Genomic DNA, 116,836 nt, shown 5'->3' on the forward strand with positions numbered 1-116,836 from the left:
TAGTAGCTTTCCATTTATCCATATGCTATGAAGTAAACTCAGTTTTCTCTCAGGGCCCTAGATCATCCTTCCCAGATCCTAAGGAAGCTTATTCCTTTTCTTCACAGTTCACCTGCTCAGAAAGGCATGCCTTGACCCCTCTATCTAAAATATTTCCAGTCTCCCAAATCACTCTCTCCTTGTCAGCACTTATATGTTTATTTGTTTATAGTAGTTTCAGAGAAGGCAGGGATTTTATGTTTTATGTTTACTACTATATCTTCATTGTGTTTAACAGCGTCTAGCAAGAAGCAGAGACTAAATAAATATTAACTAAATGTATTGAATATAGGCAAAATAACATGGCCTCTGTAAAGATAATTCTAAAAGAGGAATTTAAAAAGGTATGGATAAGAATAGCATCATTAGAATAATTGTGTCCCTAGCTCGGATGGCTACTTTGAAGGAAATTTATTATTTATTCGGAATATTCTTTAACCATAAGACAAAAAAAAAGAAAATTTTTGTTTAAGAATACAACAAATTGTATATATTCAGCTTGACTCCCGGCTCTTATGGTCTTGTAAGCCTTTTGGCAAGAGATATTTAACTTCTGGCTATTGATTTTCCTGGGATATAAACCCAGGAATAATTTCCTCCTCACCAGTTTGTTTTGCAGAGAGCTTTTCTGGCTAGGCCCTATCTGTTGGCTATGGTCAGGAATCCAACAGATGTCTCAGAAGTAGGCCTGGGAGCCTGGGAGATGTTAGTTGGACTCATTTCCATCTCAGAACAACTGGTTGCTGGTAGATGAAGCTACTAGTTGAGGAGATGGGAGTTTACTGTATTGTGTTGGACATTTGTTACAAAGAGAAAACAAGGACACCCCAGTTGGTCAAATGGTCAATCTGAGGCTATGTCAATAGTTTCCGGAAGGGAGGAGTGATGGTTGTCGGTAGCAACTTCTTCTTGTCTTTTTGCTGTTATACCAAGAATGGTATATTAATAAAAGATAACAGGGGCTTGGTTATAGGGCAGAAGCTTTCTTGTATCTGAGCCTTGACCTTTACATTTATAGATGGGAGTAATTAATGACTTTTTTCATCTCTAGGTTGGGAAGACTTCTTCAAATTGGTAAGTACTTGAAAAACAACAATAACAACAAAAACTCAGTGCCAGGCTATTGGCCCTGGGCACAGAAACGTAGGCACAAGGGAACTCGATCAAGGCTAACTTAGCTGACTCAGCAGAAGTGAATAAAGCTGAAATATAAATCTGTTCAGAGCAGGATGCCAATGAGAAGCAAACCTTGGGTTGAGGGCCTATATTCAAGAGGAGGGGAGTAGTGTCAAAGAATGGTGTGGTCATGTTTTAAACTACCTGAGTTCCAGACAGGGAAACTATTCTCTGGAGCTTAAGGTAAAGAAGTGTCTAACCCTGTGATAAAGAATGAATAGGAGATAAAACAAAAGGCTTCAGAGCCCAGTGAGTCCGAGGTAGACTTGGATAGTTCAGGGCTGGGCTGGACTGAGCTTGAGAAGGATCAAGATTTCTACGGTAGCAGAGCTGGGTATGAAGAGATTGAATGAGAAAGCTTGGCAAAAAAAATGGGAAAATAAAGTAGAAATAAAGAAAATAAAATCACTCATAATCCAATCACCCAGAAGTAACTAGAGTTTACATTTTAATGTGTTTCTTTCAGTGTTGTATCTGCATGTATGGGAGTGAGAATTTCACAATTTCAGTGAGTGTGTATGTGTGTGTGAGCATGCATGTGAAACAACATTTTGATCCTACCATATATGTCTTGTGACATTGTCTCAACCAATTTAATATGGTGGGAATGATACTATGTGACTTATGAAGCTGGGTCATGAAAGGCAATGCAGTTTCTAACTTGTTTTCTGAAATACTCACACTTGGAACCCTAAACCACCATGTAACCTCTGAGTACTTTGAAGCTGCCAAGTTATGAGTTAGCCTCAGCCCCATGGCTAGACCGTGTATAGGTGCTGAGGTCAATAATGAGAGTAATGAGCCTTCAGATGATTCCAGCTCTGGAGGGTTTCCCCTAGCCTTCATGTGTTCCCAGCTGAGGCCCCAGACATGCAGAAGCAGAGTCATGCTGTTCATACTATGCCCTGTCTGAATTACTGATGGTAGAATCTGTGAGTTTAATAAAATGGTTGTTTTAAACTACACTGCCATTTGGGGTAATTTGTTACACAGTAATAGTAACCAAAACAGGAAACTTGAACCCAACTTGAGTCAGACTTCTGACAAAGAGCTGAAGTCAGCTATTTTTTCCATGACCCAGGAGCCGAATGCAACCCTTCTTCTTAAGGTTAACATAATGCTTTTCCCAAATGTTCCACCAACTCAAACAGCCTGAAGGAGAAGTTCTGCTTCCTATTATAGAGATGCCCAAGGAGGCTCTAGGAATAGAAACTCCTCTTAATAAATCATATCCTTTCCTTAATAAGGAAATATCCTTAATAAATTATATCTTTCACCTGTGCAACTTCTGGATCCTTAGGATTTAAGGACTCATTTTCTTTACCTCTTAAAATTCTAGAAATCTTCTAAAATCTTCCTAAAAAACATTCACTTGCCTGTCTCCTTGCCTTCCAGTTTGGGTATAGCTGAAGATTCTAATATCTGAAAATTTTTTCAGGCTTGACCTGGGTCACATATACCTTGAATGTCAGAGGTGAGAAGAGGAAATGAAATCAAAGTAAAGAACACAGATACAAGCTGGAAGCACAGAATGAAATTAGGAACCAAAGGAAATGTAAAAAGAACTGTCGTTCTTGGTTATTGTGTACCAGTAGTTACATGTGTTATGTCATTTCCGTATAACAGCAATCTTAATGATGAAGGTATTTTTTATCAGTCATATAATAAATGGATACACAAATTTTTCCCAATATGGCTGATAATCATACCCAGGAGTCTGTCAGGAGTTTGAAACCAGATCCTGCTCTCTTAACCACTAGACCATACTGTCTAGAAATAGTCAAAACTATTTTCATAATAATATTGAGTTTATTTTACTTTTTTCACTCTTATTATCTCATGTGCATGTATTTGGAAGATCTGCATAACTTAATGAGCCAATATATTTCACATTTTTAATGCACAGTGTTACAACATCATACATAAGTAAAAGATCCATTCAAAGTGCAAAATAGACCAATGAATTTTAATGTAACAGAATACCAAACGTTCATTGACATGATTCACTTTGCATCTAACCTTTCAGATGCAAATTTTGATGTGGCATCAAAGAATATCCACAATTATCTAAAAAGGCTATTACAATAATCTTGTCTTTTTTGTCTACATATTTGTATGAGACTAGGTATTGTTCATATACTTCAACCAAAAACCAAAACATCACAACCAATTGAATGTAGAAGATATGAGAATCCAGCTGTTTTCTATCAAGCAAAATATTTTAAAAATTTACCATTCTTCCTATGAAATATATTTTTCATAAAATATGTTATTTATGTTAACACGTAGTGACTACAACATGTAATGAATAAATAAATATTATTTAAAAGTCTGTTTTATTTTGACTATGGTAAGTATCAATAAATATAACCTACAAAAACAAAACATCTTTGGGGCCTGTCCTAGGCAGTTGAGGCTGCCATAAAAAAAAAAATCTTAGACTGGGTCTCAGTGGCTTAACCAGCAAATATTTATTTCTCTCAGTTTTGAAGGCTGGGAAGTCCAAGATCAAGAAACAGCAATGGGAGTAGGGAGGGAAAGTAGTTCAAACCATTTATACTGATGGCTTCCACTTTTTCTATTAAGCAGAAGACAAATGGTTCTTTTAAGATTGAGATTGTACAGAGGATCTTGAGGAAAGAAGTAAAGAACTCTACAAACCATTACAGGAATAAGAGAGAAAGCTTTCCAGGAACATTTAGTCTTATGCTGGCAAATGATCACAGATAAACTGTGGATGGAATTCCTGAAACTTTCCATGGAAAAACTTAACAAATGTTTTTGTTGTTATTGAATATTGTCCATTCATATTGTGTTTAGCTCATGTGAAGAATGAAAAATGAGGAAAAGGGTGTCTTATAAAAATGACTACAATAACGTCTTGGAGTTAGATATGTTAGGTAATTCTTACTAAACTGTGCAGCAAATTAAATTAAAGGTTTTTATTTCTCTCAGAAAAGCCACTCTCCATATTCTTCTCACATATCCACTATAGATTAAAAGCAATTGACTATTTCAGATTTAGTTTGTGGCTTTAAAGGATAGAGCAAGGGTATACCATTTATGAGGTTGGAAATACACACTTGATCAAAAATCTCTTCCTGGAACTAGCATTCAAAGTTCCCTAACTCAGAATTGCATTATTGATATAATTTTAAAAACATGTGGTGGGCTCCACCTTGTCTTATTCACAATCTGCAATGACCTATCTACCTCTCAAGCAAATCTATGAAAGTATTAAAAAAATGCTACATCAGCTTCATTCATATTTCAGAATGATTACAAGTATTTACATGGGGGAAGTTGGTTGTTCAGGCTACGAGACAAATGGAAGGCTTCGGTGTAACTCTCCGCCTGGCGTGTGTCGGGGCCTGGGAGGGGAGAGAAGGCAATTCTGGTGAGAGCTCACTGCAGTAGCAGCTTAAGGTACAAAAGGTGACCCTGCACATCATATGGCATTATCCTTTTTTTAATATCCTACTTTTTATAATCCCTCTGAGAGGCAAATGTTTTATTGCTTAACTGCACAAGATTAGCAACACCATCAGTGAGGTGAAATTGTATTAGCTGAGCCTTGAGATGACTCAGGGAAATGTTAAACCTATGTCTCAATTTCAATGACAACATCTTCACACTGTCATGTGACCAAAAACAAACTTTCTTCAAATGACGCAGCAAAAAGACACATAGACTCTTTTTATAGATGGAAATATGAAAGTCTCAGCAACAATTGACAAGAAGGGTACAATATCAGTTTGGATCGTCTTGACAGTGACCAAAGACGAAAGGTCAAATCTTCACCTCAGCCTTTAGAGCCCTACCCCCAGCATGACACACAGCAAATGTTAGGCCTAAGGCTTTGGACACATGCACATGGGAAAAAATTATTTTAAAAATACAAGAAATATTGTTAATTTAAAAATTATTTCTTCAAATATGTTTTATTCTTTCAAATTTCAGCCAACAGACAATACTGTACTGAGTTTTTGGAATTTCTACCCCTATGATTGCAATTAATTATATATACATATATATGATCATATATGTAAAGATTGGTAGAGTTACACCAAGACCTATTTGTCTACACAACAGGAAAGCAAGCATATGTTTAAACAAATTTACATGGCCTCAAATTAAACTTTATTTAGTCCCTCAAAACACTTACTGTCTTTTAAAAATTCCGTAATTAAACACCTTGGAGAAATGACAAATATTTTATAGTAAGCAGTTGATAGAAAAATGAATATTTTCTGAAGAAATCAATGTGACATCATGTTATTAGTGATGTCCAGTTTAGATTGACTGACTTTACAAAATACTAGTAAATATATTTTATTAAAATCAGAAAAGGTTTTGGGGCACCTGGGTGGCTCAGTTGGTTAAGTGTCTGACTCAATTTCTGCTCAGCTCATGATCTCAGGGTCTTAAGATTGAGTCCATGTCGGACACCAGCTTGGAGACCGCTTAAGATTCTCTCTCTACCTCTCTCTCTGTTCATCCCCTGCCAGCCCCCTCTCACAAACTCTCTCTAAAAAAAAAAAAAAAAAAAATTTACAATTAAAAAATCAAAAAAGGTTTTTTTCAACCAGTTACAGTTTTCTTATGTTGTCTGTAAGTTGCCTCTTGTTTTTCTTTTGACTTCTGATGGGAGAGGTAAATCGAAAACATTTTGTTCTTATCACATAGTATTATTATTTCAAATCTGATAATACATCACACTTGTTTTTAAATATTTTTAAATGCCAGTTTTCAGATAAATTCTGGTAAGATTCACAATAAGTCACAATATAAGACAGTAAACTAACATTATTTTTCATTTATGATGAAACTAGAATTTGACAAGAAGAGAGCATTATGGCTCAAGTGAACATCCCTCACTGGACTGAAAAGGTACCATGTTCAATAGTCACTCTTCCCAAACTGATAGCACATGGTGGTAAGCTTAACACCAGCTTCCTAACATCTGAATAAAAAGGAGTGGAGAAGTGGAGATTCAGGTATAATGATGCAAGTGAAGCAATTAGAAACAGGGCAGTACAACTATAATAGTTTATAGAGTGGGCAGTGGTATACAATTATATAAGAGGAGTCAAAATCCTGTTTTATTAGTCTTGGTATAGTAAGTAAAATAAGTATATATCAATTACTGAAATACTGGTTAGAAAAAGAAAACAACGAATTGGATCTTTATATATGGCAGAAAGGGGGGAAATAGTAAAGGCACTCATTCATTCATTCATCAGATATTTATGGCATGCCTGCAATTTTCAAGGCTTTGGGGAATACAAACATGAATCAGGTACAGCCTTGCCTCAAAGGAAAATACAACCCATGTGCGAGGAAGTAAATATACTCTGAGATGACATATGTGATGAAGGATACAGGCGAAATGCCAGGCAGGGCAGAGAAGGAAAGGGTATTTGCAGTGGCATGGATCAGGGAGGCCCTTTAGTGATAAAATGATTAGCTGCTTCCTTTTTTACAGAATGTCCAGACACCATTAAATGTACTTAGTGACTAGGTCCATCCTGATGATATAGTTTTTAAAAAATAGACCTCTAATATGTTGATCACTTGGACCTTATGTAGCCTATAGTGATGACGATTTCTATCAGGCAACACTACGGAAGTCCCTCAGGTTTTGATAAATGAAAATTTGACAATTAGAAATATCAGAAATATTTATAAATCCATTTCTAAGTCTCACTCACCCCCCCTTCCCCCTAAACCATCTTATTCACACCAATAATTTGCCCATAGGAAATGATTACAAAAATATCATTATTTATAACCACAACAAAGAGATAATTATTTGCTGGGATGGGGGACAGGGAGGTAAAATCAATATGTACCAATGACAATGGGTTCTCTAAGCTTCCATTCTGATGATTTCAGCCCAGTAGGCCTACATGTCTTCACCTGTGAAATGCATGATTGTTAACTACAAAGATGTTTTCTTTATTTAATTAGTAGGTTCTTAAATGCACGTATGAAAAATTCAATTCAATTTAATTAGAAAAATATGTATTAATCAATAAACAGAACAGGCAACATTTCTATTCTTATGGAATTTTTAATATAAAATAGAGAGAATTGAACATATTTTCTTGTGCATTATTTGTTGCATATATGTCTGTTTTATAACTATAATAATAATAAACATTAAGTTGCTGTTTATTATGTGTTAGGCAATGTACTAGCAATTTTAACACTTTGCTCCTTTAATTCATCAACCATACCATGAGCTAGGTACTGTTAACATTCTCATTTTATTGACGGGGAAATTGAGGCTTAATGTAGTTAAACAGATACCTAGTTAAATATAGCAAATTAAACACATGCATTTCTGTCTTTCTCCAAAAATCCAGCTAAAATGTAAGGGAAGGAATAAAAACTAATACGAGTAGGTTGAGTGTAAGTGATATCAGTAAATTATGGGAACGTGTAAAGCAGATAGATCCCTAGTAACCCTCTTAGCAGAGTGGAGAAAGCTGAAACCTGAGTGCCTGCAGACAAGAAACAAAACAGTTCTTGGTGGAGAAAAGGCTCATAATTTGGAGCTGCTGAATAGCTTGGAATGCGAGATTGAGTGGTACAAACAAAGGGCTTGGTTAAAGGTCTGTATAGAAAGTCTGTAGGCCTCAGATCCCCTGTCCCACCTGCATTGCCAGAACACTACTCTTTCTTTGACTTCCTTCCCCCACCAGTAGCTGGAGATTTATTCTCTGCAGAATACCGAACAGAGGGCATGGATTCAGGGACCCACATTAGATGACTATAAGGAAGGGGGAGGGGCAGAGGGAGAGAGAGAGAATCCTCAAGCAGGCTTATTCACTGAGCGCAGAGCCCGCTGCGGGGCTAGATCTCATGACCCTAAGATCATAACCTGTGCCGAAATCAAGAATCCGATGCTTAACCAACTGAGCCACCCAGCGCCCCATGATAGTTAAATTTTTAAAAATATAATTATTAATCCAAGGAAAAACAGAAAACATACGAGAAAGGAAATGAAACCATAGAAAATTATTTACCTTAACAGTGAATATTATTTACACAACAATAATCATGCAAATTTAGATAGTAATCTAACTAAAATCATGACACATTTTGGGAGGTTTGGAGAGGGAGTGTGTGTGTGTGTGAGAGAGAGAGAGATTAAAGTACTGAATCCTCAATTTACTTGGTAGCCAGCCAATAAACAGATAATGGGCTATGTTGGCTGTCAACCATTTACTCATTCTTCCTAATGGAATCTTAATTTTAAGTTTCCAAAAAAAAACCCAAAACCAAAAAACAACTCCCTCCCATGTGACTCAGAGAAAGGTGACCCTATCCACATCTCTAGGGAAAGATTCTGACCAGGATGTGAGTTGGCAGTCCCTTTCCCCCGCCATGATTGGTTTAGTAATGACCATGTGACCTAATTCTGGCTAATGACACCAGGGGAAGTCTTTTGACATGTTTTTTGGGGGCTGCTGCTGGGCAAAGACATGAAAAATGGCAGTTCCTTTCCTTTTTCAGTATATCTTCATGTCGATGTAATGTCTAGGATGCCTGCACATGTTCTTACCAGTCCAAGAGTGAGGGTAGGGCAAGCCAAGAGCATCAGAAATACTCAGAGCCAGAGACCTAACCCACTATGCCTGGGGACCCTCCTGCTTCTGGACACCGTTCGTTGTGCAGTAGTAGATTTTCTTTAATTTCAACCAGTTCAAGAGTTCAAGAAACCCGGTCAAGATTTCCCAGGTGTTAAGTGGTAGAATTAGGATCGGGACCCAGGTTGACCTGAGTCGAAGATTTGAGGTAAGCATAATGCCATATCACCACTGCTGAAATACCTTCAGCATATACTTTAAAAGTATACTTCAGAGTATACTTTGAATACTCACAAAACTGGTTTTGTGACAGAGAAAAAAAATTAGGGCACATGAAAGTTAGCTGATAGGCAATATTGGTCATGAGTAATGGCTATATTAAAACTTTAATAACTTACCTTTCAATGCTTTAGTTTTGCAATAAAAATGACATTTTTTGTGATTTTTTTATGTAACTGAAGTATCAAAATTAATTATTTCCTATGTGTGCACTATACTGAGAATTGACATGGATAACAACAAAAAGACATGAAAGAACATAATATCTCTTCTATTATTTAACTAGGTGCCAAAATCAGTAAACAACAAATGTTATTCTTATCCTTATAAACAAGAAATGACAAAAAATATTACCTTGAGAGGATAATTCAAATTATTATTTTATCTGGGACATCAAGGTCTATCTATCCATAATATTCTGTTATCCAAAATTCAGAACATTTTTTTCTTTAATGGAATTTTATTTAGATACACTATAGACTAAAGAAATGCATAATATGATTTAATTTACTATTTAGCACAGTGATTTAAACACGCATGAATATATTCAAAGTGAGAGAACTGTCTAATTCATTTTGAAATCCTGAGGACAAAGTAGTGTCTGGAATATGGTGCCTGCAGGTAACTATTTGTTGACTGAATAATGAACAACTGTGCACCTACTTTAAGGAAAACATGGGTGGAATAAAGAGAAAAAGGGATTTTCCACTTTTGTGATTGATTTGTGGCAATTTTGCTGGGTGGATACTAGTTGTAACATTTATTTGTTTTTATTTATGCAATAAATAATAATTATTGAAAAACTGAAAAATTCAAAGGTTGGCATTTACATGACTGATTTGATAATACTTTTCATTTTAAGAGATTTTTAAATTTTTAAGAAAAAATATTCTTGTTTAAGAACTTCTTTACATGATTATTTACCCTTTATAGTCTATACCTGAAACATTTTTTTTAAAACTAATAATCCTTGGCATCTAAATAGTGTTCCTACTTTAGGTTAAAATTGTGGTTTTTAAGAATCATTAATAGCTGGAAAAAAATGAGGGCCACACATTAACAAAGTAACATGAGAGCAGTAATTAACAAAAACACTGTGATTGAAGGTAAAGATAAATTAGAGGGCACCCACTAAATGGCTACGTTCAGATACCAGAGTGGTGTCAGAGATAGTAATAGAGAACTTTGCAAAATATGATGCCACAGGGAGTTCACTGAACATTTCACATATTCACAAGCAGTCAGCAAGTGGGCTGCATGATCATTACAGCTACCTTCAAAGGTATGAAGGTACTCTGTGAATTGTGATCTGTGTCTATAATACAGAAAATTACATCTGATGCAAACCATTTCTTTTGGAAACCTGTAATGGAAAGTACTCTAAAGAAGACAACACTCATAATTCTGGGTGCTGCATTCAGAATGGGCATGGCATGGCATGCTGACCAATGCCATGCTTTTCTCTATTGGCACACCCTTTAAATTAAATCCTTCTACCTTTCAGTTCTATTGCAAAAATATTTCCTTTAATGTATGTCACAAAATTCATTTTCCAGATTTTAGGAATGATGAATTAAAAATAGTACTAGTACTTTCATGGCATATGTTTAAATAATATTCATTTCCTTGGGGCCAAAGCTTTATAATATTCTATGATTTTATTCTCTCTATTCTTTTTATAACATCTAATATTAGAATTACTTATATCTGTTTTATTGCATAATGGATCTATGTATTTCTTAGCTAGGCTACGCTTCATTTCCAATTAACATCATTGGAGATCTCACCAAGTGAAATTATAATACAATCTTTTTACTCATAGTATTCTGGCTGAATCAAACACTCATAATCAATGTATGCTAAGCTCAATTCTGCCTTAATCAGCTCTGCCAGAACAGGGATGTTCAGAATCAGACCAGCCAGTGGTGGGGCAGAAAACATAAGGAAGCACCCAATAGCAGGTGGTAAGATAGTGCCAGCAGGAGGCCTTGAGGAGGTTCAGAGGTTGGCGAAGCTAAAGAACTCCATTCTCTGGAGATTTATGAGACAAGGAAAGCTCTGGGTCTGCGATGAACTAGGCTATCAGACAGGGACCCAAGATATAGCTAAATACTTGAGCTAGGGTATGCAAAGAAGAGCCCGGTCACACAGGAAAAAGGTGACAATGTCATTTTTAGAAACTGGGCATGGTGTAAGATCAGAGTTGACTCAGGAAGGTGCAACTCCAAGCTGATCAGGAATTACTGATTATAGATTTTTATATTCTCAATACTTATGGAAAGGATTGGATCTAGATTTAGGGGTAGGACAATGAAAAAATCAAAGGTTTAAAGTTTATATCAGTTTAGGCATTTTTAAGAAGAAAAAGACCATAGAGTTACAAATATAAAATAAGGTAAAGAAGGAGTACTTATTTAGGATAAGAAAAGTAAACTTAACAATTGATGGAATCCTTGGGGTTCAGGTCTCCATTTTTTTTCCCTAAGATCTCCTTTGGTAGTTTCTGCAAAATGCTTTTTTGGTAATTGTTCCTGATTACAACCTTGCTTCCTTCTCAACACAGGATATTATACAATTCCCAGACACTCCCAATACGCCCAAGGGGCTCTTGCAAGTGAGGGCACTGATGCTTACACTCTGTTAGCTTCAGGGCAAATGTGCCTCTAGGTAGAGATGTTTCCATAGAGAGGTGTTAAATGGTCCTGAGAAGAAGCAGGTCCAGGAGAATGAGGGACCAGAAAATAGGAAATAGGAAATCATTACATACGACTGTTGAACAAGAAATTTTTGACACTATATTGTGGTTTAATCAGAATTAATATCATTCTGGTGTCACCTATGTCAGCAAACATGTCACAGCTTCGGTATGGAACTTTGGCAAAATCGTTTAGAAGACTGAATGCAGAAGCCACACATTTCTTTTGCTGACCTTGTAGGGTGACTCATGGCCCAGACAGTGTGAATAGTCATAAAACATCTGTTGGGATCATCTTTGGAGTACGTGTGTGCTCTCTGGCTCTCTTTACTACCCTGGTCTTCTCTTCTTACTTTGAATCTGGCTGAGTTTAGCTTTAGGTCTGACATCATTTTGCTAGGTATGAGGGTTTCACAACTCATACCTAGCCTCGGGGGAGATTCTATACAGTCATGCTCAGATGCCTAAATCATATAATGAAGGTTAAAAAAAAAAGTGGTTGGAAGTGCTGAATGGGAACTTGAATTTATAAAGGGCTTCTGTCTTTTCCTGAAGACAAAAAGAAGCCAGAGAAGTAAAAAAACTTCAGAAAACAGTCCATGCACATTTCCCCTGTGATAAATAAAAGTTGTTGTTGAAAGCTTTTTTGCTTACCATATGTTAAACATATGTTTATTTTCTCATACTGGTCTTGTCTGGATAGCCAACTCTTGAAAAAGTCACCTTGGAAATCCTTCCCCTCAAATTGCAGCTTGAAGAATTTAAAAAGAAGAGTCTCTCATTCGTAGAAGGCACCTTCAGCTTGGTGGCAACTTGCTCACCCTAAATTTAGAAAGGCTGGCTCTGACATCTGCCGGGAGGCTGATTTAGACCAAAGGGGCAGCCTGAGAGTTCTGCCGCACAGTGTTCTCCATGCCCTCATCTCTAGTGTATGTTACATTCACTGTGGTTTCTACTCCCATCTAAGCTTTTGAGCTTAAACTCATGTCCATAGTGCTAAAAGCACTGACCTTTTCCCAGGCTTTCTTCTATTTCCCATGTCTCTCTTTTGCAGAATTTTTGCTATTTCTCTAACTTTATCAGTCTCCTTTGCTGACTCCTCCTCTTCCCCTCAAAGCATTTGTCATCTCCAAGTTTCAGCTCTCGGCTGTCTGGTTGTTTTTCCTTCTCATCTATTTCATTTAACCTCTCCTTTCCTCTCCACGCCCAGGGCTATTTCATGTCTTTCCAAGGTTTGACTTCTCATTCATTCAACAAATATTCATTGAATAAATATCCCTGTCTCCTTTTTTTTTTTTCTCACACCTACATTCAAATGATCAAATTTTGTTGCCTCTACAATCAAAATCTACCTAGAAGCTGACTTGCTTTTATCAGGCTGAAAGCACCATCATCTCCTGGACCACTGCATTAGCTTCCAAATTGGTCTCCAGGCTTTGTATTTCATTTTCCCATGCCCCTTAGTCTAACCATGCATCTGGATTCTGTGAGCCTTCTTAAACCCTACACCAGACCCCATCACTACTATGTGTACAACCATCTGGATGGTGTTCTCTCTCTCTTTTTCACTTGTGGTGAGAACATTTACCATGAGATTGATCCTCCTAACAGATTTTTTAAATGTACAGGAGATTATTGTTATCTATGGATGCAATGTTATTCAGTAGATCTCTAGAACATATTCATCTTGCATAACTGAAATTTTACACCCACTGATTAGCTAGCTCCCCTTTTCCCCCTCCCCAGCCCCTGGCAACCACCATTTTATTTTTAGTTTCTGTGAGTTTGATTGTTTTAGATGTAAGTGCCTTATTTCACTTAAATATAATGTCCTTAAGGGCAAAGATGTTATCAGACTCTATGACTGACTTCACACTGTCTGCATGTCTACTTACCTTTGCCCTCCTCATCACTTCTCAGGGGCTACATCTCTCACTGGTCTTAGCCATGGTCACTGAACTCCTGCTCATTGCTAGCTTGCCTTCTTTTACCACTCCAGATATGTTCTAGCTTCAGAATCTTTAAACTCCCTGTCTCTTCTTCCCAGAACACAGTTTTCCCATACAGCACAATGACTCTGTTTCCCTCACCACTTTTAGGTCTTTGCTCAAGCATCATCTTTTCAGTGAGGCTTTCCTAGGACTTCCTATTCCAAGTTTCCACATACCCTCTCCTCCTTGGTCCTTCCTAGTTACCGTTCCCGATTTATTTTCTCTCTACTACTTATTACCATTATATGTTTATTATCTCTTTCTTTATGTAAGAGTCAATGCATAGGGATGTTTGTTTTTTCACTGATATATTTGTTTTATTAGCATCTAGGACAGTGCCTAGTCAGAGTAGGTACACAGTCAGTGTTTTCTGAGTGAATGAATGAATGAATGAATGAAAGAATACATGTTACTATGTGCCAGTTACTTAGTGTGCAATGATGAACAATTGGATCCTGCCCTCAAAAAACAAACTGTTTAATAAAACACTGTCACTAATGAGAGAGTTTTGTTTAAGGAGTTAGAAAGCCTGGAATAGGGATACCTAACTCAGCCCGAGGTTGGATGAGGCGCCAAAGTTGGGCTTCCTGTAGGAGGCCGCACCTGAGCCTGACAAAAGTTAGCCCTTTGAAAGGAGAGGTTTGGAGAGGAGCTTTTTAGATGGAGGGACAACATGAACAGAGGCATGGTGGCTGAGCAGATGCTGTGAGTGGTCCTCTCATTTCTCCTCAAAGCTTTTTACTATTTCCGAATATGTCAACCTGACTTATGGCCAAGAGCTGCATCATTACTGGGAGACTGCTATGCCTATGGACATAAGCAACCTGGAATGCTGAGAATTAATAAGTGCCCCTCAGCTCTTAATGACTAATGAGTGTTGGGGTATGTATACCCCTGTTCTCTTGCCCCTTGGCCAGGATATTTCTGAGGGGTAAGTACAGCAATTTTGTGGGATTGAACTCTATTTAATCACTGTTGTCGATTTAATAATGTACCCATTATCGACGAAATTCTCTCTCCTGTGTCACTTCACCCTCAACTACCCCTTTTCTTTGAAACTCCAACAAACTGTTGATCCTGGAATCTTGGCTTAGGGTTGGCCCTGGAGAAACTCAAATGAAGACAGTGATTTTTACCCAAGCTCTAGAGAATAAAAATGATAAAGTCTTTGGCCTGCTTTGGGACATAATAAAGCAAGCCATATGGGTTGTGTATAGGTATAGGGAGAGGTGATTAGGTTTGATAGTAAAGGAATTTGAATCCTACATGAAGGGATTTAGAATGTTTCCAAATTCCTTCTGAAATCTTTGAGTTGGGGATAAAGTAATCAAAAGAATATCTGAGTATGATGAATCTAGCTGTGGTATATAGTGGTATTGTACTGGGGGCAGGAAAGGTCTACAGTTAGGAAACAGTTCAGGCAGCACAGTTAGGACATATTCAGGAGTGCCTTAGTGAGGTGGCAGTGAGAATGGAAAGGAATAGATGGAGAGAAAATGTCAAGGGAAAAAATGACAAGATTTGGAATCGAGTTCTGCGTGTTGCGGGGGTGAGAGGAGAGCAGCAAATGTCTGAGGCTCTGTGAGTTAGAGAGCAGAAGTATCAACAGAGATGAGGAAGCTGTGAGTGGGATCTGGATTTGATGAGTTAAAGACATTTGGGGTTTGTGCCAGTGGAATGTCCAAGCAGAAATGTCCAGCAGACAGCTGGAAATATATGAAGGCAGGAAGGATTTGGTTTCAGAATTGGAGCTCTTTTAGACAGTGATAAAGGTGCCTGGCTATGTGAAAATCTCAAAGAAACACTTGCTTTATACAAGTCTTATAGTCCTGACCTTGTGACTCTAAAAGAGGAGAAATTTCATAGTAACCTGCAGGCATTGATGGACTTTGCAATTGAAATACATACTTGTGATGTGGAGAGGCTGTAAGTGTGTATAGAGGCAAAAGGGGGAGTGACAGAGCAGAAAGGTAGGCTCTGACCAGGTGAATTCTTGAAGATACGGACAACCAGGAAAGCAAGAAGTCCAATTCAAGGAGTTTGGCACAGTTCAGGTACAGTTGACAGGTTCTGGAATTCTGGAGACTTAGATTTGGTCAAAAGACCAGCCATTCCTTTCAGAGTCCTCAGGCTCGGAAGACTGATGTTTGTTTTCTGCCTAATTTTGTGGAGTGGCGCTGGCCACACGCTGAAGGATGTTATTAGGGAATCCATCCCTTAGCTTTTTCTTCTTCAGGCTAAATAAACCTATTTCATTCTTCTCACAGGTCATAGTTTCCATTTCTTTAATTATTTGTTATCCTTCTCTGAACGTTCTCCAATTTTCCTTTAAAAATCCTGAGACCAAACCTTCAAAACAGTAACAACTAGCTTAGTTCTGGGCACAGGAAATGATTTTCTAAAATGTCACATCCAGGCAACATTTCTTTGCAGGTTTTTCCACCTGTTTTAAATGCGACCATTTATTACTCATCTATATACCATGCTAATTTTAGACAAAATGAGATCATAATGGGATATCTTTTTCAATAATTTTCTGTTTTAACTTCAAAGGCTCAGAGTTGGAAAAGGTATTGGCTCGATTTTTTTTTTTTTCATTTTAGGAAAATAGAGGTAGAAGATTACAGAATGCTACCGCATTACCAGTCTGATTCTTTTTCTCCCATAAGATAGCTCATGTCATGAAATATATGAAGCAAAATTGTCACGCTTGTACTTTTTGCCCCTGCTCATCCCAACAGATTAAATACTGGGCTAGCTAAAATGTGATGAGATGTAATACAGAAAAAGGGCATTTGCTTAGACAAGAGTCAAAACTGGAAGCAGGGGAGAACGTGCCAGGGACCTGAGAGATCGCTCAGACAACTCTGGGAGTAATTTTCCATGTGGACTGAAGGAAGATCTTGTAAGGCGCAGCCCCAGGTTACACATGCTGGACTCCAGTTCCGCAGGATTTACAAGCCATTACTGGAGAGAGTCTATGGCTCTCCTGGCACAGGCAGAGGAGGAAGAAATGTTCACTGGACAATAAAAAATTTCGGTTTACAGGGTAAAATAAAAGCAGGGCCTTCCTTCTACAGAGTGAAGAAACTTGCCCCCTGAGTAAGGGTTGAGGGTGGGGGGCGATCCATTTCCATGACTTAAGAGTCTGGCGAGGTCTCTTCAGCGAAGATTGCTGAGGATTTGCAGTCACTGTGATTAGAGAGTAGTCTCCAAATTCAGAGAAGAGCAAATTCACACCCTCTGAGGCTACTGGGAAGCTTCTGGTGCTGAGGCAGCAGAGAAGAAGGGCAGGGGAGCACCGCCCGCCCGCCAGACTCCCCGCGGCTCCTCCCCTCTCCCAGGCCCACTCCCAAACTTAAGTACACGCTCCCTTGTTCCAGCCAGAAGCCCTGCGTGAGCCTCTACACGTAGCCGCAGACAGCTCCTTAAATAGGTCGGAGTTGAGCAAACAATCCCAGACGTGGGGCCGGCAAAGGCGAGCGGAGGCGACCGCACCGACGCGGCGGGTCAGCTGGCGGCCAATAGCCGGGGTGCGGCCCGCCCTGTCGCCTCCCCCTCGGGGAGCCTATAACTTGCCCGCAGCGCCGGGAGGCGCTAGCCTCTCCGCGACTCCGCGACGGCCTCATTTCGGCCGCCCTTCCTCCCGCAGCTCCAGCTGCCCGCAGCCGCTCCGGGGCGCGCACTTGGCCCGCCGGCTCCCGCCCGCAGTCGTCGGCCCGGGGCGGACCGAGGTCCCCGCGCTCTCGCGAGAAGTGCACCGCTGCTGGGCAGTGGGGGTGCCGGAGCTGGAGCGGGCTCTCCGGAGGCCGAAGATGGGGTGCTGCGCCCTGAAGCCGCAGCTGCTGCTGCTGGCGTTTGTCTTCCAGCTCTGGAATCCCTGCCTGGGTGCGGACTCGGAGAAGCCTTCCAGTATCCCCACAGGTGAGCCCTCCCGCGATTTGCCCGTGTCCCGGGAGGCTCGGCCGGGTGGGCAGTTCATTCATCCACCGGGGCTTGCCAGGTGAGTAGGAGGGGCGCCCGTCCCTCCCCAGGACTGCAGAGGTGAGTAGGTGGGAGCCTGTCCTTCGCCAGGACCACCGAGGTGAATGACTCAGGACCGCTGAGGTCTTCCCCAGAACTGCGCTCGGGCGGCGCTGGTCCCCGGGGAAGTGGGGGAGCCCCCGCCCTCCTGGGTTCTGGGAGTTCACCGCAACCTATGAGCGCACGAAGTTTTCTTCAGCACAAGCTGGGGTTTCCTTTTCGTCTTGCAGGTCACTGGGCGCCAACACCTTTCGGGCAACTCTCCTTTCTCCTCCTTTCCTGGAATTGGCATGATTTATTCGTGTTGGAAGAGGCAGTAGTCCCTCTGTGACCCAAACACGGGGCTCAGTGTACTTTCTGATTGATGGTGACACATTCCTTCCAGCGCCCCAGGAAGCAGCCGGTAACACCTACCTTTTGCCAAAAACAACGCTCAAAACCTTGGTTGTTTTCAGTAAGGCTGCCTGGCTACCCAATACCTCCAGGTGGCGGCTTTCCTCCTTGGGGATTTGGAGGGGAAGCTGTGGACACACATCTCCGCTTAGCCACCCTTTTCCTAAGCCTGGTGCCATTTCTTGTTTTCAGAAGCTGGAACTGCAGCGAAGAGTCCAGTCAAGTTCATGTAAAACAAAACTTTTTACATTTACCAAGATTAAAGAGTTTCACCACATGTTTGCCTAAACATACTTCGGTGCCATTTGCAGCACAGGAGATTTCCTTGGAGTTTTCCGCTTTTGTGCTCTTACTCTATGCTCAACACTCTGAAATTAGATCTCACACTTAAATGTCCTTGTGCTGTACTGTTTCTTTTTTTAAATTAGGATCATTTTGTCCTTTTTTTTTTTTTTTTTTTGGTAAGTAAATAGGGCGTTTTTCTGCTTGAACTTTAAGCACAAGGACACATTTCTATTTCAGGTTTACAGTCAGAAGATGACATTTGGTGTAGAACCCAGCTAGTCCATCTAAGCAGTAGTTTTGTCTTCATCTTTAAATGTTTAAGAAGGCTTCAGTGGGCTAAATTACCCATCTTTCTACATTCCTGCCAAACAGTACTTGCTTTGTTAGCTTGAAAAACTTCAGCGTGTAGATGGATTTTTGTCAGTTACATGATGCTTTTCTTTCTTCTAGATAAATGTGTTGATTTCACAATGGATTTCTGAACACTGTGTGGTTTCTTTAAATTTGAACTGAGTTTTTTCATAACTTTAAAATTTTCTTTTAGTGTAACACCTAGAAAATAGACGAGTAAGTGCCTTCAGCAAACTTGGAAATGGAGACATTAAAAAAAACAGTCCCCAGAAAAATGACTTTCTTTGTTGAAACACCCAAGGAAACCTTACTGGGAAATAAAATAACCTCGAAGGGCTTTGCTACTTTTAGAGGGACCTCTTCAGCCTCTGTATATTTTATTTCAGTGCATTACCAACCCCCCCCCCCCTTTTTTTATAGAAGGCATCTCTTTGTAGCTTCCTTTAGGTTTTCAGTCAAAATCATCTTGCTTTCCCACTCTGGCTTTTAAGTTTTATAGAGCTGGACAGTAAAGTTTTAATGGATTGTAACATAAGGGAAAGGGAATTTTAGATATGAATGTTTTCCTCAGAAACTGAGCACATAAAACCCACTGCTGAAATCTGAGGTCTGGTCGATCTTGGTGGGTAGGCATGGAGAATTCAGTTAGCGCCTAAATGCAGGAAAATATTAATTTGTAGTACATGGAGGCAGCAGTAGCCAGTTTGATTATGAACTTTTGTGTAGGTGAATGTGATGAGCTGATAAATATAGATGATACACTGCTCAGTAACATGGCCAGTCATGTACTATGTCCCATTTTCTCCCTAAAATATTGCAACCGAAAATTGCTAAATTGGAAATTTTATTTATCCATCTATCAAGTGAACTTTAGAACTCTAACTTGTTTCACTTAATAGGAGGTCTTTAAGAAAAGTACTTATCATTTCTATCCACCTGTGTTTGTCACCATGTCCCAGTTAGCCGTGAAGAAATAGATTACACCAGGCTTTTTTGGCCCAATTGACATTTTGAACCAGATAATTATTTATTGGAGGGGGGCTGTCCCATGCATTGTGCTATGTTTAGCAACATCTTTGGCCCCTACCCGCTAGATACCAGTAGCACCCTCCTCCACGTGTGAGAATGAAAAATGTCTCAAAATGAAAAATGTCCAGGGGCACCTGGGTGGCTCAGTCGTTAAGCGTCTGCCTTCGGCTCAGGTCATGATCCCAGGGTCCTGGGATTGAGCCCCGCTTTGGGCTCCCTGCTCTGCGGGAAGCCTACTTCTCCCTCTCCCACTCCCCCTGCTTGTGTTCCCTCTCTCGCTGTGTCTCTGTCTGTCAAATAAATAAATAAAATCTTAAAAAAAAAAAAAAAAAGAAAAATGTCCAAATGTCTCCTGAAGGGCAGAATTGCCCAGGGTTGAAAACCCCTGGATTAGAAAAATCGATGTGGATCTGAGGCAATGTGGCATTATAGTATTACTGGAATGATACTAGCAACTCCTTTTTGAAAGCAAATGTTTATAGTGATTTTCCATTTTTCCACTGTAGTAGGGAATGTGCTATTTGAATCATATTAATCAAGTTTTGGAATATGTTTTTTCCTAGCTTTCTTTGATACTGTGTGTTGACTAGAGTTGAGAATACCACTTTTAGTTATACCTACTGAGGGTTTTACTGTGTACTGTGTTCATTCCTATTTGGTTGCCATTTTGTTTTTTAGCATGGAAAGAATTGAAATAAGATTTTGGTTAAAAACAATTATTTTCTCCTAGTATTATTTATTGGAATTTTCCCTTAAAATTTTATCCCTGTGGGAGCTTTTGAGGCAAAACCCTCCTAATGAGTGTCCACAAATCAGATTAAAACCCTGATTTATCTTTCATATACTTTTCTGCCTTCTGGATAAGAGGGGGAGAAGAGTGGATGTATTTATGCCTCGTATTTACAAACCAGGTCTCCAGGCTTGGATAAAAATTTCTGTGTGTTTTCTAAGGTACCTTGACTATTCCATGATCTAAATTGGGCAGAAACCAAGTTTTGGGCAAAAATGGAGGAAATGGTTTCAGATGTTTCTGTCAAGACCTGTATTTTTCAACCATGTTCATTTATGAACTCTTTAATTTACTGTGGGGCATTCAGGGAGGGAAAGGAAAGGTTTGTCCCATCTGCTGATGCAAACTGGCAATTTTTGGGGTGGAGAGGGAAAGACCAACGTCCTGGAGAAACCTCTGGAAGGGAGAGAGCGAGGCTTATCCTCTGTGTACTTTCTGCCGCACAGAACGGCTCATCATGCTTAAGGAGACTATGCCTTTTATTTCATAATCTAAAAAGGGACCTATGAAACACCTATGGAGAATGTGAGGATAGGAAATGAAAATTAAATTGAGATACCCTTTTCTACCCATCATGTTGACTAAAGCATTTTAAAAATGAACTCTGTTCATAACAACTGTTCTAAGGATGGGAATCCACCAACTGTTGATAGAAGCACATCATTTTTGGAGAACAGTCTAGTGGAATTGATAATCCACATACCCTACAATTCTAGATACATACATGTACGGTACTCTCAAATTTCTGTGTCTGTCTGTTCTTGAAATTCTATTCATTATTAAATCTAGCTCCTAGGAAATTCTTCCCCTTACTATCTTTTTTTTTTTTTTTTTTTAAGATTTATTTCTTTGAGGGGGGGAGTGGCAGAGGGGAAGGGAGAGGGAGAGAAAGAATCTCAGCAGACTCCCTGCTGAGCGTTGAGCCTGACGACAAAGGGGTTCACTTTTAGGACCCTGAGATCCCCACCTGAGCCGAAACCAAGAGTCCGAAGATGCTCAACCCACTGAGCCACCCGGGCACCGCCCCCCCCCCCCCCCCCCGCCCTTACTATCTTTTGTTTGGCTCATTTTCTAACATTTTAATGCAGTTGGTATATAGATCATACCTGCTTTGTATGATGGATTTTTTATGTTTAATAAATTGTAGATTCTTTGAAATGAGGGACTAAGTTATTCATTTTTGTGCTCCTCACAGTTCCTTCTGTGTTCTAACACAGAGATTCTCATATTCTTTCATATTTGTTGAGTGGCCCACATGTAGAATTTTGAAAAGTGGCATCAGTCAGTGAGATTGCTGGATGCTCATTTTCCCAGGATTTTAACTAAATTCACTGAACTTCCTTTCTCTACCCGGGGACCCATACACTACCATGATCTAGCAATTTATCAATGAAATATCTGGCAAGGCCTTGTTTCTGAACTGTGGTTTGGCAACTCTTTTCCACAGGTTCTATTTTTCTGCTCTACTTACCTTACTCAATATAAAGTCACACCTTCAGAAATACTCTCAGGTGATTGGATACCATGATTTTTATTTCTCTTTTAAACTTTATGGATGGTGACCTGGAGACCTTGGAATGGTTATGTAACTTGCAGAAGATCATGTAGCTGGAAAGCAACACAGGTAGGGCTTGTGTCCTTTCTCCAGACTAGGCTCCATGTCTTTCCTGACCTCCTTATTGTTCTGTTGGACTTTTGGGACCTCTGGGAAATAAATAGAGACTAGACATCAGAGCCCTAAAGAAGTACAAGGAATGCTTTGCTAAAAGGAAAACACATATTTGTAGGTTTGTGTAAATGGCGGGGAAAGGGATTGGCACAGGTTGAAGGAAAACTGGGCCCTAGCCGAGGGTGGCAAACGGTGGCCCATGGGCCAAATCTGGCAGGCCACAGCTATCTGTTTTTGTATGGCTGGTGAGTTAACAATAGTTTTTACATTTTTAAATGGTTGAAAAATATCAAATGAAAAATAGTGTATCATGACATGTGAAAGTTCTATGAAATTCAGTAGTCAGGGTCCATAAAGTTTTGTTGGCCGACAGCCACATTTATTTATTTACATATTGTTTGTGGCTATTTTGGTGTTCCAAGGCAGGGTCTTATAATTGCCATAAAGACTATGGCTTGCAAAGTATAGATTACTTACTACCTGGCCCTGTACAGAAGAACTGTGTGGACCCTTGCCTTAGGAGATGACATTCCCATTTAAGCTGTGGCTCACGCTGAGCTGCTGCTGTCTTGGAAGGAGCAGGATTCTGGACAGTAGCAGCTGATTCCGGGCATTTGAACGGTCTGTTTTTCATTTTAGACTTTCCAGTGATTCCTATGGTGTTTTTAATTCAAAGATACAGCTTCTCTGTTACATCTTTTTAAACATGGCACTTGATGCTAACTAGACATGTGCTGTGGTGTAAAGAGTATACTCATAATCAAAAAGGAATAAAACACTGATGGCTGATTGGAAAGGAGATGCATGTTTCTTCTTCATAGCTTTTGGGTGTTCTAGAATTTGGTCTAGAAACTTGGTTATGAATTTGTGGCTCTGTTCCTGGGAGGAAATGATTAGCACATTTATCAGTGAGTACTTTTATTTTTCTTCAACAATTGGTACGAATTAGGCTAAACTGAGAAATTGGTGGCTTTTAAAGTGACATATTTTTCTTTTACATTTTACTAGTTTGCATTTGCAGTGGTGTGCTTGCCTCACTAAATTAAACTTAAATAACAGAACTAATTTTTAGAGCTATTGAGATTATAGTTAGTCAAGAAACAGTTACCCTGAGTAGTAGAATTATGGACAGTCTGTTATGATTTGTTATCAACATACTTCTTACTACCTCAAAGCTTATGTGTTGCAACCTGTGTTTGGAAATGCTGTTAGGATGGTGTAGCAGTACAGAATTTATTACCATCCTATCAACTGTGTCATAAGAATGCCCCTTCAAGGGGCGCCTGGGTGGCTCAGTCGGTTAAGCTTCTGCCCTCAGCTCACGTCATGATCCCAGGGTCTTGGGATCAAGCCCCACATGGGGCTCCCTGCTCAGTGGGGAGCCTGCTTTTCCTTTTCCCTCTCCCTCTGCTGCTCTCCCTGCTTGTGCTTTCTCGATCTCTCTCTCTCAAATAAATAAATAAAATCTTAAAAATAATGCTTCTTCAAAAATTGTTTATAATTAAAAAATAACTTTCAACATCTCCCACTCAGGATAACTTTTCTTTTTTTAAGATTTTATTTATTTATTTGAGGGAGAGAGCTCAAGAGGGGCAAGGGTCAGAGGGAGAAGCAGACTCCCTGCTGAGGAGGGAGCCCGATGTGGGACTCGATCCCAGGACTTCAGGATCATGACCTGAGCTGAAGGCAGTCGCTTAACCAACTGAGCCACCCAGGTGCCCAGGATAACTTTATTTTAAAACAAAATTCAAAGAGTGGAGGTATGTTATTTTTATACACAGAGGAAAGATTTCTATTACATATTTTCTTTTGTATGTTAAAAGTGGGAAATTGACTTCTGTTAATAATTTTACTTAATTTTTAAATATAAATCTCTTTATTAAAAAAAAACTAATTCAGGGTAGTGCATTTATGTACTTAGTTGCTGAATTGACTCAAGTATTTTTCAGATCTTAAATTGTATTAGTAGGATACTGTAGCAGTTTTGGGAAAATAGCAATCACTTTTTATTGCTATTGAAACATGTATATATCTTTTCCCTTCTTAAATTTATATCTTTTTTTAAAAAATATTTATTTGAGAGACAGAGTGAGTGAGAGAGAGAGCACAGGAGCGGGGGCAGAGGGAGAGGGAGAAGGTGAGGGAGAGGGAGAAACAGGCTCCCCTGCTGAGCAGGGAGCCTGATGTGGGCTGTATCCCAGGACCCTGGGATCATGACCTGAGCCAAAGGCAGACGCTTAACCGACTGAGCCACCCAGGTGTTCCTTAAATTTATATCTTAAAGGAGATGTGATTAAGTGAGAAAAAGCTTAATTTGTTAGTAAAGAAATATACTTTGTTTACTATTTCTCTTCTACAAGAAATTTGGTTTAAAGTTTAGTTTGTATAGGTTTAGAATTAAATTTTGTCTAACAAGGGAAAAGCTTTAAACAGTAAGTAGTAGACAGTCTTTGCTTTCATTTAAGATCAACACTGAAATACTTTCTTTTACCGTTCTTTTGAATTTTATTCTTCTTACGAGAGAGTATCAACCAGTTTCTATGCATATTTCTGAGTGATGGGAGCACTCCAGTCATTATTAAGATGAAATGGCAGGGTCTACTACATCTGAGTATCTTCTCCCTTTAGGCTGAAGGCTCATATTTCTGGAGAATTACTGTGTTTATAATCAAAGTCTTCACTATTGAAGGGAAAAAAGCCTACCACATTTTAATTTTAATACAATTCAAAGAAAATACAAAAATATATTCTCTACGTATACTCTATAATAAGTATACAAATATACTATATAAAACTTTTAACACTAATAAGAGTTTTGGTGAACATACAGTTAAAGTGAGGGGGGCTAAATGAGGGCAATGGTCAGGAAAAGTGTTTCTAACAAATATGTTTAAGTTTCTAAAATGCGTCAGTTTCTAAATATCACTTGTTACATTGATATGTTGATTTTAATAATTGCTTTCATTATTTTGGGTGCACAAGACATCCCAGTGTGTATCACATTTACTGGTCATCTATTCATTTTCTTTAGGATTACATTCTCAAACATGTAGAAGGAATTCTCTTATTTATTTTCTAGTTACTGTTAGTCTGTTTTAAAGTTCCTTCCAAAGAGAAAGAGAGAGGGTTTTCCTCTGATTTAAATGCTAATGTGGTTCTGCTTCTCTATACTGTGGACATCACAAAGTAAAGGTTCTTACGGCATGAAGGAACTTCCAAGCACATGCAATTTTTATCTCTTTCACCACCATCCGCTGTCAGTCCCAGACACAAGTACACTAAGTTGAATATGCGTCAGGCCACCCAGCTTCACCCTCCGGTCCCCACAGCAGCAAGTGGAAGATGTACGTGCAATCCCTGCAGTTTCGGATTCCTGATTCTGGGCATTGTTCAGGAGAAACTCCAGCTATACCCCTTAATTCCAGTGGCCACAGAGTCTCGGCACAGGGCCACTGTCCCATTAGCAAGGCTCTGTCATTGACTGGTGACTGGTTTGAAGCCACAACTTTCATGGGGCCTTAGGGTGCTAATTACGTATAGGTACTACACACAGTGTTAAGAAGGAAGCCAGTTACTTTTAGATATTTTAAATACATTCTCCGACCGGTTCTTTAAACATTTAATCCTTTCCTTCCTGGTTCTGTCAGGATGATAAACACCAGCAGCTATTTCAACATCTCAAAAAAGAAAAAAAAAATCAGGGGCGCCTTGGTGGCTCAGTCGTTAAGTGTCTGCCTTCGGCTCAGGTCATGATCCCAGGGTCCTGGGATCGAGCCCCGCATCGGGCTCCCTGCTCGGCGGGAAGCCTGCTTCTCCCTCTCCCACTCCCCCTGCTTGTGTTCCCTCTCTCGCTGTGTCTCTCTCTGTCAAATAAATAAAATCTTTAAAAAAAAAAAAATCAGCAAATATTGAATTTAAATCATTTCTTAAAAAAGAAAAAAGAAACTGGCAAACATTTTGCAGGCAGACTAAAATGACCTTCCTAATTCAATCATCCAGGGAAGTCTCACAGAGCTGTTATGCAGTGAGCTAACGGATCCCTTGATGGGATTTTCCAGTCATGCCCAAGCCAGCTCTGAGGCCCCTTTTCTTCAGAGGTATTCCCTCTCCAGCTCTAGCCATGCGAAGTCTTTCCTGGCCTCCAGCTGCCACCACCACTGTGACCAGAGTGCTCTGCTTGTCTAGACCCTCTGAAATTCTTGTCAGCCACATCTAGAGAAGGACAATTCTCCTTTTCTTCTTAGTTTAGTTTAAACAGGGTTGGAATTTTTTAAACAGTGACTTTACTAGGTAACCAAGGGCAAAACAAAACAAAACTCCAAACTGGAAAACCACCAAAGCAAAGAAATGAACAGACTTACAAAGTAGAGACTCAGAGTCCTTACTGTATTCTGACTTTAGTTAGAGACCTGCATACCTGGCATATTTTGGGGGGTTCCTAGGTTCTGTGTCCTGGCTCAGCTTTTCTTTCTCCATTCTTCGATCCCATTTCTACTTCTTCTTACCACATTCTTTTACACAGACAGCTCTTTCTTCTCCAGGGCTGGAGTCCATAAAATCACGGACTTTGTAAGTCCATAAGTGTTAATAGGTTGTGAAATAATAAGAAATATATATTTTGGTCTCTGCCCCTGGTTCCTGCTAATATTTGGTCTTTGACCCTGGTTCCTGACACAGAGCTTCTAAAACCCTTGTAATTTTTGAGTGATAGGAGTACCTGTCATAGAACTACTAAATCCCTTAGAATTCCCTGGGTGAAAAGAGCATCTTCTGTTCTAATGAGGTGACTCTTGATGGGCTCTCGAATGGGGGCTGATCACAAGAAAGATCAAGCCATGCTTCAGAGGCTTGAAGCTTTCAGGAGTGCCTGGGTGGCTCAGTCGGTTAAGACTCTTGATTTCGGCTCAGATTGTGATCTGGGGTCATGAGATTGAGCCCCACATGGGGTTCTGTTCTTGGTGAGATCTGCTTGAGATTCTCTCTCTCCTTCTCCCTCTGACCCTTCCCCTGTGCTCTCTCTAAAATAAATAAATCTTTAAAAAAAAAAAAAAAGCTTGAAGTTTTCAGCCCTAAACCTCATTTTCTGAAGAGGGAGAGGTGTTAGAAAATAAGTTAATAATCGATTATGCCTACAAAAAAGACCTAAAGTATGGGGTTTGGAGAGCTTCTGGGTTGGTGATTGCATATATGTGCGAGGAGGGTGGTGTACCCCAAATCGATGGGGACACTTGGGATCCTTTCAGATCTCATCCTATTTATCTCTTCATATGGCTGTTCATTTGCATCTTCTAAAATATCCTTTGTAGTAAACCTGCAATAGTAAACTGTTTTTCTGGGTTCTATGGGCTGCTGTAGTAAATTATCAAACCAGAGAAGGAGGTCTTGGAAACTTGGCCAGTGTGAGAAAAAATCTACACATCTGGTATCAGAAGTATTGTGTGTGAGTAGGTAGAGGAGAAACATGACTGTGTTTTCCGTAGACATAGGGGGACCTGATATCTCTAAAGTTTCATGGAACATATCAGCATAACCCTAGCAATTAGGCAATCTATTTTCTTCTGTGAGTGAAAGTTTTTATGCATTTTTTACCTATAACTCTGTTGGTATTGCTTTAATTCTTCGTTTTGAGTAGCAATTTATATTTTCTTTTATGAGTCTACATACTTTAATAAATCTGTTTATTTAATTAACTAAACTTTAAGTTCTCCCAGAATACATTTTTTATAGAGGTAATTTACATATTGTAACTTCCTAGATACAAATGTATGCTAAGAACGATTCCCATTGTGTAATACTCTGAATATGACAATTAATATTTCAAAATTTAATTCAAGTATTTACTCAGTGACTTGCCTGTGTTCTGTGTTGCCTTATGCGAAGGAAAAATAGAAAAATGAAACAAGACAAACAAAAAACACACCAGGCTCAGCTGCTGCTCCACACTGAAATTCTAAGATTCTTGCAGAACGAATAATGCGTATATAAAACTGAACAAATCAAAGAAGCTTTTAAGGTGAAACAGCCTGGCTTATGGGGAAGAGCACTGACATCTGGGCATCAGGAAACTTTGATCTAAGTTCTAACCTTTCCATTCACCAACCTTGAGCCAATTACCTTGCTTCTCCAGACTTCCTTTGTAATTTATGATCTTTATAGCTCTGTTATTTGATGTCTCTTGAATTCTAAGTGTCAGGATGTGGAGTAGAGACAAAGGCTGCAGGAATCAGAAAACAGGCCTGAAGGAAACTTACTATTAATACATTCGTTATGCCAAAGGAAGCATAGATACAAAGTTGTTTTGTATTTTAATATTCTAGTTATTCTCTCAGGAGTTGGACTTGGACAGGTCTTGATATTGCTTTTTTTCCTAATTAAGTTTTGATTTAGAGGTAAGAAAGTAAATCTAAGAATAACTGGAATTAAATTTACATTTAAAAATATTCCAAGTGCTTTAATGTGAGAGAAGAAAATAGTCTGGTGTTTGTATGAAGCTATTTTCTGTCTTCTGAAAGGAATCATATACTCTTCAGTACATTTGAATACTGTAAGCTGTTTTAAAAAATAACTTTACATTCTTCTGCTTCAGTCTTGACTATATAAGTCCTACTGGTTAACAAAAATGATGCTGGTAACTCTTTAAAATTAGAAAAAGTTTTTTTTTTTTTTTTTAAATGAAATGTGCTGTTTAAAAATTGGAGGCCCTCTTCCAAATTGTTCCCAAAACAGTTATCAAATCACCTAATTTTTAGATTCACTAAGTATCTTTAAAATATGATTGCATTCAGTAAACTAGAAACATGGTAAATAAAAAGAAAATCAGTCTTTGGGAGAAAAGTATTTGTGTGAGTATCTGTCTCTGTGTGTATGCATGTGTCTCTAGCCATGGAGATTACTGTTAAGCCTTAAGAATGGAGTAGAAAGTTGGAATGCCTTTTGATCTGGAATTTTCTTTGATATGCTGCTCGATCTTTGTCACAGTAACATTTATTCTACATGTGTTTGCACCTCTAGAATGGAACATATCTTGTGAGTGGTACTATCTTAGACCCAATCTTTGGAGGAGATGGTGGTGCCCAGTGCTTTTTCTCTTTTCTTGGCTTTTCCCCCTACTGTTTGCAGAAGGATTTTATGTAAATTGGAGGAAACAGTTCAAATAAAACAATTGGAGGAGGAAGAGGGTGGCTTAATTTTGAAAATATATACAGTTGTTGCTTTTTCAAGAGTAAGATTACCAAAAATCACAGAACCATTTAGGCTGGATGTTGTTTTTGGAGATTAACTGTGATTTTTTGAATAAGCAAGTAAGCATTAGCAGATGTTTTTCCTGTAGAGTAGGTTAGGTTAAAGAAAGATCTCTTTTAAAATCTGATAAACTAACCTTTATATTATGATTTAATATAAAGTGGTTGGTATTTTTATATCCCACAAATGTAAGCATAAGGTTTTTTTTCATATGGTATAAAATCCTAAACAGCCAAGCCCCTCTTCTCCATAGCAAGTCACGGAATGGCACTGTTGCACCAGGATCAACAGTGCCATCGTGGGCTGCAGTATATGGATGAGTCGAGAGGTAAGATTTTTCGGGTTGCGGTAAAAGATAAACTAAGCAGCGTACTTTAAACATGCAAACTTAAGAAATGACTACAATTGATAGCTACATCTTCTTTTCTGTAACTGGATTTAAATTTTTTGTAGATGCAAGATATGAATTTTTCTCAAGTGTCAGAATAGCCCACACTTGAATTAGTTTCAAGCATATTTGAGTTGTAGAAAATCCTTTTGAGAGTGAATCCTATTCAGTGTGAAGAGGTGGTGGAGTAGAAGGTAAGTGGAGAAAGGGAGGTGAAATTGCTTGTAAGCATGTTAGAAAATTATAAAATAAGTGATTTGAATGTGTTCAGACAGGTAATTAAAAAAACTGAACTAGAAGGCACTGCCCCGAATGCTGGCAAAAGGGAATTTTGCTTATGTAAAATTGGATATGCACCAAGCAGCAATATGGTTTGCATATTTTCATACTTAGGGATTTGTTTATCTGGATGATGCTAGTTGATGGTATAGCATTTCATATTAACCATAATAAGTTGTATATCTCAGCTGTTCTTGCCATGCCCTGGCCCCTAGCCTAGCCCAGCGTACGTGAACCCTAGTGGGACACGCACTAGAGACAGTGTGCAGTACTGGATTCACTTTTCATTTGGTTGCCTTGGGGATCAGCAGAAGTTCAGGAACATAGGTACTGTGACTCTGTGAAGCCAACCGTGGCCATGTTCATGGTGGCAGAGGGTGCCTCACATCTATTGGTATTTCTGATAAACTGATGTACAAGTCTGTTGTGCTTTGAATCATTGGGAAAGCTGTCTTGGTCCCACTTTCATTTTGAATATGGTACTAAGAATTTGAGGGAAATGCTACTTTACTCTTCAAACATTAAGCAGTACAGAAGAGGATGTTTGCTTTCTAGATATAGCCAAAGAGTGTTTACGAAATAGGAAAGGGGTTGGACACCATTAATTGTGAATTAAAGGTATATATGGGCTTGCCTGGCTCACTGGGATACGTGATTTATTTTAAGGCCAGATGGTAATAAACTGCTTGCCTGCTAATCATGGGAAAGTTGCCCTGTGGGAGACAGTGTAATGGTTAAGGGGATAGGGTCTTGTGATCAGACAGCTTGAATTTAAATCTCTTCTCTACCACTCACTTGCTGATTATCCTTGGAACAAGTTACTTAAGATCTCTGAATCATAGTTTCTTTATAATGATAATTGTTGCCTAGGGCTGATTTGAGGATTACATGTGATAATGCCAGTAAAAACCTTAGCACAGGGTCTGGGAACAGAAATTGCCCACTGAGTGCTACTAACAATTATTTTAAACAGAATTCTGATTAACATTATTCTAAAGTGGAACCTAGAATTATTGTATAGAATTAATTCTCGTATTCTGATTGGTAATGGGAGAAAAGTATAGGCTGTCAATAAATTCTAGAAAATAAGTTTTAACAAGTTAAGACAGTTTTTTGCCAGGGGAACCCAAAGGAAATAAATAATAAATTTAGTGGTGCAGTCTCTTTGGTGATGTTCTTTATTTACTCTAATTCAAATCTTTGAAGTCGCTTTTCCTCATTCCTCTGATTGATTCTTGATATTCAAATGTGTTGAATTCCACTCATTACTTTCTCTCTTTTTTTGTTTCATCTATAATGGAAAACGTATCTATATATAACATATAATTAAATATCGCAAACAGATGAGTCTTTTTTTTTAACATAATACCATTATCGCAGTCAGTAGTAATTCCTTCATGTCATCTAATGCTTACTCAAGTTCACTTTTCCACCTTTTCTCAAAACTGTCTTTTTACAGTGGGTTTGTTTGATCTGGATCCATTAATTTCTCCTCCTAAACACCTTCCAAGCTATCATCACCTTAGTCCAGGCTGCAAATCTTGGGTCGCTTGAGGGTTAAACCCAGCCTGTTTATTGTTTTCCAGAAAACTTGAACTAAGTCCTATATTTTTAAAATCAGGAAATTTTACTTAAAAATCTGGAATTTACTTCTCTTGGAAGGGGAGGTGGGGAAGAAAGAAAGGATTTTCCTTCCCATGGCAACAACAGCTGGCTGCTGCTGAGGAGTTCTGTCCTTGGGATGGTGCTTGTATAGATGTGTTCACCACAGCTCCCCCCTGGCCTCTGCACTAATGTGTGTGTGTGACTCCTGATCTGGGCGCACATCACAGAATGGGATAGTTATAATTGCTATTGTATTGTATATACAATGTCTTATCTCATCTTTCCACACTACCCACACTTCCCACACTAATCTTTCTGGAGTCCAGTAGCTCTTAACCAGGAGTGATTTTGCCCCCAGCCCAGGAGATATTTGGTAATGTTTGGAGACATTTTTGACTGTCATGAGTGGTGGGTGCTACTGGCATTCTGTGGGTGGAGGCCAGGGATGCTGCTCAAACATCCTACAGTGCATAGCACAGCCCCCCCAGAAAAGAATTAGCTGGCTCCAAATTTTTCTAATCTCTAATTTCACTGCCCTGTTCAGAAGCTTCCAGTGCCTTCCCTCTTTTCAAGTATATTTATTATTTCCCAGTTTTCACTCTATATTCATACTGGACTCCTCACTGTCCAGTGACGATATCATGCTTTTTTACCTTTCTTAAGTCATATCTGTTTTTCCAGTTCCTTCCCACTATCAGAATCCCACTTGTCTTTTTTAAGACTCCATCTTTCCCATTCCTGTCTTTGATGTCACCTTATCACACTATTCTTCAAAAATCATTTTATTAGAACTGGGAACTTTCTTAAAGATGACTGATTTTAATATTTTCCCTTACTACCTCCTGCTTCTCTAATCCAAGTAACTCTATCTAGAGGTATTAAGTGATATATTCAAGGTGTCTCCTGGTTCTTTGTCCCCCCCCCATGCTAATATATAATCTGTTAATTAAGTACTTAATATATTATTCTCAGTCTTTTCATGTGAATTAACTTCATTTTCTCAGCTGGATTTACCGGCAAGAGGACAGAGACAGTATCTCTTACTGTGGGTACCAAGTCTGTGAATTGCTATGCCTTAGAACTGCATGCCTCTGGAAGTTTCTTTGTGGATCCTACAGAGGGGTCTGATGACCCATGGCTCACCTCAGTCACAACTACTGAGAGGGGTAGGCACCTATGTCTGTCAGAGTTCCATTCAGAAAAGGGAAGCCACTTTAGATATTTGGAGCAGAAAGGGATTTAACAATAGTAGGTATGGGCTTACACAATTGTGGGAAAGGCTGGAAGGGCAGGCTTTAGGCTGAGCCTTCAGCCTTGACACCTAAGACAGCAGAGCTGCTGACCAAAGTAGGAAGTTACTACCTTGATTATAGTTGGGGGGTAGGTCTATTGAGTTATGAATACGCTGCCGTAAATATAATTCAGGGATCAGGAAGCTGTGTCCACTGACTCCTTACTCACGTGAAGTTGGTGACTAGACTCTAGAAGCAGAATTCCACTACTTCCTCTGCCACATGTCTATCTGTGTGTCTCTCTCCCTGTCTCCTTCATTTTCTCCCTTTCATCTATCTTCCCACACAAAATGGAAGACTAGAACACTAATGTAGATAACTCCACATCTTGTTGAAACATGCTTCCTAGGAGAAACAGCCAGTAGTCACGGGGAGAAGACCATCTGTCTTCTACATCTCATAGATGTGAATCTGAAAGATGGGGCATAATTTTCATCTAGAAGTTTAGCTCCAAAGGAGTTGGAGAAATATAGTTTTAACATTTATTTTTGTATGACTTTTTTTTCAGTATTGTTCTTGAAGGTTGACAAATAATTCAGTTTCAGAATTTTATGTCTTTTTGACAGTGGGGATCCAAGTATGGGGTCAGCATTACATAAAACATTATGCTCTACTTACTCACATGAAAGTCTATTATAAAATTCTAAGATCTTTGAATCCTTTCTCAAGTTTTAAGAACAACTGCTGAAGAAAATCATGAGGAAAATGAAATTAAACTATAAAATAGAGGCAGCTAAGTAATAGGATTTTATCTCCCCCTTATCCTCTTTTTTTTTTTTTTTTTTAGGACAGTGGATCATAACTTAATGTGGAGGGCAGTGTAGTGCCACTTATCTCTAATTATAATTTTATAGTGTTTATTTGACTTTCAGCTATTCATTCATCTTATTTTCTAGTGCTTTCATCTCACACAACACCCTCTTAGTCTTCAGTAATTACTTAGCTGACTAAAGTTACTTTTCTGAGATGAAACAACTGGGGCTTATTTAAGGCTTCTGGAATTTGAGAAGGTCAAGAGATAACCGGAAAAAAATCTGGCTCATTTAGGAAGGAAGGATTTAATTTGACTCCACTTCTTAAGTATTTATGAAAGCAAAAGTACAAGAGAAAACTTTTGGATCACCATAACTATACTTCACGATTACAGATTTAATGATTTTTATTTGAAAGTTTGGTTTTCATGTAATTTTTTAAAAACTTTTATAGTTTCTTTGCCCATTGCAGAAACAAAAAATAAGCTTGTGGCTGAAACTTCTGCTGAGCAAATCTACAGGACAATCTTGCATTATAATTAGAATGTTGGGCTTCCTCAAAATTATTTGGAGTTGGGACATAGAGTGCTTCATTTTACTTCTCTAGGCTCTAAGCTCTTTGCCACCTACACATGGCATTTATTTATTTTTAATTACATGTGTTTTGTTTATTTTTGATAATTTTTGGCAACTCCAGATGAGAAGTACATACACTTCAATGTTAAAATGAACAAATAAAACTAGGTTGGAAATGGATGGGTTAGATTAATAAATGCTAATACAGGTTTAATATGCTGCCATGGAAATTTTACCTTTTTGGTTTTGAGTGCATGTGTTTAAAATGATACATCTCAATAATTTTTGCTTTCATTTTGATGAAGATAACAATAAATCTTTGGTGAATCTGGATTTATTTTGATGACATGTGCCCAGTAAGCAGTTAGTTTAGCCCTTTCTAAACATGTTTTTCATCTGAAGATCATTCTGAAAACTAGTAAAAAGTGACAAATCTTTTCTAAGACATGTTGAAGCACCAGTGGGAGTCAGTAAGAACTAAGATACAACAGACTTCATGAGGATGGTATAACTTCATTTAAAAATTATATTTTGGTTACAATGAAATTAAATACATATAAATGAAAATGAAGACATTTAAGAAGAATAAATTAAATTTGTCCATAATCCCACTATCATTAGTAAACAATATAAAACATTTTGATAATTTTTTCCCTTTTTTGGTTCACATTTCTTCATATGTTTTCTTTATAAAATCAGGATACATACACATATCGAAAAGCGTTTTGCATTCTACCATATTCACAAAGCACTACATTGTAAGTATTTTCTCATGGCTTAAAATACTGTTCAAGTCATGATTTTTAAGTAACATTTTGATATCTGTTGTGGGGTTATGCCATAATTTGTATTACTATTATTCTATTATTGGAAATATGGTTTCTTTTCTATTTTGTAGTAACAGAAATAACATTGTAGGGATATTCTTGAAAACGTGTTTGGTTTCCATTTTTACAAGATAGGTCCAAGAAACAAAATTTTGAAATCAAAGGATATGAACTGTTTTATCTCTTGTTGCATATTATCCGTTTGCTTTTCAGAGGTTATATGGATTGTCATCTCTACCAGCAGGTACCAAATGGTCTGTTGTGTGGAATTCCCAGTAGCATTACTTTTAAAAGATTTTCTTCTAGTTTTTATGGGAAATAAGAGTTTGATTCTCGAATTTATAATGATTTCTTTCTTTACTTGTCAAAATAAAAGCATTTTATTGTCCCTGCTGTTTCTTCTGTGAGTTGCATCTTCGTATCAATGAAGTATACATTCTAGTGGAGTAAGAAAGGACCATAAACAGATGTACTAGGTAGATATAAGTATCACAAAGAAAAATAAAATGGGATGAGGGCCAAGAGTGCTGAGGTTGGCAATGCCATTTTAGGTACTGTTTTCAGAGAGGACTTTTCATATTGGTTACATTTGAACAGACATGAAGGGAGGAATTGTTGCTGGGAGAAGAACGTTATAGGCAGCAGGAATCACAAGTACCAATGCCTTAGAATGTGCTTGATGTGTCCCTGGAATAGCAGGTTTTCCCATGTGCCTGCAGCAGGGGCAGGGAGGGGCTAGTGATGGGAGAGGAGCTCAGAATGACAGGACCAGATCACTTAGGGACTTGGAAACTATGGTAAGGAGTTTGAATTTTATTGAGAACAAGCCCCTTTGCTAGGTGACTATGTGGAATACAACTGCTCAACTATACACTGAAGCCCTCAGCTGACAGAGTTGTAGATGTGTCATTTTAGGGACAGTGGAAGGAATAGGTTGAAGTGGGCAGGGATAAATGCAGGGAGATCCTTCTGGAAGCTATTTCGGTAGTCCAGGGAAGCAATGATGGTGCCCAGATTTAGACCACTCACGGAGATTTAGACCACTCACAGGTAAGGCTGGATTCTGTAGTGCTGATAGGATTTGCAGATAGATTGGATGGGGAATGTGAGCAGAACAGAGGAGTCAAAGTTCTGCATGTTAGAAGTTTAAATTTGTCCGGGAGTGTTGAAACATATCCCCCACCAATAAGCCAGGGGGAGATGGGGATGACAGTACTGTATATGTAAATCAAACCATCGTGCTGTACACCTTAAACATACACAATGATGTATGTCAATTATTTCTCAAAACTAGAAAAAAAGTTTAAATTTGCCTAAATTTATGTCAGTAATATAGTCTAGCTGCCATTCTTATTTCTCACTTTTGTGAGATTTGTGGATTGGAACTTCCTTGAGGGATTTTGGTAACTATTTTATACAGTTATTTTAATAATCACCATTATTGAAATTTATAGTCTGTTTTGTGTCTATAATACTGTTATCCAAATGTTTATTTGGTAAAGTGCTGGTACCAAAAAACAAACCCCCTACAACAGAAATTTTGTAAGGGAAGTCAGAATGTTAAACTCTAGGAAGAAGGCCAGAACAGCTGCTATGATTCACTGAACTGTGAGTTTGGGAGGGAGCACTCTGCAAAAATGATAGTTAAAGTGCTGAAAAATTACAGAGCAGCTTGCAGCAGATTTTTAAGTTTATGGAAATGCCATATAACCAAAACAAGGAAGATGGGAACAAATGGGGGGAAGCTCTGGTTTCATGACTGTAAGATCAGTCAGTGCTGCTGCAGGGCTGAGTCAGCTGTGGGTTGCACCAAGGCATCAGTGCGTTTGATTTGATCAGAGATTGGAATGTGCTGATAGTGCCTTTCTCTTGTAATTTGATGCAATGTATTAATTAAAAAGCCTTATTTGAATTCAGCTTTTATTGTTTGTTATTTATCATGCTATATGTTTAAAGGCAAGCATTAGGAAGGAGATGTATGTACCTGGAAAATACTCCCCTCAGCCTGCTTTCCATTCAGTTCAATGGGAAAATTAATAGTGTAGTAGGAGAGGTTTGGATTTTGCAGTATTTTCACTGACTATCCTTTGCATAACACATGCAACTACCCTGTAATTGGAAAAAGGTCCCCAGTGCTTCTGATACGTGCCACTGTTAGTTTTCTGAAGGAGATGGAGGGATAAAAACTAGAAAAAGACACTGAAAACGAATAAGCAAAGAGAAGAGAAAAAACAGTAGAAAAAAATATCTGGAGGGACTAGTTTGATACAGCTGGACTGTGAATTTGGTAGTAAACTTTTTTGCTAATTGAATCAAACAAGGAGACTTGTTGGATTGCATAATTCTCTATTTACAGAGAAAAAGAAAATACCATACGCACATTGGTTTAGGTGACAAAAATTTGTTTAGAAAAAATTGGTTTCTTTTAAGGAAGGAAATTAAATAGTAGGTAGTAACTTCAGTTGTGGTTTATTTATTGTTACTTCCAACAGGATTTTTTCTTATTGTGTTAAGTTGTAACTTGGTAATCGCTTTTCCGACAGTACATTTGGTAATGATACCGTAAGAGACATTGTTACAACTCCTCTAACCCTCTAGGAACAGAAATGAAAAAATCCTGAATAGCTGGCTTTTTTTTTTTTTTTTTTAAAGATTTTATTTATTTGACAGAGAGAGACACAGCAAGAGAGGGAACACAAGCAGGGAGAGTGGGAGAGGGAGAAGCAGGCTTCCCGCCGAGCAGGGAGCCCGATGTGGGACTCGATCCCAGGACTCTGGGATCATGACCTGAGCCGAAGGCAGACGCTTAACGTCTGAGCCACCCAGGCGCCCCCTGAATAGCTGGCTTTTAAAGAGGGGACCCCTGCGATGTCAAAATTGCTAGATTATATTCAATTCCACTCCCTATGCAAACAGTACATTTTTTCACCTGAACTCATCTTTCCTCCAGGTCTCAGCTTCAGTGTGAATTCCTGAGAGTTCTTCCCTAACCCCCCAATTTAAAACAGTTTCCTTTATTAAAATCTCTCCTCTCATTCTTGCTTTGAATTCATTCTTAGCATTTACCAAAATTTCTACTTATACTTAGTAATGCAATTATTTTCTTACTCTCTGCCACTCCACTCCCTATTATATTGTAAAATCCATGAAGGCAGTGATTGATTCTTCCAAGAATATTTACTGAGTGCCTACTATGTGTCAACTAGGAGTTGGGAACACAGCTCTTAAAGTTTACATTGTCTTAAATTCTGGTATTTGCTTTTATCTCTAACATTTAGCACACAGGGGCCTGGTTCACAGAGAACCATCAATAACTATTTGTTGAAGGAATGAAGATGAAAGCCATTGATGATTATTTGCAGGGCTCAAAGGTAGAGTGCAGTCAAGGTTTAGATCTGTAGTTCAGGAATATAAACTTCTGCTGAGGCTGCGACTCTTTTCCCCTATCACAGGCTGAAATTTCCAAGTGCCCCTGCCTATGTGGTATTCCTTTGGTGAACGAGGGTTTCTCTCTGACCACAGTGATCTACCTCTCTGAAAAGGGAAACAAGAATAATCCAGAGATACTGATGATTAATTGGTGTGAGGTGGGTTGGGGCATCAGTTTTTGTTTGTTTGTTTAAAGCTCTTTAGGTGTTTGCATTATGCACACCAGGTCCAAAATTACTATCCTAAAGGAAGAAGAGAATGGAGTTTATGTCTAGAGGGTACTCCTCTCTTCAAATACTGCTTGTTTTATTTTGGCAGAAGAGTTTTTAGGTAGGGTGTGTGCATGTATGGTTGTGCATTTTTTCCCCAGAAGGAGTTTTGAATTTTTTCCATGCCATTCTAATAATTATCAAAGCAACACAAATTTTCACCAAATACCATGGAAGCCTGAGATATTTTTCACTGCTTCAGCCTGAGAATGTTTTAGGTCAGCATGACTTTTTTTTTCAATAAAAACCTGAACCTCCCTAATGTTAGATATTATTTTGTAACCGCATTTGGGGAGTTTATACAGTTTAAATAAGTTGCAAGATACATCTCTAAAGACTTCAAGTGGTAGTGATCACTTGATAAACATTGTGAAATAAAGAAATTTTAATTTTAATATAGTTAACTGTACTTTTCATTTTGGACATAATCTAAACATCCAGCTGTCTATATTACTGATAATTAAAGATAGAAAAACCATTTATTGACTTTATTTAATACATAGTATGGACAAATGAGTTTTCTACCTCTCAGGACATAATATGTTATGAAAATTATAAGGGGGCAGTAACTGGAGAAACATATTGTGTTGTTGATAGAAGCAGGCATACTGATATTCAGACATCAAAATGGAGACCAAGAAGTTAAAGGTAAGAAATAGCATGTGAAAAACTTATTATGGGGAGGGATGCCTGGGTGGCTCAGTCAGTTAAGCACCTGCCTTCAGCTTAGGTCATGATCCCAGGGTCTTGGGATTGAGTCCCACATCGGGCTCCTCACTCAGAGGGGAGCCTGTTTCTCCCTCTGCCTGCCGCTCTCCCTGCTTGTGCTCTCTCTCTCTGGCAAATAAATAAATAAAATCTTTAAAAAAACCAAAAACTTATTATGGGGATAAATAGCTGTATAGAATTAGATGTGTTTTGGGGAATTACTGTATCATGGGAAGATATTGTAAGGAATGATCATGAAACATCAGGAAGAGATTATATTTGGTATTCTCTGCTTAATTAGAGAATTTTATAGAATGATTCCTGTTAAGTGTTTAGAGGAAGATCAAAGACTCCATGGTTTAACTGACTGGAATGCTAAGTGACCAAAAACGCTAACAGAGTCATTTGTGACTTTGAGAAAATATTTTCTATTCTTATTTTAAGCCAGATTGTATATTTCTGGAAAATAACACATGAATAGTGTAGCTTAATCTGGAATCTCTCGTATAAACAATATACCAATTTATGAAATCAATGTGAGTTTTCTCTACTTTGAGAAATTCCAGAATTAAGAGCAAGTGAGGAGTGCTGGAGAGGTGTTCAGTACTAAGAAATACTGAATGCTTACCCCTGCTTCTAGGTCACAGTGAAATCAGACTTCACTGGGGAGCTGTTCTCTGATGAGTAATGTCAGGAACCCTTTCAGCAGTGGGGATGTCTCCTTGTTTTACTCTTGAGAGTTTGGATTTGGGGGAACTCTTCACATCAGTGGGTCCCATGTGACACTGGCCAAGCTTTCCAACCAGGGGATTTTCATTCCTATTACAGAAGTTCTCTGACTGAAATGCTGACTCATTCAGATACAACCTGACCCAGTATCCGAGATCATGCTGCCCTGAATGGATTGATACTGCTGAGATTAGACTGCATTCAAAAGGGAGAGATTTTATAAACATCTGTTTTAAATATGCATCTTGTTTATGACTACTTAATGCATTGCTATGTTTTTCTTCTTTTTGAAGAACCAGTTGAACCATTCATTTCTAATGTATTAATAGAATATGATTGTACAAGAGACAGGGAAAGAGAGGGAGGGAGAGATCAGCTTTTTCACAGTGACCATCCTCCAACAATGCTCTTTGCCAACAGCTGATACTTCTTTTCCCCAGCTGCTTTTCAGTGTACATGTTCTAATCCTTGTAACACATTTCTTACTAATGACTCAAAGTGATGACATTTATACAGGAATGTACAGCTATGCCTTGCTTATTCTAAAATAGGTTTTTTTTTTTTTTTTAAAAGAAAACCTCTGCATATTGATTTCTGCCTAAAACCAATAAAAATCTAAATAAAATATTATGAAGTACAGAAAAGCTTCACATTTTAGGATGAGCTCAGTCATTATCCTGTTCTATGTATTATAACAAAACACTTAATCTACATTTAGGTTGTCTAATAGTTGGTGTCTATAATTCCTTCAGGAGCAAACAAATGACAAGGAGAAGTTATAGGGAAGTTATAGGGACTGTATTCCCTTCAGGATAGGGAATATGGCAGTTAGATATTTTTATTATCTAGAAGGCACAGTAAATGCTTTTAATTTGAACATTTTCTTACCACTTTATCCACACAGCAGGCTAATCTTTTAAGGTTCGTCTTCTTAAACAATCTGGAGTTCTTCTTCACTCCTTTTTCTCAAATCTCCCATTTAATCTATCAGTCAGTTTTGTTTAATCTACCTTCAAAACATATCCAAACTGATCACTTTTTATCTTCTTTACTGCTACTCCTTGATCCATATCACCATGGCCTCTACCCTAGATTATTATTGTGAACACTCCCAACCAGGCTTCCTGATTTTACCCTTGACTTCTTTCAGTCATAGCAACCAGAGTAATCCTGTTAAACTTCAGGCTGATTATGGGACACAGTATAGTATAGCAGTTATGAGCACAGACTTTGGAGCCAGGCTGTCTGGGTTCAAATCTAGGTCCTGCCATTTATAGTCTGTTCAATTTAAGGCAACTTATTTAAGTGTAAAATTGGAATAACTGTATCTTTTTAGGTTTCTGGACCCAATGCCTATGGGGGTGGCCCCCCCAATAACACCTAGCAATTCTCAGACACCAGCTGGGTGTCCGAGAATTCAACTCAATTCTGACACCATCTACTCTGGAGATAGCATCAGATTTCATGGGTTAAGTGCTCAGTCCTATAAGACTGCCTCCCACCCCCCACTTCGGATACCAGTTGCAAAGTTACATGTGCTTCTGACGAAATGGCTATATATTGGAGGTTCCAATGAACTCCTCCTTAGGTTCTTTTAATTTGCCAGAGTGGCTCACAGAATTCAGGGAAACACTAACATACTTATACTAGTTTATTAGAGGACATAGTAAAGTATACATATCAACATCCAGATGGAGGAGATACATAAGGCAGGGTATGGGGAGAGGATGCAGAACTTCCATGCACTCTCCAGATGTGCCATTCTCCCTTAATCTTGATGTGTTTACCAACCCAGAGGCTCTTTGAACCCAGTTCTCTTGGATTTTTATGGAAGCTTCATTGCATTGTCATGATTGCATTGTCTGATTCAACCTCCAGCCCCTCTCCCCTCCCCAGAGGTCAGGAGGTATGACTGAAGTTCCAACCCTCTAAACACATGGTTGGTCCTCCTGACAACCAACCCCCACACTTGGGTGAGGTCCAAAAGTCACCTTCATTAATAACAAGACACCCATTTTCACCTTTATGGCTCTGAGGCATTTTTAGGAACTGTGGATGAAGACCAAATTATATCTGAGAAATATGTTTTGGTCATTGGAATGACCAAATATATATTTCTGACAAATCATTATATCACACTGTAGTACTTAGATTAAATTAGTTAAGGGGCGCCTGGGTGGCTCAGTTGTTAAGCGTCTGCCTTCGGCTCAGGTCATGGTCCCGGCGTCCTGGGATCGAGCCCCGCATCGGGCTCCCTGCTCGGCGGGAAGCCTGCTTCTCCCTCTCCCACTCCCCCTGCTTGTGTTCCCTATCTCACTGTGTCTCTCTCTGTCAAATAAATAAAATCTTAAAAAAAAAAAAAAAAAAAGATTTAGATTAAATTAGTTAATAGTATCTACATGGTAGACACTGCTATTAGTAGTAGTAGTAGTACTAGTAGTAGTAGTAGTAGTAGTACTAATAGTAGTATTTAGCAACTGTTATGTCATCCCGTCACTCAAAATCCTCTAATAGCTTCCTAGTGCATTTGGAGCAAAAGGCAAATCTTTACAATGACCTACTAGGCCCTGCACAATCTATTTATTCTGACTTTTGAACTCATCTCATTTTCTTTCTTGCTTAGTCTGTTCTGCCCACTCTGGTGCCTGTAGCGTCCTCTCCTCACTCCCTCAAAGACATATGAGGACTGGACCCAGCTTAGTCAGATTCTTTGTATTCTTTGGTTCTTTTTACTGGAAAGCTTTTCCTGAGGTGTCTGCCTAGCTAGCTCACCTCCTATGCTTCATGTTACCCTCTCAGTGAAATTTGGTTATGCTATTCAAAACTGTAACATATTCAAGACTCCCTATTCTACCCCCCTTCTTTTTTAGCCCTGTAAGTTGAATGAAAATATTTTGTTTGGTTTTTGTCTACCACATGCATGTAAACTCTATGATGGCAGTCTTATCCCATCTTTGAGGCCCACCTAAAATTTTTTCTTATGGGGGAATATCCCAACTACTCTTGATTTCTTCCTTCATTGTTTAACCTCCTTTTTGGGCTATAATCTATAATTGGAGATGTTGAAGTATGTATATTCATTGGCATAACTGTTCAGCATCATCACCATCTCCTGTGCTGAAACCTGGTACTCAGAAGTTATTCCTGAGCTTTTCCCAAGACATACCAAATCAAAAATTCTGGGGGCATGGTCTAGAAATTTTTGTTTTAATAAGCCTTTGGGTATTTCTAATGCATGCTAATATTTGAGAACCACTGGACAAGGACACTGGCATGATTGATCAGATTGGGAGTGTCTGGATTAAGGATCCAGTTGGGTCTTCAGGGTTCAGTGATCCCCGGGGGTAGAAGGAAACTAAACTGGGTATAGGAGGTCCAGAGGTAGAATATTCCAAGAATGAATAAACAAAAGCATTTCTCTGAAATGTATCAGAAACTGGGAAGTATGTCTACAAGATAAAAGGTAGTCAAGGGAATAGAAATCTGTCAAAGATTTTCTTGTTGAGTAAATTTTGGACAATAGATGGTTAGCAGGGAACTTGGAAGTTATGAGTGTTAGCGTAGGCAGATCTTGAGAATGGTAAGCCATGCAAAGATTAAGGCAATGCGTATGTCCTTTTCTGGGTGGTGAGCATTTGAGATACCAGCTCTAAGACTGGAAATTTTTGACAGGAACTAAAATTAAGGAAGAGGGTACAAAACCAGATTCTGGTCACCTATTGAAATGATGTCATGATAGAGTTCTGACCACTGATGGAAGAAGGCCAAGAAACCCAGTTATTAAGAAAGGAATACATCTCTGCAGAGGAGCTTGGAATTGAAAGAACCTGAGGACTGAGAATAGGTTAGTGTGAGCTCCTGGAACAAAGTTACACAGCCTCGGGGATAGTGTTTGGAGGGTCTGGTTATCACATAAATCATTAAGGTCAACAGTGTCTACTCTGTGTTACATGTCAAATTAAATATTTTACTTGAAGACAGGTCATTTGTACATTATACATCTTTCTGTCTCTTCATTGCCTGAATGATAATGGATTGAAATCAAATACTTTCATAGCTTTCTGTTTATGAGGACTTATTTTAATCATATATGTGTGTTTACTATATGATATCGATCTTTTTGACTTTTTCCCCCTAATTTTGAATTTGAATAAAACAGTGCTTCAATAACTGGGAGAATATAGCACATGTTCAGAAAGACTTTTGGCTCCCTGCTATAACTGACTTACCATACATATTACCATGGGCACAAAACAGAAAAGTGAACATGTTCAGGGTTTTATATTTTGCATGAAATAAGATAGAAGTTCGATTGTATAGAATTTCTGTACTGCTGTCCTTCAAGCGTTCTAAGCCCCATGTTGAAATGCATGCTTACCCACACCACATCATCCCCACCTCATGGAATTTGCCTAGATCTGGGAGTGTAGTGCAGGGGTTCTGATGCACCATGACTGGTGTGACTGAGGCCATACTGGGAGGATGGCTGTCTTAAGGTTGTGAGGTTAATCAGACACAGGCTGGGCTTGTCTAACAATGACTTGTCAGAGAGAATCATCCATGTATGTATCTTAACATATGACTTGGTTCAGAATTTAAGTAAGTCGCTATTCAAAATTGAGAGAAGAAATAAGAAGGGAGGAAAAACAGGCCCTTAGACAACAGGGAACTGATTGGGACAGAGGTAATTACACCTTAGGTGAATTTTTGTCAGTGTGGCAGATGGGGGCACATAGAGAACCTTCTATATAGAGAATCTTCTATATAGAGCTTTATATCCAATCAAAATAGTGTTAGAAAGCCAATTTTACTTAGAAAAAACCTTTATGAAAAGTCATCTTCCTGTTATTTTTAGTGTTTTGGGGATTTGCATACTTTGAGACATATAAACTACCTTTTGGTTTATTCTGTCTTTAAAATAATCATAGGTCACTATCCTGTCATGGTTGAAATAAGTAATATTTTTCATAAAGCATTATTGTGTTAATTCATCACAAATTCTGGTAATTCAGAATGGAATCTAACGACTTCCTTGTTTGGAATAATATGAGAGAAAATCTTCAGCAGGTTCATCACTTCATTTATTCAATATCAGCTATACGAGAAAAGAAAGAAATGTGAAAAAATGAAACTATAAAAGTACTAGAAGAAAATATGGAAGGGTTGTTGTATAGCTGTAGAAGGTAGAAGGTCTTTCTAAAACCTGGAAGATGTAAGAGTTAATGGCTGATATAAAAAAAAAAAGAAATTCTGCCTGGCAAAAATCATACAATCAAAATAAAGTCAAAAGATAAATAGTAAATGGGAGGAAAATATTTGACCCAGAAGTTCTACTTTGGATTTATTCTGCAGATACAATCTTATATGTAAGAAATACTTATATAAATCATTACCCATTACAGATTTTTTTTTTTTTTTTTTTTAGTATAGCATTGGATTGGAAACAATGTGAATACCTGTCACTAGCATAGTGTTTAATTAAATTGTAGTTTTTCTTTTTTTTTTTTTTAAAGATTTTATTTATTTATTTGACAGAGACAGAGACAGAGACAGCGAGAGCTGGAACACAAGCAGGGGGAGTGCGAGAGGGAGAAGCAGGCTTCCCGCTAAGCAGGGAGCCCAATGCGGGGCTCGATCCCAGGACTCTGGGATCATGACCTGAGCCAAAGGCAGCCGCTTAATGACTGAGCCACCCAGGCACCCCTGTAGTTTTTCTATATGATGGGATACAGTGTAGCTGGATTACCTTTGAAAATATCTCAAAGATATGTAGATCTTAAAAAGAGATGCAAAAAATTTTTTGAACTACAAAATAGCCAAAAAACTGTTAACAAAATGACAATAAACACATACTTATCAATAATTACATTAAATGTCAATGAACTAAATTTTCCAATCAAAAGACACGGAGTGGCAGAATGGGTTAAAAAAGACTCATTTATATGCTGCCTATGAGAAACTCACTTTAGATGTAAGGACACACTGGAAATGAAGGGATGGAAAAAATATTCCATGCAAATGGAAACTAAGGAAAGCTGGAGTAGCTATACTTATATCAGACAAAATGGACTTTGAAACAAAGACTGTAGTGAGAGACAAAGAAGGACATTACATAATGTTAAAGGGCTCTCCAAGAAAAAGAAATAACATTTGTAAATATTTATGCAACCAACATACATAAATAAATATATAAAGCAAATATTAACAGATCTAAAGGGAGAAATAGATAGCAATAAGTAACACTAGGTGAGTTTAGTATCCCACTTACATCAATGGATAGATCATCCAAACAGAAAATCAGTAAGAAAGCACCAACCTTAAATGATACATTAGATCAGATAGACTTAACAGTTAACATTCCACTTAAAAGCAACAGAATATACATTCTTCTCAGTAACACATGGAAGATTTTCCAAGATAGATCATATGCTAGGCCACAAAACAAGTTTTAATAAATTTAAGAGAATTGAAATAGTATCAAGCATCTTTTTTGACTGCAGTGGTATAAATCCAGAAATTAATTACTTGAAGAAAACTGGAGAATTCACAAGTCTGTGGGGATTAAACAACATACTACTAAACAACCAATGGATCAAAGAAGAAATCAAAAGAGAAATAAGAAAAATACCTTGAGACAAATGAAAATGGAAATGTAATATACCAAAATTCATGAGATGCAGCAAAAGCTGTTCTAAGAAGGAAGTTCATAGCAATAAATGTCTACCTCAAGAAACAAAAAAAGTCTCAGACAACCAATTTTATATCTCAAGGAACTAGAAAAAGAAGAACAAATGAAGCCTAAAGTTAGTAGAAGGAAAGAAGCAACAAAGATTAGAGTAGAAATAAATGAAATAGAGACTAAAAAGATAATAAAAAAGCCAGTGAAACTAAGAGCTGGTTCTCTGAAAAGATACAATTAACAAACCATTAGCTAGATTCACAAAAAAAAAAAAAAAAAAAAAGAAAGAAAGAAAAGAAAAAAGTAAAAAATGAGGGCTCAAATAAAATCAGAAATGAAATAAAAGTTACAACTGATATCACAGAGAAATATATATATTTTATTTTAAGTAATTTTAAGTAATATTTTAAGTAATCTCTACACCCAGTGTGGGGCTGAAACTCATGATCCCAAGATCAAGAGTCACATGCTCTTTCAACTGAGCCACCAGGTGTCCCAACATCACAGAAATATAAAGGACCATAAATACTACTATGAATAATTATTTGTTAATAAATTGGGAAAATGGATAAACTCTTAGAAACATCTAGCCTACCACCCCTGAATCATGAAGAAATAGAAAATCTGAATAGACTAATTACTAATAAGGAGATCAAATCCAGGTCCAAGACCAGGCTTCCCTGGTGAATTCTACCAAACATTCAAAGAAGAATTAATATCAGTCCTTCTCATTCACTTCCAAAAAATAGAAGAGGAAAGAACTCTTCCAAATTCATTGTAAGAGGCCCAGAGTTACTGTGATAGTAAAACCAGGCAAGGATGCCTGGATGTAAGGATGTCTTTCTGGAAAAGAAAATTACAGGCCAATATCCCCAATGAACATAGATGCAAAAATCAACAGAATATTAGCACATTGAATTCAGCAATAATTGAACTATTAGGATCATACACCATGATCAAGTGGGATTTATTCCAGGGATGCAAGGATGGTTCAATATCCACCAATCAATCAATGTGATATACCACATTAACAAAATGAGGGATAATAATCATATGATCATCTCAATAGAGGCAGAAAAAGCATTTGAAAAAATTCAACATCCATTTATGATAAAAGCCCACAACAAAGTGGGTATAGAGGGAACGTGTGGCAAGATAATAAAGGCTAAAGTAGTGGTAAAAAGCTGACAACTTGAAGATCTGGAGTAAAACAGGGATGCCCACTCTTGCCACTTTTGTTCAACATAGTATTGGAAGTTCTAGTCAGATAAATTGGCAAGAAAAAGAAATAAAAGGCATTCAGATTGGAAAGAAAGAAGTAAAACTGTCACTGTTAATGACATGGTATATTATATATAGAAAATCAAAATTTCATCAAAAAACTGTTGGAACTAATAAATGATTTAGTGAAGTTGTAGACATAGAGTCAGTATGCAAAATTCTATTGTGTTTCTATATACTAATGAACTATCAGAAAGAGAAATTAAGAAAACAGTCCCACTTGCAGTTGCATAAAAAATAATAAAAATACCTAGGAATAAATTTAACTAAGGAAGTGAAAGACCTATACATTGTAAACTATAAGACAATGAAAGAAATTGAAGAACACATAAATAAGTGGAAAGATATTCTATGCTCATGAATTGGAAGAGTTAATATTGCTAAAATGTCCATAGTACTCACAGCAGTCTGCAAATTTAATGCAATCTTCATAAAAATTCCAAAGGCAGTTTTCACAGAAATAGAACAAACAATCCTAGAATTTGTATGGAACCATAAAAGACCCTGAATAGCCAAAGCAAATCTGAGAAAGAAGAACGAGGCTGGATGTATCACACTTCATGATTTCAAACTGTATTACAATGCTATAGTAATTAAAATAGTATGATATTGACACGAAAACAGACACATAGATCAGTGGAACAGAATAGAAAACCCAGAAATAAACTCATGTGTGGTCAATTAGTTTATCATAAAGGAGCCAAGAATATGCAATGACGAAAGGACAGTCTCTTCAATCGGTTGTGTTGGGAAAACTGGGCAGCCACATGCAAAAGAAAGAAACTGGACTACTATCTTATACTATATACAAAAATTGACTCAAAATGGATTAAACACTTGAATATAAGACCTGAGCTATAGAACTCCTAGAAGAAAATACAAGTGATAAACTCCCTAACATTGGTCTTGGAAATTATTTTTTGAATCTGGCCCCAAAAGCAAAAGCATCAAAAGCAACAATAAAATACACAAAACCAAAAAGAAAAAGAAAAACACCATAAACAATAAACGTGTTGTACTACATCAAACTAAAAAGCTTCTTCACAGCAAAGGAAACCATCAACAAAATGAAAAGGCAATCTACTGAATGGGAAAAAAAAATATTTGCAAACCATGCTTCTGATAAGGGGGTTATATTCAAAATATATATAAACTCATACACCTCAATAACAACAACAACAACAATAACAACAAAATAATTTGATTAAAAAATTGGGCAGAATGTCTGAATAGACATTTTCCAAAGAAGAAATACAGATGGCCGACAGACACATGAAAAGATGCTCAACATGATTAGTCATCAGGGAAAAGCAGATCAAAACCGCAATGAGATCACCACACACTTGTTAGAATGGCTGTTGTCAAAAAGATAAATAACAAATATTGGTAAGGATGTGTACAAAAGGGGAACCCTTGTGCACTCTTGGTGGGAATATATTGGTCCAGCCACTGTGGAAAGCAGGATGGAGATACCAAAAAAAAATTAAAAATATAAATACTGTATACTCCAGCAATTCCATTTCTGGGTATTTGAAGATGAAAACACTAATTCCAAAGTTACATATGCACCCCCATGTCCATTGTAGCATTATTTACAATACCGAGATCTGAAAATAACCTAAGTGTCCATCGATGGCTAAATGGGTAAAGAAATGCAGTACATATATACATATATACTCAGCCATAAAAAAGAATGAATCTTGCCATTTGTGAAATAAGTCAGAGATAGACAAATATCATATAATCACTTTTGTATGTGGAATCTAAAATATACATAAAACAAACTCATAGATACAGAGAACAGATTGGTGGTTGCCAGTGGTCAGAGATTGGGGGAGGGAAGGAAAAATGGGTGAACTTTTTTTTGCTTTTTAAAAAAAATTTAAATAAATTGAATAATAAAAAATTTAAAATATGCAAAATTGGAGTGTAGGATATATATTGACATCTTTTGAAGCATCCATAAGAACAACATTACTGGTATCTCCTGGGAGAAAGCTAGAGATCTGGGAGAAAGATCTGCGAAGGAATATCACTTCCGACTTTATCACCTAGTCCAAAAAATTAAATTACTAATTTGAGTGGCTGAGGAAGGAAAAATCAGTCATCTGTATACATAAACATATTTTTTAAATCTCTAACTTGGCCCAGTGAATGCTAGAATGTTTCTTACATTTTCTGGGACATACTTTCCAAAAAATAGGGCATTTCTCTTACATAAAGATGAAAGTTTATGACAGTTTACTACACAAATTAAATAATAAAACTCCTTGGTTTTTTTTTTTTTTTTTGGAGTCTTACAGTAATTCCATAGAAGAAGGTATCCATAGTTGTAGAAATCAAATCATCTACATTTAATTTTACTTTCCCCAAAGATCAAAAATACAGATTCAATTTTCTAGTAATTTCTTACATGGCAAGTTCAATTTGTTGAACAATGTGGAGAACTAGCAAGTTGTTGGGGGAGGATTCTGAGCTGCCAAAATAGATGCCATAAAACTTTGCAGACAGAGTGGGGATGAACTGCTGTTCAGATTAAATGTACTCATTTTGTGCAAGATGGATATAATGGAAAATACCCTCTTCGAAAAAATGTATTTATAATGTGTTCATGGCAATGTGGACTAGAAGAAGCAAATGTTTATATTTGAAGATGAGGAATGAAAGTTACGACTTTTTTCTTGTTTCCATTTCAGCTACTCTGCACTTTATCAGGTGTGCTTTTAATTTTGCAACCCAGATGCATTTATTTTTATTCCTTTAGGTTAGACAGACTTCATAATGATTTTTCTTTTTCCATTATGGAGGAGTAAGGCCATTTTGGTTCAGACAATTCATCCTTAAAACTTTCTCTCAGAGCGTGGCTTGCTTGGCCACAAGTCCATCTCAAGTTGGCCTCCGCGCAAGGGGAACTCTTCTTTTCATTTGTAGTTGAATTAGCAGGAATATGTTATCTCAGCCTCTGCTGTTTTGTACTCGTTGTTAACTTTACTGTTGATGACATTTGCTTATGAGTCTGGGAAATATTTTTAGTGCTTATGTAAAATATGGAATAAACAGCAATAAATCAAATTTGTTTGAACAAACTACATAACCTTGGGACCAGATTTTTGGCAGGCAATTTAGAGTCTCTGCTAAAGCATTTGGCTTGCAGATGGGTTACCCCAGCCCACTCAATGGAGGTTCTCATTATCGGTACATCTTTCTACTTTGGAGGTTGCTGTAACCTTTGAACCCTTGGAATTCTACAATTAAAATCTGTTCTGTCTGTTAGGGGGCAACGCCTTTTCCTTTTGACATTAATATTACCGAGGTATAAATTTCATATTTTGAATGTATCAAGTGTGCCCTCCAAGTCATAAATCCTGGAAAATGGACCTATCCTCTTTGTATTAATGTTTATAAAGATAGGAAACACTGCTTTTCTAAGACAGTCCATTCATCCTGGATGCTTTTAATCATACTTTGTATTTGCTATGGTCTGAATGTTTGTGTCCCTCCTGCCCCATATTCGTATGTCAAAAACTTAACTCCCAAAGGTGATGGTATTAGAGGGTGGGGTCTTTTGGAGGTGCTTAAGTCACGAGGGTAGAGACCTCATGAATATGGTTAGTACTCTTATAAAAAAGGCTCTAAAGAGCCAAGATGTCCATCAACAGATGAATGGATAAAGAAGATGTGGTATATATATACAATGGAATATTATGCAGCCATCAAAAGGAATAAGATCTTGCCATTTGCAACGACGTGGATGGAACTGGAGGGTATTATGCTGAGCGAAATAAGTCAAACAGAGAAAGACATGTATCATATGACCTCACTGATATGAGGAATTCTTAATCTCAGGAAACAAACTGAGGGTTGCTGGAGTGGGGGGGTGGGGTGGGAGGGATGGGGTGACTGGGTGATGGACACTGGGGAGGGTATGTGTTCTGGTAAGCGCTGTGAATTGTGCAAGACTGTTGAATCTCAGATCTGTACCTCTGAAACAAATAATGCAATATATGTTAAGAAAGAAAAAAAGAAGAAGAAGAATGTAGCAGGAGGGGAAGAATGAAGGGGGGGAAATCGGAGGGGGAGAAGAACCATGAGAGACAATGGACTCTGAAAAACAAACTGAGGGTTCTAGAGGGGAGGGGGTTGGGAGGATGGGTTAGCCTGGTGATGGGTATTGAGGAGGGCACGTTCTGCATGGAGCACTGGGTGTTATGCACAAACAATGAATCATGGAACACTATATCTAAAACTAATGATGTAATGTATGGGGATTAACATAACAATAAAAAAATTAAAAAAAAAAAGGCTCTAAAGAGACCTTGGCCCCTTTCACCATGTGAAGACACAGGGAGAAGGTGCTGGCTGTAAACCAGGAAGAGGGCCGTCACCATGCTGGTGGAGTAATCTTGGACTTTTAGCCTCTAGAACTGTGAGGAATGAATTTCTCTTGTTTTTAGGCTACAGGGTCTATGGTGGTTTTATTAGAGCAGCCTGAAGGGACTAAGACAATAATGATACAAGATCTGCCTTCTCTCCATTAGTTCTTCCCCAGCCAGTTATCTTCTTCAAAATAAGATAGAGGAAATCTATTTTTTTCTTCTCAAATGTGATGAGGTAGGGAGGTGTTGAGTCTTTTTTTCAAGTAGAAAAATTCTCAATCCCTCAACTATTCAATATATGAAATAATTCCCAGACCTCTAACCATGCTGGTCAAACTCCATGTTTGTCAAAATTTCCCTCAGTGTAGCATGCCAAACATCTCATAATTTTCCATGCATAGGCTGCACTGATTACACAGGGATCATCACCTCTCTTGTCAAGATAGCTTTTTTGTTTGTTTTGGCCAGCTTTCTCACATATTGGCTCATTTTTGAGTTTATATTCGGGTAGAGCCCTTAGGGCACTTTTTATTCTTTCATTTTTTTAAGTCATGTCTTACTTACCCTGATCGAAGCCCCCCTTACTATGATCATTCTCGGTGTTTAAACTTTAGTTTCCCCTTCTAAACTCCAGAAACAATTTGTTGGAACTCAGTGTAAAGTTTTTGGCTGCAATCAAGTCCTTGCATTTTTATCTCCATGTTTCTGGAAGGGGATGGGGATGGATGTAGAGGAGTGGGTCTCCTTTAATTTTCTTCTTGTCTATCACCTTTAGGTTGAGTTCTTAAAATTTAGGTCATGAATAGTTATTGTGAAGGATGGTGGGGTATTACCAAAGAGAGTTATTGCACTGGAGTTCTGAACAAAGTTTGTTCTTTTTTTTTTTTTTTTTTAACACAGTTTGAATAGATTATATTGTTCATATTAATGTTTTTCTAAAGTATGTGAATACTTCTGTGATTAGGTGAATATACATTTATTTAAATATAAATTTATTTAAATTTATTAAAGATGTATTTATGTCAAGGTTTTTCATAAATTTCTCAATGGTTGCTATGATTAATATGGTTATAGAGGGGCCCACGATTTTTGATATTAAAAATTTCACCTCATTCTAAAATTCCAGTGTTATCCTAATAGTTATTCAAGTTTTACTGACTACATACACTAAATTTGATGTTTTTTGCAATATAATTATCTGTTTGAATGCTATTCTTAAATGCCTTTAAGCTTTCATAGTCCTGTGAAATCAACTACCTGCTAGGAATTCTTGGGCATAATATTAAATAAGTCTTTTGACTGTGTCTTGAAATTTGTCTTTCATTCACTACTAGGTTACCTAATAAGCTAAACATGGGTATATACCATCAGGAAACATGGGCCCCCAAAAAGAAAATTAGAAAACCTTTTTTAAAAATGTGATACTAATTTTAGTGTATGTACAATTTTTTATTTGAAAAAAAGTTTAAAATGCATATTATGGTTTGAAATACTTATGAGGGAGAGAGGTGGTCTCTGTCCACTTTGACCTCTTAGGTGCCTAAGGCCTCTGGCGGTCTTAATCTGGTCCTGCTTCACTTGATATCTGGTGTTGGTTGAACTGCTGGTTCTAGAAGTGTTTATCCTTAACTTAATGCCCTCCTACCATTTGGCTCCTGGACCATTTGTCATCCAGTCTTTTATACATAACTGGCAATATTCACTTTCTCTAATCCCACTGCATATACTCCTACAGGGATCAAATTGTCCTCATTTGCTCAGGATTTTCCAAGTTGATTTTTTTTTTGTGTGTGTGGTGTTTTTTTTGTTTTGTTTTGTTTTTAAGATTTTATTTATTTGGCAGATAGAGAGAGCACAAACAGGGTGAGTGGCAGGCAGAGGGAGAAGCAGGCTCCCTGCTGAGCAGAGAGCCAGACATGGGGCTCGATTCCCGGGACCCTGGAATCATGACTTGAGCCGAAGGCAGATGCTTAACCGACTGAGCCACCCAGGCGATCCAGGACTTTCCAGGTTTTAAAACTGAAATCCCTGTGCTCTGGGAACCTCCTCAGTCCTAGGCAGACTGGGGTGATTGGTCACCCTACATACTACCTTCCCCCTACTACCTCACGGCACATCTCCTGATTTGCTGTATATCTGTGCATTGTCCAGAGTGGGCTGTGGAAGCTCAGGTATCCATCTGAATGCTAATGTGTGAAGCTGTTCCCTATGTAGCATTAGTGGTTGCAAGTTTACTTTTTTTTTTTTTAAGTGTTCCCTTTTCTCCCCCCTTTCCTATAAAATCCTAAGGAATCCTTTGATGTCTCTTTGTCATATCCTTTTTAGGTTTTTTCTTTATTGAAATTTTTGGCATTAATTGTTCTTGAGGAATCTTTGTTTTGAATTTTTTTCAACAATTCCACAAAACACAATTTGTTTTCTTGCTACCTATGCGCTGTGGCTTTGGTTTAATTGTCATAGTGTTTGGACGACTCAGTACTTAAAAAAGCAACAAAATTGTTCAATAGGACCTGGAAAACCATGTTTTCAGTAATTGAGAATCTTGAGTTCCAGTCCTAGATTGGTTACCACTGAGTTGCAAGATCCTGGACAAGTGTTGTTTTTTCTTTAGGTCTTGGTTTCCTCCTCTCTAAAAGAAATAGACTTTGCTACATTATGCATGAGGTCACAATTTACATTAACATGAAATGACTTTTGGGGCACCTGGTGGCTCAGTGGGTTAAGCATCTTCCTTCTGCTCAGGTCATGATCCCAGGGTCCTGGAATCAAGCCCCTAATCTGGCTCCCTGCTCAGTCAGTGAGGAGCCTGCTTCTTCCTCTCCCTCTGCCCTCCATGCCCCCTCTCCCCCGCTTGTGTTCTCCCTCTCTATGTCAAACAAACAAATCTTTTAAAGAAATAAAATAAAATAAAATAAAATAAAATAAAATAAAATAAAATAACTCTCAGCAGAGGAACAGAGTGTGATTGCCTTATGTACCAAATACTTCTCTAATGTCTGTTTGGAGTCTTTTCTATATCTCTCTAGCATGACCTTTGAGCCCTAACCTAATACCTAGCCCTTTATCAGACACATAACCTAATTAGGCCCATAATGTCTTTTTCAGATGAAGACTTGCTGCTTGTAACTAGAAGCATGTTGGGTCTGGCATCCTCAAGGCCATCCAACCCCAGAGTCAACCATTCATTAGGAGGGCTAAGAGGATTTAGCATATAAGTCATACTTATTGTTGTGATTTATTATAGTGAAAGGATATTAAGCAAAATCAGCAAAGGAAAAAGGCACATGAGCCAATCCAGGGAAATCAGATGCCTTCCCACAGTCCTTTCCCAGTGGAGTCACACAAGATTTGCTTAATTCCCCTAGCAACTAACTGTGACAACACATGTGAAATGTTATTTATTAGGAAAACTCATTAGAGACTCAGTGCCCAGGGTTTTTAGTGGGGGCTGGTCCTATAGGCGAGCTCTGTATCAAAATTCCAAGCTCCTAGAAGGAAAGCAGCTGTTCAGCATTAAGTACATTGTTTCTACATTTTAGGCCCAGTGAGCCATTCTTATTGGGAATGGTGGGAACCCTCCCCAAATCCAATTTTCCAGATGGCAGCCAAGGACCAACCTTGCATGCAGGTCTTTCTAAGGCTAGAAGTTTCAGCTTGCTACGTTCTCTCTTTTCTACACATGTAGTAAAACTCAGTTTGCGTCTAGTCTCTTAACTTCTCACTAGCAAGTAAGTCCACATGAAATGTTGGAAAGAAATGGACTTTGAGAAATAACTGAAGTTCTATTCCTGGCTTTGCTAGTAACATGTTGGGTGACTTTCGTAAAATTGTTTAACTTATTTAAACCTTACTTTCTTCGTCTGTGAATTGGAGATAATAAAGCTAATGACATAGGGATTTTGTTGAGAACAAATTATTTTATATACACATTCACATGAAGCATAGCATTACTTATCCTTGAATCTACTCATTCAACCAATGTTTATTAAGAACCTACTATATGCTAAACATTGATATACCTTAGAGGTATAGTGTTGAGAAAAAGACATCCTGTAAGACATTTATAGTTTAGCTGGGGGGGAGAGACTTTAATCTCAAATAATAATTGTGAATATTAATATACAATTTGTGGTAAGTGCACTGAAAAAGAGGTAGTCAGGGACAGTCTCCCTAAGGAAATAGCCTATTGTAAGAATCTGAAATTTCTACTGTAGTAGGAAGGGAAGAATGAAGGGGGGGAAATCGGAGGGGGAGACGAACCATGAAAGACTACAGACTCTGAGAAACTGAGGGTTCTAGAGGGGAGGGGGTGGGGGGGTGGGTTAGCCTGGTGATGGGTATTGAGGAGGGCACGTTCTGCATGGAGCACTGGGTGTTATACGCAAACAATGAATCATGGAACACTACATCAAAAACTAATGATGTAATGTATGGTGATTAACATAATAAAATAAAATTTAAAAAAAAGAATCTGAAATTTCAATAGGCAGTGACTCCATCAAGAGGTCAGGAGGGGAATTAGATAATCATGTTGTATATGCTCTTCTCTTTGGGTGGGAAGGAGCAGGTGTTGTTGGAGAGTCAAAACAAGCCAGGGCAGTTGGAGCAGAGAGAAGACAGGAGGGAGTGGTAATGGGTGACAGTGGAGAGGGCCACTGTCAAGGACCACATTTAGGTGATAGACCTTGGGCACCGTCCCAAGAGCAATGGAAAGCCATTTAAGGGTGTTTAGCAGTGGAACAACATCACTCTGGCTGCTTTGTAGAGTTGGAGTGGGTTAAGTGGGTTTAGGAGACTATTGCAGAAGCCTGGGCTAGTCATGACCATAACTGGAGTTAGTGTTATAGCTTGCTTGGAGATGGAGAGAAATGTAAACATTTGAGAAGACATATCTGCGTTTTCTTGCTAAATTCTTTGATTAAATAGCTTCAACCTGAACTGTTTTTACATAGGTTGGGTTTGTGTGTGTGTGTTTCAATCTAGCATCATAAAATCTTGAGAGTTGGAAGAGATGTCAGATTCTTGAGTATGTAACTCTGGTAGAGAAAGAGATGGAATTATAACCTGCTGAGATTTGCACAACAATAGCCTACCTTATCCATGCATTTGTTGAGTAGAAATAAGAAGATACTATCTATGTAGATATATGTAGACTTTACAGTGTGTCAGCCACTTTGCATATATTACCTAATTTAATTCTCACAACAAACCTATCAGGCAGGTGCTATTATTGCACATATTATAGTTGAGACATAAATGGAGACACACACAGCTGACTAATTTCTAACAAATAAATGGTAGAGCTGGGATTTGAACCCACGTATTTGTCTTCAGATTCATTTGGCCAACCCCAGTGGCAAACTATGACTCTTAGGCCAAATCTGACCCACTGTTTTTGTAAAGACAGCCAGAAAATTAATAATTAAAAAAAAATTTTTTTAAGTGTTTAAAAAAATATAAAGAATCATGACAGAGATTATATGTGGTCCATAAAGCCTAAAATATTTGCTTTTTGGCCTTGTACAGTGAAAGTTTCTAGCCCCTGCACTATGCTAACCATTACTAAGAAGATATGATATGTTCCTTCAGTAGAAAGTTGAGAGTCACTGATCTTTATAGATAAAGGACATATCTGGTCATAAAATGAGTTAGTTGCAGAGTGAGAATAGCATACTTATAGTTCCTGTTTTAGAATTATTTTTCTTGATATCTGCAAATTTAAAATTGAGGACTGGTTTGACTTTGTGTGGAGAAAGTTTCTTGGAAAGATAAATTTATCCTTCCCGTAGTAGGATCAAAGGTAGCTGGGCTATTGCTGAGTTACTTAATGTGATGACAGTCATTAAGACAATGAATTTCAGATGAATTTTGTGTGCTGCTTTAGCATTTGGAGATGGTATATTACACAAAACTTTCTATTTTGAACCCATGGTTTGCTTTTGAAAAGAAAAATTAGGTCAGCACTAAATATTGGTAATTTTGCTCTTATAGCAACAACTGTTTGGAGAAAGAAGAATGCCTCTTTAACAATGCATTTCTCCTGCCCCCAGAACTGCATTAATAAGAGAGAATATAGCATATTTTTGGCCTTTCTAGATAAATTGACTTCTTCCTTTTTGAGAAATTCTGATATTCATCTGAATTTTATAGAAAGGTATATATTTAGCCGCTTAAGTATTTATTAAATCTTACTATAATGATAGGCATTTGGGGGGATTGTAAAGATGATTACAGAAGTTTTTGTTTGTTTTTTGCTATGGTGTGAATTTTCATTGATAAATGGTGGTTCTAATCTACCACACTTTATAGATGCGTTACATGTTTCTTGCTCATGCAAACTGTATTAATCTATTTTATAATAGGGCCAGATAGTGGCAATAGAGGTTACATTTGGTCACAGTTAAGCTTCCATTTGCCTTTTGACACCATTATAGATCGGTTTTGGTAATGGTTGATGCGTGCCTCTTATTCAAGCCCATTTCCGTCCTCTATCATCTCACATTATCATTTTGGTTGTGGTGGGTGGATTGAGTGAAGTACTAATAGTAGTTGTTTAAATTACAATTTTTTTTTTTTTTGGTTAGAATATTTCTGCTATTTCATCCTTCTTTTTACTTATTTAGACTATTAAAAGTTTTATATTGAATATTTTTCTGTAATTTTTCTGATTGGAAGGTTAGGGATTGTGCATAAAGTTCAACTCTCTTTTAATTGTAGGAATTTCCAAACATATAGAAAAGGAGTCCAGTTTTAACAGTCATCACATATGGCCAGTCTTGTTTAATCTTTTATCTTCCTCCTTCATTGCCTCCTCTCAACCTCAGACAATTTTAAAAGAAACTGTAAATACTGTATATTATTTCATTGGGTAAATACTTAAATATGTGTCTCTAAATTATAAGGACTCTTTAAAAAATCAATGCCATTAGCACAATAAAAAATTAACAGTTTCCTATATCAACAAATATCCAATTAGTGTTCAAATTTCCCTAATTTTCTCAAAAATACCTTTCTGCAGTTAGTTTTTCAAATCAGGATCCAACTAAACTCCATGATTTACATTTGGTTGAATTATCTCTTAATTCTGTTAATATACTACATTAGTTTCCCTTCCATTCTTTTTCCCTTTTGCCGCTGATTCGTTAGGTCAGTTGTGAAATCAAGTATGTATCAAATTTAGGTTAAAGTTTTGACAAGGATACTTCATAAATGGTGACCAAGTTAGACTCTTGAGTTGATTGGTGAAACTTATGAGTAGTACATGTCAGCACTTTCTTCTTTTATTGCCCCCAATGGAGTAAGATTTATTTCTCATCATAGTAATGATACTGAATAGCAGGTAAGAGGAAACAGATACTTATACATAATGCTATTAAACATACCTTTAACAAAATTACTAATTCACTATTTTGTTTTGTTTTGTTTTTGTAATTAGCAACAATAGTAAAACAACAGGAGTCCTTATTTGGCATAAGACTGCCAGACATAGTCAGACTACACATTTTTAATTTTGCCTTCTGAGTCATTGGGTTAGATGACGTTTCTGTCTACTTAGTGGTCTGGCCAACATTACTTTTCCTATTAAGGATGTTAAAATCCTTGCTGTTAATTTTATACTGAAAATAGTGTCAAAATCCATCTAATCAGAATCTAAGCTTGTAGATAATTTTTATGATTTATGTATAAAATATTTATAAAAATCTGGTATTCTCTTTCAAAATTTATTGTGAATGGTAATATGTCACATTTTCTCAATCAGTTAAGCCTTGTTTAAACTTTACAAGTGAATTTTTTTTTTAAAAGAATAGTTAATTGAAAAAGTACTCTTAAAATATATTGATTTGGGGCCTGACAACTTTATGAAAATAACTTATTTTTCTTTGACTATTTATTTCTCATAATGGTGAAAATTATGTGAAATATACCTTTTTCCAGAAAAAAAATTAGAATGTTGATATTTATCTCTATGGAAATGTTTTCCTTTTTTTGGTTGACTAATGAATGTTTGAATCTGTTATTTCTTCATGTGTATTGCATCTATATATGTTATTGTTTTATTTATTTTAAAAATTTCATGGAAAATTACTTTGATTTATATTAAATTATTTCTAATTAAATTCTATAATGCATTAATGCTATTTCTAATAATTGCCTATTGCTTAGCAGACATTTATGAATTTGTGGATTTTTTGTTATTGGTAAAGAGCAAGTGAGGATCAAACAATACAGCTCAGTGCCTAGAATGTTGAAAAGATGTTAACTTCTGCTTTCTTAGTCCATGGGTCCTTCTATGTCCTATGGTTGAAAGAAATGTCCCAGCACTTTTGATATCTGCTAATGTACTTGTTTCCTCTATGCATTTTCCAACGTGCCTTTTTCTGATTCGGTTTCCTCTTAATAGCTTTTATGGATATTTTAAAATGATTCCTTAAATCTACCTCCTCCTACTGAGAAGTGGTTTTATGTTGGATAGAAAATAATCATCCATTATAAAATGGCAACTAAAGCTGTGTATTTACTAGAGCAGTGCTGATTTTGGTTCCTTTATTTGTTAAAAAAACGATGCACTGATGGTGATGTAAATGTTGCTATGGATTTTAAGACTTCATTACAAAAATTAACAGGAGGTAGGCGGGTGGGTTTAGTGAGATTGGAAAGTGGGAACATTTAACCTCTTGGTGAACCATCTTATGCTAGTCCCTCTGTCTTTGCAGATAAATTATTAGTCATAACGGTAGCAACAAAAGAAAGTGATGGATTCCATCGATTTATGCAGTCTGCCAAATACTTCAATTATACTGTGAAGGTACAGTATATCTTTTAATTCATGGAGGTGTTAGAATATGTGACTAAAGTACATTTTTTTAATAACAATAACAACAATACCACCACCACAGTTTGCAACCCACACAAGGGAGTTGAAATTTGGTTACATAGTTACTGAGTTTGTATATACAGTTGATTGTTTTAAGGGTACATTTTGACCTTATTAATACTCTGCCACTTAGACAATAATTTCTTCATATTTGCTAATGCTTTGTATAAACACATTCCATAAAACAACAGAAAAACATGTTTATATATATGCTTCTTTTGAGGGGTCATATACAAGCACAGCATAACAGATTTGACAGTAATGTTTTTCACTTACTTTGAAGAATTTTTTCTGTAATGGGTTTGTCTGTCATAGTCTGTTTCTTCGCTTACAGAGAATTGGAAACATGGCAGTGAGGGGAATACCTTTTCTGTCCCATTATTGAGAGTTGCTCTTCCTGTTATTTGTTTTAGAGGAATTTGGGAACATTATAAAAGTATAAAAAGGTTTTTTAGAAGACTGACCTCCAGGGGAATATCTCATTGATAAATGACCAGAGGAAACCTGGGGACTTTGGTAGAATTAGTAAACTGAGTGTTAAAGGCCTGCCTTTTTTACTTATTTATTTTTTTATAGAAATGAGGAACTGTCAGGCAAGTCTTTTACACAAATAAGAGGTGTATGGGGAGGTATCCCAAGTAGGAAAACAAACAAACCAACAAACAAACTGAACATTTACAAAAAAAAAACTATCCCCCCTCAAAAAAAACCCAAACCAACCAAACAAAAAACAACTTAAAAAAAAAAAGAGGGGAAGACTGTTTTGCTTAGGGAAAAACTGAGCTGTTCTAGTATGTAATGTAGAAAGAAGGTAGTATTCACTTACATAGCCCCTCGGAGACTTGGTACAGATGATGTTAATACAGAACAGCTATTAAGGAGGCTAAACTGTGCTGGAAAAGAGATCTAGTGTTAACAACCAGATGTTCAATGCAGGATAAATGAGAAATATGTTAGGAGTTTGTTAGGATAGAGGAAAAATATAGTAGTATGTACTGATAGGAGGCATGTGGAGGTAACAGAGAAATCAGGGTAAAATAATGCTGAATAATGCTGAAATTTAATAAGGGGGGGATTTTTAGAGTTTGGACTGGGGAGAGTGTGGGATGTTCCTTATATGTGAAGCTGTTTGGAATTTTATATATCGTATGCTGTTGAAACCATATATGTTAGATATTACTTTATTTCTAGGTAAAGAAAACTTGCCCCAGGGTATATAGCTATGAAATGTCAAATCTTGGACCAAGCCCATTTGAGTGACTCTTGCTGTCTTCCCAATTATGAAATGCAATAGTTCTTAAAGTGTGGACCCCAGACCACCAGCATCAGCATCATCTGGGGAATTGTTAGAAAGGAGATTCTCAAGCCTGACATCAGACCTACTGAATCACAAACTCTGGCAGTAGGACCCTGCCAGACACAGTAGGACCCTGTATTTTTTTAAACATTTATTAGAGAGAGCACGAATGGGAGGAGCACAGGGAGAATCTCAAGCACACTCTTCACTGAGCGCAGAGCCTGTTGTGGGGCTCAATCCCAGGACCCTGAGATCATGACCTGAGCTGAAACCAAGAGTCAGACACCTAACAGATTGTGCCACCCAGGCAGCCCAATGCAGTCTGTGTTTTAACAGACCCTCTACGTGATTCTGATGCATACTAAAGTTTGACACACTGATGGAGTGGAAAGAAAATAGAGAATAGAGCTTAGCATGCTGCACTGCACAGAGTAGGCTCTTGGATGTGGCTGAGTCTGGTATTACTATGATATTGGAGAAATCCAGAAGGGTTTTGGAGTGGAAGTATTACAAATCACAGGGTCAGAGGAGGCCAGTTTTTAGGGCAAAAACTAATAATTCTACTAAATTAATAATTCTCCTAGACTAGCCCCAGAATAAATCCAGATCCACATCAGTTTTGAGTTTTCTTGGTAGCATTTATCCCCAACCTGCAGTAGAGGTGGTAATAAAGTAATAACTAGAGATCTGAGGCTAGGAGCCCCATGGGCTTTGCTAGCCAGGTTTATATTTGGTTCAGTGTTTAGTGATGATGGAGCTAATAGTATTTATTTTCTAATAAGCAACAAAACTAAAAGGCAACCTACTGAGTGGGAGAAGATATTTGCAAATGATATATCTGATAAAGAGTGAGTATCCAAAATATATAAAGAACTGATACAACTCAATACCCAAAAAAACAAATAATCCAATATAAAAAATAGGCAGAAGACATGAACAGACATTTCTCCAAAGAAGGCATCCAGATGGCCAACAGACACATGAAAAGATGCTCAGCATCACTCATTATCAGGGAAATGCAAATCAAAACTACAATGAGGTATCACATCACACCTGTCAGAATGGCAAAAATCAAAAACACAAGGAACAGGAAGTGTTGGCAAGGATGTGGAGAAAAAGGAAGCCTCTTGTACTGTTGGTGGGAATGCAAACTGGTGCTGCCACTGTGAACAGTATGGAGGTTCCTCAGAAAATTAAGACTAGAACTACCCTACGACCCAGTAATTGCACTACTGGATTTTTACCCCCAAAGTACAAAAACACTAATTCAAGGGATACATGCCTCTCTATGTTTATAGCAGCATTATCTACAATCACCAAACTATGGAAGCAGCCTAGTGTTACCATGCACTTGCAATGTGGGAAGCAACTGAGGAGCCTAAGGCAAACAGTGAGGAGAACAGCTACAAGTTTAGCTTTGATTAATTGTGCTTAGGCAATTTCTTGCATTGATAAATTATTATTAAGCTTTTGAGAGTAATGTAAGATTTATAAGGTAAAGTAGGTGACATTTGACCTAATGTCCTCTGTCTTTCCTTGAACAACCCACTTGGTTCAGTAGGAAAATCACCTAAGGGCCCTGTCCAGGAGTTACTGAGCTTTCAGTGTTCATCATGCAGATTTCCTGCCAGATTGAAAAGTTATGGAAAGTTTCTGTATTTTCTTTTTCATTTTATCTGAACAAATAGGAGTAAGATATGAGAAATATTGTCTGTGCCCCCCCATACCCCTTGATTTCCTTAGATTAGACTCTACTTTTGAAATGGTAAAATTGGGAATGGCATTTTATGGGGTGGATAACATTGAAGAATCATGACCTGACCTATGCAGCAAGTGTTTTTCTCTGTAGCATCGTGATTTCGTGATTTAGTGAAATGTTTAAAGAGTGGATACTGTGTCATACTATACAAGTTGCTGATGACTTCTAGCTTTTATGATACTGTCATAACTTGAGTTTTGCTCAGTGATAAATGTTGATTTCATTTATAGGTCCTTGGTCAAGGAGAAGAGTGGAGAGGTGGTGCTGGAATTAATAGTATTGGAGGGGGCCAGAAAGTGAGATTAATGAAAGAAATCATGGAACATTATGCCAATCAAGAGGATTTGGTTGTTTTGTTTACTGAATGGTAAGAGAAATAATTTATGGATTTTTAAGTTTACATTAAATTATTTTTTAAAAGTGTCAAAATTCATATTTGCAGATTATATATTAAATTATTTTATTCTCAAGGAATTACTGTTTTAAAAAGTAGATTTTACTCATAATTATAAAACTATGGTCTGACATAATTATGTAATGGATTGAATCTGATGATTTACTGTAAGCAACAATGAGAAAACATGGCATGAGCTAGCATTTTTGTGAAATTCATGTTTTAATTCTAACTTGAGTTGGAAGAAAGATCATGTTGAGCATTTCTACTGAGGAAAGTAATTCAGTGGATCCTGGTCAACCAGAAAGAAACAGATCGTGAGAAGTTATAAGTGAGACATGAGAAAGCCTATTTTTTAAAAAGAAAAGCCTTTCTCATGTGTGAATATCTTTTTTTGTATATTGTTTTACTTTCCTTCTACTTAATTTTGAGTGTCCACTGTCCTTTTTTACCTTCTTTCAGCAAGTTTTTATAATGTCAGGTTATCATGAGTCATTAGTGGTTGCTACCTTCTCTTCAATTTTTTCTACCTTTTTATTTTTTGTCCTTGATTGCTCATTTCAAATCTTGTGTTTTCCTCTGTAACTTAGGAAAGATTATTTATATTTCTTCCTCAATTTGAAAATCCAACACCATAAATTACTGTAGATAAAAGTAAGGGCAATGCTTTTTATGCAAGTATATAAGTAAGAAAGGCATAAATTTTGAAATGAAAATAGACATAATGAAGTCCTGGTGCCATCAACCATTAAAAGTTGAGAGCGTTTGTATACTTGCTTCTTTAGAATTTCCCTAATGTCTCCCAGGAAAGAAATAAAGTTCTGCTTATAGCTAACCTGTTCTTGAACATGAAATGTGGGATAGCTGTTGTCAGCTTGTGTACCAGGGATTTTTCTGCAGAATCTATTATTATATATTTTTTATCCTTGAAAAAAGAGTGGGAAGCTCATAATAACTGTTCAGATTAAATATTGAGTATGTTTTGGTTTAAAATTACCGTGGATTTCAAACAACCATTTTGGTCAGCTTGAACTTGCCCCGCATACGTTTTGATTTTGACTTTGAGGGAAATTCTCCTTGTAAAAGTTACCACATATATGGCCAGTAATGGTTTTAGACACCCAAGCCTCCTTTTGTGTTTTCAGAAGAACCTCTTAACCTCTACCTTTACCCTCTTGCCCCATTCCACCTCCCCCACCCCCAATCTAAGATTTAGCCTTAGGAGAAACTGATTTAATTAGATGCCAGTTGTTTCTCTTAAGAAAAGGGACACTTTGAGATCTCTGAAAACTGCTTGAGGTTGCATTTGTTTATTTAGATGATATGTTAAGATCCAGCTTGACAAAAAAGACAACAGTAAGATTTATATGAGGGGGGAGAAGGGCAGAGGGCGAGGAAAAGAGAGTCCTTTTTAAAGATTTTATTTATTTATTTGAGAGAGCGAGTGCGACAGCACAAGCAGGAGGAGAGGCAGAGGGAGAGGGAGAAGCAGACTCCCCGCTGAGCAGGGAGCCCGATGCAGGACCCTGAGATCATGACCTGAGCCTAAGGCAGATGCTTAACCAACTGAGCCACCTAGGGGCCCTGAGATAGAGAATCTTAAGCAGGCTCCATACCCAGCACAGAAAGAACCCAATGCAGGGCTTGATCTCACAACCCTGAGCTTATGACCTGAGCCAAAATCAAGAGTTGGATGCTTAACCACCTGAGCCACCCAGGTGCCCTTTAGAACATTTCTAATACCTCCAAATAATCCCTTGTGCTCATTAATTTGGAAACAATTTTATAACATTGCCTCCATGGGAATAAGTCTTCTAAACTGTCTTTTGGATGAACATTTAAAGTTAGAGACTAGACGTTTATAAATGTACTCTATAAATGTACTTTATAAATGTACTCTATAGGGTAAGTTTATCATATTTAATTTAGATATAAACAAATATTTGGCAAGGGTTTAGGTTCTTAAAATAAAAACTGAAGCTATTCATATGAGAAAGTATCACAAACTTCTTTCAAGTTATTTCATACTGTAGTGTGTGTATGTATGTGTGTGTATGTGTGAATATAATTAGATGTTTTATAAAGCTGAAAATCTCTCCTTGATTAGAGCAACTACCAGTAATTATAATGAATTTGAAGACTTGTAATGGAGGAGTAGGAGGAGTTCTTTTGGAATTAGCTCATAAAGATTTTGAGGACAAATATTTTAGCATGGCAGCTGCATATTCCCTTAAGGAGAAAAATTATTCCATAATGATTTTATAATTTACCTTAATCAAGGTAACTGAGCACTTTGAGTTTTATTACAAGGTACATTGCATTACTTTTAGAATTACCTTGCAAATTATGTGTTTCTTTTATTTTAGTCACATTGAAGACAGATGGTCAGATCTAATTATTATTATATAGTAAACAGGTTTTTTTTCTTTCTTTAGAATAATGTACAGGCCAATATGTAACAGAAAGTGTTTTATTATGAGTAAATTAGATACAAATTGAATATCTCCACAAGCCTGTTCTGTACTAGATACAGTAGATTATAAACCAGCAGAGTCCAGACCCCAAAATAAGCATGTGGTAGAATGCTTTTTTTGGGTATCACATTAATGTCTAATAAAAACTTTGGTTATTTCTTTTATTCTTTTTCTTTTAGACTTAAGAAAATTCTTTAGAAGAAAAGTAATTAGAAATAAACTTGGTATAAATATTTGAGTTTGAATTTGGACTGAGCAGAAATTTCTATTTTTTTGGTGATGTTGAATATAATGCCAATAATCAGAATGCAGATGTGCTACATTTTGAAAGACTCCCAATATATGAAATATTTAAAAGACATATTTGGTGCTGGTTATTGGTCTCACCAAAAAGTAATATTTCCTCTATGAAAATATCTACCCAAGGATTTTGGTAGATAGAGACTCCTCAGTTCATTTAAGTATTTGTTTAAATATGATTAACTATATGACTTTGAGGTAAGATAAAGGAATTGACTTTGCAGTTTATAAGCTCTTGCTATCTAATGATAGCGGTAAGGAAGACTGAACTTAAAAAACTAGAATGGTAGTCAATGTTACAATACAAAAGCCGATATAGAATTAAAATGAATATAAAGTAAAGCCATTATTATAGTAGTTTTCTAGTTGGCTCTGGTCTGGGGGTATTGATCGAGGATAAGTAATACTGGTTGAAAACGCAGGGATAATCTTAGTTATACAAATCTTTTCTGTTAATGTATATGTCTTACCACTTGTATATTGCTAGCTTCCATTCACTTATCATGTTGGATTCTAATTGTCCTTATTCCTAGACAGTGAAGCTGGGGGATGTACCTGATTTAAATATTATCTGCGTAAATAGCAAGGTATCAATAAATATTAGGTAACAGAAACTTGCATTAAAAGAGCGAGAAATAGATCTTACAAGAGGAGAAATATGGTGATGTTTTGAAACTGTTTTTAATTTTGTTTTAAGATTTACTTATTTATTTTAGAGAGAGGGTAGGGGAGGAACGAAGAGGACAGCCCGAAGCAGAATCCCCGCTGAGTGCGGAGCCCAATGTGGGGCTCGATTCTACAACCCTGAGCCAAAACCAAGAGTCAGTGCTTAACCAACTGAACTACCCAAGTGCCCTGTAACTGTTTTTAAAAGATTGATTTTCTTCATTCATTTAGAGAAATAAAATGATTTATAAAAGTAGGAAAGCATCCAAATTTTCTAAATCTCAAAGATTGAAATCATTAGAAAAACGAATTTTGATTGTCAGAAGCCATGAAAATGATGCTTCTGATCTTCCAGATGTAGGCCAATGTTTCTTTTTTTGACTCCTAACTAAATATTATTTTGCTGAGAAAGCGAGATCAGTGGACAGATTTTTCGCTTTGCATTTGGTACACATGTCTTGAGCAAACCGTGATCCAGGCATTAAACTTAACCCTTCAAAAGAAGAGATAAACATAGATCCCACGCTCAAGGAATTCTCATATTATACTAATTTTGCAAATAAAACTGAACAGACCTAATTTGAAAGACATAATATGTCTTCAAAAAAGTTTGGATGTTAGAAAAAAATTCGTATGTTGGCATAATCTCTTTAGAATCATTTACTTTTAGAAAATTGTCAAAGGTTATGTTTTACTGAATCGTTTTGGTAATTGTTTATAAAAATATTTTTATGATTTTATTGTTATTGTCATAAATATAATTTATATGTATTCATTTTATAGATAACGAGATCCTATCTATTTTATTCCGTGAAGTAAATATTTTATACCTTTCATAGTTCAGGTTACATACCCAGTATGCCTGCATTTTATGTTGTCTTATATAGTTTATACAGAAGACAGAATAAAAATTTTCTGAAAGCAAAGCTTTTCAAGTATGATGGCTATAATTTTAACTAACTATGGCAGATTTATTTGATGGACTCCTCCTTCCTGTCAGTGATGACAATTTAAGTGTGCAGACACAAAGAACCTATTCATTAGCAATGGACAACATTTCATTATATTAGTATGAAGGAAGGCCAAAATACATCAGAGTTCTTAGTTTCAGTATTGCTTTTTTCTTTTTTTCCTTTTTTGAAGGAAAGATTGAAATCATTAGCTGTCACTTAAATATATTGTACTGACTTCTGGCTCATCCAGAATAGTCTGAAATATGTTTAGGAATCATGTAGGAAATGAGTGACTTTTGTTTTTTTCAAATTGTTCAAATGTTCTTGTTAATATTTACTGAATATATTAGTGGGTATGTTGGAATGAGGAAGAAATAAATTGTATACAGAAGAAGCATTGGATGTATATATATGTATATGTGTATGTATTATCTATTTATCTGTAGATTGATATATGATACTCTTATATGGCATTACTTTGTCTGACTGTGTATGTATGTGTACAAATATATGTGTGTGTTTATAATGTACAACATTATATATATATATATAATTTTTTTCCCAAACCACATTGCCTACTCCTTAAAGTTTGTTCTTTTGAGTAAACATGTATTAAGTATCTGTTATGTGCAAAATGTGGTGCTGGCCCCTGTGGTTGGAACTGGAGTTGGGGAAAAGGGCTGAGTGGGACAGAAATCTTGCCCGCTGGATACGTTTTTCTATCCATAGCTCTGTATATGTTGTATCTGGCATGTCGTAGCTGCATAATCACAAGTTTGGAGGATTTTTAAAAGTTTTTTTAATTCCCTCATTGATTTACTGAATACTTACTGTGTACTAAATATGTGTCAGATTTAAAAGTTCTCATGTTGCAGAGATAAACGTAACTATTATTTAAAAGTAGAGGGAAATTTTCATTTAATTAACCACCTTTTGACTATTTTCCCAATAAGGAGACTGACCCAGAAACAACAAGTGTTGGTGACTCGTGGCCCCACAGGTAGCCAGCAGCTTGAGCAGTTTGATGTCTTGCCACCATTCCCATCTTGGCTGCCTTCTTTGTTAGATGTTACGTAGCACTAGCCACTCAGAAAACAATCTGGAGAAAATGACTCTCCAGCTCGGCAGTGTCCTTATTGACTCCTACCTCTACCCAGCCTCAGTAAGAATTCTATACAGGAAATGAAAGTCTATACCATTTGGAGGAAAAAGCCTCCCAGTAATATTTAGTTTTTAAAGTAGTACCCACTTTTTAAGAGCTAATTCCTACCCCTTCCTTCAAAATTCTTACAGAAAACTTATCATTTTATACTATGATTTTATTGTAATTTATTTTGCAAGTTCAACTGGGTCAATATTGTTTAAAAAATATTTATTTATTCTTTTTAAGTAGGCTCCACACCCAATGTGGGATTAGAACTCGTGACCCTGAGATCAAGAATCGCATACTCTACTGACTGAGCCAGCCATGCGTCCTCTGGTTGACCGTTTTAACTGCTTTTTTTGCAGGGGGAGGGGAGAGTGGTTTCCTAGTACTGGTTTGCGCTATTATCTATAGAAATAAAGATATGTATTTTAAGGTGAGGACATGATTACAGACAAAAACATCAGGTGTGTTGCTACTTGTGTGCTTCAGTTTCATTAGACTTTAAGCTTTTAAACACTAGCAATAGTTTGGATGATTATAACTCTTGGCTTAAGTTTATGTCAGTGATGATGAAGAAATTGTTGGATTGGGGAGGAACAAATAAATAAAATTAGGGAACACTTCTGTTGCTTTCTTTTCTGACTACCCAATAGCTTTTGCTTCTTGTTAAGACTGGGGATGACTCATTCATTCATTTATTTATTCATTCATTTGTCCAACAAATATTTACTGACTATCTTCAAAATACAAGGCTAGGGGAATACACAGATGAATAAAGATGTGGATCTGGCCCACGAAGGAAGAACAGGCAGTCTAGTATAAGATAGGCATTCCAAGCATGAAGAGCAAGAAATAAAATGTTTCATGAAAGGGGAAACGAAAAGAGCTCTGGGAGTTAAAAGGAAGGAAATGATCTTTTCCATTTAGGCTGATCCACTAGAAGTTTTTAGAAGAGGTGAGACTGGAAATGGGCCTCAAGAGTGAATGGTGTGGACCCAATTGGGAAAAGATGTGCTAAGCAGATGGAACATTATGAGTAAACACAGATGACAGATCAAATAATTCAGTCTGGTTTCAGAACAGGTTATTTAATGGAAAGTTATTATTGTGATGCTGATTAATTTAGAATTTATTCCAAGGTCAGGGATTGGTAAACCATGGTCTAGCCTACTTCTTGTTTTAGAAATAGTTTTATTGGAACACAGCTATGTCAATTGCTTCTGGCTGCCCTTGCATCACAACAGCAGAATTGGGTCCTTGCGAGGGAGACCATATTGCCCTCAAAGCCGAAAGTATTTTCTGTAAAAGATTAGATAGTAAATATTTGTAGAGTCCTGCTCTAGACCTAGTTGAGAACCACTGATCCAGTCTGGGAACTGGAATGGTTTCCAGAGGAGTTTATATTAGTCAGTCCTTATCAGAAATGGGGTGGAGGTAGGTAATGTGAGGGCTTGTAGGATTTTTGAATTAATCTTGTCCAGTGTCTTCTAGAAAGAGTGGAGAGGATTTGAATGCTAAATAGATTAAGTAGATGGAATCAATAGGATTTGATGAAATATTTGATGAGAGATGCTGTAGAAAGAAGGAAGGAGGCAAGGCTGGAAGAAAGATTTTCAACTTGGGTGACTGGGTGGTTGATGGTGCCACAGAAACCGGGAACACAGAAGGACAAACGCTTGTAAAATTTGAATGACCTGTTGGAGATAGAACCCTGACATGTCTGTTAGAGAACTCAGTGTGACCACATAAAGTGGGACCTTATGCTTTTTGCAGGACCAGGAATATTTACCAGAGTTAACTATGGAAAATTTTATTTTATTCTTCATATTTAAATGGACCAAACTCCTATGAGAATTATTTTTGTGACCGTTGTGCATTTTTTAAAAATTTGATTATTCAGGTTGTTGTGGCCAAAGTAATTTTAAGTAGAAAAACTTTCTCCCCTTTGAAAAGTTTTAAATCAATTTAGAGAACTTTTCTAAAGTACTTAAACACAGAAATGACAATGCCGCTAAAATACGATGGGCAAGTTTTAGCAACCTTAAATTTTTATTCAGTCAAATTCTTACTTAAATTATGTGAACATAATTTTTGCCTTTACATTTTGCTTTAAAATAATTGTTTTTTGTTATAAAGGTAATGCATACTTATAAACTACTAAGTCATAAAAGTAAAAGTTGCTACAAATCCTCCTTTTCAAGCTACTGCCTTTTGCTAATAGTTTGAGACATACAGCATAGATACTGTACCCCTTCACTAGGGTTATAAAGACAGAAAATATTCACTTTCCAAATGTGCATTTATACCGCTGAAGACACAATGCTACCTGCAAAATTTCTGAATCAGTTGGCCTCAGTCTCCAATCATGTGATTCTCTGACATAATATATAGCCCTTTTTTCCATGTCCAGACAATGTATTGGGGTTCTTCTGCAACTTGCAGGGCAATCTCTGTCTCAGAAGGTTTGATTTATTTTCCTTGCCTCTTATGGCTCAATTACCCATGACACTGGTCTTCTTTCCTAATCTTTAATGTTAAAAAGAATATATCAACAACTAGTAGTCTTCAGGAAATTACCCCTGTTAGAAAAGAGGATGGATTATCTTAGTAGGCAGAAGTCTAAAGTGGTCATACTGAGGAGTTAAGTAGTACTTGTTTATAAGAAAAAGAGGAAATTGATATATTTTTGTAAATATTTTGTGTAGTCAGGTTAATTCCGTTTTTTAAATCAACAGGGAAAAGTTAGTTTGAGGTTTTAGTCAGAACACATTTTTTCTGATTTAGAATTTATCTTAACACATATGTGTATATAAAAATAAAAATTATTTTAAACTACAGATTGGTATAAACTTAAAAGTGAGTTTTCCTCCTGCCTCTCCCATTACTGCAGTCTCTTTCTTCTGGTAACAATAATGTTAATTTTTAACTTCATTGGGTGTTTATAATGTGCCATGTATTTTTTCTTAATTTTTAATTTTTTTTCAATAACTTGATAAGTTCTCCCCTCCCCCATTTTCTACATAAAGAAACTGAAACATAAAGAGTTTAAGTAACTGGTTTAAGGTTACTCAAGATAGCTCATGGCAGAGCTGAAATTAAAAACCCAACTAGCAGACTTTAAATTGTATGTCCTGAGTCTCTTTATGATTATGTTATTAATAGTATTAACAGAAGCTTGCCAATTGATTCTGGAAGAAAGAAAAAGCTATGTACCAAAATGTTGTATATATAGATATGTTTTAATTTTGAGGTAATATTTTCTATAACTGAAGAAAAAACAAATCATAAAATTTAAATCTTCTAGAACAATATAAAATGAAATAGTCTATCTCTCTGATCCCAACCTTATTTTTACTTTTTAAAAAAATTGGCTGGGTACAATTACTAAATTTAGTTGCACATTAGTAATATTTTAACTCTCTTAGTTTGGCTTTAAGATTCAGAAGTGGAGTATATGGTGAGGGTGTGTGTATGTCAAGTATTTTTTACTTGGGAGGTGTAGTTCACCATGAAAGGGAAAGAGAGGGAAGGAGCAGAGGGCAAGCAACTTCTTTTTAAAGTACAGGACCTGGAGATTAGAAAAGCACACCAGTCCCACTCACATTCTACTGGACAGACTGAATCATGTGGCCACATCTAGCTTTAGAGTAGTCTTTAGCAGGATGGCCATGTGCCCGGTTAACACAGGGGGATTCCATTGTTCAAATAAAGGCTCGGGAATGTATATGGGGGCTCAGTTAGCATCTCTTCCACAAGAATAAACTTGCACTATTCTTGCTAAAGTAATTTTTAAAACTTCGTATGGTTTTTACTTTTATAAAGATGAGCAATAGTGTGTTTTATTTTGATAAAATAATTCATATATAGAAAGTTATTAAATCTTGCCTGATGCAGTACTATCCTCCTGGCATATTAACAAGCTCTTTGAGAGCAAGTGTGGCTGGGAAAGGAATGTGGGACAGCCTCCTTACTCCTCCACTCACATATCCCAGCAGTGCATCTGGACTACCGGCTGTTAGGAAGACTTGGTGCTGAATTTGTGAACATTAGTTTGTTCTTATTGTTTGCTACCTGGGATGTTAGGTCAATAAATCATCGTCTTTAGAAACTTTTGGACTTGAGGTAATCTGATGTGAAAAAAAAAAGGATGCAAAACAATTTGTGTTTGTAACAAGAATAAAGAATTTATTGCAGAGTGGAAGCATATCAGGTAGTGGATTTTACACTTCCTATTTGGCTAAGTCATTGTCATTCTGTGAATGAACAGTGAGCAATAATGTCTCCAGAAAAATCAGTGAAACCATAGACATGATAGTGTCAACTTTTAGACTTTTTTTTCCAAATTTATTGAGCTTTAAAAAGATGCACTTGTCTAAACACTTTTATTTTTAAGATTTTAGGCTAAACAATGATTCAAATATGAATTTATATAGGTGACATTTAGTAGTCAAACACATTTTGTCAAAGATAATGAAATCTTCAGAAATTTTAATGGATGGGTACAAATTACATTGAAACATTAGGCAGTTATAATGGCAGCTTCTGTCAATGACTATGTCTTTATTATTAAGTTATATAATGAGTTATTGACTTTTTAACCTTTCAACACTGCTTTAGCATTTTGATTTGGGGGGATACTAAGACTAGTACTAAAAATGTTGTCTTTATTTGGACTTCATTTGCCAATATAATGTAAATATGAATAATTTAGTACAATCTATATAGTTTAACGAGGGAAAATTGTTTGGAGTATTCTGTAAATCGTTGGTATTAATCTTAGGTTGAATGCTGAATTCTAACTTTATTAGTGACTATTTCTTGGTTTATGTGCCTAAATTCTGACAAGTGTATTTTAAAACTTCTTTTTCCCCCCTCATTAAACAGCTTTAATGTCATATTTGCTGGTGGTCCAGAAGAAGTTCTAAAAAAGTTTCAAAAGTCAAACCACAAAGTGGTGTTTGCAGCAGATGGAATTCTGTGGCCAGATAAAAGACTAGCAGACAAGTATCCCATTGTGCACATTGGGAAACGCTACCTGAATTCGGGAGGTGGGTAAGATACTGGCAGAGGAGTTTAATGCTAGTCACAGAAAATTATAAAGATTGATGAAACAACCTTTTTTTTGGTATATGTAACTATAGACATGAAGCTTTAAATAACCATTATCATCTTATTACTATGAAAAAATTATATCAGTTTAGAATCCATGGTGGGTTTTGTAGTTGACAAAAGATTTTCCACATGTCATATCATATGATGCTCCTAACAAAACTAAGTGGTGTAAATATTATTTCCAGATTATAAGTGGAAAATCCATGTTCCCCCAATTTAAGTGACTTTTTGGGTCTTCTGACTATAGTTTCATTGAGAATTTTCTGGCTATAGGATAATGGGGTTAGTAAGTTCCCTTACTTAGGGGGAACTAATTATGTAGCTATAAAAATAAGCATTACTTAATTTTATGTATATTTTAAATATATCAGAGTAAATGAGTGATTTGTCTTGAAATCACTAGTCAAAAAGCTCGGCACTGAGTGGGTATAAAGTGCTGCATTAGTTTTAATAATGGATTAAAGGAACAAATTATCACATTTCTCCTCTCCCTTCAAAAAATAAAATAAAACTTGACTTTGGACATTATTATGACTCCAAAATGTTTTCCTTAGACTGGATTAATGTAAACGTATGACCAGAAGACATAACCAAATAGGATGGGGGACATGTTAGAAAAACAGTTTGGGTGGAAATTGCAAGCCACATTGGGAAAACAAATTTTGGGGGGTGATTTGCATGTATATAACTGATACTATTCAGTCTAGTTCAAGTAAGTACTACTTGAGGTAACAGCATTTTTGGATTCTAGGCTCTGCTCAAGTCACTTATAAAAATGAAACCTTTAGCAAGTAATATAATTTCTCTGAGGTGCCTCAATTCCAGCTCTATTTACCTGCAATATATTTTAGCAACCCATTCCTGACATTGTACCTTGGAGCTTTGTCAGCACATTATAAATACTGCACTTCTGAAACCTTAAATTCCAGTTTGTATTGCCTGGTTTCAGCTCACTTTTTCTCTCCATCTCAAGATAACCACAGTTTATCGTTTGGGAGATCTCTTGACCATTTTATTTTTCTCCCAATCTATCTACCACCTTTGGATTTTACTTCCACATTCAAGTCAGAACCTAGGTTTTCTCAGATTGGTCACTCTGACCTCATCGCTTTAGCTGTCTTTTCCTCTTACATTTACAGTTTATGCGCTGATGAAGCTTCTCCTAAGATTGTTTCCCACTCTTGACGTCTCTGTCTGAACCCTCATTTATGGATTGGTGCAACTTCTACTTCCAAACTGTCAGGTTCTCAGTAACACATGGCTAGCTTTTAACTTATCCGAAGTCCTAGATAGTTTAAAAACCATTTAGCTATGGACCTCTGGGAGAAGTTTTATTTTACATTTATTAATTTTCCTAAACATGACATATGTAGTAAAATATATGTAAATTCATCTAGATAGTGATATATCTATTCAGGAATCTAAATTTCAATCAGATGCACAGTGCTGTGGAAACAGCAGAAGACTAGCAAGTGAGTGCCTTTGTGAGCTAGTTTAATTAAGGAAAAGGTGCTTTTAAGTGGGAAAGAGATCATATAAGGACATCAAAACATGATCTTTGCTTTCTGTAGTCATAGTAATTAAAGTGATGCTAGGAAATCTAAATATATTCAATAAAGGTTTATATAATTTCATGAATGGTATATTGACAGTTATTTAAGGGACAAGAGTTTTGTTTATGATTATATCATTTAGTTTAAAAAAATTTATCATGGAAAGAAAACATGTTTCCTAATCAGGAAAATTTCAGAATATTATAAACTTTATTAGTTTGAAATAATATGGCAGTTTAATAAAAAATATAAATCATATGAAATATATCTCACATACTTTGAAATAGATGAAATTTCTTTTCATTTTTGAAATAGATTTATAAAAAGAATAAGGAAACATAATTTTTGAAAAACAGAAATATAAGCCATTGGAAAATGTCATGTGTCACTATTTGGACATACTTTTCATCACCATAGATGGGTCATAGGAATTAAAAATGCGCTATTTTTCAGTGTTTTAGGATTTTTTAATTTGATGAAAATAACAAAAATGAGCAACCAGTGATTGGTTTAAGTATGTTTTCATTTTGTCTTGTTTCCTCTAGGTAACTGTATTATTCCTGGACTTATTTCTTTTCATTCTTTTATTCCTACGAGGAAATTTTAATTTTGAGGGTAAAAAATTAGGTTTTCTTTCAATTCACAGGAGTAACATTGGTCCCTTTTTAAGAGTATTGCATGTCAGTGAAACATAGCAGCTTGGCTGCATTTCTGAAATGCAGAGGAAGATTCAAAAAGGGGAAAAATGATCCTGTTGTCTGTGTCTTTTATAGACAACTGTTATTGGCAAATTTAATGCTTATGCTCGAAGGCCAAGGAGAACAATCCAATTTTAGACTTCCTTTCTCCAGACTGTGACACACAAAATCTGGCCAGAAAATGGTTTAGCAGGTACAATAATGACTAGTTCAAGGAAAGGAAAAATTCCCAAAATGTCCTAGATATAGAATTTCTTTGAGATGTTTGCAGTCAGTGACATTTCCAACATTCCTTTGATTTTGTTAGCATCACCGGCACTGACATTAAAACCACTGTAGTAGAGATTTTTTTTTCCCCCAGAAACAGTGAATCCTCTCCAAAGGATCCAAGAAAGAGCATTTTAGAAGGTCAGGAAGAAAATTCTTCTGTCTTATTCTGTTCTTTTCCTAGTAACTTTTTCCCTTAGGAGCCTTGACAAACATTATTCCCTCTCTTGTGTCGATTAATTTGGGGAATGTGTTTATTCAAAAAGAGTCTCTGATTTGTAGTTGGTGGTAAAAACTCACTCTATTATAGTTTATATATAAAACAAAGGATGCCCAATAACATTTATTTCATGGTGAGCTGTAAAATTCCAACCTAAGGATTAGGCCTAATGGCTTTACAACTCTGTGCAACTGGTCAGTGGAATTAATAGACACACGTTTTGGTCTTTGACTACTAAATTCTCTAATCTCTCTCTATTATATTGCAGGATTTATTGGTTATGCTCCGTATATCAACCAGATAGTTCAACAGTGGAATCTCCAGGATAATGATGATGATCAGCTATTTTACACCAAAATTTACATTGATCCACTGAAGAGGGTATGGAATAGCTCCCATTTTCAATATAACCTCCTTGTTTAAGACGGCTACTGGAGCTCCAGCCATTGCATCCATATTCTAGGCGGTTAACAGGCAGAATAGTAAATAAAGGGCCATCTCAGTTGAATCAACTCTCTTTAAATAACCTTTTTAGAAAAAAAAAATTCTCTTACTTTTCTTTGACCAGAACATATTTATGTGGCTATTCACAATATGGAAAGTAAATGTTGGCCTTTATTTCAAGCAGAAACATCCTACTGAAAATCTGAGTTCTATTATTAAGGAGGGGATGTAGGGAACAATAGCTGTGTTATCGGCCCTTGAGAGAACATTCCTGAGATTGATTTAAATGAAACTTGGGAGAAAAGTAGAACCAAAGTTCCCTAATTTGAGAATATTTTTAGTATATTTACATAATGTAAGTTAATGTTTCATAAATTCACTGTATGTAACTGATATAGTTTAGAACTGATATAGTTCTAAAATGTACTGAATTGTATAATTTGTGGGTACTGTTGTTGGAAACAAGTTTTTTAAAGTATATTTTACGGTGAGTTTGCAACTGTAACTGTTTCTATTCCTTAGATAAATATTTCAGTCATCTAAATATTTTCATTAGACACTTAATACTGAAGAAACTATTCTTAAAATGTTTTTCTTCATCTCCATTTCTTGCTTTCCCTCTTATGTGCCTGACAGAGCAAACCTGAGGACTTGCTCTTTCATCTGGGAGGAGAGACCTACTGTTGGCATGAGTACTAGCCCATGCAGCCTCATGCTTGTCTTTCTCAGTGTAATTCAACTGTGAATGTACTTTGAGTCATATTTAGTTGTCTCTGCTTCAGGATGCTTTCTCTGAACTCTCACTGCTGAGTTCATAATATTTTTAGTTGTATAAATCCTGTTTAAGATTCTTTCAAGACTCTGGACTCTGGGAAACAAACTGAGGGTTGCAGAGGGGAGGGGGTTAAGATAGGGTACCCTAACCGGGTGATGGGTATTAAGGAGGGCATGTGTTGTGATGAGCACTGGGTGTTATATGCAATTAATAAATCGTTGAACACTATGTCAGAAACTAATATATTGGCTAATTGAACTTAATAATAATAAAAAAAAGATTCTCTGGAAGGCTAAGATTTTATCTGGTTAACATGTGTCCTAGTCTGTTTGGTTTGTCATAACAAAATACCATAGACTGGTTGGCTTAAACAATAGAAATGCATTTCTCACAGTTCTGGAGGCTGCAAGTCCTAGATCAGGGTGCCAGCATGGTTAGTTTCTGGTGAAAACTCTCTTCCTGGCTTGTAGATGACAGCCACCTTCTTGCTGTATCCTCTCATGCTGAAGAGAGAGAGAGAGACACAGAGACACAAAGACACACAGACACATACACACAGAGCAAGAGAGTGTGTGTACAAACTCTCTGGTGTCTCTTCTTATATGGGCATAATTCTGTCATGAGGACATCTCATGACCTCAATTTAACCCTAATTACTCCCCAAAGGCCCTGTCTCCTAATACTATCACATTGTGGGTTAGGGCTTCATATGAATTTTGAGGGGACACAAACATTCGGTCTCTAACAATATACAAAGTCAATTTTAAGAGTATTATTATACAGAGAAATGTAGCTGAAAAACTGGTGCATTGAGAATCATGAAGTTTGGAAAGCAGATTAATCTTTATGGTTATGTTAATTACATATCTATTGTAGCAGTCGGATTGGGGATTATGCTGTAGTAATAACCCAAACCACAAGAGCTTAACACAACACAGGTCGGTTTCTCCTGCTACGTGTGCATTGTAGGTCAGCAGAGGGTTTCTGCTTACTGTCCTCACTTGGGACCCTGGCTGATGGAGCAGCCATCTTAGACCTTACCAGTTCATGTGCCAGAGAGAGAGCACACCTAGCGTCTCAAACTGGAAGCTCCATGCTCCAGGTTAGAAGTGAAATAATTTCACCTCTGCTAAAAATTCACTGGTCAGAATTAGTCATAAGGTAGGGAAGTGGAAATATTTGGAGAATAGCATGAATACTTTGCCATTCCCTTTATCCTTTAATTCAATCAACTATAAAATTACAGTCTTTCTGTCTTTCTGAAGAATATTGCTGGAATAATTTACAAATAGGATCTTTAAATTCTGCAAAAGAATAAACTATATTAACGTGATAGTGTTGTTTGCATATTGTCATTTTCAATGGTATCTGTATTCTCATTTTTAGGAAGCTATTAACATCACATTGGATCACAAATGCAAAATTTTCCAGACTTTAAATGGAGCTGTAGGTATGCTTCCTAAATACTGAATTGCTCATGTATACAAATGAACACCTGTGTTTTCAACTGTCTGTCCTTTATCATATCAATTTGGGGCTATGATTAAGGTTTAGTGTATAGATATTACAACTTTTAAAAAATAATGGACTTGAGCTTAGCTTGATATAGTGAAACGCATTTACTTAAAATCATGTCCTAAGACTAGTGCAAAAAAAGATAAGCTTCTAGCTTTAGGTAATTTAGAATTTAGTGTCTCACCATCTGGAGACTAGATGTATTTTTAAATTAACTATACCTTATTATTACACATTTTTCAGTGTAAGTTCTTTATATTGTGAATTACTCAGGAGTATGAGTATTAGACTACTTTACCTAGCTGAAGATAAGCTGGTAACCAGGCACATATACTGTGGAATGTGTGTGCGTGTATGTGTGTCTGTGTTTTGTGTGCATATGCATGTATGCCTTTATGCTTTTTCCTAGTTAGACATATGTCTTGGAAAAAATATACTAATACATCAATTAATTAATATATTAAAAATAAAAATACATTAATTCATTAATGCATTAATACCTTAAACATTAAAAATACATTGCAATTCAGTCCAACTCTTCAAGGCAGTTCATACCTTAAAAATTTCTCAGGATGAAAGCATTTAGGTTGGAGTGCTTAGGAAATGCAAAGAAAGGAACTGGAAAACAACAACAAAAACACCCAGCTGTTTCTGCTCCCACTTGACTTGTGTATTCCTGGAATTGGCATTAGGCCTGATTTTCGAGAACTGGCAATGCTCTCAATGATAGCCGATGGTGGAGACCTTGCTTATGTCTGGCAGTGTTCTATTCACCATATTTATATTGTTATTATCATCATAATAACTTTGAAAAGCAGGCAAAGATCCCATTTCACAGTTGAATAAATTCAGACAATAATTTAATTCATCCTGGATCACATTACTATCAAGAGTCCTTGGAGGCAGGTTTGCAAAGATGCTTTCCTTCTGCTAGACACCTCAGTGGATTAGCACCTCAGTTCGCTGGTGCCAGGTTGGAGTGACTGAGGTGCTCTCTGATGTAGCGTAGGCAAAATTTGTAAAAGTGTTGTGGCACGTGGAATGGCATTTGTGGGAAATTTTATAATAACCAGAAGATATATATAAATGTACACATATATGTGTGTATATGAATACACACACATTTTAAATTACTAAAATCTGTTTTTTTTTCTTTTTGACCCAGATGAAGTTGTTTTGAAATTTGAAAATGGCAAAGCCAGAGCTAAGAATGTATTTTATGAAACATTACCAGTGACAGTTAATGGAAATGGACCCACCAAGGTGAGTCACAGTGACTTTTCCCTGTTTCTTTATTTCTTGGAAATAGACTCTAGAGCAATATGTAGAGTATCTTCTTCTCTTCCTCCTCCTTTACCCCCATCCCTCCCCTCCTTCACCTTCTCCTCCTTTCTTTTTTAGTGTCTTTGAGAGGCTCTATTTTGGTGCTAGCAATCTACTGGCTTCATCTTTTACACTGTAGATTAAGTGGTTTCTTTCAGATTCACCAAACTAATGATGTTTCCTAAGCAAAGTGATACCTTTTCATTCTGTTGGTAACACATTTCACTTTAGTGTTTAATAATAACAGCGAATGTGAGAATGGGCCATATTTCCCTCATACAGGGTATCCTATCTGAATAGGAAATGTGCAGGTCTGTAAGTCACCATTTTCTCACTTAACAGCTCTGTTGAGATTGAGATGTAACTATATGGCTGGAAGCTTCTTCTTGCACTTATCTTTTTTTTTTAGATTTGATGTTTAATTTTTTATTTTTTAAATTAACATATAATGTATTATTTGTTTCAGGGGTACAGGTCTGTGATTCATCAGTCTGACACAATTAAGAGCGTTCACCATAGTACATACCCTTCCCAATGTCCATCACCCAGCCACCTCATCCCTCCCACCCCCTTCCACTCCAGCAACCCTCAGTTTGTTTCCTCAGATTGAGTCTCTTATGGTTTGTCTCCCTCTCTGCTTTCGTCTTGTTTCCTTTTTCCCTCCCTTCCCCTATGATCCTCTGTCTTGTTTCTCAAATTCCTCATATCAGTGAGATCATATGATAATTGTCTTTCTTCTTGCACTTATCTTATACGAAGGTTGCTGGGTTATAATTGACAAAGACTTAATGTGACTAATGAAATTTTGGATCCTTTTCAAATATATATAATTGAGCTTGCTGAAAATGTTATTGAGTGAAAAATTCATAGATAAGTTTGATACCTATCTATCTTGTGAAAACTGTGCTTAAAGCAGTGTTCTGAGATACCAAGATGCCTAGTTTACTCATAAGTACCTAGAAAAGAGATGAACAGATCTGCACTGTGGGAAGAGAGGGTGGGGAGATGTCGCCTGCTGTCTCAGAGGATTGAATAGTCTGGAATTCCAATAAAAACTATATGGATGGGAAGAAATGCAAGGGGAAGCCCATACTGGCAGCTTTTCCAACATCAAATTGGAAGAAGTAGATTCCTCTTCTCCTCTCGTTAATCTTTCCACCTTGCTTTTTGTCCCCTTCCGGCCCTCCTACGAAGCCATCTTGCTGGGTGCATTCCTTTCTATATCTTGGATTAGTTTTCCCTGCTCTATTCTCTCCTACTCATCAGCATTTTAAAGACCCTCTGCTCTTTCCCATCTTAAAACTGAGCCAGAACAAACTAAAACATCCTCCTCAATCCCCTTGCCTTCCAGCCTGCCTGTCTTCCTCCCCCACCACCCTTCACAGCCACACTCTTTAAAGTAAAGACAACTTACTGCCCCCTCAGTCCCTCTTCCCACCACACCAGGAAATGCTCCTGCTGACGTGTGTTGTGACATCCTCTTCAGTCCTGATTTTTACTTTACCCAAAGATAACATTTGACTATATTGATCCCACGTGGTCCTCTTTCCCTTTGCACAATTCTCTGCTGGTTTGTCTATTAATTATCTGGCCTCTTAAACCTCTCTCATTTTCTTTTTATTTTTTAAATATGCATTTAAAAAATCTAACACATTGTGTGTGGGGAGTGGCTCAGGAGTGGTTGGGGGCAATGCCTTTATTTAGTTTAGTTTCAGGTAAGTGTTCCACAGGTATCTATCTGAGACACCTTCCTTTTCTCTTCTACACAAATTCTTAGTTAATTTGCTTCATTCCTACCTTATTGTTGATGATTTCCAAATCCTTACTCTAGCTCCTATATCTTTCTTGACCTCCAGGTCTGAATACCCAGTTGGTTTATTTGTGTATCGTATGAGATCTGGAGCTCAAGACCTTCAGCTCTGCCTCCTTTTTCATCCATTTGGTTAACTGGAAACTAGGTTTTATTTTGGCTCTAGTTGCTTTCCCACTCCCAATCCAAGAGCTATTTTTTTCTGATTCCTGTGCCTTGTCTAATTTTCTCAGTGCCAGTGATAGTTTCCTTAGTTTTTGCCACCTGCACCCTACCACTCCTCGCAGTCACCCACCAGGAGCCTGGAACTAGGGCATTCTGCTGAAGCAGAAAGCCAGTCATGTCATTCACCTGTGTAATTGCATCTGTGGACTTCGGGGTGAAGATCCAAATTCTCAACTGGCCTTTAAGGCTCTTTTTAAAATTTCACTCCTGGTTTAATGGTCACTAGTCCACCATCCCATCTACTTCCCCACTCCTGACCCTACAAATATCCACACATACATTTCTCATATTCACTCATTCTCTCCCCCTTTCTCTCCCTCACCCCCTACCATACTGAATTACTTTGAATTTTGCAAGTTTCGTGTTTCCTCATTCTACAAGTCTTCTGTGCCCGCATTTCACTCAGTCTGGAATCCTCTGCCCCCAATTCCCACTTGCTGTACCCACCTACTAAATCTTCTTCACCTTTTAGGTGTCAGCTTAGTCTTTACTCCTCCGGTCTCCTGTATGCTTTTATAATATTTGGAACTTCCTCCATCACAATACATGTTGCCACACTCTGGACAGGGATGGAATTTACTTGTTTTTTTGGTCTCCCCTACTGGGCCTTTAGCCTAGGAGTTATAGAAATCATATCTATCCCATTTACTTTTTGTTCCCCCCGGGGCCAGCACATGTCTGCCATATATTAGCCTTTAAAAAATGTCAGAGTTTAGAAACAATGTAACGACCTAGCATTATTCATGGGAGTGGCAAGACAGATTATTTTTTGGCAGGGCAAAAAAGTCATAAAATGTAACTCTCCGTAAGCAGATAAATGGACAGATTTGTCTGCGAAGCACTTTACAGTATGTGTGTGCGCGCGCGCGCGCCTGTGTTTGTGCACACGCACGCTCGCTCACAGCGTCTGTTTTAAGCCTCTGTCTGAGACCCTTGGTGCCAGTTAGGCAGGGGCTTTTGCACAACCAGACCTCTCCTATAACTAAATAGGGTGCTGTTCCTTCTTGGTAGTTTTTTTAAATCAAATGTAAATGGCTTGAAAGAGGGGGCTTAGCCCTGAGAATTCAGCTGTTGTGAGTAAGGCCTGATGTGCAGTGATTGTGGTATCATCACCGGTGCCCTCCCAACTCCCAGGACGATGCTGCCTGGAGTTTTACACAGTGACCAATTTAGGACATCTCGTAAGAAAAGGAGCCCTAACCCTTAGTGCATTTAGAAAGACCTGGTCTAGGTCTTCTAGGAAACATTCTCAGTTTGGACTATCACAGTTCCTGACATGATCCTGTCTGTCTTCCTGGGATGCTATTTGGTAACAAAGTGAAGTAAATTTTTTATTATAAAAATTATACTTGTTATAAACATTTGAGAAAAGATTATGTAAATAAGCATTTACTTTATGCGAATACCTTATTTAATAATATTATGTTAAAGTTAGAGGCACATGAATATATCACATTTTCCCCTGTGTCCAGCCTAATGGGGAAAGAAAGCAGATTATTCTCTAGATACAAACTTTGTTTTTTTTAGCCATTATGAAAGGCAAAAGGATATTCTGTATGAATTTTTGTAAGTTAATTTTACTTATTATTTTATTTAGTAAGGGGTGATTATAATGTCAGTGGCTTTGAACCATAACATTGACCTAACATAATATTTAAGCCATTTTTTTCATTTAAAAATTATACATAATCTGTAAATGATAAATTGTTTTTAATGTGTTTATGGACTGAAGTTATTAAAGTTAGTTACTTTCTCTAAATCTCATGCTATTAATACAAATAATTTTTAAATTATAATTAAAAATTAATAATTTTTAAATTATAAGTGATTTTAAATATCACTTATAATCCCACTAACCTTTGATATTGTTTTGTTCATGATTGCTTTCAGTTTTTATGTCCTTTCAGTCTATATCTATGAACATTATACTTTTCACTTGTTTTCATAATGATGTGTAAACAATTTTGTGTTTTTTAAGTAACATTTTATTTAAAATATGTTATTTAAAATAAAGTTTCATTTTATTTAAAATATGTTATCTACATAATTATTTTCATGCTTGGCTAGATACATACAATCTGATATAATTAACTTTTTAGACAGAAACTGTGATTTCTGGCTGAAGCTTTACTTTTTATGCTTGAAGCTCATTTATTGTTAGGAACACATCATAAGATGCTTACTTTAATAACTAACCTTTTCTTTTAAATATCAGGTAATATACATGTTAAGGCAATCATGAAATTGGTGGTATTTTTATAGAAGCTAAAATCGAACAGAAGATCAAATCACCAAATTTGCACATGAAAACAAGCATTTCTGTAGCTAATTTGATTTGCAATAAAAATAGGGATGTTAATTTTGTACATACTTGGTCACTGTGACCTTGAATAATTGGACGATTTGGAAGAAAGAAAGAGAGAGAGAGAAAGAGAAAAGAAAAGAAAAAAGAAAAGATTGGTTGGAAAAGTTTCTCTGCCAATGAAATGACATCATTCCTGGAAAGGGTTTGATAATTGTGCAAGAAGGATCAGGAAAGTACTACCACCTAGTAGCGGGGACTGCCTGGAACAGCCAAACTACATAAACAGTCTTCTGAACTTTCCAAAGCCGCCAGCATAAATGTCTGTAGATTTTAATGAAGAAAACAGATGTAAATGGAGGGTGGAGGTGATGGATAACTTCTCCCTGTGTAGTGAGAGATCCAAAAGAGAAAGGTTTCCAGTCAAAAGTAATGTTTTTAAAATATCTTAATTATCTATGAAAATTAAATTGAGGCAAAAAGTAGAAAGTGGAAAGGTTAAAAATAAAGTCTTAATTCTGAAAACTAAAAGTAGTAATACCTTTTATGCTCTAACCTTTTAAAAGATATCAATCATTTTCATATTCACATAAGGGTTCTAATAGACTGATCAATAATTCATGAAATAAATATTTAATTTTTATGAGATTTCTGAGATGAGGAAAGTGCCAGTCTTTACACATTGTTGGGAATTTTAGATATGGCCAACTATTTGGGGGATTTTTTTTCTTCCTTTAAAAAAAAAACTCTTTCCCAGGATATTTTAAACAAATTATATTTCCCACTAGCCTTTAAAAAAAATGTTTTAAAATTTCTTTTAGAAATAATGCTTAGTACAGGATCCATTTTCACATGAATATATTTTTATCCTTCAAAACCATATTATTGTATAGAATATGAATGATTAATGTTTGCATTTGTGATTTGACAATAGCATATTTTTTTGTTTTTACTATAGAGGTCCATTAAAATGACCACATTGACTCTTGAAATGTCATTAATGAATTTCATGAGTACATATTTCCTGCCCTGAATTTGTTTCCTGAATTATCATGTAGTTTGAAAGAGATGTGAGTGAGTTACTTTTCCGTGTCCTATGATCGTACTACGATTACACAAAGATTTTCCCATTGTAATGAATACTGTACTGTTTCAACAACATTTGTTTCAGTTTTAGTACAATAGAAATATTTGGATGGCATCCCAAATATTTGAGAGGAATCTGGTAAAATGGTACTAGACTAATTACCTCATCTGTTCTGTACTGGAAGATCTTTTAGGGTCTTAGGAAGCTAGAAAAATCCAGTTGGCACTACCATACATTTTGACCATCATATTTAGTATATTGACATTTTTTTCTTTTGAGTTCATCTCACTTTTCTAATGAAAAATTAATGATTATATAAGCATAGTGAGGATTTTAGGTGCTTCCTTTTCACAGTAATATAAAAATCACAGCTAAAGCTAGTTTGCTGCAACTTTACTGTCTTGAGGTGAAATAGTTTTTGAAAAGAAATAAAAACATAAAAATTTAAAAATTACAAACGGTCATACCACTACAGGTATTAAAATTGCAGTAGAAAAGTGTACTGATTTTTTTAAAGGTAAATCAGAATTTTCTCTAAAATGTTTACACTCTAGGAATACTCAGGATTTGTTTGAGGGCTCATATTTTAGTGTTTATGTCTGTCCTCTGTCTACCTTCCCTCATTTTCTTCTCCACCCAAAACACACTCAAGGGACTCAGATTTTACGGATGAAATGATTGCCAATAGATGCCTGAGAGGAGGGGGAGATAAGTTACAAAGGAGATGTCTGAGTGATTTGAAAGGGGAGGCAATATTGTACTTCAGTTTTTTGTTAAGAGGATTTGTGGGGTGGCAGTAATTAGGACCTTGTTCCAGATCTGTTTTAATCTGCAACCTTAGTTTTCCTGAAGTCAGTGCCCCTGAACCACTGCCCAGAAGCCTAGTTCATAGTAGGTAGCATAGTTTCTGGGAGGGTTTAGTGCTTTTTGGTGATAAGGTATATATATAATACCTGTTATGTGTGGTGATGGTTGGCAAGAGGTTACATTGGCACTGCCCCATTCACTGCAGGTGTCTGCACCAGGCCTTGAACATATTTATCTTATTACTAAATTACTATTCACATGACTGCTCTTATTAGTGTTGTTTTGGCTAAGTCTCATTAGCTCAATTAAAACTCTGTATTTCATTATTTGACATATCTATTCAATTATGTCTCTTCTGGTATTATTTCTTACTGAAATGAAATGACCCTTGTGATTTATAATGCATTTTTTGGCCTTTCTAGACAAAATTTGCCCTGATTTTATGATTCATTATCTGGAGAGAACTTAGTTCAGTGTATACCTTTAGGTGCTAAATATTAGTAGAATTATTAAGGAATATACCTAATGCAGAAAACCTGCTTTGAAGATAGATGTTTATAGAATTGATGGGAAAGGCTTACTTACTATAGTTTTCCTTCATTTACTAGATTCTCCTGAATTATTTTGGAAACTATGTACCGAATGCATGGACGCAGGATAATGGCTGCACTCTTTGTGATGTGGATACAATTGACTTATCTACGGTAGATGTGAGTGGAATTGACTATGTGTGAAATGTAGAAATAAAAAGCACAGTGTCATGAAATGCAGTGATTTTTCAAAAACATGTTATTTTATAGTTTTGGTAATATGGTAGATAATGGATTTATAAAGCTAAAACGATGATTCAGAAAATTGCTAGATTTGTGTGTTTCTGAACTGTTTTTGAAAGTGAAACTGGCTAGTAATTGATCCCAATAAAAGGGACTTAGTTGTTAATATTTAATAGTTGTTATGATTGGATGCTCTTGTTCTATTTTAGTCTGCTAACTTAGCTAAAGCATTGAGGAAAAAATGCTTTAGCATTTGTACTGACTAGTATTATCTGTACCTGATTTTCAAATATGATGATTTAAAAAATAATAATATGTGATTATGTAACTAAGGACCGTTTTAAGTATTTTACATAAAGTAACTCAATTAAACTTCACGAAATCTCTTAAGTAGATTGTACTAATTGATTCAGTTTTACAAATGAAAAACTGAGATACATACAAATTAAGTAACTTGCTTAAGGGCACCCAAGTTTTTTAGGCGTTGGAGGTGAGATTTAAATTTAGGCGATCTGGCTCTAGACCCTGTACATATTATATGCCAGGCACAGTGCTACTTTTATGTATAGCTCATAGAGAATTATAGCTGTAGTTTATCTTTTACACTTTGAGGGTAAAGGAGCAATTATAAATAATATTTACCTGTAGAACATTTTGATGCATCCTTCTGTCATCAACCAGAGCAGCTTTAGGATATCTTATAGTAACATTTTTCTTCCAAAAAATTGCTCTTGTAACTTGGAAGACTGTTATTATGGGTATGAACAGTTGGATTCTAGGGATGATTTTGTCATTAAGGCTGATTCTTTCCTTCATTCATCATAGGTTTATTGAGTATCTACAGCATGCCAGATAGGTAGAACCAATATAAGCAAAAATAAAATTCCCAGTTATATAGTCTTGGTAACTCCTGGATCCATGCAAATATAAAATACTCTTACTATAAAGAACTGAAGCTCCTGAATTAAATTGTTTCTATGCTTATCACTGTCTGAAAGGAGGACAAAGAGTAACTTGTGCACATTTAGGAGCTTCTGAATAGAGCCCTACTTTTCTTGAAAATAAGACTTTTTGGCTGGTCTCTCAAATAACTAACTGAATATTTCCTATCTGGAAAGAGTGCCAGAATATTTTTGAATGAAGCAGCACCATGATGTTTAAAAATTCATCCTGATCTTTTTTGCAGAAAGTAATGTTGTCCTTTGGAGGGAGGGTTAATTCTTTTTATCTGTTCGGTCTTCTTTTACATAAACTTTCTGGTGCAAATATAGAAAAACATTTGCTTTAAAATTTTGTAGTTATTGGGGCACCTGGGTGGCTCAGTTGGTTAAGCAACTGCCTTCAGCTCAGGTCATGATTCTGGAGTCCCGGGATCGAGTCCCACATCAGGCTCCCTGCTCAGCAGGGAGTCTGCTTCTCCCTCTGACCCTCCCCCTCTCATGCTCTCTGTCTCCCATTCTCTCTCTCAGATAAATAAATAAAACCTTTAAAAAAATAAATTTTGTAGTTATTATGCAATAGGGATATAAAAATTAAAATGATGTGGGTAGTTAAGATCTCAGGCCTACCACATTCTTAGGTGTGGGCCATAAGCAAGTTTCTTTCTATATAAAGAAAGGGAGGGTTAAATGAAACTTTATACGTAGATATATAAATAATATTTTACATGTATAAATTATATATACATATGCAGTACTAAGCCTTCAATCTATGTTAACTGTTGTATTATCATTAGTATATAAAACGAACTTAGATGGATAATGAAAAGGTAGCACATTGAAACCCAGCTCTTTACCTACTAATTATGTGTTCTGAGTTGCTTAATTTCTCTAAACCCCATTTTCCTCATGTGTAAATTTGGAATAATAAGTAACTCTAAGGTTATTATGAAATGTAAATGAAATGTATTATTTCATTTAATAAGGGAGAGTTGTGATCAACTTTTTACTTATTTCCCCTATTAAATTGAGAACTCCTACAGGGTAGATATTTTGTCTTTAGTTGTTTGTATTTTTTTATTCAGTAATAAATATTTGAGTGAGTGAATAAATTGATAAAGAAGTAAACAGTAAATAAGTTGTACTTCAATGTAAACAGATATTAAGTTATGATCCAGATAACAGAAATATATGAGGCATCATGCATGAAAAGATGGGAGAGGCGGTACCTAATTCAGCCCTTAACATATATGATACTTCTAAAAATCTTTAATCTTTAAATTCAGACTTTAAGACATGTTTTAAAAAGGCATTATAATGAAATCTTTCTTATAGTTTTGGTAATAACACTATTACATGGTCATTTACTTATGTTTCTGTCTTCCCCAACCATTTGTAAATTTTTAAGGCCAGGAACCTTTTACTCCTTGTCCTAAATGTTGCTCATCACAAGGACTGACAAATATGATGAATTTTTCAAAAAGTTCTCATGCAATTAGTGAAAGATAAACTATCCTGTAAAACATACCCAAAAAGGATTTTTAAAAATCTATAGAAATAGATTGAACAAGATAAACTACATTAGTGGAAGAAAATAGTTTTCTTATATATAATAATGAGCAAAATAAAGTACTATCCATAAAAGGAGATTAAAGGAAATATTCAAGGATAGAAATAAAGGCTCAAGACCTCCATGATTGCTTTATCTGAGCTACAAATTAAATGTTGAACTTCCAAGCCATGGAAACTAAAAGGGAAAAACAATTAGCATTCTGACTTCTTAGATGAAGATGACAAAGTAGATTCAGATCTGAAGGAAATTTCTTTAAAGACTATCATAAAGGAAGCATTGAATGGTAGAGTAGGCAATGTCCTTTATTACATTCATGTAATAAATATGATAGTGAGTTTCCTCTTCAAACCTAAGTCATAATGTCAAGATGTGATTAGGTAAATCACTTTGAGGGGGACCATAGGAATGTATTTTAAGTGTTAGAGAATTGCCATGGGGCAATTGAAATTTAGCAGATTATAAATGATATTCCTAATATATTTTATGTTGTATTGATTAAGACTTAAATAGAATTTAGAGTACACCCACATTAATAATAATTTGCTTTTATGTTTGCCATAAAACAAAGGTCCATCCAAATGTAACAATAGGAATTTTTATTGAACAACCAACCCCTTTCCTACCTCGATTTCTGGACATATTGTTGACACTGGATTACCCAAAAGAAGCGCTTAAACTCTTTATTCATAACAAAGTAAGTGTTTGAGAAATGAATATTTTATGTGAAAATTGTTTTTGACCTTCTTTGGAACTATTTGCTATTATTTGTTTATGTCTAAAATAACACACTGAGCTAAATACAGTGGGGAATTTTGGGGATAATTACTGTCCTGTTTATTTAGGACCTAAGGATTTTAGAGTCTGGAAACTAGTATCATAATATTGGAATGAGCCACATGAAACTCAATTTTGTAGATTCAAAATGGCAGAATATCAGCTATTTTCATATGGTTCAACTTAATATATAAGTATGTGAAGAAATGTCAAAGGTCCTCATATTCCTTTGCCTTTGGGTTAGTTCTAGTACCTTCTTTGATGGAACTGGTCATTAAATTGTTTGCAGCTTAAGCTAATACTGTGACATCAGAACTTAAAATAGCTTCCAGATACAGTATTGTTTTGATTAATCACACAATGGCATGCTCTTTCCCAAAGGATTTTGATATTGTCATTTCCTCCAAAAATAATCAGAACCTCCCCCAAACCTCCCACACATAATCTAAACTTAAAGACATTTTTGCTCAATATTTTCCCATTTACTTGTCCCTGTCCTGTTAAAACAATTGACACTTAACATCTTCTAGAAAAAACACAATAGCTATGAAATATGCATTTTCTCTCTTTTGTCCTAATGCTTTTTGTTTAATATTATTCTTTCTTCCTAATGTATATGTCAGCTTATCATTTGCTTTTTCCAGAGAATATTTTAAATTTGCAGAAAACCAGCTACAATAAGTTTAAAAGGGTGAATCATTGAGCATTTGCTTTGTAAAATGTGTCGTAATACATTTATTTACATTGAAGTGTTTTGTTTTTATATATTGTGTCATTTATTTATGTCTTCCTTCTTTCATAGGACCTCCTTGATGAGAGGGGATTTTGTCTTCTCTCTTTTTTTATAAAATTAACTCTGGGCAGCTTTTATGCTATAAATAGTTTTAACAAGCTGTGAAAAGCTTTCAAATAACTTAGTGAAACTCAATACACAAAAAGCTCTGAAATGCTCTGTTGGAAACACATAATCTTATCTAAATTTTAGCACAGTTGAATCATACTAATTTGATGACTTATGTTCATAATTTATCAATAAAGTTTTGTTAAACTTTACCTTCTTTTTGTAAAAATACAATTTTATATATGACCATTCATTTCTGTCTCCGGCTTCAAAGAGTATTATAATACTTACTTTATAAAATATGATTATATTTTTAACTTAGATTAATGTCTATTAGGTTTAATAGACATTTTTTTTGGATATTTTAAAGCACATGTCTGAAATTCTCAGGCCACAAGCCATTTTTCCTTCAAGTCAGAAACATTTTGTTTAAATTTAAACCCAGGATTTAAATATTTCTTCAAGGACCTGTCCAGGAGTAGATGTTAGAAGAATTTTGTTTTATTTTTATTTTAAAAAATATTGATGTGTATCTATTTTAGATTCTTCACGTGATATGTGTTTGATACAGGTTATTATTTCATCTGTAATTGAGGGAATATGTGAATTGTGGAATTCACAACCTTGAATACGATGCCATCCCTACATATGAATACTTCAGTCATCCTATTGTCATTTTCGCACTAATGTTCTGTTTTTAAAATATGTTACAGGAAGTTTATCATGAAAAGGACATCAAAGTATTTTTTGATAAAGCTAAACATGAAATCAATACTATAAAAATAGTAGGACCAGAAGAAAATCTAAGTCAAGCTGAAGCCAGAAACATGGGAATGTATGTTTTAATCAATTTAAGTAATTTCTACTAAAGAAATTTAAAGAAAAACAAATTTTCTTCAAAATTAGTATCCTGAACTTGGGTGTCTCAGCTCTGTATGTGAGTTTGCATGTGTGCTGTGTATGCTCATGAGCACACCTCTACTGTTAGACTATATCTACGTTTGTGTGTATTTACATGTATACAGAGAGAGAGATGGTTAAGAGTCAAAATATTTAATCAAACTATTAATTGAACTGCAGATCAAGATTTAAAAAAATACTCAGACAGGGGTGCCTGGCTGGCTCAGTCAGAAGAGCATGTGACTCTTGATCTCTGGGTCATGAGTTTGAGCCTTAACGCTGGGAGTAGAGATTACTTAAAATAAGAAATAAAAAAAGATACTCAGATAAATGAATAGTACGACTGATGTAGCAGTGATCTAAATGTTTACTATCTGAAGATTATGTGTGGTGAAAATGTGTGTTTCAGATTGTGGGGTATAAAGGGTATTCCTACTTTCTAGTCACCTACTGGTCTAGATAAAACTATACCCCTCAGAAGAAAGTTTTAGGTTCTTTGTTTAGCCCCTTTAATACTTTAGACAGCTTACTAGTAAAATTCTGGAAATAATAAAAACAATCATTTTTCAGTGAATGTTAATTGAATATGCCAGCAGTGACTTAAGAGCTGCTGAGAAAAAAGATAAATAAATCATGTGACTTCTCTTCAGATGTTCTCTTGTGTTGTGGAAGCTCACGGTACAGAGTGATGGGTAGTGCCTGGTGTGGGGATAAAGGCATAGGCAGGAAAACAAGCCTCAGAAAGACAAAACTAATGGTTCCATAATTTATTCATTGGAGAATACCTTGGATCCACATTTGGAACTTATTTTCTTGATTTTTTTTTTTTAATATATACTCTGTTGTGTCTGGCTTCTTTGGCTCAGTACAACATATTCTCATTCACTCATGTCAATGCAGTTATCAGCAGTTCATTCCTTTCATGACTGACTAATACTCTATCATGTGAATATACCACAAATAGATTTTACACTTTCTTATTGATAGAATTAGATCATGTCCAGTTTGGAGCCATTTGAATAAGATTGCTAATGAAGACTCCTTATTAGAAGTGTATATGTGGGTGTATGTGTGTACATATTTTGCTTCAGTATATTTTAGGAAAATACCCAGGAGTAGACTAACGAGGGCGTAGGGTTAGAATAAATGCATGTTTAACTTGATAAGAAACTGCTAAATAGTCCTCCAAACCGTTATACCATTGTACACACCTGACAGCAGGTAGTTCAGACCTCTGGCTGCTCCATATTTGTCAACAGTTGATGTTGCCCATCTTTTTTTATTTTAGCTACTTTATTGGGTATCAAAAATATCTTACTGTATTTTAATTTAATTCCCTGACAACGAATTCTCTATTTGTATATTAATTGGCTATTTGTATGTATTCATTTGTAGAGTATCTGTTTAAGTCTTTTGTGCATTTTTGTTTACATTGGGTTATCTTTTTTTGTTTATTTATAGGATTTCATTATATAATCTGTATACAAGGGGTGTGTGTGTGTGTGTTTGTGTGTGTGTATGATGTTTTGTGAATATTTGCTCCATTCTGTGGCTTGATTTTTTTTACTTTTTTAATCATGTCTTTTGATAAGAAGAAATTTGAATTCCAATAAAATTCTATTTCTCTTTTTTTTTCTTTTATGCTATGTGCTTTTTGGGTTTATTTTCTATTTAAGAAATCTTTCTTATTCCAGTGTCATGAAAACATCCCTTGGAATTTTTCTTTTATAAGCTTTATTGTCCTAGCACTTATGTTTAAGATGTTTCAATCTATAATTCATCCTGAATACATTTTTGTGTTTGGAGTGAAGTGGGGGTCAAATTTTATTCTTTGCAAAAGGAATTCCAGTTGTTTCAACACTCCTTTTTATTTTAAGGCTTTTCTTTTCCCATGTAATTGACTTGGCTTTGGTCAAAAATCAATTGACTGAATATTTATGAGTGATTGTGAACTCTCTACTCTGTTCCGTTGATTTTAGATCAATGCCACACTTTATTACCAGGGATTTATATTAATCTTGAAATCAAGTAGTGTAATTCCTTCAGTTTTTATTCCAAAATAATTTTGGCTATTTTATTTTTATTTTATTTTATCTTATGTATTTAATTGAGGTATAATTCACATATAACCTATAGCTTTAGATGTACAACATAATGATTCAATATTTGAATACACAAAATAAGTTTAGTTACCATCTGTCATCATACATAATTACAAAACTTTTAAAAATTTTTCTCTAATTTTTTGTGCAAGTTTAGCAAAGTTTCCTGTATGACAGTTGCTTAGAAACAAATGTGGTATAGAGATACATACTGACAATAGCAGAAAGTGGTAACTAGGATCAGCAGTGAGGGAGGGGAGGTCAAAAGGAGAGAGCCCCAGATGTAGAAATCATAATACTTGGAAGCATCTATGTATCACAAGTAGTTCATTCCTTGTTGTTCCTGATGAAAATGCTACAGACTCTACCAAGAAAAACAAATGTCATAGTCCATGACCCCTGATAAGAAGCAGGGGAGTAAATTTCTTAGAATTCCATGCAAATCAAGTTTAAAAAGTATTAATACCTAAAGAATTACACACTTGTATCTCCAAGATTCACTTAAAACTGAGTTGTTGGATAAGCAAGATTTTGCACTGTGTGTGTGTGTGTGTGTGTGTGTGCAGAAAGTATTTTGATTTGTGAAAAAAAGTTGTTGATAAATACATTGAGATAAATTATGTTTCCCTTTCAGAGAGGTCTAAGTACCAAATTCTAAATTGCCATTCTGACTGGGTATCTTATGCCTTAAACTTTTTAGTGGCTTGAAAATGTATTTCACTTGACCTAAAATTTTTAGTGTTGATCTCCATGTGAATATCTATGTTGATAAACTGACCATTTTGAAATTTAAGACAGTATTTATCCCTTTGGAGACTGTCTTACTATATTGATTAGAAGAATATGTTAGAGAAACTTTATTTTATGTATAAGCTTTATGTTGACATTTTTCAACTAGCAAGTATTTATTTTATCTAATTCTTATTTCTTTTTCAATGTTAGGGATTTTTGCCGTCAGGATGAAAACTGTGATTATTATTTTAGTCTGGATGCAGATGTTGTTTTGACAAATCCAAGGACCTTAAAAATTTTGATTGAACAAAACAGGTACTACATAAGATTCATTTTCAATTTATTTTTAAAATGATAATCGTTTTCTGTGTCTATGTGGACACACTATGCTTACATATCTATGTTTAGTGAATTGAGGGAACTCACATGAAGTTATTTTCTATGCCTTATAAACTTTCAATTCTTATTAGTTTTCTTTCAGAGGAGTCAAATAGAAAACAACATGATGAAAATTAGAAGTATTTAATATTAGTTACAATCACAAATGCAATGTTTATCAATTATATTTGGCCTATTTTTCTGTTTAAAGCAAGATGAAATTATGATATATCTGTAAAATTTGGAGTTTTAAAAATTTTTGTAGATATTTTTAAAGTAGAATTTCATAAAACTTATGACCTAAAAAGTTATTGCAAACGGAGATCTAAGTTCTTAGAATTTGAAAGAAATTTCAGAGATCTGTGATTTTATTTAGTACTGAACTGATAATTATTACTTGGCAGTACCTATTTTTATTTAGTGGAATTGAAGTGTGAAAAAGACATCATCTATACCAGCTTATAATGATATTAGTCATTATTTATTATATTACACCTATTGCTGCTAGTAGTTTATTAATCCTCCTACTAATAGCCCACCTTTAATGAGTGCTTATTAAGTGCCAGGTATTGTTTTTAAGTATGTTTACATATATTAATGCAATTGTTTCTCTTAGCAAATAGTATGGTTAGCAGTGAAATATTAGAATTACTGTTTTTATTTTGCTGAGTAAAATATATGAGAAATCTGTTATGCTATACTAACCTCCTCTATATGTAATATGATTTGCCAATTTGAGAATTCAGTTATTACTTCAAAATCTAAGACCTCTTAGTATTAATCTGTGTATACAGCCCCACTATATATCTACAAATTGCATGTAATTTTTCAAAACATGAATAACCTTTTGATCATTAGGCAAGGAGCAGTTAGGCTACCTTAGAGATAAGGGATAGAGTTGCAATTTATAACTCTTAAAACCTAGTGGAATTCAGTAGTATTTTCTTGAATTTGCAATGTTAATTGCCTCTTAATTTGATTTAAATTCAATATTATGGAATGTACATTTTTTAGATAATATTTATATGTTTTTATTATATGACACTTTTGCAGGTACTTATTCTTACAGTGAACTATTTAATGAATTCATACTATGTATTTAACACATATCCCCTTTAATATTAATCTAATGTTTTAAACCTGGTAAAAAATAAAATTCCCTCAAAAGTAACTCAACTGCCATCTGGGCCCATTGCCCTTGAAAGGCTAGAAAACTCAGGATATTTTTCCAATTCCATAAATTTCTGTTACTGATCAAAGGTTTAGGTTCATATGATACATACAGTTCTTGCTTCTGTATCCAAGCATGTAGTTTTCATAAAGAATTTACATATACCAAAAATCTTGTGAGATTTAGTAGACTTGACTGAAGGTTAGAGGGACAAGGGATGGGTCACATCTTAGGGCATGTAGCTTCCTAGCATTTCATCAGCTCTCTTTTCCCTCTTGTCCCATCTCTGCTATTTACTGCCTTACTCCAGGTTTTACTCCTTCAGTAATGTAGTGTAATTCATCATCCCCCAGCTGCTATCCTGATAAAGTAGTCCCCCTTATCCACAGGGGATACGTTCCAAGACCTCCAGGGGATGCCTGAAACCACAGATAATCCCAAACCCTATATACACTATGTTTTTTTCCTATACTTACAGACCTGTGATAAAGCTTAATTTATAAATTGCTCACAGTAAGAGATTAACAACAATAATAAAATAGAACAGTTATAACAATATGCTGTAATAAAAGTTATGTGGATGTGATCTCTCTCTCTCAAAATATCTTTTTGTTCTGTGCTCACCCTTCTTGTGATGATGTGAGAGGATAAAATGCCCACGTGAGGGCGCCTGGGTGGCTCAGTTGGTTGAGCGGCTGCCTTCGGCTCAGGTCATGATCCTGGAGTCCCAGGATCGAGTCCCGCATCGGGCTCCCTGCTCGGCAGGGAGTCTGCTTCTCCCTCTCCCACTTCCCCCTCTTGTGCTCTCTCTCTCTCTCAGATAAATTAAAAAAAAAAAAAAATGCCCACGTGAGGAGATGAAGTGAGGGGAATGACACAGGCAGTGTGACTTAACGTTAAGCTACTGTTGATCTGATGATTCATCAGAAGAATCATCTGCTTCTGGACTATGGTTGACCCTGGGTAATTGAAACCATGGATAAGGGGCCTTACTGTATTTCAGTACTCAAAAACATTGAGGCACACCGAAGATGGATTTTGATTTTCATTTCTTTGCCTAACCTTCTTTGGAAGGCAGCTGGATTATAAATTACAAGATTTTTTTTTCTATTATATATTTGATCTTATCAGTTAACACCATTGAATTATTTCTTAAATTAACATAATATATAGATTCTAATTTATAGTATCATTTCTAATATTGTAGATATTCTTTTTTTTATTATGTTATGCTAATCACCATACATTACATCATTAGTTTTTGATGTAGTGTTCCATGATTCATTATTTGTGCATAACACCCAGTGCTCCATGCAGAACGTGCTCTCTTTAATACCCATCACCAGGCTAACCCATCTTCCACCCCCCTCCCCTCTAGAACCCTCAGTTTGTTTTTCAGAGTCCATCGTCTCTCATGGTTCATCTCCCCCTCCGATCTTCCCCCCTTCATTCTTCCCCTCCTGCTATCTTCTTCTTTTTTTTTTTCTTAACATATATTGCATTATTTGTTTCATAGGTACAGATCTGTGATTCAACAGTCTTACACAATTCACAGCGCTTACCAGAGCACATACCCTCCCCAGTGTCTATCACTCAGCCACTCCATCCCTCCCATCCACCCCCCACCACTCCAGCAAGCCTCAGTTTGTCTCCTGAGATTAAGAATTGCTCATATCAGTGAGGTCATATGATACATGTCTTTCTCTGATTGACTTATTTCGCTCAGCATAACACCCTCCAGTTCCATCCACATCGTTGCAAATGGCAAGATTTCATTCCTTTTGATGGCTGCATAATATTCCATTGTGTATATATACCACATCTTCTTTATCCATTCATCTGTTGATGGACAATTTAAGTGTTTCTGGTTAACATTTCCTTTTAATAGGAACCAGGAAAAATAAACCAAAATCACTATTTTGAATGATGTGTATTTATAGACTGTTTCACTTTTCTGTAGGTAAGGGAAAGGGCACACCTGGTCTTCACAGGACTGGAGTGTTGTGAAATGGGTTTTTTTTTTTGTGGCAAATACCTGGTTCATAAACTTCCTCATGAAAGAGTTGGGTGAGCTTTTCTTAAAAATTGACACCACTATAATTCACTTCATTTTTAAAGTAATTCTAGAGGAACCTCAGAATTACCTCATTTGGAAAGTGTTGACACATTATAAATTAGATTTTCCTAAGAAAAAATCTGACATATTTTGAATCTGTAACATGTGCTTGTCTCAAAGGGACTACTTTCCTGGTAGGTAGTCAGACAGATTGCTATGGCAATTACCCTCTATTTTTTTTTTAATTAGCAATGATCGCGCCTCAGATAAACCTCATTGGCTACGATACTGCCACTGTGCAAAGCTGTTGTTTTTTTTTTAAATAGTTGAAGGGCCAGAAGAATGTCCAGTGTTGCCAGGGATAGCACAGCCCATTTTAAAAGTTGTAAAAAAAAAAAAAAAGGAAACATACTTTAAAGTAATTCAGGACCTAACTTTAGGAAAACTGGCCTATTTACAAATATCTCAGTTCATCTTTATTCATTTTTTTATTCAACAAATATTTGTCAAATATTTGTTGGATACTTCAGTGCACCAGGGATTATTATGTCTTCTCAATGACAATGAAACTATTCGATTTCATTTTGTATAATTTCTGAAATACTTAAAATAATTAAATAATTAAGGTAGTTTGACTTAATTGGATAGAAGTAAGGTACTTTTAAAAGTCATTTTTATACTTTCATTAGCATTTTCGATTACTTTGCCTTTTTAGGAAACATCATTGAAAATCAGCAGTGTGCTTATTTAAGAAAAAGTGGAAAGAAATTCCTGTTTATCTTTTATTTTACTTTTTTTTTTTGAACTCACTACATGGTATTAAATGAACTTTAGTGTTGTATGTGTCATGCTAAGCCCAAAACACATAATTCTGTGGTAATTTAAGAATAAACAATTACTTGGATTTGTTTTTCCTTTCACGCTGTCTTTAGAAAGATCATTGCTCCTCTCGTAACTCGTCATGGAAAGCTATGGTCCAACTTCTGGGGAGCCTTGAGTCCTGATGGATACTATGCTCGATCTGAAGATTACGTGGATATTGTTCAAGGGAATAGAGTGTAAGTTACTTGGTCAGTCTTTTAATGTAAAGTGCCATAACCTCAAAATGTGGTCTTGTTAACATTACCTGAGTTTTTGTTCCTCTTTTCTTAATGATTAGTGGAAATCTGCCATCCTGAGACCACTTGGGATCCTGAAATACTAGTGTAAAATAATATTACAAAAATCTGCCTTTGAGGTTCTAAATCTTCACAGGAACAAACTAAACTTGTGGGAAATACTAAGAGATACTACATGGTAGGTAGGAGTAGCTGTGAGAGGGTTGTCAGAAGACTAATATTTAGTTAAAAATTTAGAAAAAGAATTTAGCTTAGCTCATTTAGTGGCCAGGATGAAAGTTGTTTTGATAGCTTTTAAAATTTACAAGTGAACAAACAAAATCAAAAACAAAGGCAATGATTTACCTTCTAGCATTTCCTACTGCAAGAGTGTTCTGTGTAAAATAGCTAATATTCTGCTTTAAAGATCAATTTCTTCACCAATATCTGATTTCCATTTCCAGAGTTTAAAAAGAATATACTTGCTACAAAGTGTATGCATGATTGATATTTATTTCAGAGACAACAGTTGACATTTTTTAGACTAAAAAATAATCGGAATTGAAATAGTGTTTTTTTGCTAAGGTAGTATAGAGTGTTATCCTTTTTCTTCATACAGATGATGGACCAGAGTGACTGATACATTAAAGCCTTTGCCTAATTTCTCAGATACATCAGCCCAATTAGAAAGGGAAAACATTCTTTCATGACTAAAAATATGTGCCCCTAAATTTAGAATAAAAAACCCACATACTTTTTGTTGAACAGTTGAGTATTAAAAAGATGTTTTACTTGTGAAAATAGTAATAGTAAATTTGAATGATAAATATGATTAAAGCTTTTGTTAGCTGCAATTAAGAAGCATGATAGCTGAGAAAACACTGTTCAGATCATATTCTGTTGTTTCAAAGTATTTTATTATCTCTGGGATGATTTGTATAGACCAAATGCCTGATATTGTCTGTGGGTAAAACAGAAATAAGGGTTCACAGAAGTAGAATATAGAATTAATGTTTCATTTAAGTTGCTTTAGGCACTGGTGATATTTTGTACAGCCTCCTGTCACTGTTGTTTCAAGTATAAGGAAAAGAATATGGGAGAGGTTTTTGATCTAGTTAATACAAAAATGCACTTCATGTCCAAAAGCTACATGAAGGAATGACATCTTATGACACGTATGCACATGGGTGTGTGTGTGTGTGTGTGTGTGTGTCTTTCTTCAAAACTGCATACTCTGCCAGTAACAAGTTTCTGAATTCAGATGATACACTGTATTATCTTTTATGGCTGTTTCCCTTGAGGTTCATCTAGCAAAACAAAATGAAATCATATTCCTTTTAACGTCTAACTTCATTTCCTTGGTCAAAATCTTTCCTTTCTTTCTCTAAAAGCAACAGGCATTTGCCTTCAGGTGAAACTTTACTCACTATTCTTAGGAAATGAGTCATGTTCAGAGTGAAAAGACAAATGTGGGGAAGAATGAAGGACAAAATAAAGTATCTCCCAACCCTCACGTACTTCTAGCTCTATTTCTTCATATCTTCTCTTTCTCAAGAAATTTGAGATGGCTTAGTGAATTTCAAGAGGATATATTTTAGGAGAATTTTAGGCTGTACTCAGTGGTGTGCTGGTAAGGGTCTAACAACTGGATCTGGGGGTTGAGGGATGCCCTGATTTGTAGTGTTTGCCGGTTTCTGCGGTGTAAATACTTCTGCAGTGGCTGATTTCACGCTCGCAATGGGAGGTCACTGAGTATAGCTAAGTGCTCTGGGGAGCCAGTGTGAACGAGCTGTAGTACACCACAGGTTGTATGTAATTATTTTTGCTATCAAACTGCTTAATCCTAAATGGAAACTCTGTACAATAGATTATACTCTAATAATGAAGTGAAGGATTACAGCCAAAACGCTAAACAGGTATCAACCCTAAAATGAAGTTAATGTAGGGAGATAGTGATTTATTGCATAAAAATGTAGTGTGTAGCAAGTAATGTCATATATGTGTGTATAACTATGTTAAATATCATTATGTATGTTTGCATTTGCATGTAATTTGATTCAATGATTTATATATACAAAATTTAAAAACATACAAAGTGTTTGTTTTGAAAACATAAAAATAAACCTTTAAATATTTTTTATTTGTGGTATTTTGGAATGTCTTGTCTTTACTTTCAGGGGGATATGGAATGTCCCATACATGGCTAATGTGTACTTAATTAAGGGAAAGACACTTCGATCAGAGATGAATGAAAGGAACTATTTTGTTCGTGATAAATTGGATCCTGATATGGCTCTGTGCCGAAATGCTAGAGAAATGGTAGGGTCTACAATGATGGCTTGCTTGAATGTTTTAATAAAATGGCTTGCTTTACCAGTTGATGTGTCATTGTGTTTTGATGCCCCTTTTCTTTCTAATTTGTAAGTACTAGCCAATTTTTGTGGTTCCATATTGAAAAATTGGGAGCAGTTATGGAGAATAATTTGTGAACATTTATCTGTAGAAATAGTTTGGAAAATGTTAGGTTCCATGCTTAGGCATAAGCAACAGAAAGATTTCAATCATAAACATGGATTTGTTACAAATCAGCTTTGCATTCTTAAGAATTCATCTTCACTTCCATCTGAAATTTTGTAGTGGAAAACTGACTTAATTAAAGTTAATTAGATAAAGCCTGGGTGAAATAATCATTTACACATTTAAGAAGAACACACTTTTGTTCTGATATCAATGCCCATTATTCTCTTTATCATTATAAACTGCACACTCCTCAAAGCAGTTCCTTATCACTAAACTGAGAGAGGGATTGTGATATGTAGTATATTTCATCTGTGTGAAAAGTAATGATATATTGCTATTCTACAAATGTACCTTCATTATAAAACTTCAATGATTGTAGAAAATAGTTTGTTTTTCAAAATGTGTAAATATTCTAAAACATGTTTATATAGTTTTCTATTTTAGAAATGATTGGATTATTTTACTCAAATTCATATAAGCAAATGTGATTTGGGAAAAATCAGAAAAGTTGGCAAGTATTTTTTCTAGTTTAATAAGGCATGTATTGTTTGACTATGTTTGTTTTTCCCACAAACCTATGTGCATTGTTATATTGAGTATCTTCAGTACTTGTGATTGTAATTTGTGCTCATGTTCTGCTAATTTGACTCAACAGCGCATCCTGGAATGGCCTCTCTTACACATTTTTTCCTTTGTCTTAATTTTGTGTCTAATGAAAATTCTACTAAGGAATGAGCTTGGATTTATGTTTGACAAAAAAAAAAAAAAGAAAGGGCTGGAGTTGTTTCTTTGTGTGCGCTATAAGCTTTGCTTGTTATGCATGTTGTCTATGAAGGACATTTCAGAATGTCAGCTTTTGATCAAGGGCTGCTAATGTTATTTACCTAAGAATACCTAAGAGAGTGTGGGTGTGCAGGTCAACTTACCCAATGCTTCTCTTCATTTTAGACTTTACAAAGGGAAAAAGACTCCCCTACTCCGGAAACATTCCAAATGCTCAGCCCCCCAAAGGTGTTATTTTTATTTATTTTTATTTGTTTTTATTTAATTAATACTAGATATGGTATATTGCCTACCAGTAAAGTTTAAGAGTCTTCTTTCCACTTAGCACGGTAAAATGTTGGTATTCATTGGTTCTTAAATTGTGTATGTGTGTGTATGTTTTGTGTGTTGGGGGTGGGCATTATGTGATACTCAACTCTTAGTTCTTTGGGCAGATTTACATTTTGTGGTTGACGAATGAGAAAATTAAACCCAAATCCCTTTCACTAGTTTTTCTGGTTTTGTTTTTTTTAAGGGAGAGAAAAAGTAGGAGTAAGTATAAAGTACATCTTGACTAAAATGAGATTGGGGTACTCTTCATTATTATTTTTTTTATTAATAACTAACCCTTTTACCATTAAAACAGGTACAAAAAGAAACAAACTTACCATAGTGGTGTTTGCCACATTTATTTGGTTTGGGGCAAGGAAATGAGACTGGTTTTCTTTAGCTGCCTTTAATGAATAAGTAATTTCTATGTTCAGTTTTTAAACATCAGAACAATAAAAAGAATAACATAGTCTGATGAAATATTGACATTTGAATTCTTGTTTAAAAATGTGACATTTTCTTTGAAAGGGAAAGAAGCCAAAACAGGTACAATTCATTGCACTTTGGTGTCTCAAAAATATTTCTGCTTTCAAACAGGAATTTTTTTCCCTGATGTCTACATCTAGGATCAATGAGAAAGGGACAAAAACAGTCATTCTTCCTCTTCTTTTTTTCAGTTGAGTGTTAGTGCTATCAATTAGTTTTGTGTGGTGTCTGAATTCATAATTAATAATTTTTTTTTCTTTTATTTTAAATCATGCATGTTTTATATGAAAAATAAAAATGCATGTTCAGGAATGAGATATAAAAGTTGAAATTAATATCTCATATATATTTTTCCTATGGTTAAGTTTATTTTCTTGTATTTTCCTCTAAGATTGTTAATACTGTTATTCTTTGGCACATAGGGTGTGTTTATGTACATTTCTAATAGACATGAATTTGGAAGACTTTTATCAACTGCTAATTACAATACTTCCCATTATAACAATGACCTCTGGCAGATTTTTGAAAATCCCGTGGTAGGTATTTCATACTCAACTTCATTTATTTCTTCTTTTCCTATAACTCTAAATGGATGTAAATCAGTTGGGTTAATAATATGAAAATGTGATAAGAGGCTTTAAAAATTTTAAAGCTTAAAAAACAGCTCAAGAAATATAATTAATTTTGTCTTTTAAAAATAACATAATTTAAAATATTATTATTTATATTATTCTTTAAAAGATACAATTAGGAGCGCCTGGGTGGCTCAGTCGTTAAGCATCTGCCTTCGGCTCAGGTCATGATCCCAGGGTCCTGGGATCGATTCCCACAATGGGCTCCCTGCTCAGCGGGAAGCCTGCTTCTCCCTCTCTCACTCCCCCTGCTGTGTTCCCTCTCACTCTCTCTCTCTCTGTCAAATAAATAAAACCTTTAAAAAAAAATAAAATAAAATAAAAGATACAATTAATTATATTTCTTGACCAAGAAATTTTTTTTAATTAAGACATATATTAAGAGTGGGGAAAGAAATTAATCAGTTTCTATGATTTCTCTCAATATTTCTATTTTATATATTCAAAAGCATCATAAAATTTTTAATTGTAATTTCAGAAAAACAAGTAGCTCACATATGATAATATTATGTTTTGATTTTCAAGAAGAGAATTCAAGAAGTTAGTTTGGGGAAATACATTTTATTTTATCATTTTATTTATTTTTTTATAACAAGTTTGTGAATGTACACCAAAGACAGCCAGAGAAGATTGTAGAGTAAGGGGATACAGCATATATAGAAAGTCTGAAGTTGAAGAAATTATCTCCTTCTAACTCTAAAATTTCGTATCTTAAAGACTTGAATCATACAGGAATTCACTCCTTTTTTGTTTTACGGGAGCCTGTTTTCTTTAGTCAGTTTGGAACATTTATTCAAGGGAAAATACTCTCTTTATTAATCATCTCTATAATGCTACTGTTCATGGTTTTCCCCTTTTCAATAGCAAAAGTTTTAAATTACATAGACTCAATCCACCTGATTAGAATTGTCTTTTATTTTGTAGGAGTAGTTGACATCCAGGAATAGTAAATTTAGTGGTCTCTGAAAACTCTGTTCAATAGAAAAAGAATGTCTTTTGACATTTTTGTATTTTAAAAGTATTTTCATCTCATCTTAGCTTCATATCTTAATCTTTCACAGGAGTGTAATTAAAAAGAGGCTCTTTAAAATGGTGAGGACGTAATTACATATTTTACTTTGGCACTGAGTCTCTTGGTTATTTTGAGGAATAGAATTATTTTATTTCTTGGGTAATATTAGTTCCTGAAAAAATGTCCCAAATTATATCCTGAATTGTAGACATTTGTGTCAGAATTCATATCTTTGGAGAATATGAAATGAAAACATCAGAAGTAAGTAGGAACTGCTTTTCTTTCCATGGCTTTGTTTTATTTTTGGTAAATTAGCCTGATCGATAATGCCTCCTGAGGGATGTCCCATAGCAAAATATTTGACGATTGTCCCATTATCAGAATTTCTAAGAAATGAGTAAAGTCACAGTTTGTTCAATGATACTTGAAAGGTAGCCTAAAATGAGAAGTTAATGCCTTACTGTAAGATCTTAGGGATTTTTTTCCTTTTACTTCAAAAAATCAATAATGATGCATAGGAAAAAAATAAAGATTCTGAAATGTTATGAATGATTATTTTTTTCTAATTTCCCACCGTATTTTGGAATCAGAGAACAACCACTATTGAAGAGATTAATGAGATAATACAATAATTTGATTGTTATAATTACATACTATGTATAAATGAAATTTATTGAAGAATTTGAAGATAACTTTGGTTCTTCCATATCAAAAATATCTGAGCTACATATAAACAAAGATGTGCAAAGCTAAGAATAGCGTACAAATTATCAGGGCCTCTCTGAAATCTGACCTCAAAAGACGTGTTTCAGACAAATATTTTCTGCAACATATTTTGTTTGGAATTATTTTGAGTCTATACCTCAGTTCTTCCCTCCTGGCTCCCTTTGTACTTTGTAAAGAGAAAATTAAAATTTTGTTAATATGTCTAAAACATTTAAGAAGAGATCTTTTTTGATACTAAATCACCCCATATTTTCATATATACCCTCTAAATATGTGGTTTTTAAATAAAACACTTGACCCAGGAAAAGGATTCTTTAACTGATGTTGACAAAAATTGAGATATCTCCGTATGTGGTTCGTGTATCAGAGATTAGTCAAAGAGAAGAATCAGGTTCCTGAATTAGCATGAAGAGAAGCTATTTCTCAATGTATGGTTCTATGCCTTAATTTCAGTAATTAAAAGAAATGAAAGTGTTAGTAACCCATGATCATTTTGTTGATACATATTAAAAACTGAAGTGAATAGAAATTTTTGAAATAATTTTAAGAAATCAAAATTATTTTAGATAATTCACTATTAAAGTATATATAAGTAAGATGCTAGTTTATTAATTTGCTAATTTTTACTAATATTTGTTGATAGGATTTTGTTCTTATCACTAACTTTTAAGCACATATTTACCTATCCCTGTGTATATGCATAGAATACAGTATGTAAATCTAATTGCTGTAAGATTACTCAAATTTTAAAATCTTGAGGTATAAAACTTCATAAATAAAAATTTGATGTTTCATAGAGTGGATGTGAGCATATGCAGAATCAGACTATGTTTAAAAAAATAAACTGTGATTTCTGAAAATTCCTTTTTTGTCCAGTACACAGTCACTTATAAATTGAGCAATTTCTAAAATGCATATACTTTGGATTTTCTATTACTTATAAAAAGGTATTTGCTTTAATCTGTGCAATTGATTTTTTTTTTTTTTTGGTAGGACTGGAAGGAGAAGTATATAAACCGTGATTATTCAAAGATTTTCACTGAAAATATAGTTGAACAGGTTTGTATTAATAATTACTATGATGTGTAGAGCACTTTTGCCTTATTTTCCAGAAGGGAACAATATTAATGCAATATAGCTTTAGCAGAGGTTGTTGTGAAAGTGCAGAAACCATCTTTTAGGTAAAAATCATGTGGCTTAATTACAAATATTATAGCCTTAAAGGTCATATAGTTGTAAAAATGTAGAACATGGGATCGAACAATAATTTTAAGATCTTCCCCTTTTTATTGGCATGCTTCCAAATGTTGTAACTATCTCAAACCACGAAAAATAAGGAACCTTTGGCAAATCTCTGGTGTAGGCTTCATTTAGTAAGTTTATCTTTGAAAGAAATTGAACTTTAAGAGTCTCTTTTCAAAGATTTTTTTTTTAAAAATGAACTCTAGATTAGTGTTCCAAACTGTTGCTAATAGCTTATTTCAGAGAATGTAAGGCATCTTTGATTCTGAGATGCTGTTCTTTTGTGTACTGTGAGAAAGACTAAGAATACTGACAATTAAACTAAGACACAATGTTTTCTAGTCATTTAGAAATTTTTTATTTTGTACATATTGGAAAAGCTAATTTAGACTTATCAAGGTATAGATGTTATCATATGTCATAGAGCACCGTATACATAATAACTTTCATTTCTTTTTTTTATTTTATTATGTTATGTTAATCACCATACATTACATCATTAGTTTTTGATGTAGTGTTCCATGATTCATTGTTTGCGTATAACACCCAGTGCTCCATGCAGAACGTGCCCTCTTTAATACCCATCACCAGGCTAACCCATCCTCCCCACCCCCTCCCCTCTAGAACCCTCAGTTTGTTTCTCAGAGTCCATAGTCTCTCATGGTTCATCTCCCCCTCCGATTTCCCCCCCTTCATTTTTCCCTTCCTGCTATCTTCTTCTTCTTTTTTTTTTTTTTTTAACATATAATGTATTATTTGTTTCAGAGGTACAGGTCTGCGATTCAACAGTCTCACACAATTCACAGCGCTCACCATAGCACATACCCTCCCCATTGTCTATCACCCAGCCACTCCATCCCTCCCACCCCCCACCACTCCAGCAACCCTCAGTTTGTTTCCTGAGATTAAGAATTCCTCATATCAGTGAGATCATATGATACATCTCTTTCTCTGATTGACTTATTTTGCTCAGCCTAACACCCTCCAGTTCTATCCACGTCGTTGCAAATGGCAAGATCTCATTCCTTTTGATGGCTGCATAATATTCCATTATATATATATACCACATCTTCTTTATCCATTCATCTGTCGATGGACATCTTGGCTCTTTCCACAGTTTGGCTATTGTGGACATTGCTGCTATAAACATTGGGGTGCATGTACCCCTTCAGATTCCTACATTTGTATCTTTGGGGTAAATACCCAGTAGTGCAATTGCTGGGTCGTAGGGTAGCTCTGTTTTCAACTTTTTGAGGAACCTCCATACTGTTTTCCAGAATGGCTGCACCAGCTTGCATTCCCACCAAGAGTCAATGACAAATCGTAGTGTAAATTATTTAGAAAACATTTCAAAGGGCAAGTCAACTCAAGTGCAACACCAGCTACATGTGTGCGTGTACATGCACACACACACAGATGTATACGTACACACAAGGTGAGGCAGAATGAAAATTTGCCAAGTATACATACACTGTAGCATTACAACTACATCATGGTGGCCCCCTGGCCAAATGTGAGTCTAAGATATGTCTTGATTTTATAGATGTTAAAATGCAAAAAAAGAAAAAAAGTCTTAGCATTAAAGAAAAGCTACTATTATTTGTAACAGTAATGTCAGTAATATTGGGCAAACCTCTTAAAAAGGCATCTAAATGAGATGAATATTGAATATCCCATCCTGTTACTTTTGAAATGCCATTTATTACTTAAAAGACACAAACTGTTATTCTCTTAATGGTGATGCCTTGTTTTATAGCCTTGTCCTGATGTCTTTTGGTTTCCCATCTTTTCTGAAAAAGCCTGTGATGAATTGGTGGAAGAAATGGAGCATTATGGCCAGTGGTCTGGGGGGAAACATCATGTAAGTGGTAATTTCACACAAGGAACTATAATGTGTATGTGGGATAGAAGCAGGGGTAGATATTTAGACAATTAAAGGGGATTATCTGTTTTGTCATGCATCTCTGACTCCTAAACCTAAATGCAGGGGCTAGCCAAGGCTGTCAGGAGCACTCTGGTAGCATTTAATCTATCTGGCCTCAGGTTCTCATTTATGTGTGTAATTACACTGGATGGTTTCTAAAGTCAGTGTCTCCAGGCTGGAATGGTAAGGTAATATATGTCTATTTATTCTGTGGTATTGGTCTTCCCCAGGGCCACTTTTTATTCTCTGCATTTTCACAGTGACCTAAAATAGTGAAAGTACCCAAAGTTTATCTGGTTGACTGCCAAAGCTTTGTGTGTGTGTGTGTGTGTGTGTGTGTGTGTGTGTGTAAACATTGGCAGAAGAAATCTGTTTGAATGCCATTGGTGTAATTCAGTTTTGCATTTATATTCAGTGTCAAAGACTTGGCAGGAAGTATTGCTGTTGGTGGTTCAATGTGTTTCTTTTCCTTGGAGAATCCACAGATGCCTGCTCTTAGGGGAATACTCTGGAATATTACTGTCTCTGCTCAATTTTATACCCCAGCTAGTTAGCTGACCAGAGAGACAGAAGTTCAAAGTATGAGGAAGAACTTGAAGTCAGCAGGTTGTAGGATCATAAAAAGCAATCATGGAAGGACTTTGGGTATCATAAATTTCAAGTGGGGAACATAGCAGGGTAAGCTTGTTTTCAGTGGTAGGGGATCCAAAGGGCAGACAAGCAGAATCTTTGTCCGTCAAGTAGCTAAGACTGCCTGAAGGGTTACTGTAAAACATCAATTTTTTAGGAGGCATGGGGGGGCTTTGGAAATACGTTTTATTTACTTTATAGAGACCTCACATATATATTAAATAAGTAAGAAAAGAGTCTGATACTTTGCTGCATCCTTGATGCATGTTATCTAAGTTATTTTGAGAGTTTTAAAATTAAAGCAGATGGTACACCATGATTGAACAACTGTTATTTTTATTGTCTATTATGATCTTGTGGTTGAAAAAAATTCCAACGTAATATAAATGTGAATTGCATGTGGACCACACTTTATGACATCATTAATGCTGTTTCTAGGATAGCCGTATATCTGGTGGTTATGAAAATGTCCCAACTGATGATATCCACATGAAGCAAATTGATCTGGAGAATGTATGGCTTCATTTTATCCGGGAGTTTATTGCACCTGTTACACTGAAGGTCTTTGCAGGTTATTATACGAAGGTAGTTATCCTCCTATTCCCCCTGTCCACCTCCTACTAGTTTTTACACAAATGTGCTATTTTATGTTTTTATTGATAAGCAAATCCATTGGTGTACTTTGCGTTTTTAGGGGTTTGCTCTATTGAATTTTGTAGTAAAATACTCCCCTGAAAGACAGCGCTCTCTCCGCCCTCATCATGACGCTTCTACATTTACCATCAACATTGCACTCAATAACGTGGGAGAAGATTTTCAGGTAATTACGGCTTTGATTTTTTACACCTTGTAAAAGAAATATGTCATTACGATTTTTAATTTTTTTAGATTTTTTTAGATTTGCCTTTTTTTTTTAAGATTCCGGTTAGATGGCATAATTTGAATTTTCCCACTGATTAAAAATTAAACATAGTAAGCTGATACATTCATTTGTTCCATCTCTTTTAGGGAGGCGGATGCAAATTTCTAAGGTACAATTGCTCTATTGAATCACCCAGAAAAGGCTGGAGCTTCATGCATCCAGGGAGACTCACACATTTGCATGAAGGACTTCCTGTTAAAAATGGAACGAGATACATCGCAGTGTCATTTATAGACCCCTAAGTTATTTACTTTTCATTGAACTGAATCTTCTTTTGGAACGGACGAACATGTCTTTGAAGTTGTGCTTGAGAAGATGAGAGGAATATTTAAATAACTTCAACAGAACAACTTCACTTTGGGCCAAACATTTGAAAAACTTTTTGTAAAAAATTGTTTGATATTTCTTAATGTCTGCTCTGAGCCTTAAAACACAGATTGAAGAAGAAAAGAAAGAAAAAGTAAAAACAAATATTTATTTCTATGCCTTATTTTCTCTGAGAATAATGACAGTTTTCTGAATTTGTGTTTCAATTGATAAAATATTCAGCTATAAATGTACAAGTGACAAGAGACTAATAATATTTTATTAAAAAAGCATGGGAAGAATTTTATTTATTAACATGTAAACAAAATGAATATAAGTGAAAATTGACAATTTTTGAAACATTGGAAAACTGGAGTTATAACTAAATTTGTATGCAACTAATTGTGTAAGTACTTTTTTCTATGACCTATACAGGTACCTTTTATAGTAGTTACTGAAGGAATACAAAGAACAGTAAATATTACACAATGTTTTTCCTCAAGAAACTTAGTACAGAATACAACTGAGGTTTAGAGCCAGTTGAAAACATTTTTGTTTAGATTGTTAGACAGATTTTGTTTTGTTACATTTGTATTAGAAATCAAACCCTATATTCCTTCAGATTAATTTTCCAAGGTGGATTATATTGAGTAGGTATTAGATTTAGGAAAGTTTTCAAGCCTTTCCATTTTGTGAAGTGTATCAAATATCAACTTAAGATCAGCAAGTGTCCTTGAGTCAAAACAGGCTTTTGATTTTAATTCTAGAAAATAATGAGGAAAAAGAAAATTTCATGAGATTAGTAGTAGCATTTTATGATTTTTAAAAAACTTGGTTAAGTACTTGAATTTTATATCAGGAAAATAAAGTTGGTGAGCCTTTCTTCTTCTCTTTGCCCTTTGTCTCCTTCCTTATTCTTTTTTAGAGAAGGTTATTTACTTTTTTATCTTTCCAGCATAGTCTCCATTTTATCCTTCCTACTCTTTTTGTTACCTTTTCTTAATCCCATTTTTAAAAAATTCCCCAGCACAAAAAATTTGTGACTTGATTTTTCACCATTTCTGAGGTTTAAATATACTTATTATAGCTACTGTTTTTAATTTAAAGGTTAAACTTGAAATAAAGTTGTAAGTCATGGTGCCAAAATTCACTTTTCTAACACCATGTGTTAGAAAATTATGAAAAATAAAATAATTTAAAATAAGTTTCTGTTGGCCTCTTTATTACTGGTGATTTATCTTTAGAAGAGAATGTATGATGGAGTATCCTAAAGCAATATCTAGATGTAATAGGCTATGATTTTTTCATTTTGATTGGTATATTTACTGATGATATTATAACTTAATGAAAACTCTACTTACTGAATTATGAATTGCATTGTATTATCTTCAATCTCATAATGACTGGGGATTGATCTAATTTATTTTACAAGTGAAGAAATACAAACATTTATTCAATATATATTTATCTATTCAGTGGTATATTTATTTATTTATTGACTCTTCAGATCACATTTATTAGGGGGATGATTTCTTTTTAATTATGTTCAATTAGCCAGCATATAGTACATCATTAGTTTTTGATGTAGTGTTCCATGATTCATTAGTTGCGTATAACACCCTGTGCTCATCACAACACGTGCCCTCCTTAATACCCATCACCCAGCTACCCCATTCCCCCCACTGCTCCTCCCTTCTGTAACTCTGTTTGTTTCCTGGAGTCCAGAGTCTCTCATGGTTTGTCTCCCCCTCTGATTTCCCATTCAGTTTTCCCTCCCTTCCCCTGTGGTCCTCCACACTATTCCTTATGTTCCACATATGAGTGAAACCATATGATAATTGTCTTTCTCTGCTTGACTTATTTCAATTAGCATAATCCCCTCCAGTTCCATCCATGTCGATGCAAATGGTGGGTATTCAACCTTTCTGATGGCTGAGTAATATTCCATTGTATGTATGTATTCAGTGGTGTTTTTCAAGTCCCTACTATGGGCCATGCAGTGTTCCAGGCCCTGAGGAGATAGTGATGATCAAGATTATAATTACTGGAAGATGGACTTAGGAAATAAGGAAGTTGGGTTCTACCTCTTTTCTCTTCTTTGGTGGTACTTAATACTCGAAGTAAATTCCTACAGCCCATCAACTTTGTTGAAGAGACATGTTATTAATTATTTCTGAATTACATTACTATACTTCAGGGATGGTATTCTAAATATGTAACAACTGGTATGTCGTGGATACCAGCCAATCAGAGCAGACCCTGGTTATAAACTGTTAACAGAGTGCAAGCCAGCATAATGTCCCTTGTGATACACTTCAGAAGAAAGACATCTGCTAGATCCTAGTTCTTTTCAGTTGTGGTTCACATGCGTGGCAACCTATAGTAACTATTTTAATCTCATGCTATGTTTTCAGAAACTGGATCAAGGCAGTCAATAGCATTTTCTATCTTCCCTCTTGTCCCAAGTTTCATGAAATTATATGAAATGTACTTTTAAAAAGAACAATTCATAATTAGTGAGGAAAAGTGTGAAAATTCCTGTAAGTAGATCAGCAAATTGGAAAGATGGAAAATAGGTAGGATTGGATGCATGGAGAACACTCAGCTCTGTCAACCACCAATCTGTTCTTCTGTTTCTGTGAGTTCATTTTTTTAGATTGCACATGTAAGTGATATGCAGTGTTTGTCTTTCTCTGTCTGACTTATTTCCCTTAGCATAATGCCCTCAAGGCTTGTTCATGCTGTCACAAATTGTAGTATTTCCTTCCTTTTTAAGATTGAATAATATTCCCTTGTATATATACCACATTTTCTTTATCCATTCATCCACCTGTGAACACTTAGGTTGTTTCCATGTCTTGGCTATTATAAATCATGCTGCTACAGTGAACATGAGGATGCAGATTGCTTTTTGAGATAATGATTTTCTTTCAGATACACTCCCAGAATTGGAATTGCTAGATCATATCCTTGCTATTTTTAGTGCTTTATGGAAGTGAAATCTTTTACTCTGAATATATTTGTGTATTGTTTAATATAAAGAACAAACAGTAGAAAGAAAAGGGGGGGAATTCCCATAACTAATTTAATTTGAATAAATGGAAGTATATTGATGTCAGTAGTAACTATTTGTGTTTATGCATACATGTTTGTGTGTGTGTGTGTGTGTGTGTGTGTGTATACATGTATTCCCAGAGAGCTTTAAATGCTCATATTGGTGGCTTTTTTCCTAATTCTGAATGTGCATAGGAATTAATGT

The 116,836-nt window shown here is 35.9% G+C and overlaps 1 protein-coding gene and 1 pseudogene across 2 annotated transcripts; one reads left to right on the forward strand and one right to left on the reverse strand.

Moving 5' to 3' along the window:
• Positions 1–17,272: 17,272 nt before the first annotated feature.
• Positions 17,273–114,466, forward strand: PLOD2 (procollagen-lysine,2-oxoglutarate 5-dioxygenase 2). 2 transcript variants are annotated; one of them, XM_036078142.2, is made up of 20 exons: positions 17,274–17,699; positions 61,462–61,553; positions 64,909–65,045; positions 75,497–75,660; positions 78,731–78,843; positions 81,068–81,131; positions 82,362–82,459; positions 89,359–89,460; positions 92,603–92,728; positions 94,363–94,484; positions 97,594–97,698; positions 101,921–102,046; positions 104,263–104,404; positions 105,554–105,616; positions 106,606–106,719; positions 109,547–109,612; positions 111,552–111,656; positions 112,788–112,934; positions 113,044–113,169; positions 113,358–114,466. In XM_036078142.2, exons 1-20 carry the CDS (start codon positions 17,591–17,593, stop codon positions 113,511–113,513), a joined length of 2,277 nt encoding a protein of 758 aa, XP_035934035.1. In that variant the 5' UTR covers positions 17,274–17,590; the 3' UTR covers positions 113,514–114,466. The 2 variants fall into 2 exon arrangements, with proteins under 2 accessions (XP_035934036.1, XP_035934035.1); XM_036078143.2 differs by lacking the exon at positions 105,554–105,616 and having other exon boundaries at positions 17,273–17,699.
• On the reverse strand, positions 101,218–101,294 carry LOC118526764 (U4 spliceosomal RNA; annotated as a pseudogene).
• Positions 114,467–116,836: the final 2,370 nt, after the last annotated feature.

Source organism: Halichoerus grypus, chromosome 1, assembly GCF_964656455.1.
Source record: "Halichoerus grypus chromosome 1, mHalGry1.hap1.1, whole genome shotgun sequence".
NCBI classification, from domain to species: Eukaryota; Metazoa; Chordata; class Mammalia; order Carnivora; family Phocidae; genus Halichoerus; species Halichoerus grypus.

Coding starts and splice junctions, on each gene's coding strand:
- PLOD2 (XM_036078142.2), top strand. CDS start 17,591: ATGGGGTGCTGCGCCCTGAAGCCGCAGCTGCTGCTGCTGGCGTTTGTC. Junction 65,046..75,496: donor GTTGTTTTGTTTACTGAATG/GTAAGAGAAATA, acceptor CTCATTAAACAG/CTTTAATGTCATATTTGCTG. Junction 75,661..78,730: donor ACGCTACCTGAATTCGGGAG/GTGGGTAAGATA, acceptor ATTATATTGCAG/GATTTATTGGTTATGCTCCG.